General features: G+C 37.5%; 1 protein-coding gene across 1 annotated transcript; it reads left to right on the top strand.

The window, feature by feature from the left end:
• The first annotated feature begins 36,356 nt into the window (after positions 1-36,356).
• Positions 36,357-131,700, top strand: BMP7 (bone morphogenetic protein 7). Its single transcript, XM_051976639.1, has 7 exons — positions 36,357-37,274; positions 83,749-83,941; positions 110,137-110,285; positions 119,399-119,596; positions 125,945-126,021; positions 127,238-127,348; positions 131,391-131,700. The coding sequence occupies exons 1-7, from the start codon at positions 36,854-36,856 to the stop codon at positions 131,538-131,540; spliced, it is 1,299 nt and encodes a 432-aa protein (XP_051832599.1). The 5' UTR covers positions 36,357-36,853; the 3' UTR covers positions 131,541-131,700.
• Positions 131,701-144,179: the final 12,479 nt, after the last annotated feature.

The raw sequence follows: 144,179 nt of genomic DNA, 5'->3' as shown, positions 1-144,179 counted from the left end.
ATGCAGTCAAAATTGTCTATTTAATCTTTCCTAATTTACTTTACGCCTTGATAGCTAATAATTCTCTGCTTAGCTATAGTTGTAAAAGATATCTAATCTAATCCTCTTCTAATTTTTAAAGAAATGGTATGAGTTTTTATATTCAGGTTGCATATTTTGGATTTTTTATAGCATATGGTATCCTTGTCTCAGTCTCCTTGTCTTCTTACCTTGATTATTTATTTAGCAAATGTTTTGCTACACATAATACAGATGAAGCAATTCATTACCTGGATAAATGTTAAAAATTCTAAACCAGTGGAGCTAGAAGGTGTGTGGGAGAAATTAGGGTTTAAGTCCTTGGACCATATTTCCAGAAGTTGTCTGTGCTTTTACTTTCTGAAGTGGCCACATTCCAATGGTAAAGTATTCTTTTGTCATATAGATCATCAAACACCTCTCTAGTTTAGGTGAGTGGAGGATTTTCTTTAAGTAACCAGTATAGGCTTAAGTAGGACCCTACACGTCAAATTCCTCTACCACCCAAGTCTCTCTATGATAAAAAAGATTCCTAAACTCTGGCCAAAAACTCAGAAGTAATATTGTATACAAGGAGATTTCATTTCAAAAGGAGACTTGTGAAAGAAAGCCTCTAACAGTTAATTGTCCTGGAATTTGACCTGCAGAGCAGTGACTGCCAACCTTCTTGGAGCTGTTATACACTACTGTTTGTTTAATTTTAGAACCGTCCTCTTTCTTCTCTCTATCCCCTCCTAAAAGTGTTGTATAGCATCTATTTAATTTTTAGTGAAAGTGAATCAAATAGTATTTCAGGAATTTTTTGAGAACTTCATAACAAACTTTGGGAGAACTAGAGATACCCTGGATATTGTAAAATTTGGATGTTGCAATGGCAACATATAATTTAAAAATGCTTTACAGTTTTCAAAATACTTTTGTTTATATTCTATAATCTTGAAAAAGCATTGTAAGAAATAAATTCCCTTATTTTTACAGGTGAGTAAACTGAGGCCAAGAGAGGTCAAATCACTTTATCTAAGATCACACAGATAATAAGTAGCAAAACCAGAGTTCACATTCAGGTACTCTGTTTCATAATCCAGAACTCTTCCCTTGACATAATTCTTTCCTTATTGCTATAATTAAATAAAAACTAACTCTGCACCACTGGGATATGGAGAGAGTACTGAACTGAGAGTCAGTAGACCTAGATTCCAGTTACAATTCTGCCAATAAATTGCCATAACCTTAGGCATATCAATTTTTTCAGAATCTCAGTTTCTTTAGCTGGAAAATGAGCGTGAACTTGCCTGGATGATCTCACAAAGTTTCTTCTGTGATTCTCAGTTTTTGTTTCTCCACCTAACTAAAGTTCTGTCTGCCTCCATAGGAGCTATGAAAGAATCTTTTTTTTTTTTTTCTTCTTCAATTTAGACTGTGAGTTTAGTAACTCTTGCTTTGATTTCTTTGGCTCATAATTGCTTCAAATTAAAACCCACAACATTGGCCTTTACAAAAGTGAGTAGATTTCAATGAAAAAGAAAAGTTTCTAGAATTTTTTTTTAAAATATGACTTAGCACTAAAATTTATTTACCAGCCTTGGGACATGCTGGAGCCATCTTTGAGTTGACTCAAGAGAGACGACTGTTAGATTTTTAGTGTGAGCATTTATACCTCTGCTACAAACAAGGGCATGAATAGTTTGTTGATTGTCAAGATTTAAGAAAGATGAGAGAATATGTTAATAATGCAGATTTTAATTTAAAAGTGTGTTGTTGTTGTTGTTGTTGTTTGGAGAGCCAGCTGTTAGTCATGCTTCACCACATCCCTCTACCAGCCCATTAAGAAGTGGTGACTTGGAATAGGAAAGGGGGAATAGAACTAGTGACCAAATTAGCCCCCATTCAACTCTGTGTCTCTCATTTGATGAGAATTTTCCTCTGGTCTTTGTTTCTGTCCTCTTAACTTTCTCACTTCTTTCCAAACCTTTTCCATGAGGTTTTCTTAGATTCCCCAGCTTCAATTCATAGTGGACATTTGTGTCCCTGCCCTAGTTCTCCTACTAGATTGTAAACTCTGTGGAGACAGGTATGTATATTATTAAATTTTGTCTCTAGAGCATCCACTTTTTAAATATTTAATGAATGCTGAATGTTATCTTCTGCAAATCCTATTACTATACCATATTGTGACATGGAGATGATCCTGGGTTCTTGAGGGCTTTGCCACTAGTATATAATCTCCAACAGACTCCACCATGTTGAAAAGTAAATATGGAGAGATCAAACATTGGGAGGTTGACCACTTGCTTATGAACTGTTTGGCTTTAGTAATCTAGGAAAGAAAGGAAAATGCAAAATAATCCTTAATTCTATGTTGCTCCCTTCTGCTTCTGTCCAATCAAATCAATGATTTTTTAGGGTGAAAATAAAAATTCATTCAAAGCAAGAAGAAAGCATAAAAATGGAAAATACCCATACAAACTTGACATTAAAAAAAAAAAACCTTCCTTTGTGGCCAATTTTTCAATTTATTGATGGAAAATGGGATATTGATTGAAGAAAAATCTGTATGTCCAGAACTAGTCTTTCTCCCGAGTTTCGGTCCTATGTTGGCAGTTGTTTATTATATGTTTCAAACTGGATGTTTAGAATCCATTAGTCAATCAAGTAGTCAATGAGTAGAGCTGAGAAGGAAGAGCATTCTAGAGCAAATGGTGGTAGCTGAGATATAGAGTAACCTGTTGGTGAAGACCAGTGTCACTAAATTGAAGAGTTCACGAAAGGGGAGAAAGTTGGAAGAAGATTGGATAAGTAGGTGACTGGGGGATAGATTATAAAGGATTTTAAATGTCAAGCAGTGCATGCAATATTTGATCCTGGACCTTATAGGGAGCTCCTGAAGTTTATTGAGTAGAGAAGTAACATGGTTAGACATGTGCTTTAGAAAAGTCACTTTGGTGGCTTCAAAGGGGATATATTGGAGTGGGAAGGCTTCTCAAATGGACCTCATCATCTTTTCTCCAAAACCTTTAGCTTTATCAAACTTCTCTTTTTCTGTCAAAGACAAAATCAATCTTCTAGACTCCCTGATACCAAGTTAATTTCAATGTTGTCCTTAATTATTTATTCTCCCCCTTTCCACATATCCAGTCAGTTGCCAAATCTTGCCATTTTAACCTCAGTTATATTTTATATCCAACTCTTTCTTTGCAGACACACAACCACCAATTTAATTCAAGCTTCTTATTTTTTTCCACCTCTCTCATCTACTGTGATAGTTTCCTGATCGGTATCCTTGACCCAAGTCTGAGAATGTAAACTCTTTGAGAACAAGGAATATTTCTCTTTTTGTTTTTTACTTCCCATGACATAGGACAATACATGGCACATAATAAAAACTTGACTGAAGAAGACACAGACACAGAGTAAAATAATTTTATATAAAAATTTAGCTAATATAAATGAGGAAGACCAAAAGAATCTAAAAAGCGTAAATTCAAGCAAATATTTGACTAACTTATCAAGTGAAAAGAGATGATAACCAAAAGCAACATTGTTTCAAAATATAAATTCATTTTCAAAACCTTATTATGTTTACATGATAAAAGAAACAGGAAATATAAACACAAATAATTTTTAAAAATTATGACAGATTATTAGTAGTGTTTCATAAATAAAGAAGTAGTGGAGAGTAAAACCATTTTCAAGGCATCATTAGGGCAATTAAGGATAGAAATGGAAGATGATAACAAATAATAGAAAAATGGAACAGATCTACAAAGATTTTTAAAAGCAAACTGCTTTTATCATCAAGGATATTTGAATCAAGATATTTGGACTCTAACATCATAGTTCCAAATGTGCTTATAGAAGAGGAAATAGGCAACAAAAAGAACAAAGTCAGAAAAAGTAGTTCGATTAAACCAATTTTATTTAAAGGAGATGGGTGGAGCTAATTGGGAGGATGATGAAGATTTGAGTTCTAAAATTTCTGAAGGAGGGGAAGACACTAAAGACATGAAAAAATCTGCAGACTTTATTAATCCTAAAAAAGAAACAAAAAGTGATAGAGGGGATAACAACTACTGACCTATATGCAAACTTTCCCATCTGTACAAAATCTTAAACAGAATAATACATTTATTCATGAAGAATTTGCTTAGCAATGGTGTTAATAAAAAACAGGAAGCTTTCAAAAGCAATATTTCATATTTCAATCAGATTGACTCAGATATAAGGAGGATTATGAAAGAACATCTATATTTGGTAAAAGACAATGCCATCTTTTAGACTTTCTTCTAACAGGGTACCTCTTTCCATCCACAAATCAAAATTATTCAATATTTCACAAGAGCACAGAATTTGAGAATTAGAAGAAATCTCAGCAGTCATATAATCTAATGCTTACACAAAAGAATTCTAAATATAGTATATCTGAAAGTTGTTATCCAGCCTTTTCTTAAAGCCTTCTAGGGAAGGGATCCACCACCTTTCCAGGCAAAGTCATCTTACTTTTGGATGCCTCTAATCGTTTGGAAGTTTTTCTTTGGTTTCTTTATGATTTCTATCTAACCTATTGCTCTCAGTTCTGTTCTCTGAGGCCAAACATCCACATCTAATCGTTGCTCCCTATGACAAGCCTTCCATTAACTGAAGACAATTATCATGTCCCCCAGACTTCTTTCCTCTAGGATAAACATGCCTACTTGACTGATTGTAATATATCATAAACTCCCATGACTCTTTCTTCATTCTGGTTCCTTCCTCTGGACACTCTCTAGCTTATCAAAGATATTCTGTCTTTCTTGAAAGATAAAACAATGGTAATGGCCTTGTTCTATGACTTTCTTATAAACATTAAGAAAGATATAAACAAGGAAGATGGCCAAAGTGTTTGTCACTGTCTTGGAGTAGATTGAGCAGAGTTCAATTTGAAAAAGTATTTGCAATGTATGATTAGGATAAGGTCTTCTAATTGCCTCTGTTTTCAGATAATAGCTGTCAGCAAGCTCCAGAACATTTTAGAATCCCCTGGAAATTTTGCATGATTAGTTACAGATGAGATAACAAGTAAATAAAAAATATTTGTCTAATTAAGATTGGCAATATATTGACTCCATCTCTCTCCCTCCCTCTTTTTATTTCCCTTTCTCTCTCTCTATATATATATGGTATATGGTTCTAACTATAACATATATAGATAATTATATCTAATATATATAGCTATACTTTGTTCTCTCTAGATTGATAAAGATAATATCATAGGTCAAAGAAACAACATAGATATAGCAGTTAGATGCTATAGTGGAAAGAGTGCTGGATTTGAAGTCAGGAAGACCCAAGTTCAAATCTAATCTTAGATGCATACTAGCTATGTGACCCAGTGGTGTCCTTAGGATTTGTGGAGAAAGCAAGGAAGGGCTCTGCCATATTGAGTGGGTTCTGCCACATTGACCGGACCCTCTGTAGGCAATTTGTGGAAGGACAAGAGTAAGTCCCAGATGATGGAAGAACATGAATGGCTTGATTACATACTGTATATTTGGAAGGAATATTCAGTCAATTAGTGCATATAACCACTTGCATATTTGTTGAATTGAATTACATTAATCTAAATTATTAGAATGGTAGAAAATTTTGCAAATGAATGATTAGTTTCTCCCAAGCAATGAATAAGAGTTAAAACCGAAAGAAACTTTAGAGATTTTCTTTCTAATACAATTTCCTAGTTGTAGCAATTAATAAGTAAAATTGGGATTTGAACTTATAACCTTTGGTTTTTCTGAGTCAGCTGGAGCACAGGGTCCATTGAAAATTGTGAGCAAGTATAGGTGAGTTGTAGGCAACTCTAAAGGACTAAACAGTATGGGCTTTCCATATTTTGTTTCCTAGAAGACAAAATGGGGATAAGGTGAATTGGAACAGGGAATAGGACCAGAAAAACCTCAATTCAGAAATCCTTCCCTTACACTATTTAGGGAGTGCTATATCTCCTTTGGTGGGCTGCAATCATTAATAATAATAATAATTAATAATAATAATAATAATAATAGTCTTATCCTGCACTCTAGAGGCTATAACAAGCTGAAACTCAACCTGAACCTTACTGAACCTTATCCTCAAGAGGTTTTTAGTCCCTTGGGAAATGGGTAGCTGTATATAAAAACATAAAAAAACTAGATGATATTTGCTTAGTAGTAGACAGAGTAAATACTAAATAACTTTAGAGGAGAAAGTTATGATCAATGGATTTTGACAGAAGTCTACGATTTAAATGAGTGTTAGGATGGGACAGAGAAAGATTTGAGTCAATGTTGCAGGATAGGGGCTTTGTAGGGGCAACTAGGTGGTAAAGTGGATATAGTACTGATCCTAGAATCAGAAAGACCCCTCTGGGCAAGTCACTTAACCTCATTTGCTTCAGTTTCCACATCTGTAAAATAAGCTGAAGATAAAATGGCAAATCATTCCAATCTCTTCTAAGAAAACCCCCAATAAGGGTCTAGAAGAGTCATATACAATGAAAACAATTGAACAACAAAGGGGATTTTCACGAAAAGTTTGGGGAGCTGGTTTATTGGATTAATCCTATAAGTATTTAGTAGAAAACAAAAGTTGTATGGGAAGTGACTTCTGAAAAGGTTTATTTCAACTGATTTCAACTCCATAGTAACAGCATGGAGAAATGGATGCAGTGCTATACTTGGAGTTGTGAAGAACTGGATTCAAATCATCCCTCTGATGCTATGTAATCATGAGCAGATATCTTACTTTCTCATAGCCTGCCTCCCCATCTGCAAAATGGAGATAATGGCATTTCTCTCACAGAACTGTTATAAGGAAAATACTATATAAATTTTAACTATTATCACATCTCCATTCTCTTTTCTCAAGTTTTCTCTTCTTAGTCTGTCAACAAGCATTTAGTAAGCACTTAACTGTGTGCCAGGCACTGTGCTAAATGCTTGGGATAAAAGCATGAAAAAAAAGTCCCTTCCCTCAAAGGAGTTTACAATTTAATGGAGGAAGGTAACATACAAAAAGGAAGCTAAGTCTGGGCTCCTCTTGAATTTGAAGCTAAGGAGCTTATGGCTCCACTCTCCAATCAGAGAGGCCCAGATTGGGGATAAAATGTGAGTTCCAAGGCTAATTGGATTTTATAGGATGTTATCTCCCAATGAGTAGTTTCCTGGGAACAATTCTTCTCCTTCCAGTTCCATGTATGGTTTGGTCTGATCTGCTGTGATCTCACCATCATGATGGTCCTAGTCCTTGAGCTCCAATTTGTTGGTGTCTCTACTTTCATGGTTTTCCACAAAAATATTCTCTATTTGTAGTGTGATTAGGTTAGAGTAGAGGGGCACTGTCATCTTGTATGGTCTGTGCTAACCTAGGTTGTCAGTGCATGAATTGGGATGGCAGGATTATTTTATGAGGCTATTCTTTTCATTATGCTACGGTGTAGACCATTCTTCACAATCCAGTCTAGCACCATATCTTCCAGTCCAAACACATCTAGACCAATCTTCTTTTTCCATCACTGTATCATAAGAACAAAGGGAGGAGGGAAAAAAATTAGAAAGAAAAATAACAATAACTCTCATTTAGTTGTACAATTTATATAAGATGAGATTTACTTCAAGATTCTCAAAGTGCTTTCCTTTCTGTGAGGCAGGAAGTATTATCTCTATTTTACAGACAAGGAATTGAAGTATGGAAGGAAATAAGCATTTATATAGTATCAACTATGTGCCAGGCATTCTGTTAAGTACTTTACAAATATTATCCCATTTAATTCTCACAACAATCCTGGGAGGTAAGTGCTATTATTATCCCTATTTTATAATTAAGGAAATTGAGGCAAGCGGAGGATAAATGACTTGTTCATGGTTACATAGCTAGTAAATTTGAGGGTGAATTTGAACTTAGGTCTTCTTGACTTCAGATTCTGTCTCTGAAGGTACTGAACTGAACTAAACTAAACTGAATTGAAGCTCAGAGAAATTGACACATGGAGTCACACAATCAATTAGTGGAATCTGAATCCATGTCTCTTGACTCCAAATCCAATTCATTTTCTTCTATATTACATTTTATCCAATCAGAAAGAATACAGGAAGGAGATATAACTATTTGCTTTTAGGTGATAGATGAAAAAGAGGACAGATCCTTATTCTCCTATAGCCTTCCTCCTGTTCTCCCACTTTTTCTTTTTCATTTTAATTATTGAATAATTCTAATTTAATTAGTGAACAATTATCCTACTCACTGGGGACTTCTAGAATCCATCCTGGTGAATAATCAGGATCTTTCACTTAAGAAATACCACTGATATAAAAGAGATGAAAAGACAAAATTTGTACAAATGAAAAAAATTAGAGAACAAGAAGAGATAGATAGATATACATATATAGATATAGATAGATAGATATTGGTATCTAAAACAAAGTTCTAATTCATGTACTAGTCAAGCAGTATAAATACATTGAATACTGGGCTTGAGAGTTAGGAAGATTTGAGTGTAAATCTCACTGGATACTTATTAGTCATGTGACTCTGAGATAAGTCTTAACTTGCCTTAGCCTCAGTTTCTTTATCTGTAAAACGAGAATAATAACAACACATAACATGTAAATTATCTCACAAACTTAAAAATGTTAAATACTTGTTAGTTATTATATTATAAATAGATCCTCAGAGAAAGAACAGCATGCTGTAGAATAGAGAATCAAGGACTTGTAGAGTTGGGAGGGCTCTTAAGATACATTGCATTCAATGCTTTCATTTGACACTTAAGGTAGGTGGAGCTGAAAGATTCTTATAGGGGGTCCCGAGTTGTGAGACTCTGGTGCAAACCCAAACCTATTGAACCATATTGTAGGTTTCTTTATTTCCTTCACAACAGTCTACATCCCAAGTAAAAAGGTCAAAGGATTTAATAATTGAAAAGGATTTAAAAAATCACTTAATATAAAATCTCACATTCACCAAATAAAGAAACTGAGGCCCACAGAAATTAGTTGACATATATCTAAGGTCATGTCATAAGTGGCAGAGTCTGGATTTGAGTCCAGATCTTTTGACTAGAATTCTAGGAGTCTTCACGGATGTGTAGGCAGAGAGGAAGGGTCCCTGCCAGTGTGTCCTGGAAATATAAAGGGTACAGAGAGAGCTGAAAAAGTAAAAAAACTTAACCTGCTCTAATGGAGAAGTAACTGTGTGATGAATAGGTCAAATGACTCCCACACCAGCCAGGACCAGCCCCCGGGTCAGCAGATGAACACTTTTAAAAGTAAACACATATTTTCTTCTTTGCTACATTCAGACCTCCTTAGCAGAAGGTTAAACTCGACCTAATGACAGATTCCTAGAAGTGTTAATTTATTGAGACAGTAATAATCCACTCATGATTTATGGTTTGGAGGGATTACTAGACTATTGTGGTGGGTCTGATAGGCATTTATTACCTACTTAACCATTTAAGTATAACAAAAAAAATCCTAGTGGCACAAAAGGTGATGAATGTTTCTGTTAAAACACTCCATTAAGATGATTCATTAACATGACAAAAAAAGTGCATGGCCTTTGTCCCACTTAAGGCCTGGAACAGTCTAAGAGACTGAGAGATATTACCTTAGGAAATGCTGTTTTGTGCTACATGGAATTGGCATGGATGCTTCAAATCGTTTTTTCTGACTCTCCACAGGCTGCTTTCTCTTATCTTTTCCTTCCCCTATGTAACTAGATCTTTGCTCACTTGAGACATAAACTCTTTATCAAGTTCAAATTACTTTGATAATATGAGAAAACATATTAATTGCTGTTTTTAAAAGAACTCACAATTTAACATATACTTTAACATATTAACATGTATGGGACTACCTGCCATCTAGGAGAGGAAGGGAGGGGAAGGAGGGGAAAAGTTGGAACAGAAGTTTTTGCAAGGGTCAATGTTGAAAAATTACCCATGCATATGTTTTGTAAATAAAAAGCTATAATAATAAAATAAATAAATAAAGTAAATAAAAGAATCCATAGACTTTGAAATATTCTACTTCTTAGGATCAAGTTATTTTGTTTTTTCCCCTTGCCGTTCCTCAGAAAGAGACATACCATCTACCGACTCCAGGCATTTTCATTTGCTTTTCCTCATTTCTGGCACAGTCAGCTTCCTTATTTTCACCTTCTCCCCTCCTTGGCTTCCTTCAAGTTTCAGCTACAATGCCACCTTCTACGAGAAACTTTTCTGGATCTTTCTTAATTCTGGAGCCTTTCTTCTGTTGATTCTTTCCAATTTATCCTGTATGTAGTTTGGACATAATTGCTTGCATGTTGTCTTTCTCATTAGGAGAGCTTCTTTAGAGCAGGTACTGTCTTTTACCTTTTTGTATCTCCAAAGCTTAGCACAATAGGTGCTTAATAAATATTTATTGACTGACATTTACTCTTTTCAAATAGTGTTTCTATAGTCACACTATAATAATTTTATCATAGCATACAAGACATGGCAACTGGCTCATAGAAGATGCTCAGTAAATATTAATTTGTTGTTTGATGTACACAAGAAGTAGCTGGCTCAATGGAAAGAGAGCCCTGGGTTTTCAGTTTTGGTCCACCACTGTCTAGTTGGATCACTGGAACAAGTCATTTCATTTATTCAATTCCTCTATAAAACAAGTATTTTAGACTAGATATTTTAGGGCTCACTTAACTCCAGAATGCTATCATGTTTGTTGATATAACCGTGAAGACTTCTTTTTTTTTTTTTTTTTCTGCAGAATGCATAGATTTTTCATTGAGGGCTATCTCTAGTCATCCTGATCTATATCTAGCCACTGGATCCAGAGGGCTCTGGAGGAGAAAGTAAGGCAGGTGACCTTGCACAGTCTTCCTTCACTTCAGTCCAATTCACTTGCATGTCACCTTTCTAATGTCATGGTCCTCTTCGAGAACAAAGGACAAACAGGTTTTCTCATCTGTCAAATGGACTGGATTACATGAATTCTAATCACTTCCCACTCTAATTACTACAGTCCTTTCCTGTTCATCCTTAATTTCTGTATACTTTGCCTCTGGCTGGGGTACAATGAATACAAAATTGGAATGAGTCAGGAAGATCTGAGTTTAAATCTTGCTTCAGATACTTACTAGTATATGTATGTGATAAGTCATTTAAACTCTCTATGCTTTGCTTCTTCATCTATAAAGTGGGAAAATAATAGGACCAACTTCCTAAGTTTTTTGCGGGAATTGAGTGAATTTGAGTTTGCAAACCCTAGAGTGCTATATAAAAGCTAGTTTTTAATGATAATTTACAGTTGAAAAAATGGAGAGAATTGAGAGGCAGTGTAACATAGTAGAAGAAATACACAGCGTAGGAGGGAGAGGGTCTGAATTCAAATCTCTGTTCTATTTTGAAGAACTTGTGGATTTGGGGCACATCATTTTATTCCTCATGGGAAAAATGAAGGGATTAGATTAGATTTCCTTTAAGGACTGTTCTAGCTCTAAATCTTATGATTTAACAATGTATTTATTGCCCTTTGCTTAGGTGACCCAGTAGCTAGTTATTCTTTCTTCTAAATATGCAAACACAATCATGGCCAACTCAAGAGTCCTGTGGGGAAAAGAAGAGTTTCTGTTTAATTAGAAAAGCCCATATACATTCTCAAGAGCTTCACAATGTAATGGGAGAGATAATGTGCAAATAAATATGTTTATTATATATGTAAATGTATATATGTTTAGTCATTTTTTCAGTCTTGTCTGATTCATCAGCCCCAAATGACTGATCCCATTTGGGGATTTGACAAAGGTACTGGAATGGTTTGCTTCTCCAGCTCATTTTACAGATAAGGAAACTGAGGCAAACAGGATTAAGAAACTGAATCCAGTTGGGAGATTAGAGTGTCATTGGATTATAGAGTTCAAGGTGGAGAGTCAAATGGAAAAGATAGATAGGGAGTAGGTTATAAAGATTATAAAGGGACTGGTTATAAAAGCCAAACAAATAATTTTTTGTTTGACCCTGGAAATGATAGGAAGTTTATTGAATGGGAAGAGAGGATGATATGATCAGACCCATGCTTTAGGAAGATTATTTTGATAGCTGAATAAAGAGGGGCAGAGACATGAGACAGGGAGGTTTCACATGTACACTTTCCGAGCAACCATTAACAATTAGTAACTTAATCTCTCTCATTTTCCTCTGTCCTAGGAAGATAATTAACATCTTACCCCTCTTTACTACCTCCTGGAAGAGTGGCTAGGAATCATATACTGTATCTAATTCAAAGTGGTTTCTGCTTCTTGGGAAAAGGAGCTATTTGTTCATAATAAATAGAGTGTCTGGCTTGGAGTTGGGAAGAGTCATCTTCCTGAGTTCAAATACAGCCTCAGAGATTGACTAGCTGTGAGATCCTGTGCAAATCACTTAACTGTGTTTGCCTCAGTTTCCTCATATATAAAATAACCTGGGTAGGGAAATGGCAAACTATCCCAGGATCTTTGCCAAGAAAAACCCAAATAGGGTTGCGAAGAATTGCACATAATTGAAAAATGATCCAACAACAATTCTAGTTAAATTCAATAAGCATTAAGTGGCCGGGTGGTTCAGAGCTTTTTATATATGTTGTTTCTCTCATTAGAATGTAATTTCCTCCAAAGCAGGAACTGCTTTTTCTTTTTCTTTGTATTCCCAGAATTTATCACAGTGAAATGATTATATTAAGCTTGGAGAATAAGATGATTAAAATTGGATGCTGTTCCTTGTGTAAATTACAGTGTAATTCAGAAGATATGCTAAAGAATAATAGCTTATTTCATGGATTCTTTGCCACAACAAAGTTGAGTAAGCTGTGCAAGATGTATTAATCCCCATTTGACAGATGAGAAAACTGAGACTGAGAACCATGTTATCCATTATTGCATAGCTAACAAACGGAAGAGTTAGGATTGAAGTCCAGACCTTTTGCACTAATAAAAAATGCAACCTAATTACAAAGGAAGAAAGTTCAGGGAGGGAAAGATGCTCTGGGGTCCCATAGCTGGCTAAGTTAGCCTTCCCATTGGCTCCATTCGCTGAGCTGCTCTGCACTTTCTGCATGTGCTAACTGTAATCTGTGGATCACTACCAATAAAAACTGTTCACACCCTTGTGACCCTGATGACAGACTCTTCAATTTACCTTAAACACCCTGACAACCCAGCTTTCTATTTTCATTTTACTTAAAGGTTAAATTCATATTTCTACTTTCTATCTATAGGTGTGTCCAGGAGCAACTAGGTGATTTAACTGTCTGGAATTCAAAACCAAGGAACCTTTGAACTTTGAAGCCGTAGTCATCCAGGGAATTGCGGTCAACTGTAGTCACTCATGTTATCAGAAGAGCCTCACTACAAAAACGCCTTTAGTGGGCAGATGGAAAATATGAGAGGTATTTGCCCAGACACTACATTTGTTATTGAACCTGATTCTGGAGATCTTAACCTCCTAGCCACCTTACTTAATGGGGGCTGGTTCCTCCTAGAGGCCATGGAAATGATTAAGTTTAAAATAATTAAGGTTGCTAAGTGATTTCTCTCCTTGTGAAAATGATAGAAAGGAATGTTGTCATTATTAAAAAGAGAACCAGAATGCTTAGAAGTTTGGGAATCTCATTCCCAATGAATATTCATTCTCATTAAGTTAATTTATTAATTTCATGCTTGGCTGGAAACGCCTTGTCATCACATTCCCCCTGTTGCTACAACACTTGGGGCTGGCACAACATCTGGCTCTGCCACATCTGTTTTGGCAGAAAACTCAATATAACTTCTTATGCTGGGGGAGAATGTAGTAGGCTTAGATTTTTCTTGTGGTCAGATGCCAGCTCTTTCACAAAATCCTAAGGTCTTAAAATATCACAGAAACTTAGAATACCCATGAGCAGAAAAAGAGAGAGAGAATAATAAACCTGCTGACCTCACAGAGCTTTTGTATGGATCAGATGAAATGAATGGGAAAAAGCACTATGCAAACATGAAGTACAATATAAATGTCAGCTGCGTTTGATTATTCATCATCTCCCATAAATGATTCATTTCAATTTGAGAAAAATATATTAAATACTTATTAGGTGCAGTGATCTGTACTAAACAAGTAAGGGTACAGAGACAAAAATCCTCATAACAGCCATCTGAGAGGGGAGGCAAGGCAGGATCAGTATTGTTCTCAATGGAGAAAACTGAGGCTCGAGGCAGAGAAGTCAGAATGCCAGACTGATTATGATAAATATATCATCCCACTCTTGTATTCTTTCTGTTGTCCCATGTTGCTTCATACCCTCAGCAGCCTCGAGTGAGAAAACAATTATGAGCGGGAATATAAAAAAGTGAGTTGGGGGCTAAGTGTATATTTGTGTGTATACCCCCCCCGACTCCATATGTATATAGACATGGATACACACACACACACACATATATACATATATACACACATACATATGTGTGTATGTGTGTATATAAATGTACATATATATCCTTTAGGACTTGTTGAAAAGATTGCAATCCTTCCCTACCACCTTCTACCTTTTAAGGATGTTGGGAAATGAAGAAGAATAAAGCTGATGGATTAGCACATCTTTGATACATAAAAGACTATTATGTTATTGCCATTTTAGCATACAAAGTTACTCATATATAACAAGCTGTTTCCTACTACTATCTAGTGAGAGGCAAGAAAATCAACTAACACATTTAATCATAACCTTGTTCAAAGACCATTCTTCTGTGATGAAAGCAGTTGAAAGGAAATTTAATTCAATGAAGAATTATCCAGATGATGGTTTGTATAATCTTTCCTTATGAATTGTTTCAAAACTTATATCCAAAGATCCATGATTTCATTCTTGTGGGTACTCCCCCACTGATATATACTGTACCTCCTCTGCTCCTTAGTGAATTGGTTTATCAGTTGCTGTGGCCAAAAACATTTTTGTGATCTAATAGTTGACTTGAAAGTGAGCCATTCTGAATTTTGAGTCGTCTTCAAATTACAACCACACAGTCAATCATGGGGCTTGTCCTTGAAGTTGTGTAGGAACCTGGAAGAATCTTGAAGGAAAAAAATCAGCATTACAAATAATAGCATCTTTACAAAATTGTAATTAAATATTTTAGAAATTGTGATTGAGCTGAATAATAGAGGTTTTGACACTTTGAGAAAAGGGAAGGAAGATTGGTATAGATCGGACATCATATTCACTAATTCAGGGCTTCTTAAACTTTTTCCCATACTACCCTTTTTCTCTCGAGAAATCTTTGTAAGACCCCAGATATAAGGGTATATAAATAATTATGCAAATAAGACATTTATTGACAACAAATCATAATTTCATGACCCCCACATTCACTTACAAGACCCCATGTGAGGTCACAAAGCACAATTTAAGAAGCTAGGCTCTAGACAAAATATAGGGTAAATTTTAAGAAAATAATCTTTTGTTAAAAACAAAATAAAATAAAACAACAACAACAACATACACACACAACCATATTCTCATACTTAATTAGTAATTCTACCCTTAAAGTCTTTTTCTAGGGCCTCATAGCGGAGCTGCCTGATTTAGGCTATATCATTGTGCCTACAGCCTTTTCATTAAGTCTACTCCGATTAAATCTGCCACGGTTCTCATGGGCAATGTGGGGGATTACATCTTTTTTCATTTTGTACACTTGCTTCCCCTGAATCTCATTTCCCCCCAGATTTAGGGAAACCCTTGTCACTTTGGTATGAAGTTTGATGTTATACAGATTTCCCATTATTATTAAATTCATAACACTTAGCAGATACTAATTATGGAAATTTTAATGACATTTTCCTATTTTCCTCTCCTTCCCTCCCCCTTTTCTTTTTTAAACAAGAAACAAAATACAACTAATTCTCTATTGTAGTCGGACCACCAAAGCAGAGGAAAGTGTAGTCAGTCCCTTACTTCTGAGAGTTTTTACCCTGTGTGTTCTGCTCTGTTTGTCCTTTTCAAAGGCATCTCAATGAGAAGCCTTGATGAGACCTCCACTTGTGGCACTGTTTAGAGAGGGACTCATTAGGAACAGTTTGGTCTGAACAAAAGGAATTCTGTTCCTATTGTCCCAGTCACAGTTTAGACTTAGTAGCTGGAAAAACTCTCTTAAACTTAACTAACAAACCAATACTTGCCTAACTTGTATAGTCAGTCATAAAAGAGATTCTGAATGAAGATTCAGAATAGATAATTTACAGCTCAAAAGGGGCCTCAGTGAGGTCGTTTCACATGTCACAAATGTTTCCTATTAAAGACCATAGGATGCTTCACAGTAAATGGAATTCTAGCCCTCCTCCTGCCCACAATCTAAAGGTGATTATTTTTATTCATCTATGTCCTTGAAAAACATTTTTTCCAGAAAGTAATATAGAGATCAGGAGGAAGACATATAGAAATACAATAATAGTAATGATGATGATAGTTATCATTAATGTAGCACTTAAGATTTCCAACATGCTTCATAGTTATTTCACCAGGTCACAGGAGGCCATAATAATCTCAGAAGGTAGTAGTATTATTATTCCCATTTTACAGATGAGGAAACTGAGACAGAGATGTTAAATCACTTGCCCAATGTCACATAGCTAGAAAGTGTCTGAGGCAAGATTCAAATTCAGGTTTTCCTAACTCCAGATCCAGTGCTCTATCCACTGAGCCACCTGGCTACTCTTTAGAAGTGATTAGAAATGCCTTCCATGTTAACACTTGTGGTTAGTGATTTTCTGCTGCTGAGATACAGGAATATTGCTTCCTGCAAGCAGTGGCATTGTGGTGAACCTCTGGAACCTTTTTTAAACCATGCAGAATCGGGCCAGAATCTAGTTGTTTATATATCATTGTGGAAGGGGACCTTTTGTGGCCAACTCTTTGGAATCTTAAATGAGTTTGGCTTCTCTGTTCTCTGGGATTGGGCCATTGACATCTGTATAAAACTCTGATATTTAGCAAAGATGATATTTTTAGAAATGCTAACACTAAAAAAAAATGCCTATCACTTTTCCCTTTGCTTTTCATAAAGATTTCTACAGAGTGAGTAGCTAACATTTTCTCTGGTTGTACAGAATACATTATTACCTCTGAATCATTTCATCTAAAGCTTAACTTTTCTCTGAAACTGAACTAAGGGTACAATTCTCATTGACATTGATGATCCCCGTGTTTGGGAAAATGTATTCTTCTGGGCACTTAGTAAGAACTGGCACTAATGCAAACAACTGAAAAATTAAACAAGAAATTCAATTTACTAAGAGAAGTTGGCTTCAAAGTATGTAGAATTTAAGTGCAAAGGAATTAGAATAATAGAATCTTAGAAATGGAAGGGAGATCAGTGAATCCGCCCCCCCTCCATCCACATACCTGACAAATGGATATCCAATTCTGCTTAAAGACCTCCAGTGAAAGAAGGTTGATTACCCCCCTCCCAGTGAGCCAAATTTACTCTTGGATAACTTTGATTATTAGGAAGTTTTTCCCTGAAAACAAGCCAAAATTTCAATCTTTGCAAATTCCACCTTTTGCTTCTTTTTCTATCCTGTTGAGCCAAATAGAATAAATCTATTCTCTCTTTCATATGACAGCTCTTCATTACTTGAACACAGCTATCATATTCCCTTTGAACTTTCTCTTTTCAGGCTAAATATTCTCTATTCCTCCAACCAATTCTTCTATGCCATAAACTAAAAGCCCTTTACCATCCTGATTGTCCTTCATCATTACTTTCTAGTTTATGAATATATTTCCTAAATTGTGGTGCTAAGAACAGAACACAGTATTCCAAATGTGCCCTGACCAGAGTATCATTTTCTTATTTCTGGAATAAGTTAAATCTCTGAATTAAATTCAAATCACAGTTGTTTTTTTATTTTTACATTACACTGCTAACATATAGATATTGTAATCCATTTAAAATGTCCACATCTTTTTCAGACAATCTTCTGTCTAACCATACCTCTTTTTTTCTTGTACTTGTGACAAGAATTTTTTGAACCCAAGTGTAAAATACTAATCATAATTTGATTTTTGTCCAGTCCCCTAGCCAGTCAAGGTCTTTTTCAAATAATAACTCTGTTAGAAAGTATTAGCTATTCTTCTGGACTTTTGTGGCATCTGCAAATATGATGAATATGTTTTCTATATCATTATGTAAGTCTTGACTAAAATATTTTGATACAAGGATTAGCACATATTCCTGGGATAGACCATTAGAGCCCTCCTTCCAAGTTGATATTGAACAATTAATAACTAACCTTTGAGTCCAGTCACTCATCAAGTTCTGAATCTATTTAATTGAATTACTGTATATTTTAAAATCATTCCATATTTTGTATTAGAATATTGTGAAATACTTTAGCAAATGCTCTATTAAAATCCACATACATCATGTATTACATATAATCTTTTACACATGTAATTTAAATATTTTTCTAATCTAACTATCTAGTGATTCTATCAAAAAAGAAAATAAGATTTGTTAATTTGGCATGAACTGTTCTTGATAAATCTATTCTATCTTTTTGCAATCAATACTTCTGTGGGGAAGCACATTTCCTTGTCTATATGTTAATTAACAATTTCTTTAATGATCCATAGTCTAAAATTTCCCCAGAAACCAAAATTAAGCTATTATTTGTAAGGCTTATAGTTTATAGTATATGATATAGTATAAACATAGAGAAATAAAAGCCTAGGGTTTGCAAAATCTGTTCTCTTCCTCTTCCTCCACTTTCATTTTTTAAAAAGTGGAAAATTCACCTTTCTACAGTCCTGTAGTAACCTTTCTCATTTTTCTGAGGCCTTTCAGATATTGCTAAGTCACTCAAAAATCCCGTCTGTCTATTATTTCCATGCTTAGTCCATCTAGGCCAGGTGACTTCATTTATTCATGGCAAGTAGGTCGTCCTTCTTCTTCTTCTTCTTCTTCTTCTTCTTCTTCTTCTTCTTCTTCTTCTTCTTCTTCTTCTTCTTCTTCTTCTTCTTCTTCTTTTACTCCCCCTTCTCTTTCTTCTTCTCTTCCTTTTTTCTTCTCATTCCTCCTCCTTTTCCTCCTATTCTTTCTCCTTATTCTTCTTTTTCCTTACTAGCTCATCATGAGCTTTAGCACTCCTGATACTTTTATTAGATTATGCCATTTCTTATATTTATCATTTACTTGCTTTTGCTTCCATTTTTTTTTGCATTTTAAACAGAATTTAAATTGATTTGTGAGGTGCCTATATACCCACATTAGTCTCTTCAGAAGACTCTTTTTTTCTTCTTCATTGGAATTTTTTTCCTTTGATTTTAGAATTTCATTCTTGAAGATTTCCAATCCATCTGGCATAGACTTCCTCTATTGAATTTTCGTTCAAGAGATTTTACCTATCCATCCTCTGCACTCTTTGAAATCTAGTTTGCATGTCAGATAATCTTTAATCTCCATCACAAACTCTTGGAATGAGTGGTTAGGTTTTCATAATTTTTACTTCAGCAACAAATTCCTTCTTGTTAGTGAGAATCAAATGAAAATAGAGTTGTTCACTGTATCCTTCACTATATGGAAAGATGGAATTATCATCAAGTCAAGTCAGGGAACCATTAGTTACTCTGATTTTGGATGAGAGTGATCTTCAGCAAATGTTTGAAGAATTGAAGTCTCTCATCATTGCTAACAAACATTTATGGAGGGCCTAATCTATGACAGGAACTGTGCTAGATACTGGAGATCCAAAGATAAAAATGAAACAGTTTTAAGAGGTGAAAGTGAGGAGGCAGGGTATTCAAGGAATGCAAGACAGATGGTGCAAAGACATAGAGGGGGGAAATGGAGTGTTTTGTATAATTAATGATAAGATTGTCCATTTGGATTTTAGAGTACTTGAAGGAGATTAAGCTGTGAAGGACTTTGAAAGAATCATTTACATTAACATTTGTTTAGTATCATTATTTTGTTTTTGCTTTATTTATTCTGAACTTAAATACCCCCCAAAAGAACATTTCCATACTTATAGAAGAACACAAAAAGAGGATTCTTTATGAAATCTTTATTTTTTATAATCTTTATAATTTAAAAAATTATTTATGAAACTATGACTCTCCATTTTGTCCCACTTGCTAAAAACAAAACAAAAGTATATAATGAAGTCTACTCATCACTTTCAAAACTTTTCTGTTTATCTGTATTTCTTTCAGAACATTTTTTTTTAATGTTAAAGAAAGTTTCAATTTAAAAAAGGGCCCTTTTATTTTATCAGGAGAGATAGAATTACACAGACACAGACACACACATACACATGTATATGTAAAACAAAATCAGAGACAAATTTTGGAGAGGATGGAGGATAGTGACAGCTGGAGGGAATCAAGAATGGTTACATTTACAAAGTGGTGACTAAGCTGAGTTTTGGAGGAAATAAGAAATTCTGAGAAACAGGGAAAGGCATTTCAAATAGGAGGAATGGCTTGTTCCAAAGTATATAAATGGGAGATAGTGTCCTGTGTGAGAAAGAGAAAAGAAAGCCAGCATGGCTTAACCACAGAATGTGAGAAAGGGAACAATGTATAATAAGGTTATAAGTGCAGGATAAAGCAAGGTATGAAAGTCTTAAGAAACCAAACAGAAAAGTTTGTATTTGATCCTAAAGGAGCTCTTGGAGATTTCTGAGTTGAAGAGTGACATGATTAGGAAAATCCCTATGATAATTATTTGGAGACTGGTTTAGAGAAAAGAAACAATTAAGGCAGGGAAACCAATTAAAAGTTATTGCAATAGTCTTGATGAGAGGTGATGATAAATTGAACTAAGGTGATGCCTTAGATGTGAGTAGAGAAAAGAAGCTGATGAGAAAAATTTTGTGGAGGCAAAAATGACAAGATTTGGCAACTACGATAAGGCAGAGTAAAGGGTCAAGGATAATACTAAGGTTATGAATTTGGGTGATTGGGAAGATAACATTTGAGATGAGCTTTGGGAAGCCAGGAATACCAAAAGGCAATTTTGAGGGGAGAGATTATTTTAAGTATGAAGGACAGTTAGTGCAAAAGAGAGATGGAATGTCCTGTGTGATGTTTAGTCATTTAGACTCTTCGTGACCCAATTTAGAATTTTTTTTTTTTGGCAAAGAAAATGGAATGGTTTGTCATTGTTTTCTCCAGCTCATTTTACAAATGAGGGAACTGAGGCAAATAGGGTTAAGTGACTTGTTTAGGATCACTAGTAAGTGTCTGAACTCAGGAAGATGAATCTTTCTGACTATTGGTCTGGTGCTGTATCTACTGAGCCACACAGCCATCCTGTGTGAGGAATAGCAAATAGGTCAGCATTGTTGAATCTTAAGAGTTAATGGACATGAGCAAAATATATGAAGACTAGGAAGGAGGAAAGAGGCCATATTGTGAAGAACTTTTAAATGCCAAGCAAAAGATGTAATATTGGATCCTAGATGCAATAGGAAGACTACTGGAGTATATACATGAGTGGGGGGGGGGGAGGCTGGGGGGGGCATTTTAGAAAAATCATTTAGGTATCTATATGGAAGGTAGATTGGAGATGGAAGAGATTTGAAATACAGAAACTGATTAAAAGTTTATTGTAATATTCCAAACAAGAGGTAATAGGACTTTAATTTAGAGTGGGGAGAAGGGCTTGTATGAGTAGAAAGTTGGGACATATACCTATAGTTGTGAAGGTAGAAATGATGAGCTTTGATAATTGATTGTATATGTGCAGTGAATGAGAAAGACTAGTCAAGGAATACCAAGTAACCTGAATCTTAGTTATGTGTACTTTTTTTCTCAGACTTAAAGTTCTTAAAAATAGGTTTCAGTGACACTCTAGAAAATATACAACATTTAAAGTACATTTCAGTAACCATTTCTTGTGAATTAAAGTAAATGTGAGTTAAAGACTATATCTTCATTTAATTTTTCCATGATTGGATTTTCCTGATTGCCCCAGGTACTTGCCTATGGAAAAACCTCCAGAACCAGTAAAACTTCTTCAAATTCTTTCATCCTACCTCACAGAAATGATTTCACTCTGGATCAGATCATTATCCACAAATGTTCTACTTCTTTCATCATAATCTCTGACATTCCTCTATTTGACAATAATCTCAATTATTACATTTCTTTTTATGTCTCATCTTTCCTAAATCTATTCTTCAGATTCTTTATATTTCCTATTCTTTTACCCCTTAGAACTCAAGTTATTACCTTTACCTTTACTTTATTTTCTTCCCTTCCACATAATTAACCAATCCAACTCTACATAATTATTCATTCTTGGATCCCTGGACCACTTGTTTTATTGTTGCACATACCTTGCCAAACTCCAGCCTTCTTTACTCCCACCATCTACTTTTTTCACTCTTACACACATAATACAGAATGAAGCCAGAGGAAATCACACAACTTGTAATGACTAAATACACTATAAATTCACATCATCCAACTATAACTGGACTCTCATTGTAGCAAAGCAGTGCTTTTATTCTTCCTTGATTGATCCCCTATTTAACTTCTCACAAAAATGATTCCAAAACTCTTCTTCTCCCTTCCAATCTTTCATGTCTACTCCTCTCTCCACTTTCTCAGCAGAGGATCCCATTTTTGCTGGAGAAATTGAGGTCATTTCCTCTGAGCTCCTTCTCTCCTCAAAATTGCTTGACATCATTCCCCTCTTCCTCCTACTTGATAATGAAGTAGCTTTCTCCTTGCCAAGGTGAAACCTTTTATGTGTGCTCTTAATCATTCCATCTTCTCTGATAGATTTTCCAACATCATCCTCCTTGACTCTAATCTTCAACCTTTTTCTTTCTACTGATTCCTTCCTTGTTACCTTCAAACTTGTCATGCTCTTACATATTTAAAAAAAATCTTCACCAGACCCTTGAATTATCTCTATATCTTGCCTCTTTTTATCATCTATCGTTGGTAAATCATTTTTCAGTCATGTCCAACTCCCTATGAACCTGTTGGAGTTTTCTTGGCAAAAAACTATTGGTGATTTCCTTCTCCAGTTCATTTTACAAACAAGTAATGGAGACAAACAGGATTATTATGTGACTTGCCCATGATAAACACAGCTTGTAGGTACCTGAGTCTGGATTTGAACTCATGAAGATGATGGTTCCTGATTCCAGACCCAGTGCTCCATCTACTGGGCCACCTAACTGACCCTTTTCATCCAGAATTTTTGAAAACGTTTTCTTCACTAAACTGACTGCACTTCTTTTTCCCTCACTCACACTTCAATCCTTTGAAATCTGGTTTCTGACTTTATCACTCAATAGAAACCAGTCTCTCCAAAGTTATCAGTGATTTCTTAATCATCAGATCTGATGTTTTTTTTTTTTCCTCAGTCCTCATCTTTCTTATCTCACTGCTTCATTTGACACTGTTGGTCATATTTGCCCCAGTACTCAGACCACTATGCCCTCTCCTGACTCCCACCTGTTACTAAGCTTGGAGTCATGAAAACCCAAAATCATATCCTTATATAAGTTGTATAACTGGCATTCAACCTCAGGCTTAGTGAAATCTTTTTCTAGCTCTGAATTTACAATCTTTGTAAGTCTTTTTTTTTTTTTTTTGCTCTATATCATGCCATAACTATGGATGGCTCTGTCCTGGGTCATTTTCTCTTGGCGACCTTCTATGTTTCCTTAGATTTAACGATCTTCTCCATGGAAATACTTACAGATATGTTGATCCAACAAGAGTCTCTGTTCTGAGCTCCCATTCTAAATCAACAACTGCCTTTTAGAGATTTTTGATTTGGATGTTGCAAAACAAATTAATTTTAAAATTTAAGCCTTTTTCCAACTATAAACATTTATTTTTCTCTCTTACTTCTCTCTTAATAAAAAAATAGATGGAAATTTTACAACATATATGTACAGTCATACAAAACAAATTCCTTCACTGGCATTGATCCAAAAACATATGCCCCATTCTGAGGTAAATAGCATAGTTCATCACTGGTCCTCTGGGGGACTTTTTATTGACCCCCTACCCCAAACAGGCTTCTCTTCCAAACTTCCAAATTTATGTTAAAGACACCACAATTATTCAAATTAGATGAATAGATTAATAAATAAATAGGCAAACAAGCAAGTGAGCAAATTATGTATTAACCACTAGTATGCACATACAAGTAAGCCAAACAGTCTGTGCTCTCAAGGGAGTTTACATTTTAGTAGGGGAAGACAATATATCAAAGGGTATTGGGGGGGAAAAGCCATATAGGAAAGCATGGACTCTGGCAAGATAATCAGTTCATAATAAAGACCAGATTTATGACTTTGATTATTATTATCTCCTTGATTCCTCAATCTCATCCCACATAACCAATCCATTGTGAAATCTTGTTTCTACCTTAACAACTTTTTTCAATCCAACTCTTTCTCTCTACCCACCTTATTTCACATCTTCGTCATCTCTCACTTAAATTATTGCAGTGACTTCCTATTTGATTTCATTGTTTCAAGTGTCTCTCCATTCCTATCCTTCATTCATCTGCCATAGTGATTTTCCTTAGGGGCACAGATTTGATCATGTCATTCCCTACTCAATAAATCTTAGTGGTTTCATGCTTCATTAAGTAGGTGGTTTCAGGAATTGCTGTCACCCTAAATTTGGTTCATCATCTGATTGCCAACCTTCTAGCCCTGGCTAGCTAACCTGGCCCTCTAGTAATAGGTTGTTTTCAACTTTGTAGAAATTTTTAGAGTTTATAGAGCCTCAGTGTCATCTCTAAGAAGTAGGATCATGATAGAGCAACAGAGAAAGTTTTTAAATTTTTAAATTTCATTTCATTTACTAAGAAGAAAAGCCATTAATTTACATACAGAGTACTCAAGTAGCTTTCCATGTTTTGATTTTGTGAACAATTTCTATTATATAGAATTTTCAGATTGTTATAGAAATATTTTTTAAAAATTTATGTGGCAAATATATAGTGATAATTTTGAATTTGAGGTGATATATATGTATATATATATACACACATACATACATATGTGCATATATACATATAATTATCAAGGAAAGTAAATTCCTATTGGATATATAGCATTACATTTATTTTTATATTCTGAACAGTCAAGAGCAGATAAATAATTTACACTGGATTGAGGGATTTTTAAATTTTATTTTAATTACACAAAAATCTACAAAAAAAGTCTATTGAATTTCTGAACTTGCTATTCATTTCAAAATATAGGATTTAAATATGAAAGCTGGAAGAAAGACAGAAAACCTAAGTATTATTCAGAGTGGAATTTTTCCTGGTTATTATTAACTGGTTACTGGGAAAATGTGTCCAATTGGCAAGAATGACTTTCTAGAGAAAAGCCCTCAAAGTAGGACTTTGGTGGAAGTTTAGAAGAAATAAAACAATAAAAATCAATGCAAAGATGCATGGTGGGCATTACCCACAAATAGCATATGGTGTTATTAAGGATAAAATGTGTGTAAGAAATGCTATGTAAGACATTATTGATAATATTTATGACTGGAAAATGGGTCTGGTTTATCTTGGAGAAAGAATGAAAGATAACAGATAGTCTGAGAAGTACATTCTTATCCCCCAAACACTAAAGAAATTCCTTTTCTTCAGAGAGTTGGATAGATGTGTAGTGGAGGACATATGGGAAAATATAAAACGAGTTACCCAAAATAGGGCATAGAGGGATTATATACTGAGCTGTTGTTCATTTGAAAAAAAAAAAAAACTAGAGGTTCTGGTGTCCTGTCCTGTAAATTCAGTATGAGCCAGGAGTTGGCTCAAGCCATCAAGAAAGCTAATGAAATCTTAGGCTACATTAAGAAAAATATAAGAACATGGAGGGGATTCTAATGTATTGTATCCTGATCAGATTATACCTATAGCACCATGTGGTATTCTGGGTATTGCATTTTAGGAAAGGTATTGTTAAGCAGGAGAGCATCCAGAAGACAAACAGGAAGTAATATCTATGATGTCTAGTACAGAGAAGAAAAGACTAGAGAGGATATAATAACTGTATTCAAATATTTGAAGAGCTGTTAACAGAGGGATGAGTAGCATGCTTCTGCTTGGACTCACCATACAGAAGCAAACATATCCGATAATAAGAAAGAACATGGATAGAACACTTCATTCCTTTTCTGCTGCTTCCACTAAATCATTGATCTCTGGCTGTAGTAATCTAAGTAGAGCATCCAATACCCAGTGAAGTGATAATCCTATTGTCCTCTGCCCTGGTTGGAGCCCATTCTTAGCACTGTTTTCATTGCTAGCCACCTCATTTTAGAAGGACACTGACATATCCTTCATGTCACATGGTAGCTGAATGCAACCAGGATTGAGAGGGGACTGTGCCATGTAAAGACTGGTTAAAGAAACTAGACAAGACTTGGGGAGTAGGTGATTAAAAAGATGGGGAGAAAGACCCAATAGCTATATTCAGATATCTGAAGGATTGTCATATGAACAAGAGATGATCCTTGCTCTATTTGTCCCAGGAAGGAATGATTAGGACAAACAACTAATGCAGAAGAGGAGGCATTTACAGAAAAGTCAGATGTTGGCTAAATATAACAAAAACAAAATAAATTCTTAATAATTCTTTCTGTCCAATGGTGTCATGGGATGCCACTTGTAATGCTATAGAGTTTCCCATCCCTGGAGATTTTCAGGCAGACTGGGAGTGAGGATGCCTTATTTCCCCGACTTTGCCACTTATTGGGTCATCTTGGGAGTTTGGTGAGTTACAAGCTCAAAGGAGCCAGCAGCCAAAAAACCCAATATAATGTTTGACTGAATTAAGAAAGGAAAAGGAATGCTGAGGTGTGTTGGGTTAGACCGTTTCTGTGGTACTGTATTGAATGTGCCCACTAAATGACACATTTTAAGAAAGGCAGTGATAAGCTAGAGAACATTTTGGAAAGTTGCAAAAGGGACTCCTGCTTCAGGCATGGGTTAGACGAGATGACCTTTGAGGTCTCTGACAGTTTTGTGATTCCCAGCAAGCTATAAGATCACCAAATTCCCAAAGCCCAAAGATGTGTATTAATAGGCTTCTGGATAAAAAGGATTGAATCTGTACTGGGTCAACAGCATGACTTCCATGAGTAATGTTCTGTTGTTCTATAAAAATGCTGTCTCAGAGATAGTAATGCTTTTTAAAACCAGTGTGGGATTTGTTCTGTTTACTGTTTAATGCCAAAAAAAGAGTTTCTGAAGTGAGAGATGACTGGGAACTGGGAAGCCAAGGGGAACTGAATATGGCTAAACTCGTTGCTTTTTTTTTTCTTCATGAATATCAAAGAACCAAATGTCCGTAAATTACATTTTCTGGTTGTAAATGAGTCTTTTGAACCTACCATAAATCATCCTTTCAGTTCTCAAGACCCACCCTTTTCCCAAAACACCCACAAATCATTCAAATGAGCATTTCCTTATTAGAACTATCACTGACCATGTCCATGTAGGAGAAATGGTCAATGAAATCCTTATTTTGGACCTATTTTACATTTTGCTGTCAGAGAAAAAGCACCACAGTACATATGATCTATGAAACAATTAAGAAGAATCCTCAGGTTGACTATATCTCTATAATGACATTTTGCAAAGTTGCAAAGAGCAAAGATGCTCTTAGTGGCCATTTCAATTTTTTCTTAGTGTTGCAACCCTTTACATCTTGCTGGTGTACCTTAGTTTGAAAATATGCTAGAAAAAATTTCAGGCTGATCAAAAATATTTAATTATAATCAGGCAAGTATTATTTTTTTTAAAAATCAATATTTTTAATTGTATATAGCCCTTTATAGCTAAGCATCTTTGTATGCATTTTCTAGTTTGGTATTCATAGCCCACTAAAATTCTTTTCCAATGCCTTATCATTATATGCTGGCTATCCTAGCTTTTCCAAGGATGTGCCAATCTCTGACAAGAACTACAAAAATTTGAAATGCTTTGAGGATGACTAGCAATGGCCTGTATTCCTGACATCTGAAGATCACTCTAGCTCAGTTTGGAGAAACTCATCTCTCCAAGTTGGCAGGCTGCTTACAGGTTGGTCAATACTTTGGTCACAATCACTCTTCTAAGTTATTGAGAGGTTACTGTTTGTGTTGATGGAAGGAGAGCTTGCACAAATGAAATCATAGGTTCTTTAAGAAGAGGTCAGGTATAATAATCCTCATTTTTAGATAAGGAAATTGAGGTATTAGAGAGATTGAGTAGCCTGGCTGTGGCTGGGAAGCAAGTTAAAACTCCAGGAAGTCAAATGATGGTCATCAACCCAGGTGTCCAAATTACCGGTCCAGTGCCCTTTCCATGATACAGCATGTTGCCCGAATCCTTTGTGTTAAATGTTTGGGCCCCTCTACATTGCTACTTGACTTCCTCATTTCCTGTTTTAAAGATCAGAACATTCGGGTCACAAACACTTGGAATGAGCAAAATGTTTCTAGAAGCTATTATGTAAAATGAGAACCTATTATGTAAAATGTGAATGAATGTAACAACAAAGGGAAGTTTTCATTTTTCACATATGTGGGTTACCTATAGTGTGCACAAATTCACATTTGTTCAGTAGACATGTTTGTGGGCCTTAGGGTAATACTATCCTGTGTGAGGTGCTGGTTGAGGGATAGGAGAAAGGACACAAAGCTTTGTAAAATTATGAGGTTGTTCTAAATGTCCAGGGTCCTTTCTAGCTCTCAATTTGGTGAATAGCCAGGTGAATCCCTGCCTTCAAGGATCAGGAAGTATAGAAAGGAAGATTAATAATAATAATAGCTAGCATTTTATAATGCCTTAAGGTTTGCATAACTCCCAACTAAAGTCACTTAATCTCTCTGCTTTTGGCTTGTCTCTGTCTCTCTCTTTCTCTCTATCTCTGTCTGTCTCTTTTTCTTTCCCTTCCCTATCTCTACCCCTCTCCCTCTCATTTTACTGGAAGCTTTCCCTCTGTTAGTTAATTCCTCTTTATTTACATATAGTTTGCTTTCTATAGATTTGTTTGCATGTTTTCTCTGCTATTAGATTGTAAACTCCTTGAGGACAGATCTTAGGTTTTTTTGTTTTGTTTTGTTTTGGCCTCTTTTTGAATCTCCAGTGCTTAGTATAATGACTAACACATAGTAATTGTTGTTGTTCAGTCATTTCAGTTCCGTCCAACTCTTTGTGACCCCATTTGGGATTTTTTGGGCAAAGATACTAGAATAGTTGCCATTTTCTTCTCCAGCTCCATTTTACAGAAGAGGAAGTGAGGCAAATGGGGTTAAATGACTTATCCAACGCACAGCTAGTAAGTGTCTGAGGCCAGATTGGAATTCAGGAAGAGGAGTTTTTCTGACTCCAGGCCTGACACCACCTAGCTGCCTATTTCACACACAGTAAAAACTTCAATATTTATTGATTTAAATATGTTGTCATTTTATCTTCATAATAACTGTGGGAGGCAAGTGCTATTATTATTCCCTTTTTACATATAAGGAAATTAAGGTAAACAGAGATTCATGCAATTAGGAAGTGTCTGAGGCTGAATTTGAACTCTGGTGAGGCTGAATTTGAACTCTGGTCTTCCTGAATACAAGTACAACACTATCTATTGCACTATTTAGCCAGCTGTCTCTGGCCAAGACAAAGAATACACATAATTATCACACAAGGCAGAGGACTGATGAGTGCCTCATCAGCATGCTTTACTTTTACCTGGTCCATACATGAAGCTAATGATGAGAAATGCCCAAAACATTAATCAAAATTTAATGTAAATAACCAACAATGATGATAGTGATAGAGATAACAAACAACACTGGGCCCTGGGCACCCATTTGTGAGTCCAGGACTTGGAATCATGGCTCCATCCCCAAATTTCTTTGGAGAAATGTGTGTGTGTTTTATTTCCATTTGGAATTGTGGTCTGTGCCACATGTACATTAACCTGACAAAAGACATTTATACTCTTAACCCCTCCACCTCCACCACTGGTATTTGAAAAAAAAACAAAAAAATTGGTTTTGGTAGAAGAAAACACCAGAAAGTAGTTTATATAGGTTGTTACTTCAATGAAAGGAAAGATTTCCATGGAAAATAATATTGAATTTCATATATGCTAAAATAATTTGACTTTCCAGAGTAGATCTCCTTTCATCCACAGGTTTTCAGATTCTACACAAATACAGAGCCTTATTCCCCATTTTACATGTGGGGGATACTAAAGTACACACAGACTAAGTGATTCAAAGAAAGCACCTCCCACTTTGGAGACAACCGTTCCTGTGCCAGGGATGCACACTTCATTTTTGCTTCTATATGATTTTCTATCATTACAGATGTAAATGAACCTAGCTGGAGTAATGCACACATCAGCAGCATTCTTTTCTTCTTTTTATTGCCTTTGAGACATATGCTGACTTAGTCAAGATCCCTCTAGTAAGCTCTGACGGATGATGTATGAAATGAAAAATCCTTGTCCAGCACTTGGAGAATAGTGAGAAAGCTGTAAAGGCTCTCTGCTTTGTGGGACACTGAGGAGACACAACCTAACAGTACCTTACATTACAATCTGTCTTTCATCCAGGAGAACCTAACCCCCAGGTGCAGAGTAGACTAATATGCATATCAGATTGCACTCCTCTGGGATGAAGCACAGGGTGCTTTCACCATCCCAGCTCTATAAGTAGCCACCAAGAGAGAAAGCTTGAGGGGAAACTGGATAGGCCCCAGGAAAGTGCCTGAGGTTGCTGCCTGGAATGGGGGTTGGAGGAAGTGTGGAACACAGAGGAAAGACTGAAATGGACTCTAAGAAAATATTCCCCAGCCTTACACCCTCAAGGTTTTTTTTTTTTTTCCTTTTCATGAGAAAGGCAGTAAGTTTTGTGTAGTGAAAAAAAGTCCTGGTTTCAGAGTCAGAAGAACTGTCTAGCTTTAATATTTAAGAGCTCAGTGATCTTGAGCCAGTCAATTAATCTTTATGTGCCTCAAATTTTCTCCTTTTGGAAACCTTGCATCCCAATATTTTGTTTTTTAATTTTTTTGAGAGAAGTGTTTTTTTCCAAAATATATGCAAAAATAGTTTTCAACATTCACTCTTGCAAATTTTTCTCCCTCCTTTCCCCCACTCCCTTCCCTAGACAGCAAGTAATCCAATGTATGTTAAATATGTACAATTCTTTTATATATATTTCCATAATTATCATGCGGTATAAGAAAAATCAGATCAAAAAGAGAAGAACATGAGAAAGAAAACAAAATGCAAGCAAACAAAAAAGGTGAAAAAACTATGTTGTGATCCACATTCAGTCCCTACAGTCCTCTCCTTGGGTGCAGATGGCTCTCTCCATCACAAGTCTATTGCAATTGGCCTGAATCACCTTATTGTTGAAAAGAACCAAGTCCATTAGAACTGAACATCACGTAATCTTGTTTTTGCTGTGTACAATGTTCTCTTGATTCTAACTCACTTCACTTAGCATCAGTTCATGTAAGTTTCTCCAGAACTTTCTGAAATCGTCCTTCTGATAATTTCTTATAGAACAATAATATACCATAACATTCATATACCATAACTTATTCAGCCATTCTCCAACTGATGAGCATCCACTCAGTTTCCAGCGTCTAGCCACTACAAAAAGGGCTGCCACAAACATTTTTGCACATGTGAGTCTTTTTCCCTTTTTAAAAATCTCTTTGGGATACAGACCCAGTAGAAATACTGCTGAATCAAGGGGTATGCATAGTTTGATAGCTCTTTGGGCATAATTCCAAATTGCTCTCCAGAATGGTGGAATCAGTTCACAACTCCACCAACAATATTAGTGTCCCAGTTTTCCCACGTTCCTTCCAACATTATCATTATCTTTTCCTGTCATCTTAGCCAATCTGAGAAATGTGTAGCAATATCTCAGAGTTGTCTTAATTTGTATTTCTCTAATCAATAGTGATTTAGAGCATTTTTTCATATGACTAGAAATGGTTTTAATTTCTTCAGAAGATGGCATTTTCCATCCCAAATCTATTGGTATTATCTTGGATCACTGTATTATTGAGGATCATTTTGTCTCTCCTGTTTTCCTTATTTGTATATTTGGTCTTCCTCCCCTTCCCTACCCAATTAGATTGGAAGCTCCTTGAGAACAGGTTCTGTGGCAATATATTTTTTTTCCAGTAGCTATAACATTGTATACATTTAAGTAGATAATCAACTCATATTTGTTGAGTTGAAACTCAGTTCACTTCTTTTTTAATATAATATTTTATTTTTCCAAATACATGCAAAGATAGTTTTCAACACTTATCTTTGTAAAACCTTGTGTTTCAAATTTTTCTCTTTGTCCCCTTTTTCCCCAAGATAGCAAATATTTCGATGTAGGTTAAACGTGTACAATTCTTCTATTCATATTTCCAGATTTAACATGCCATACAAAAAAAAATCAAATCAAAATGGAAAACAACATGAGAAAGAAAAAAAATAATTACAATTTGATCCACATTTAGTCTCCATAGTCTTCTCTTTCTCTGGATGCAGATGGCACTCTTCATCCCAAGTCTATTAGAATTGTTTTGGATTACCTCATTGTTGAAAAGAGCCAACTCCATTACAATGGATCACCACATAATCTTGCTGTTACTATGTTACTGTGTACTATGTTCTTTTAGTTCTGTTCACTTCACTTAACATCAGTAAAATCAGATGTTTTTTTCTGAAATCAGCCTGCTTATCATTTCTTATAAAACAATAATATTCCATTACATTCATCTATCATAACTTATTCAGCCATTTCCTGACTGATGAGCATCTTTAGTTCACTTTTTAGGACCTCAGTTTCTGTAAAGTAAGGAAGCTGAATTGTATGAAGGCTCCTTCCAGTTCTATTTTCTAAAATTCTGTGATCTAGTAACTGACCATGTTTGAAGGATCTAAGTGCAGAGAAACTCATTACTAGAAATTTGGTCAGTAGGTAATGATTTTCCCTCTCCCCACCCTCATGACAATTAAATTTACAAGGAAGTCTCTATTAGCACAAATAATGGTCTAGATAAGTGGTCTCATTATTTGAATTACACTGCATGTTTCTATTAGGTTGGGATCCATGATCATACTTTGTTTAATTGTAACTCTGAATTGTGTAAATTCAAATACATAGGACCATTTATTTCACAGGATTCATTGTTTTTTACACAGACACACACACACACACACACACACACACACACACACACACACATCTATCTGCATTTTAAATATGGGGAGTTGATGTTCTGTATCTGAGGAAGGATTACCCACACAGATGAAATCACAGATCTTTTGAAGTACATTTTAACACATGTTTATTTTCTTTTTACCCAGATGCTCCACACTTGTGGGAGCTCCTGGTACTCTTTCAAGGTCTCCTTAAACTCTGAGATCCTACAATTCACCGCACTCAGCTCAATCCTGCCAGTCTGTTTCTTTCTATTGAATTGGGAGTCAAGAGATCTGAATTCCAATTCATCTCTAACACCCGCTAATTGTGTGACCTTGAGCAAGTTATTTAACTCAGCCTCAGTTTCCTCATTTGTAAACTGAGGATAATTATACCTATATTATAATCTTACTTAGAGAGTTATTGTGAGGAAATCTCTAGTGTGCTATAAATGTGAGCTATTATTAGATTTGCCATCTTAAGCAATACAACCATAGTCATTCATCCAAAAGGCATTTATTGAGGGCCTACTGTGATTGCTAGGAAATGTTTGGGGAATGAGGCATAGAAGACAACTACCACCTCAGTCCCGATGGACCTGAGAGATAACTCAAATTGAGGGTTGTGGTGTTTAGAAGGGGATCTTATCTATACAAAAGTCTTAGATAATAACCCCTGAGTTCATTAACTCTGAAGCTTGCATTAGAAAGGATGGCATGCCTAAGAAAATAGCTAGTTGACCAGCTGCTTTCCTAGGAAGCAGAGGTAGGAGAGACAGTGTGTTTGTCACAAATAGAGTAAAACAAGTTTGCTTATAGTGGAAAGTACATTGGAAGTTGGGGTTTTATTCCTTCTTCTGCCACTCTGAGCAAGCTACTTAACCTCTCAGTTTCCCTTCTATTGATGAGACTAAGAATACCTGTCCTCCCTAACTGGATTGGTGTGAGAGTTGTGCTTCACAATTAAAGCATGTGAAGTACTTTGAGAAGCACAGGTATAGAGTCCTATTACTTCAAAGAGATAATATTTTCCTCTATATTTAGTATTTGGCCACTTAGAACAAGTGGTATGTGAATACATAAAAGGGAGTAAAGTTTAAAAGTATGCCCCAGGTGCCTACCTACTTCACCTTTAAATTAAATACCAATTAATTGTCCCTGGTTGGTAATGACCTTCCTTCCCTTAGACTTTACATAGCTTTTCATTCTGAATCTCTCTAATACACTTAAGTAATATTGTATATTTAGCCATCTCCACAAAGGTTTTATCCTCCCCAGCTTGACTCCTTTTGCAGGGAACTTATATTCTCTCAAGTTCCTTATAGCTACCAGTGGCCAGTGCACAGTGAAAATACTGTAGGCATTCAGTAAATCTTGTCTTGTATTGTTCCTATTGTCCAGACCCCTGCTTCAGCTAGAGATCAGTAATCACCTTTGGCCTTTTCAAAGAGAAGCCTACTGGATGGAACCACCTTATCCCGAAAGGAAAGACCACAGAAATGTCAGTTTCAACCTGCTTTTACTGCTTTTCTGCTACCCATGTGTGCATCTACCCATTTGGGATAACAACCCATGGCTAGAGTACTAACTAGAAAGAAAGGTCTCACATCAAGGGGTTTGCCTGTTGATGAAGTGGGGGGCAGAGACCACAAAGAACCACAAAGGGAAATCACTTCGATTCCCCGACCACCTGTTGGACCTTTGAAGCTCCATCTCCTAACAGGAAGGAGAAGTGGTAATTAATTTGCTTTGTTAGGTCCTTTATCCTCTACCTCTCCTGACCTTGGGCTAAATATCTATGTAGGTCAGGGAATATTAAGTAAAAACAAACAAACAAACAAACAAACAACCCCCCCACCAAAAACCCCTCAAAAAACAAACCAAACAACAACAGCAACAAAAACACAAAAGGCAACTACCCTTCTTGAAATGCTTCTCTGGGATCCTCCCCTGGCACTAATGGCAGCAGCTGGTGGGTGGGTGGGGCAGAAGGGTGTCGTTGCTGGCAGCTTTCCGGCCCAGAATGTTTCTTCCCTTGGGCGGGAGTGGAAAGTGTGTGTGGTGGTGGTGCTGGTGGTGGTGCTGGTAGTGGTGCTAGTGGTGGTGGGAGGCCAAAGGGATCCCCTTCTATGAAAAGCAGTTTGAGAGGGGAGGGTGGTCAAATGCAGATAGTAGGCTCAGGTTGGGGCACAGTTATATTCCTGCCCCTTTTCCTTTCTTTACAACTATTGTTAGTAAGTTCTGAAAAGCTCCAGGCACAGTTTGAAAGCAGCTTCTAAACCACTTAGGTTAATTTAACAGCTTGTGAAGAGCCCACCCTGCTTTGAGCCCGAAGCGTCCCAAACATCTTGAAAAGAAACCCGGTGAGCCCTGGGTCATAACATGATTTTGTTCATTAAGCAGTTTAGAGTCTGTCTCTCTGTGTGAGTGAGTGTGTGTGCGTGTGTGTGTATGTGTGTGTGTGTGTGTGTGTGTGTGTGTGAGAGAGAGAGAGAGAGAGAGAGAGAGAGAGAGAGAGAGAGAGAGAGAGAGAAGAGAGAGAGAGAGAGACAGAGAGAGAGAGAGAGGGGGGGGTGAGAGAGTCAGAAACGGAGAGAGAGAAGGAGAAAGACGGAAAGGAGAGAGAGAGAGAGATAGAGAGAAAGAGAGAAAAAGAGGGAGAGAAGGAAGGAGGGAGAGAGAGAGAAGAAAAAAGAGAAGAAAAAGGAGAGAGAAAAAGAGGGAGAGAAGGAAGGAGGGAGAGAGAGAGAGAGAGAGAGAGAGAGAGAGAGGAGAGAGACAGAGACACACATACACACAGAGAGAGAGATAGAGAGAAAGAGAGAGAGAGAGAGAGAGATCGAGTGGGTGAGAGAGACAGAAACGGAGAGAGAGAGAAGGAGAAAGACAGAAAGGAGAGAGAGAGAAGGAGAGAGAAAGAAAAAGGAGAGAGAAAAGGAGGGAGGGAGAGAGAGAGAGAAGAAAAGAGAGAAAGAAAAAGGAGAGAGAAAAAGAGGGAGAGAAGGAAGGAGGGAGAGAGGAGAGAAGGAAGGAGGGAGAGAGGAAGAGAGAGAGAGAGAGAGAGAGAGAGAGAGAGAGAGAGAGAGAGAGAGAGAAAGAGAGAGAGAGAGAGAGAGAGAGAGAGAGAGGAAGGAGAGAGAGAGAGGAGAGAGAGCGAGCTCTGAGTTTTACTGGCTGCTCCTCCCACTAGATACAACCTCCCGCTGCCTCTGTCTGCAAAGCAACATTCAAACACCACTTTGAGACTTGGTGTGTGTGAGAAGTGAAGAGAGAGCGCAGAGCTGAGCTGAGGGCCTCCCCCCCCCCCAAAAAAAAAAAAAAAAAAAAAGGGTTTTGAGCAAAAAACAGTCCGCTGGGGAGATTCATTTCTGTCGTCTGCCTTCTTTATGTGGATCTTACAATCTGAGGAAGAACAAAAGCAATATTGAAAAAGTTAGCCATGAGAAATGCCTTGCAGTGGCTATCTGGGGAAATTGTGTAGCAAGTGACCAGGGCTCTGAGGCAGCCTCTTTTCCCCTCTTGCCTCCAAACTTTAACTGTATTTAATGGTCAAGTATTTATTTGGATCCCCAGGCTAGTCCAGTTGCTTTTTTTTCTCCCCTGCCTGGGGAGCTCTGTGAAGCAGGAGAGATGCATGTGGTGTGGCTCAAGCCGGGACCCCCCAGCTTCCTGGTCCTGTGGACTCCCCTCTTCCTTCTGCTGCGCTTCATCCTGGCCGACTTCACCCTGGATAATGAGGTGCACTCCAGCTTCATCCACAGGAGGCTCCGCAGCCAAGAGCGCCGGGAGATGCAACGAGAAATCCTCTCCATCCTGGGTTTGCCCCACCGGCCCAGGCCCCACCTCCATGGCAAACAGAACTCAGCCCCCATGTTCATGCTGGATCTCTACAATGCCATGTCAGTGGAAGAGGAGGTCGGCGGAGAGGAAGGCCAGGGCTTCTCTTACCCTTACAAACCCATCTTCAGCACCCAGGGTCCTCCGCTAGCCAGTTTGCAGGACAGTAACTTTTTAACTGATGCGGATATGGTCATGAGCTTCGTCAATCTGGGTGAGTGGGATCAATGGAATTTGCTTTCCCCCTACAAGGTGGGACAGAGGGTATGGTGCTCCAAGGTGTCCCTATGGGAAAATGATGGGGAGGAGGCTGTTAAATGGGCAAAGGAGATCCCCAATCTCCTTTGTGGAGTTAAGAAGGCGAATTGAAAAGGGGATTTGGGTTTTTGGTGGAAATGGCAAGGATTGGCGATAGAAAGGGCTCATAACTTTATTCTATCAGATCGGAGGAAAGTAGACTTTCTTCCTGAGATCACTTTGAAGTGGTTCAATTTCTCTTTGCTATAATGAAGTCATACGCCTTTAACTGTCTCGAATTCCCCCTCTTCCCCACACCCTCTCACCAGACACCTTTCTTCCCACCTGAATTCCTCCTCCTTCCCAAAACAGAAAGCGGATGTTTTTCTTTGCCGGGTCTAAGGCGAACGTGGACTGGGAACGTTCCCAGGTAGGGAAACCCAGCGTGCGTGCGTGTGTGTGTGTGTGTGTGTGTGTGTGTGTACATACAGGGAAGGTCTTCTGAAGTCTTTCTGTCTTTGCTGGCTGCTGCACCTCTTGGGAAGATGTAAAACCGGGAGAGGCAAAGAGCAAGTGAGATTCGGCACAGTTCAAAGCATCAGGCTTTGAGTCATGTGAATGCTCCCAGCTAAGGCAACTGCAAATGGACAGATCCCAGTGGATTGGGGGAAGCTGCCTTAGCCAGATTTAAAGGGCCAAGCTTCTGTTAACCTGTTTTCCTTCTCTCTCTCTCTCTCTCTCTCTCTCTCTCTCTCTCTCTCTCTCTCTCTCTCTCTCTCTCTCTCTCTCTCTCTCTCTCTCTTCCCCTTCCTCCCTCCCACCTTTCTCTTATCTCTGCCCTTCCCCCCCATCCCCTCCGTGATTAAATTCTGACTATTTAATATAATAACGTACTCTCCTGGCCAGACTTCTGTGAAGGAAGTTCTTTCTACTACCTTGTAAAGTTGTACCTGACCTTTCGTTTGGCTTTCTTGCACCCCTTTAACTGAGCTCCCTCTAGCAGATGGATTTTGTTTGCTTTCTGACAGCAATGCCCCTTCTTGAGTCAGCCAAGTTTGAGTGAAAACATTGCCATTGCAAGCATTCTATTTAAAATATATAATGATAGGTCCCTGGCTTACTGAATCCATTTTAAGCATTTATCACGTGTGGCTCACAAACCACCAAACATAGAGATTGGGTGTCTCCAAATCTCGGAACTGAATCTGAAGGGTAGTTTAGGGAATGGGCCCCACATTCAGACTCCACCAGGCATCCACAATGGCAGGAAAGTTTGGGGGCTTGGAAAGATGCCATAGCATGTGTGTATGTGTATGTGTGTGTGTGTGTGTGTGTGTGTATGTGAGAGAGAGAGACAGACAGACAGACAGACACAGAGAGACAGACAGACATAAAGACAGAGACAGAGAAAGCAAGTTCAGATAGACAGCTGTCCATTCTTTTTCTTGGCCTTGGGGGGGGAGGGGGAGAGGGGAGCCATCTATTGGGAGGACCTTGGAAAGGTGGGATCTGTAATCTTCCTAGAACCTTTATCTCTCAAAACTCACATCTCTGAGCTTCTCATCTTTGGCAAAAATAATAATATAATTCAACTTGAAATATTGACATTTATCAAATAATAAGGTTTTAAAAAAAATGTTTCGCTTTCTCACCCAAACAATTCATAAAATCCTATGAAGTAGGAAATAAAAAGTTACTTGTCCAGGATCACATATGAATCAGATCCTGTATATGAATCCAGAGTCTCCTGATGCCCAAGTTCAGGGCTCTTGCCTCTATACTTTCCTATTGGGTTCTTTTTTTTTCCTTATTCTTTTTCTTCTTCTTCCTCCTCTTTTTTTCCTTCTCTTCTCTTCCTCCTCTTCTTCCACCTGTAGATCTTTCTCTCTCCTCTCCCCCTCCCATTTCATCATATTCAACTAGACTGTTCTCTCAAACCAGACATTTTAGATGCAAAGTGTAGAGCTGGTATTCAAATATTTAGTTTCTGAGATAACATTATTATCAGAGTTTCTGTTTTCTGTGACTTTCATTTTACATGTGTAAGCTACTACCATAGCACAGAGAAAACTGGAACAAATGGCTTGTGTGTATATTTAAAATAATAATACTAAATCCATACAAACCCAACTAACGCAAAAGAGGAGGAAGGGTAAATGTTAACTTCTTAGGTTTTAGGGAGGCAGCTAGATTTAATAGAAAGACTGTGTGATTTGTAGTCAAGACACTTGGGTTCATATCCCCAGTTCTGATACTTACTATGTCTTCCTGGGTATGGCCATTTAACCTCTCTCCTCCTCGGTTTACTCATCTGTAAAATGGGAAAGTAATATTTAACTTACTGGGTTGTGAGAAAACATTTTGTATGGACCTTCTGTGTGAGCTTTTATTAAAAACTTAGTTTCCAGGGAACTTTGAAAAATGTATTCTCATTCCCTCTCCACTTCCTCCCCACCCCCAAATCAATTGAGCTTCTTAAATTAGACTATATTTTTTCTCCTTTAAACTTGCCCTGGGAATAAGAATACCTGCCTATTCCCCTTCATCTCGTTGTATAATGCACTGTATTAATTATTGCCCTTGGTAGGGTGGGAAGGGGGAGTAAAGAAAGGGAGAAAAGAGTACAGTGTGGAAGTCTTCAAAGAGTGCGCCAAGTAAAGCAGAGAAGTCGAAGCTCTATATTAAAATCCTGACTTAGTCCATTAAGGAGACATTTGTTCAACCCTGACTGGCTTTTGTAGTCAACTCTGAAAGCATGAAAGTGTCCTCCATGGAGAAGGCTCCATTATATTGAATTACTGTCAGCGTGGTCAGTCATTAGTTACTGGGCAGGCCAGCTCCAATCGTCTCTTATAGACAGGTGGAATGATTGCTAACAAGGCACTTTTGAGAGGTTTATCTGTGCTGTTTTGTTCCCTTGTCATGGGTGCATGCCGGGACAAGCTTAAAAAGGACACAGATCCCAGTGGCTTTCCTCCTCACTGTGTGCACACCTTTCAACCCGTTATACTCATGCTGCTTTCATCTTTAAAGGACAAAGACTGACTTGTTTGTGGACGTCCTAATGAATTAGACCAGCTACCAGCTAGAATACACATTCAAACGCTCCTGGCTCCAATGTGTGTAGTTTTCTGGTACTTCAAGGGCAAATTAGAAGAGTTATTGTGGGGGTGGAGTTTTTTTTTTTTTTAAGATGAATGAATGGTTAGATGTAGTTTGTATTAAACCTTATCCCAGTTTACTAAAAGGGACAATTCCCACAGATTACTGTCTTTCAAAGCTAAGATTTTGTTTCTGCTCAGAACCAGAAAATAATACAAATATTGTACGCCTAAGGAAAATACTCATCTCTCTGTAGTGGGGATACAATTATTGTATCCCTGTCCTGTCTTTGTGCTGATGGCATTCGAAACTTTCCTATAAGTTGCTACTCTTTGGAATAAGAAGGTGGTGTACATGAGAGGGATGAAATATGGTATATAATAGAAGGGGCAAATTTTCCAGAAAGCCAGAAGTAATGGAAATGAAAGTTTCAGAAGTAGCCTTCCAACAAAGAGCAGCCTCTACAATAAAGCAGAATGTAATGTTAGACAGTTAATTCACGTTCAGATTTTAATGGGCCTGGATATTTGAGTTCAATAGCAAGATTTGTAAACTGGTTTGGATTAACAAGCCTCTGACTTCTCTGTGTAGATTAATTTTGGAATTCAAAACAGGCTACTCACTAGAAAACAGTCCCAGGGCAATGCATGGTTTCTTAACTGAATCCAATTGGAAATCCATTCCACTTCTCATATGGAAAGTCAGGCCACTTCATAATTCTTCTGAAGAACCCCAGGCGTCAGGGATGTGCGATTAGTGTTTATTCCCGGGTGCAGGTTATAAAGGAAGTAAATAGTTTCATCTTTGAAGTGAAAAGAGAAAGTTGAAAATTAGTCCTCCTTGGAGTCTACACATAAGAGTAGCTTTTGTTAATATAAATCAAGAAACCTGAAGAGCCTCTAAGTTTTTTTTATTATTATTATTTTATTTTATACCATCTGGCTATCCTTTTTGTTGACAAGTGTTTGGCATAAGGAACTATCCTTTTGCCCTTTAATAACAGGCCCTACCACTGTAGGGTATTAGAAAAAGATTCTGTAACAGTTTAAAAATTTCCTTCAGGGAATACTTTATAAAGTGAGCATGGGCTACAGGCATCTGCAGCTGTAACCTGGCTTGTGTTAAAATTTGGAAGGGGCTGCTCTACATTCCAGCACACTACAGGCCTTCATTGGTGTGTAGCCAAAGGTTAATATAGATGTCACACAGTTTTTCTGTGGAGAGCCTTAGATATAAGAGTGCACATACAGCTGTGTTTTTAGTAACCCTTTCATAATCACTTCTTTTAAACCTCATTTTCCTCTTCTATAAATCAAAGATTTTTTTTTTTTTTGGAGAATATTTGACCTGGATTTGAACTTATTTGATCTTCCCTGTACTTCCCACTTGAAACAAAGCAGATTAAATCTTGGCCCTCAGTGCCAGTGTAGAATCCCATGATTCAGTCCATACTTTAGACCTAGTGGTCAGATTTTTTTTTTCAGTAAAAAAGGTGAGACAGGAACAACAACAAATGCAAACAAGGACAGAATCAAGAAGATGTAAAAAAAGATAGAATTTTAAAAGATAAATTATTCTTTTGTAGACACTCAAATTCATCTTGATACATAGTTCATATAATATTTACATAGTTCACAGCCCTATCAGAATTCCTCTTGTCTGAAAAGAAATGATCACATAGCCAAGAAACTTAAATTGCTAGAGAGACAACTGAGGATTGAATTCTGGGGAAAGCACTGTCTCAGTTGATTACCATTTAGTGTGAATATCATTCTCTAAGGCTATGCTTGGTCCACTGCATGATGTGAATGTCTTGAACCTTTCTCATCTCAGCCGGGCTGGACAGTCAGTCAGGGTTATTTACCACAAGAAGCTGGACTCATTAATTTCTTAAAGATAAACTAGTAAGGCCTCTTACTGTTGACAGACTCCTTTTTGGCAGGATACTGCTGTGTTTTACCTTAATACATTTTGGCAGTGTCACTGGGGTTAAGGCTGACACAAGGATGCGTGCATCCTGTCATGTTATCGTCAGAAGGAATGCAGGGATTAGGCTTAAAAGTGGTGGTGGGTGAGTGGTGCAGCTGTGTACACTTATTATAAAAGATTTAAGTCCCACTGGTAAAATCAATATATTAAATTGCAAGACCCTCTGTTTTTAATTAGTTTAAATCAAATATGTTGTTAGTACCATTATGCCTTCCTCTTCTCCCAGTGAGTGAGGAAATGCCAATATTTACATAGAAACTGTTAATTTGCGGTGAAAATGATAACACATTTAGCTTTACACATCCAAATTGCTCTAACTTGATAAATACCAGAGCAATGCCGAGTTGACACATGAAGTCATTTGAGCAAAGGCACACAGTGAAAGGACATATATTAAAAATGGCAATCTAGAAAGGATATTAGAAGATGCCCAGCACCCAGAGAAAGAAAGTAGGTTTGATTCTTGAGGCTGTGCTACCTTCATAGGTCAAATCACCTATTTTAGAAATAGTGGAGTGACCATTAGTCTCTATGCACTGAGCCAGTATCAAAATTTTAATTGAGGTTCACCATTCATCCTTCTACCTTTCATTAAGAAATAATTTCTTTTAAAAATCACTAAAAAATTAGTGTGCAGATGTTTTGAGTTGGATATGGGTTTCAGCTCCTACAGTAGACTGTATCCTTGCACTGAGTAAATCAAGGGCACAGTATTTTATTACTAGGCTTCAAATAGTTTTCTTTCCTAATCTTGAGACTGTTTATAGAGGAAGAGGTTTTCTTTTGCTGCAAATGATCCCCCAATGCAAAAACCATTGCCATCACCATACTGGCTGCTGATTATTAGCAGTTCAATCGATGGTGTTCAGCTGCAGTTGAATTCTGGTTCTTGGAGCAAATAGTATTTGACAAATAATATTTGACAAAAATGTGACTTGATATTTCTTAATACAAAACAGATATTTGGTATCGTTAACCTTCACTGATGAAAAATTGCCAGCATCAAAAGTGGACTAGCAATGGAAATAAACATTGGGTTCCCTTTCTCCCAATAGAAAAAAAAAAAACCCAGGAGTGTTTATGATTTTGAGGAATATTCCAAGTACATGAAGTTTGACACATACTTATGTAAAATTCAGACTAGCATGGTAGATTCTGTTCTTTCAGCATTTGTGTCAAACTACATGTTGAATGCAGTGGAAAGCCTTCGCTGATCCAGATTGAGTGGATTGAATTAATGGCAACTCAGAGAGTACAAGTTTTAGTGTAATTGCTTTATTGTTTTGGAACCAAGATGCTTATAATCTGGTTCCTGTGCAAACATGTTTAACGTGTGTTAATGTGTTTCCAAACCAGACCCTCTCAGCAAAATTCTGCTTTTCATTAATTGACATCGGTAGCATGGTACAGTATTTCAAAGAGCTGGCCAAATATAAACTGTGTTTCCAATTTCCTTACTTTCCTGTGTTTGGAATGCCAATGTTAATTTGTTCCCGTGGAAGAGTGAGGGCTGCCAACCACAGTTTTATATAAATGGCTTTACAGTGCACAGCTCCCAGTGTTCAATGATGCTTAGGAATGTCCTAGACTTCTCGTGACACTTTTGTACCTAATGCTCTGTATAGATGAGGGATGCTGCTGGTGCTGGTATGCCAGAGAAAAATATTCATCATTATCAGAGTAGGAGAGAGAAAAGAACACTGGGGTTCTCTCCCATATAGCTGATATGACCATGAACTGGTCATTTTACTTCCCAGGGCTTCAATTTTTAAATTTGTAACATAAGGATCATCATATTTGCAATGCCTATTTCCTGGGATGCAAAGAGAGTGCTTTGTAAACCTGGAAGAAACATTATATAAATGTAGATTTCTTGTTATTTTATTTAGTTTTTCCACTGTTAAACTATGAATTTTTATCACTGAATTTCCTTGACCACCTTAGATGTGCTGTATAGCCTCTATATTCTCTTTCTTTTTACACACGATGTGTACCGTAGGCTCTAATTGTTATTTGGTAGCTGTAGTTAGTTCTAATTTTCTGTTTTTTTTGGTAATTCAAAAGTTAGTTTTTAAAAATTACTTATTGGAATAATACTGTTATAAAGTCAGGTTAGGCTTTTTGTTTTGGAGAGCTAAACTCATCCCTAAAGAGTATCTGATGAGGAATGAATGAAGTGCCCTGTCCAGGACATATTGTCATCCTGACCTTTTAAAATCAGTCAGTCTTATTATATTTTAATTTGACCTTAGTGGGGGGCAGGGAGGGAGAGAAGTTTTCCTTTCTGGAAGACAATCAAAGTACAAATTGTCCTACCTTCGACTGAAGTTCTGTTAATGAATGCTTCTAGTTTGCCTATCACAACTTTCCCACTTTATTACAACAGGTGTGGGATCTACCCTCTGTACCAGTGTGATGCTATAACAACAAACAAAGTGTTGTTTTGGTTCACTGAATTTAGAAGTCTTCTGAGAGTAGAGAGAGAAGGTAAAAAGCGCCTAGCTAAGGAAAGGCACTTCAAATCATGTGCTTTGTCACTCAAGTCTTCCCATAAATTACCTTCAGCTATTTCTAAACTGTTTGAAAAATTTAACCCAGTGAGTATTAAGTTTCCATCCATTTCTGGGCTCACGTGGTAGTCTTTAACATCTTTATCTTCCTGGAGTGGCTTTCAAGTTAGAACCTTTTGTTGTCTGGTTTAATTAAATTTGGCTGGGAATGAGAACTTTCACTGTTTCCAGAACCTAGGGCCTGCATATTCTTATTTTCACAATTTGATTTACATTTGGAGGGCAATTTAAATTCAATTTTGCCTTGATAAAAAGATTTCAGAATTTTGTAAGGTGGGACTTGGTATGGTGAGCCTCAGATTTAGAGAACCAAAGGCCTTTCATCATTATACTCCTTAAACTTAGTAGAGAAAGATCTTTTAATATAATTAAGTCATTTTGTACTTGACTCATGGGTACTTGACTTATGCCTGGGGGGTGTAAAATAAAGCCTCTGTTGGTCCATTTGTCTGAATTACAATTATAGACATTAGGGAACAGACATACAGCATTATAGGGTCCTCTTGCTTCAGGGAAAATATTGGTCACTTAATAAGGGAAATGCTACAGCAAAAGGTTTCACAAGCAAAATGTATTCACTTCCATTCTGTTTTGTATAACTGGTATATATTTAGGATTTTTTCCCCCCTGTGGATAAGTAAAATCCTATTTTCATCAATTAAAGTACTTATCTCACCCATGATATTTAAAATGTAACAGTGATTCTCTTCAGTTTTCTTCCTTCCTTCCTTTTTTTTTTTTTTTTTTTTTTTTTTTTTGGTATCCAGTGAAAGAAACAGATTTGTTAGCATTGATCTTGATTTTGAAGATATTAGTAAACAATAAATGAGAGTTCCATACTTTTCTAATAGAACCTTAGGTGGCCCTTTTCAGTTTTGTGCTGTTTGAACTGACTGAAATTTTTGAATTTCAGTTGTTTTTCATGCCAGATACATGCTATCTAGCACACTTCATCCCTCTCAAGCATTTTTGGCACCAAAATTTTAGACTATGTTAACTGTTTCCTGATTTTTTTTTTTCTTTTTAGTTCATGATATACACTTGGGCATTTGCCAGTACACACTCGGGAAAGTTGTCTTTTCTTCCTTTCTGGATATTGACATTCCCCCATCACATATGCCCTTCACGTGGGACATGGAGATATTATTAACTTAGCAACAATTGAACATGAGTTTTGGGTTTTCCTGGTGGTAAGCATGGATTTGTATCAATCCATCTGCATTTTCTCATTTGGCGCCTTTTATGACAGAGGGCACATATTTGGAAGAAGGTTGCCTGGTATTAGAGGATGTCTGGCTGTGAAGAGATCAAGGCTTACTTTCTAATTTGCTGCTTTGTTGATAATTTTAAAATTACAGCGTTTTATTATTTGATCTGATAATATTGTGTTCAATTCCTGTAGCGACTGAACCATGACCTTGGTCTTCATGTGCTAATAAGCTGAGCTAATTCATAGTTGTACAATAGTCCCTTATTTCTATGCAATTTTTCCACAATCCTCCCATTTTGTTCTCTTATTTAATATTGATTTTCCACCTTAATTTGTGTCCAGTGCATCAAACTTAAAGTAAATTAAAAAGATACTAAGAGACTAGGCGAGCAGATCTCTTCTGAGAGTGATAAATACTCATTAAAAAAAACAAAACAAACAAACAAAAAAAACTTGAAATAAATGCTCTAACAAAACAACCTGTGAAAACGATTTTTAAAAATAGTTATTAACTTTCAAATTGTGCTTTATGTTTAATAACTATACCATGAGTTAGTTGTTATTGGTATAATATTCCTACTCTACAGATCAGGAAACTGAAGCCAAAAGAGAACATCAAACATGCTCATGATCACATGGTTAGAAAGGTTAGAAGATGGGAATCTCCATTTGGAAGAAGGGAGAGAAATAATGAGTTTACACAATTCTAGAACTTTCAAAATCACTAGAATTGAGATTTAAAGAGTTAAACATGCTAATTGTTCTTTCTGACCTTTAAAGATTATAGATTAGTTTAAGTAAACACTGGAATGATTTGGAAACTATCCCACTCTTCCACACTCCTTACTCCAGACTTTATCTTGGGAGTTAAGATGATCACTGGGTCCAAGAGATCAATGTGACAAGAGTGAAAGACGCTCCTTTTCTGGTAAATTATAGGTAGCCTTTGTGTTTCCACTAAACAGAAATCTTGGTAAAGCAACAATTTGGAGATTTTTGAATTACAGCAGCTATAGTTTGAAGGGAGACAAAATATGTTTAGGACAAGTATTGTTTCGTATAAAGTACTATATTTGATATCAAGAAACTAGGATAGAATTCTGGATTGTGACACTTACTAGCTAAGTGTCTATGAGAATGCCCTCTCAAATGGAAGTTTATCTCTCTGAACTTCATCTTCGTAGGGGCTGGGTAAGGATTTTTTAATCTTTTTTTTTTTTTTTTTTGCATTAACCTTATGAGGTCACTCTGTTCCCCACTCCTTCCTACAAAAATTCCTTTTTTCTCCCCCTAACTTGAAATTGAACATTCATTGAGAAAAAGACTTTTAAATGGCTGTGGGTCTCATAATCTACATTGAGTAATAAATGTTTATATGATATAGGTTGCTGGTTGACTGTTTCCTTTTGGAGGAAACAATAAAGGCACCTACTTGCATTTTAACTACTTTACCACTGGGCTCTTAATTGCCTTATATCCACTTAATAAATCGAAGGGGAGAAGAACCAAAAATCATCTCTGTTTTCTTACTGTGACTCTGGCTGTTTTGTGTCTTAGAAATTCCTCCGAATTGGGTGCTGGGTTATTTCTCAAATGGGACACTGGGAAATTGAGGTAAAGGCTTTAATATGAACCACACACTCCCTCCTCTTTCTCTCCTTCCCCCACCCCCCTTTCACATGGAAGTCAGTGGAAAAAATGGCATTTCAAGGCTGATGGTCTCTGCTTTATTTTCCGGTTGAAGAGAACACAGATTGTAATCAAAATGTGAGCCCTCTCTTGGGGACTAGTACTGCTTGGGACTGAGACATTTTGATGACTTAGAAATGGAGACAGGAATAAATATGAGCCTGCCTTGATGGCAAACCTATTAGCACATCAGAATCTCTGTGTACTTAGCCAAATTGTTTTTTTACACTCTCTAAAGATATAGTTATCATTGAACAGTGTTAGTACCTATTTTTGTCTTCTCTCTCTGCTATTATAACCTCTATGCAGGATGCCTTATCCAAACTTGTAATTTCTCTGAGACTGAATTCAATGCTTTGCACATAGTAATTTCTTAATAAACATACTTTCCCTTTTCTTCCATTGATAAAAGTAGCATTGTAAGGTTTATAAAGCACCAGCTCCATATAACATTACCTGTTTCATGTGGATAATTCCCATTTTAAACATAAAGAAGATAAGGTTCAGAAAGATAAAACTACCACTTGAGAGGGAATCCTCATGGATACTAGGCTAGTAAATGTCACATGCCAAAATTCATTTGTAATTCTGTTGAAGATGAAGTAACACTGGACCCAGAAGTTTAGTTGACATTTGCTATCTGTGTGAGGCAATTCACACACCTTCATACTTTCTGAAACTCATTTTCTTTATTAGTCAAATCAAAGTATTAGGTTAGAGAACCTCCAAGATACTTTTCATCTGTAAATATATGTTGTTGCTCAATCATTTCAGTCATTCCCCATTCTTTGGGATCTCCTTTAGGGTTTTCTTGGCAAGATCCTGGAATGCTTCGCCATTTCCTTCTCCAGCTCATTTTACAGATGAGGAAACTGAGGCAAATAGGATGACTTGCCCAGAGTTACACAGCTAATAAACATATGAGGCCAGATTTGGATTCAGAAAGATATTTTTCTTATTTTATCACCAGATGCTCTTATTTCAAGTATATCTTCTTCTCTGGGTGATCATACAGCCTTTGTTTCTCCTAACTCACCTTTGCAAATGTCTTGATATGGAAGGGTGCCAGGGGATCACTGGAATAGCAGATTTCCTATGTTAGCGAGAGAGAGACAGAGAGAGAAAGAGAGAGGAAGAGAAGCAGAGAGAAGCTCCGAGTTTCTTTTGGTGCAGAAGTGGCAATTGAATTCTAAGATAAGTCAGGACCAGACTGAGCCACCGGTTTTTCCCTTGGCAAGCAAAATAGAGCAGAAATACACATATCTTAAAAAATCAAAACAAAATAGGAAGCCCCAGTACCTCTGCCCCACTCCCAATCATTTAAATGGTGTAATAGGCAATGCTTGTAAGTTTTTGCCAAGCAAACATTTTTGTCAACTCTAAGACCAGCCTATCTGCACGACTGGTTTTGTTAACATTTTCACCAGGAAACCTCTGAAGTGCCTCCAGACTTCCTGGCCCAATAAGAAAGTTTGTAGGGGGTAACAACAAGCCCATTTGTGCCAAATTTCATTGGGTTGACCTAACTGCACCAGAACAAATGTTTTGTTTCATGAAAAGGATGGCGATTTTTCAGTCTTTGAAACATTTGTAGGCAAAAACAGCGTTCCTGACTGGAGTATTTGCATAGTTAACATTGAAGTAAAGTTTCAGTATTTTGGGCTGAGACAATGGAACAAGTAGTAATGGCATCATCTGAAGTATAACATGACAAAGAGATTCTGGATTTGGAGTGAGGGGATTTCTGACTTTCTCATTTGCTGTGTGATTTTGAACAAACCACTTATTTTTTGGGGGGCCTCAGATTTCCTGTAAAATGAGTGTTGACCTAGAGAAAACTCTGGGGTCTCTTCCATACTAAAGTCACTGTAGGATGTAGACATGGAGTCAGGAAGACCCGAGTTCAAATCCAGCCTCAAATTTAGTAATGTGTGACCCTGGGCAAGTCACTTAACTCTGCCTCAGTTTCCTCCTCTGTAAAATGAGCTGAAGAGGAAATGACAAACCACTCTAGTATCTTTGCTAAGAAAATCTCAAATGAGGTCATGGACATTGCTGAATTGATTGAATAGCAACAATGATCTAAATGGGTGATACAGTGGATAGTAATGTTATAGTTGGAAGTCAGGAAGATCTGACTTCAAATCTGGCCTCAGATACTTCCCATGTGACTTGGGACAAGTCATCGAATCTCTTAGTCTTAGTTTCTTCACCTGTAAAATGGATTTAATAATAATACTTTCTTCACAGAGTTTTTAAATTTTTAATACTATTTTATTTTTCCAAATACAAGCAAAGATAATTTTCATCATTCATCTTTGCAAACCTTTGTATTCCAAATTTTTCTCCCTCTCTCTCTCCCTCCTGCATCCCCAAAAGAGCAAAAATAACCTGATATAGATTAAACACATGTAGTTCTACTAAACATATTTCCATATTCATCATACTATACCAAAAAAAATCAGGGGAGAAAACATGAGAGAAAAAAAGTCTATTGGAATTGGCTTGAATTATCTCATTGTTGAAAAAAACTAAGTCCATCCCAGTTGAATATCACATAATTTTGTTGCTGCCTCACAGGGTTGTTTTAAAGAACAAATATATAAAATATTTCACAAGCATTAAAGTACTACATAAGTATCAGTTTGTATTATTATTTTAATCATCCTTGTAGGGCTCACTGAAAGACTCCCAAATCCAATCTCTTATTATAGCCAGTAGAGTTTCCACCCTCAGTTGCCTAATTTTTAAGCCGTTATCAGGAAACCCAAATGGGTTATATTCTCTAACCTCCAAGCCATAGGTCATAAGTATATTTATTGAATTATGACACCTAATAACATCTCATATGCAAGTACTTTATTCACAAATACTTTGAAAGGTAATGTGGCATAGATATTATCCCCATTTTACAGACAAAGAAAGTTACTTAAAGAAATAAGGCTGCATATGTCAGAGCTAGTGTGTCTAAATTCCATTGTATCTGAGGTGGGAATTGAAGTTAGATTTTCTGAATCTAAGATGACAGCTCTTTGCATTCCACTGTGCTGCCTCTCAATGTATTTGTATTGTGAGGAAAGTTCTTCAATCTGATTGTCCTAGATAAAAGTGAAAGGTTACTTGTGCTGGAAGTTAGATACAAGGCAAACTAGAGTCATTCTCCTAGATCTTGTTCTACTAGAAAGTTCGCTCTTGTGATTCAAAACTGTTTTTATTCTGTATTAGCCTAAAGAATGTAAGGCAGCTTAAATGAGGTTATGTCTACACTTGCAAGCTGTTTAAAAAAATTTTTTTTTTGGGGGGGAGGGCATAAACATATTGATGGATTAGCCGGATAGTAAACAGCCTTTTGGCTGAATTTTGTGTCACTTTCCTAAAATATTTTACATATAGATTATGTGTAAAACTATCTTAAGATTTATGTAAGAGGGCAGCTAGATAGTGCAGTGGATAAAGCGCCAGATCTGAAGTCAAGAGGATCTGAGTTCAAATGTGAGTTCAGACACTTAACACTTGCTAGCTGTGTGATCCTGGGCAAATCACTTAACCCCAAATGCCTCAGAAAAAAGCCTGATTTATGTAAGAGTAACTTGATTCCAGTGTTCATTTTTAAGGATTTACCAAAGATAAATTCCTCTGTTGGCCATAGGTGTAATCCCTGACTAAAGCAGTGTGATTGAACAAAAACATTTACTAATCAGTAAAGAAAGGTAAAATAACAAATGTTGGAGGGGCTGTAGAAAAACCAGGTGCATTAATTAGATTAGGCATTCTGGAAAATATTTTTTCAGTTGGGAACAATGCTCCAGAAGATAGTAACCTATACGTAACTTTTGACTCAGTGAATCTATTATGTCAGACATACCTGAAAGAAATTAAAGAAAGAAAAAAAGGAATGCTTGTGTATAAAAAATATAGTGGCTGTAGTGTCAAACAATGGGAAGTTAAAGAGATATTTATTAACCAGTTGATCAACTGGCCTGTTAGAATAGCCAAATGACCAATAGAATGAATTGTGGAGATAATAGAATGCTAGTGTGCTATTAGAAATGATGAAATGTATGGTTTCAGAGAAATTTGGGGACACTTGTATGAACTGATACAATATGAAGTGAACAAAACCAGGAAAATGACTGAAGCAATAGCAGTATAATGATGACAAATGATGCTTGAATATTTAAAAACTCTGATCAATGATTGTGAACCAGTATTGATGATGAAGCTTGCTACCAATTCCTGAAAAATGAGTGATAGACTTGAAATGCAGAATGAGAGTTGTGGACACAGTCAGTGTGAGAATTTATTTTGCTTAAATATGAATATTTATGATGTTTTGTTTTTATTTTTCCAATGGAGAGGGAGAATGTGGGAAGGAAAGAAAATAAATACTTGTTAATAAAAAAAATTTAAAAGTTCTAAAAAGAGAGCATTCAATTAATTCAGTATGTCAACAAACATTTGTTAAGGAACTACTGTTTGCATATTTCATTATAATGCACAATATTATGTGATAGTTGAAGCAGCATTATAGTGTGGGTAGAGGTGGCAGGAAGACCTAGTTCTTTGTCCCTGACACATATTAGTTCTGTGACCATGAACAAATCACTTAACCTCTCAGTTTCTTAGATAACTCTTCCCCAGTAGAATAAACATTCCTTGAGGTTAGGCTAATTCATTTTTGTCTTTATATTCCCAGGCCCTAGCACAGTGTGTGACACATAGTAGTTTAATCAATTTTGTTGCTTGATAAATTACAGAAAAGTTCCCGGCCCTCAGTACCCCACAAAAAAGATATAAAACAAAGTGTTAGTAAAACTTCAAAAAAGAGAAAATTATTGCCAAATAGAGAATTGAGGAAGATTTCATCAAAGGAGAATTTGATGAAATATTTAAAATATTTGAAAAATAGAGAAAAGTCCTGCAAGAGGGAGGGGATGTAACTTAAATAAAGGCACAAAAAAGGCTGCAAGATCCAAGTTCAAATCCTTCCTCAAACATTTACTAGCTGTGTGACTCTGGGCAAGTTACTTTACCCTGTTTGCCTCAGTTTTCTCATCTGTAGAATGAGCATAATAATAGCACCTAACTCCCAGGACTGTTATAAGAATCAAATGAGATAATATTTGTAAAGTATTTTACAAACTTTAAAGTCTTATGTAAATCCAAGTTATTATTATTATTATTACGCAAGGCAGTTTGCTTAAGTTTGAAAGATATACAACCTTAAGATCAGCTTCAGCTTAAAATCTTAAATTCTTTATTGCTGTTGTTGAGAGAATGTTTCACTTGTGTCTGATTCATTGTGACCCTATTTGGGGTTTTCTTTCTTGATTGCCATTTCCTTTTTCAGCTCATTTTACAGATGAGAGAACTGAGGCAAACAGGGTTAAATGACTTGCCCCGGGTTACACAGCTAGTAAATGTTTGAGGAAGAATTTGAACTCACTAAGATGAGTGTAACTCCAGGCCCTGGCACTCCATTTATCTAGCAGCCCAAGACACATCGATAAATACTAAAATGAAGAAAACTCACACATTTATCTTTAAGGGAGACAAACCACATATGCTGATGAAATGAGGTGACAAAGATGAGTCCCCTGTTCCCAATGAACTGCTCCCTTGAATACTGAAAGAACTAGTGGATTTTATTGTTGCATTATTCTAGATGATATTTAAACATTCAGTCAAATAATAGAGGTACCATAATGACTGGAGAAGGGCAAAGATCTTAATTTTTAATTAAAGGGGAGAGGAATAGTCTACAGCCTTCAATAATTTTGATAGAATCTAGGATGGATTATTAAAAAGATAATAAACATCTAGATAGATAAGTAAGCAATGATGGGAAATTAAGGAGGACTGGAACCTCTGGTGAGGGGACTTACTAAATCTTTTCAAGGCTGCTTTATCCACTTTTGGTATCCACCTATCCTCCAATTGACACTTTTGGCTCCAAAAAGCTGAAGCATATGCACATGTAACAGCCATACTCCAGTAAAACCATTTTGGCATATGGATTAAACCAGATCGAGGGTAATGAATGACCTCAAACCTGCTGGAAATGTAAGAGAATGTCTACTCCAAGCATGTCAAGATTTACCCTGGTGGAAAAGATGTTTAAGAGCAATTTGTTCCAATAACCATGAAGACTGCTGAAGTAGGTGCTGTGAAGAAACCAAGATCATCCAGTGCATTTCATCCACTGGACTTGGATGACTCTGGAAGGATGAGAGAGGCTGATGACTTTGTGCAACTCTGCCTTATTTAAATATATGATATTACCCCATGATAGCACTGATCCTGGATAAACAACAAATGATGATCAAAAGAACTACCATGACTTTATAATAATAATAGCCAGCATTTCTACAGTTTTTTAAAACTTAGAAAACTCTTTATGTATGTTATGTCATCTAGCTTTTACAGCCATCTTGTGAGGTAGGTGCTATTATTATCCCCATTTTATAGATGAGGAAACTGAGGCTGAGAGAGGTTAAGGCATTTACAAGGGGTCAAACAGTTAAAAAAAAAAAGGCAGCAATTGAATTCAGGACTTCCTGATTCTAAGTTCTGTAGTATAGTCATATCTAGCTGCTTTTCTTGGTTTCCTGTCAACTTTGAAGTAGGGTTCTAGAGTCTATAACTGAGAACTTGAGAGCAAAGTGTCTTTTGCTTCTTTCTATATCCCCTCTTTTGCCTCTTTTGTATCTCTAGTGCTTAGCACATAATAGACACATATTCATTGAATGACTAGATGTATTATTTAATATTTAATTATTACCAGTGCTTGGATAAATACATACAAATTATTAAATTTGTAGATGATATAAAACTTGGATTAGATGGTTAAATAACAGATAAGAATGAAGCTTCAAAAAGAATATCATTAGTTTTAACCAGAAACAAAAGGTAGAATTGCTGAAGGACCAAAAAGTAAAAGAAAAATTAGGTTTGCTATCAGCGAAAACTCCTAATAAATTAGTTATAACAAAATTTAATTAATTGCCACTGGATGTAGTAGGGACATTATCACAGTCTTCAATAGAATCTGGAGGACCAATTATTGGCTAGTTTCTGAAAAGTAAATAGATAAATATCTTGTTTTAGGAATTATTTTTTCATGCATGGGTTGGATAGATTACTGTGATTCTGTAAATAGTTGTATATTCACTATGATATAGATTATGTGAGGGATACTATACAGAGAAGTTAAAGATATAATATCTACTTTCATGATCTCCCAATATTGTGGAGAAAGAACACAATAGAAAAATAGAGAGATCCATAAAAGCATGTCTTTAATTTTTCACATATTTGTATGTTTTTGTTGTTACTGCTCATTTTCAACTCTTTGTGACCCTACTGAGGATTTTCTTGGCAAAGATGCTGAATTGATTTGCTGCTTCCTTTTCTAGTTCATTTTACAGATGAGGAAACTGAGGCAAACAAGTTTAAATGACTTTCCTATGGTCACATAGCTAGTAAGTCACTGAGACTGGATTTGAACTCATGAAGAAGAGTCTTTCTTGACTCCAGGCCTGGCCACTTAGCTACTTCTGTCTGTGTGTATGTGTGTGCATAGATCTATTCTTTCTATTATGTTCTCTCTAACAATAATGGGAAATCTATGTAAGCATGGATCATGTCTTCAACTTAAATATGGAGTATCACTATCGTATTTTCAACTTTTCTGTGTATATATATATTTCTTCTTTTCTAATGTTCTTCCAAAAAAAACAGAATAGTGCAAAGAGAAGAATTTGCAAAATGTTAAGTAAGAAGACTTGGGATCAAATATCACCTCTAATTATTACTCTCAGTTTGACTTTCAGTAAGAAATTTTTTAATTTCCTTGGACCTCAATTTCTTTATCCGTAAAATGTGTAGTTTGTGGACTAGCTGGTCTCTGAAGTCCTTTCAAGGTCGAAATCAATGATTCTTTCACTTTTCACATTTTAGGCAAAAGCATATTGAAAATTTGAAGATCTGGATGAAAGAAAATTGTTAGACTTTCAGCCCTAGGCACTCATGGGGGCTTACACCACTGAGTACAAAGATGAGCCAGCCGTGGGTTCCCTTTTCCAGGCCACCAAAGTTACTCTTTGGGGCTTAATCAGCTCTAGATGAAACATCTGGTTTCCAGTCACTGTGTTCAGGACTATCCCTAGGAAGTGCAGGACCCAGGGCAAATCACACTGGGTGGCCCCTCTTTTCTAACACTCATCTCCTCATGAAATTAGGTTAAGAGGACCATCAAGGGTAACCTTAAGGGGGGGGGGATAATCACAAAACATGTAAGCTGAGGGTAGTTTCTAGGAAGATCAGTGCCTATCTGCTTTACTGTCATGTTCATGGGCAAAAATAAGGTTATGGGACTGTTCTTTCACAGAAACAGAGTCCAATCTCCTTGTTTTATAGATGGGGAATCTGAAGCATTGATTAGGAGAGTAACTTTCCCATAGTCAAACAGCTGGCAGTTAGAAGAATTGGGACTCCACACAAATTATCTGATTGCAAATGCATCACTTTTCACTCATTCATACAAATTTTCCCTCTCTCCCTCCCTCCCTTCTCCTTCTCTCCCTCTCTCCCTTCCCTCAACCCAGTGGGAGCCCCCCTCATTTTTATTTCTCATCAAATGCTTCCTTCAGTCATTACTCATCAGCTTGGTTGAGACATATCAGGACTCCCCAAAATAACTATTATTTGAATTCCTATGTTGAGAGGTTGATCATCAGGTCCAGCTGGAGGTTATTGGATATTTTATTGGATTTATCCTGATAGCTCAGCTATCAGGATGCTAACAGGTAGAATGGGGAAGGATAACCTATAGATTGGGGGTTGCTATAGATCGGTGAGAATGATCCTTGATTCTTGACCTTTTCCTTATGGAATTTTTGAAACTGAAGATATTATGAAGCAACATGGGGAAAATCAAATAAGACAGAATTCATCTCACCTATGACATCAGTTCGTTTTTGGAGGCTTTACTTCAACTTTGGAGTTTTCTTGTGACTCCTTGACTAATTAGGGTCTTCTACTATATCTCCTCAGCTTTCTGGTTCAGACATCTGTTATCTTCCCTGATTAATATTCATACCATTATTCTCATTCCCCCCCAAAAAAAACCAAATCTCCATCAATCCCCAACCCATCATCTCACTTTTGCCTAATCAAATTCTGATTTTGGATAATATAATAATGGTTTATTATAATGAATTGACATTTACAACATTCCTCCCAATACATTTTAATATGTTCTCTGGTAATATTATTCCAAGATTGCTATGAATTTGAGCTTCACAACAAGCCTGTTAAGTAGGAGCTAGTATTGTCCCCATTTTACAGATGAGGAAATTGAGAGAAATTGGGTCACAAACCTAGTCCATTTGTCAGGCAAGATTCAAACTATAAGTCCATCACTCTAACCATTACACTACCTAGAATGTCAGTTCCTTGAGAGCTGCTGTAATTTCATCTATTTATCTGTGTATTCCCAACACCAAGTATAGTATCTAGCACATGTTAGGTGTCTGATAAATGTTTGTTGATTAGTAAATCCGTTTATGAAAAATTGGGAGGGAGCGTGGTTGTGAAAGTTTCAAAATAACATTAATTTTAACTCACCTTAACTTAAACTTATGGTATATAAATTCAAAGACTGCATGGCTACTTTCTGAAAAGCAAATAGATGAAGAATTATCAATCAGAAAAAAGTTGAGTGCCACTGTTTGTGACATAGAATCATAGATTTTTTTGGTTTTGCTTTTCAAGTATTTTATTTTTTTCCAATTACATGTAACAAAAGTTTTCAGCATTTATTTTTATAAGATTTTGAATTCCAAATTTTGTCTCCCTTTCTTTTTTACTTCCTTCCTCCCCAAGATAGTAAGCAATCTGATATAGGTTATACAGGTATAATCATTTTGTTCAATCATTTTAAACATGCCTTCATATTGGGATCATAGATTTCTCATTTTCATAGAATGAAAAGGGACCTTACAATTTATTTAGTCAACCCTCTCATTTTACAGATGAAGAAACTAAGGTCACAACTTAGGTTAAGTATCAGGTTTGGAATTTAAATTAAGTCCTTGGCTATGGATTCAATGTTGCTTCATTTGCAAGAAGCAGAAACCCTAGTCTCCCTTTCCAGTTTCATTGTATCCTCACAAACAAGACAGTGAGTATTCCCTTATTTGTTCTATCAATTCTGAGTATAATACAGAGATATTAAAAAAAGTCATTATATTAATAAGAATATTTGAGTTTCTCTCCCTCCCTCTCTCCCTCCTTTTCTCTCCCCCTCCCTCCCTCCTTCCCTCCCTTCCTCCTTTTCTCTCCCCCTTCCTTTCTCCCTCCCTTCTTCTCTTTCTCCCTCCCCCCTTCTTTCTCTCCCTTCCCTTGCTCCCTTCTCTCTCCCTTCCCTTGCTCCCTTCTCTCTCCCTTCCCTTGCTCCCTTCTCTCTCCCTTCCCTCCCTCCCATCTCTCCCTCCCTCTTTCTTTCCCTTTCTCTCTCTCCCGCTTCTCCTCTCTCCCTCTCCTTCTGTCCCTCTCCTTCTCCCCCTTTGTCCCTCTCCCTCTCCCCCTCTGTTCCTCGCCCTCTCTCACTCTCTTCTTTACTCTTTCCCCCTCTCTCCCCTTCCCTCTCTCCTCTTTCCCATTCCCTCTCCCTCTCTCCCTTTCCTTCTTCCCTTTCTCCCTTTTCCTCTCCCCCTCTCTCCCTCTGCCTCCCTCTCTCTACCATTCTTCCTTCCTCCCTCCCTCTCTCCCTCTCCCCTCTCTCTCTCCTCCTCTCCCCCTCTTTCTCCCTCTCCCTCTCTCCCCCCTCCTCTTTTTTTTCTTTTTTTTTGAGAAAAGAGGCATTGTAAATTCAAAGTATCTTGACTGAGGGAAGAATTGTTTCATTTCCTGCTTTTCCTGTCTGTATCTTGTTGGTACAAAGTTATTTTCATGTTGTGTCCATCGTTAGATCGTGAGCCCCTTGAAAGCAAATAGCTTTAGACTTTGTGTGTGTGTGTGTGTGTGTGTCACAAGTGCTAAGCACAATATCTGGCATATGGTAGATACTTAATGAATGCTTCTAGATTTGACACAGTATTAAATACTTTAAGCCAGAGGTGGCAAACTCTTAGCAAAAGTCATTGTATGGCCCAGAAGATTGGAATGTAATTGTGTAATGTTTAACAAAAGAAATCAAAATACGATAAAACACAAATAATGTTCATTTGTGGTATTCTAAGTTAATATATGGCCTACATGTATTCATTTCAATTTGAGTTTGACACTACTGTCTTAAGCAATTAAATTCCCAGAAGTGGGAAGGTTCCAAAGGTCATTTAGCCCAGTTTAGAACTGAACAGAAAATATAATCTTTTCTCAACTACTCTTATCATTTCCAATAAGTGGTAATCCAGTTCTGCCTTGGAGTTTGGAGGGTAAAAATTTGAATGGGTCTTTTAATATGCTAAAATGAGAGTTTGTGAATTATAAACCAGCAATAGGTGGCATTATTAAGCCCAGTTTTATAATTTATGAATTGGAGATTCTATTAGCCTACTTCTTCCCCTACAAACAGAAGTGCCTGGCATAATATTGTATTAAGTAGATATTCAGTAAATATTTGTTAGATTAATTACTGGTGAACTTTCCCTCCTGTGTAATTTGAAAAAGTTAATTATTATAAAAATGTGACAAGGGGTTATTTTGTATTAGTTAAGTAACTTGCCCAATTAAAATTAATTTACTATTATATTCAATTCAACAGGGGCCCTTCTTGCCTATAGCATTTTTCTTTAAGGAAGTGCCCATGTTCAGTGCACCCATGATAGAAATGTACAGAGGATCACAAAGATGTGATTTTGTTCTAATAACCTCATCTTATAGATGGAGATTTAAAATAAGTAGCTCAATAGGATGAATGTCAAATTGCCCTATTTTTTTTTTTTAACAAAATTGAGAAGCCTTTAGAAATTCAGTTTGTATCTCAGAACTGCAGCTTGTGATAAAATGCTCCTATTTTTAAAAAATATACTTTATAGCTTATAAATTTAGGATAACTTTTTTGTTTGTTTTTCTTAACTGAGATTTCCTCAACAACAACAACAACAACAACAACAACAACAACAACAACAACAAAAATGCAAAAGAAGAAATCCAAGTTAGGGTAGTTAGATATGTCATAGTTTGGAAAAATTTGAAAACAGAATGAATTCAAGACTTCACAACAAAGATACTGTTTCAGACTAACCTACCCCTGAAGTGTCTATTCCACATTAGTGCAAATGTGTGCACATTCCATTTACAGAAACAAAGCATTTAGAGATTCTATCAAGTGATCTCTCCCGTTTTAAGTGCTGCCAATAGATGAACAATGTCCGCATATGCTTTTAAAAGACTTTTATTTTGAATGAGAGATGCAAATCTGTGGCATTAAGGAAAAGCAGAACAATCCTTTATTTAACTGCACCTGTACCCTCCTGCCTAATGAGTTTAGGCTGATGGAATCCAGACCTCAGGAAGGATTATAAATTCTCATTTACTTCTAAAATGCCTTAAACCAGCTGTGCCACTCTAGAATCCAGTTCTCCCTGGCCGATTTGGTAAATGATTTTAAATCTCCTCTTGCGGTGACCCAACTCCTTGGGCCTTTTTTTTTTTTTTTTTTTTTTTTAAGAGAGGCCAGAACCGAACCTCAATTCATGCCATTCCATGGAACACTGTTCCCTTACTACTATACAGCAAAATGACTTTTACCAGAGCATTAGGATAAGAAGTCAGAAGGAGCTTCTGTGATAATGAGTCAAGTTTTCCAAGATCTCTCAAAATATTAGGGGTTTACAAAGCTTTGGATGGTGTGCCCCTCTCTGCTGTGATCTAAAATCTATGAGATGTTTAATAAATATATATATATATATATATATATATATATAGGATTATTTGCCATCTAGGGAAGGGGGGGAAAGGGGGAGAAAATTTGGAACACAAAGTTTTAAAAGGGCAAATATTAAAAAATTATCCAAGTATATGTTTTGAAAATAAAAACCTTTAATAATAAAAAAAATTCTATGAGAAAGAGAAGCAGATAAGTGGCTAATGGATAGAGTCCTGGAACTGGAGTCAAGAAGAGCTGAATTCAAATCCTCAGATATTAACTAGCTGTCATTTAGCCTCTGTCTGTTTCAGTTTCCTCATTTGTAAAAAGGAAGTTAACAATGACATTGATCTCCCAAAGTTGTTGTGAAGATTGAATGAGATAATATTTGTAAAGCACCTCACAAACCTTAAAGAGCTATATAAATGCTACTTCTGATGATGATGAATGTGAGAGAATGAAAGGAACTTGTTCATCCTCCAAAACTCCCCACCTGAGAATGGAACAGTAAAAGGACAGTCTTTATAGCATCAACATGGGTTCTCCAGGGAACTCAAGTAAGATTGCTTAGCTGAAATAAGGCTAAACTCCTCACCACAGATAGTGCCTGGTAGCCTCACTGGTTTATAATAATAACAGTAGCTTGTGTTTTGCATAGTGGCAATTTATAAAGAACTTTACATATATCATCTCATGTGAAGGCTCCCCATAACTTTGTGAAGTAGGTAAGGTCAGTGGTGGGAGGTGTTCCCAAAGAACCTAAGCTTCTTGACTGTCAGGCCTGGAGTCGGAAAGATTTCTCTTCCAGAGTTCAAACCCAGCCTCAGATACTATTAGCTGGGTGATCCTGGGCAAGTCACTTAAATTCAGTGTGCTTCAGTTTCCTCATCTGTAAGATGAGTTGGAGAAGAGAGTTAGTATCTCTTTCTCTGCCAAGGAAACTCCAAATGAGGTCACGAAGAGTCAGCACAATCACAAATCCTTCATACTTCACAGGGATAAGCACATAGCATGTGCTTAATAAATGCATATTCTAATTTTATAGAGGATGAAAGAAATCATAAAAAGGGAAGGGGATCCATAATAAGTTATGGTATATGGATGTTAGGGAATATTATTGTTCTGTAAGAAATAATAAGCAGGATGATTTCAGAAAGGCCTGGAGAAACTTATATGAACTGATGCTGAGTGAAGTGAGTAGAACCAAAAAAACATTGTACACAGCAACAAGGTTATATGATAATCAACTCTGAGGAAGAGGCTCTTTTCAACAATGAGGTGATTCAGGCCAGTTCCAATAGACTTGTGATGAAGAGAGCCTCTGCATCCAGAGAGGACTATAGAGACTGAACATGGATTACAACATAGTATTTTCACCTTTTTTGTTGTTGTTTGCTTGCTTTTTTTTTCTCATTTTTTCCCTTTTTGATCTGATTTTTCTTGTGCACGTGAGAAATGTGGAAATATATATAGAAGAACTGCACGTTTAGCTATATTGATATTAAACTTGATGTTTAGAGGAGGACATGGGGGAAAGGAGGGAGAAAAATTTGGAACACAAGGTTTTGCAAGGATGAATGTTCTGCTAAGAACTAGAGTTGATATTATTGCCCACAGCTCCTAACTCTAGGACCTGAGCACTTTCCCACCAAAATATTTAAATTGCCTTCTTCTTCCCCACCACAATTCCCTTTCTATGTCCTACACCCACTATTTCTTCTAGCGTTCTACCTGATATTTCAAAACTTTGAAGGAATAGATCTGTGTAATACTATTAGAAAAAACTAGCAGCTTAGACTGTGAGGTATTATAGAACAAGTCTTTGTTGCTATTTTTATTTATTCTCTGAGTGAAGGTGGTGTGTTTCAGCCTTTCAACACATGCCAAAACTTGGTCTTCTCCCTTGAGGGCCTACAACCTGAGAGAGATAGACAGCACAATTCAGACAGGAAGAACCGGATGAGAAGGTAGTTAATTCTAGGCAACTTTCCATTGCCCTACCCCTGTTCTTAAATATTTTCTCCTTTTCCCCCCCAGAGCTAATTGAAGCAACTTGAAGAAGCAACTTTTAAGAAAGTTATTGAAGTTTTGCTAATATAAAGAACACTGGAATAAGAATACCAGAATTTTGGAACTAGCTTTGCTACTAACTCTCTGTAGGACTCTAGAAAATTCATGTAATCTCTATCCTAAGTTTCATCATCTGTGAAATAGAAATAATATATATTCTATAGGGATGTTGAAGATATATAAGAATAGATCTATGAGTGCTTTCAGAAAAATTGTTTTTATATTTATGCAAGAGTTGTACTTTCAACATGTCCACAGTTTGAGACTTATTTGTAGACATTCAAATATTCGTTGTTCTTGGATCCTCTCTTAAAAAGTACCACCAATGAAATGCCAAAAGTTCTTTATTATGTTATAGGAGGCTGTTTCTTCTATGAGGAAGCCTCAAATACTGACCACAAGGATAATGCTACAATGTCACATAGGCACATGTATTTCTTGCTTTCTCAATGGGTGAGGGAGGAGTTAAAGGGATGGAGAGAATCTGGAGCTGAAAATTTTTTAAAAAGTAAAAGAAAAAGATAATGCTATAGCAAAATTTCTTCCTGAGTGTCTCCTCTACTCCAAAAAAAAAAAAAAAAACAAAAACAAAAACAAAAACAAAAAACAAACAAACAAAAAAACAACCAAAAAAACTCTCCCCCAAATCCCAGGAAATAGAAAGTGCTGGAATGACAGATTGAGAAAAAGTGAGAAAAAGTTTTTTTTGGAAATTTTTTAAAAGACTTCAATAATGTTTTATTTTTTCCAATTAAATGTAAAAATAATATTCAGCAAGCATTTTTGTAACTTTAAGTTCCAAATTTTTTCTTCCTTCCTTATCTTTCCCCTCCCCAAGACACCAAGCAATCTGATACAGTTTATTCATGCACAATCATTATTTAACATGTTTCTATATTTGTCATGTTGTGCAAGAAAAATCAGAACAAAAGGGAAAAATCTATGAGAAAGAAAAAACAAAGAAATAAAAAAAGGTAAAAATAGTATGTTTCAATCTGTTTTTACTCTCCATAGTTCTTCCTCTGGATAATTCATATGTAAAGTTAAAGCAAAAAAGTAACTATTGTGGGGATAGGTGGTTGGGAAGATGGTATTTTAGTCTATATTTATCATGTGGGAAGAAAAGCTTAATATTTGATTATATAAACTTCAATTTGTGTAAACAATGCTGGATTAGGTAGGCATTGGCATCTGGGTTTAAGTTCTGATTGGTGCTTGCTATCTGGATGGTGTGGAGCAAATTGCTTAACATTTCTGAGACTCAGTTTCCTTCTCCATATAATCAAGAAGATAATATTCACATGGCCTGTCTAAATGAGTTGTTTGTTAATTGCTATAGAACTGTGAGCTATGGTCTTCTGGCATTCTTAGTGAATTAAAAAGATATACAGCATAAGAGAGGGAGGAAGATTTTCAAAAGAAGGCTTGGGCAGAAAAAAGGTATATTGTAGTGGGATGATGCCAAAGTGAAAGTCTGTGGGTACAGGAGAAGAGTTTTTGAACATGGATGATGGGGCATTTCCCTAAAAGTTGGTAAGTGTGGTTTCTTGTCATTAGAGAATTCTTAGTGATTATACCTGGCTTGTCCCAAACTTTTCAAAAAATGAAATCTCTTTTGCTTGTTTTACGATGGCCAAGTGTAAAAAGGTTCTATTGCCATTGTAAAGGGTGTAGATGAATTTAAATATTGCATATTTAAAAGGAATAACAAATTGTAAATAGTAGATGTGCAGTTTCATGTACAATCATCTTTTAAATTTTACTTTAATATGAAAATACTCATTTTATTGCTAATTATTATTTATATAATGAAACAATTATTTTATATAACAATAAATTATTTTATAATTATTTATTAGTATTTTGTTATTTAATAAAATAAAATGCATAAAACAAAAAAACAAAATAATAGGGAAGTTCCATTTATTTGCTAAAAAAGACTCAATTCTTAAATTAAACAAAATAGGAACAAGAGTTGTAATTTCACTGAAGATTAGGAACTCCCTAAGGAGGAAACTCCCTTCATCAATTCAGATTGCCACCTTTTCTGTAATTTATACTCTTAGCCAGTTACCTGGAACATTGAGAGATTAAATGACTTGTCCATGCTCACACAGTCTTTCAGGATCAGAACTTGAACACAATAATTCTTGGCTATGAGCCTTGCTCTCTATCCACTATATCCCCCATTCCATGATGTCACCATAAGCATGTTATTTTTTTTAAGTTATGCCAATAATAGAAATATCTAGGTTGAATAATCTAAAACCATAGAAAACTCAAAAAGTCATTTCTGTTTTTGAAATATCAGGTTAGATTTGCATTTCTAATGATCATAAATTGTTGGCTTTGAAGGAGACCTCTATATTATATGATGCATTCTTTCTATTTTATAGGTAAGGACATTAAGGATGAAAAAATAAATGAAATGATTTCATTAAAGCAACACAGAGCTAGGATTAAGACTGAGTTTCTTGGCTCCTATACTAGTGTTCTTCCCACTAAATCACAGCTGAGCTCTGTGACAGTAGTCAGTTTTTACTATTTAAATTCACCTGGAATTGGGTCAGGATGTCTCCTAGAAGTGTACAAGGTGACAAAAGAATCTGGTTTGAGATGAAAATTCTACAGGAGATGGCAAGGTTGGGCTAAATTATATCTCATTTCTCTTATAGCTCTGACGTTCTGTGGCCCAATGAGTCTATTATCACAAGAGCTCACTATACACTCCCTCAATTGCCATGTCTTGCAATATATATTTCAACATCTTTTTGAGACTAGAATCCCTCATTTGCCAGCATTTGAATTGCTCTTATAAACAATTTGCCTGAGCCCAAGAGATAATTAAACCCATCTTTCCCACCACTCCCCCCTCCAACCCCTACACACACATTTTCCCCATCCCTTTGGTTCATCCAGTTTACAATGATAACATTGTTCAGAACAGGGCAGCACGCGTGTTGATGCTGCAGTGTTTAATCTTGTGGTACAGTATTCCATTCTTTCTTCTTCCCCTCCTTCCCCTTTCCATCTGTGAAGGATAGAGACTAGGGGTGACAAAGGAACTGCTAACTCTGATGTCTGACTAGCTGAACCAAGTTCTCCAGGCTCCGTTGAGGCAGCCTTTCCCATTCCTAGAGCCTGGTACAGATGTGCTATGCATCATTGCTATTAGCACAGTGGAACGCCTAACAAGGAATCAGTGTTTCATAAGACTCCCCAGAGAGCCTCAGTTTGGTGGTACTCCAGGTGGTCCTGTTGGCAGCTGAGACATTTGGTAGAAAGATGAAAAGCTGAAGCAATAATTAAGGAGGAAATATTATCAGTGGAAGGGCTTGTCTTATTCCCTTCCCTTTCCCTCCCCAAATTGCCAAAGTTCTCTGCCTAATTTTCCATTAGGAGATAGGCATGGATAGGGATGGAAGTAGAGTTAGAATAAAGTAAACTGAAATTATTGGTCTTTTTTAAAGAGGATGTTTCTGATGCTTCTAGAGACCAGACAGCAATGATGGTATCTTCATGGCCATTTGGAGAATTTGCCATTTCTACATGGTAGTTGGGGAGTATTTCTGTTGAGAGTTCCTGCACCCCCCAAAGTCTTTTAGGCAGTTTAGACTTTCTCTTAGCTTTGGTTTGGGATGGGGCAAAGGGTCAAGGGTTCCTCTAAAAAAACTTGAACAGTCATTTTTCAGAATAACTGGATAATACAAAAAAATCAGATACTGTAGTTTCGTCCAAGTTCTGTATTAATGGTGTTATTAAAAGACCATTTTCATGTCTGTTAGTCTCCTAAAGTAGTACATTTGCTGTGTTTCCAGAACTCCCAATTTATTACGTGCCTTCGGCTGCTTTTTCTGAGCTCCCTAATCTCACCATGTAAATCTTTTGGTCAAGGGGGTTGAATGAATGAAAACCAATCATTGAATTTCACATTCCCTAAGTCCTACAGCAATAAATTCACCCCAACAGCAGTCCCAGTAACTCTTTCTGTCAAATCCAACAAGAAAGTCTATGCCTGAGAACACCCTATTCCCAGTTGAGTGCATCCATGTGGAATGGGAACCCTGGGGGAGAGAGAACTAGGGAAGGCAGGGTGAGCCAAGGGAATAGGGTATCTGTATCCTAAGAATTTTCACAGTTAAACAGTCAAAGTTTTGAAAAGATGCTATGTGCAGTCTTCCGAGTAGATGGTCTAAGGAGCTTTAGGGCTCATTGGCCTGAATTTCCAGTTTTCACAACCTCATCAATACCAAAGGAAAATGGAAATGTTTGTTCAGTTTCTACAACTAGTAAGAAGCTGCTTCTGATGTATCTAAGATAAAGGGAGATGTCAGGGATATAGCTGGGTGAGAGCAAAATGACATGACTTTTTAATGCTGGCATTCCTAATTTGTGGTTATTATGTTAGGGAAAATCACTTTCTTTTCTATAGTAGTTTCTTAAATCTACAGACTTAAAACATTTGCCCCAGCACAACGAAATGCTATTGCAAAAAAGTGAGCTGTCTGTATTTTAAGTGCCTTATAGTGTTGGAAGAAAGAAGTTTAAAAGCCCACATGTCTGAAAGGAGCACATTTAGGGAAATAAAACTGTTTATTTTTTCATCTCTTAGCTCTTCAGAATTGTAGCCAGCAGGGCAGTTTCAAATAGCAAATGAAGACCATGGACACAAAATTTGTCTTCTTGACAATAAATCCATCCCTTAAGGCATATTCACTTGCCTTTTTTTTTTTTTTTTGGTAGAAGTTGTGGACCAATGGAATTTGTTCCATTACAGCCTTTACATATGTTTATGATGGTGAGGCAGGAATAAATGCAAGCTCCTTTTAGATGAGAACCCTACTCATTCACCAAAAGTAAGATAAGTACTCAATATTCATTTTCTGGTAGTAGAGACAGGTCTGAAGTGAATTATTGATACTCTCTCATTTTGCCCCTTCTTGTGGCAAATAGCAACAATTGGCAATTGAATGAATGAATAAGAAAAACATTAATTAAGCACTGCTATGTGCAAAGCACCATCCTTTCCAAGCCACCAGAGCTTCCAACCCAATCCCCACCACTATCATTAAAGGGAGAAACCATTGTGGAGAGAGTGCTCTTTCTTCATCACTATCAGTAATAATGGATAACCTGTTATCCCTAACAGGCAGATAGGAAGAAGCTGCCTAGAAATAGTAGAAAAGAAATAGAGGGGGTCAGACCTGGGAACTAGTCTCTGCTTCTGTCACTAACTTGCATGTTGACTTTGAACTAATCACTTAAATTTCCTAAGTTATAAGCTGATATATTTGTCCTAATTACCCAACATGGATATCATAAGGATTGGAGAAGTTTTGCGTCACCATGTCATTTAAAGTGAAATGTCACCAAATATGTGGTTTAGTTTCTTAAAAGAGAGCACACACAGAGACACACACATCTAGGCTATCAGCATTTAACTCAGTGTTTGAAATTGGTGTTAAAGCTGAGTAATTCTTGATATCCTATGGCCCCTTTTTTGGACCCTGCAACTATTGCTATAGAAAAAGCGAAGGGGTGCAGGGTCTTCATGAGCCTGAGGACCATTTTGTATTTTTATCTGTTTTGTGAGTGGCAAGATATTTGTGGCAAGATATTATAAACACCTATCAAGCAGTCTTCCCTTGTGAACCTCTCTGTCCTCGGATAGGCTAGTCTTCAATCTCTGGGAGTATTGCAAGCCTTTTCAGTTTGATGAATCCTTGGAAGGGTCTGTGTTATACTATTTTGACAACTGGAGGACTGTACATGGCTCATCCTCTGAAAGAATATGTGGAAATTTTGCAAAAAGTGCTATTATGCTAATGAAAAGCATAGGTAATGTTTGAAGTTATTCAATATAATTATTCTAATTAATAATGATTTTTTTAAAAAAGATAAATAGTTTCTAGAACAGAGATTCTTAACCTGGCATCTAGATTTCAGGACTTTAAAAACTTAGGTGGGAAAAAATTTCATCTTTATTGTAACTAGTCTCTAAATGAAATTAAGCATTTCATTCAAATATTAAACAACAACAACCTTCTCTTCTGAGAAGGAGTCCATAGTTTCCACCAGATCACCGAAGGAGTCCATAGCAGTGTATGTACACACACACACACACACACACACACACACACACGCACATACACACAGAGTTAAGAATCTCTGCTAGAAGCCAAGCATCCCATTTGAAGACTGATTAGTAATGACCTCTATCCATTAGCTCTTCTGCCCCAAGCCCACTGGTGGTCATAATAATGGAACAAGTATGATTTGGGCTCTGTTCCTGATGGAGACTACAGCCCGTTCCTAACAATGATTAATGTAGGCTTAGGTACCATGGTAACTCATCTACCATAGGTATATAATGACAGTAACAATGAGGTAGAAAGACTTTGATGTGTAATTATTGTAATCCACTTTATACTCACTACAGAGAAATCCAAGTTGATGGGTTATATTTCTAGATGTTTAAAATTCCTATAGAAAAATGTCTATAATGAAAATAAAAAATATTAAAGGAAGGATCCCCTTCATTGGTTTTCCTAGAAAAGTTTTGCTTAAAAAAATTACCAGTGGCTTACATCAATTTTTAAAACCCAGTTGTGTTCATGGAGGGAAAAACTTAAAACTATTTTTCTCCTATTCCAGTCTCAGTGTTCTCTTTATGAGATAATATGAAATGAAGACTAATCAGAGACAGTGGTGTAGTAGTTAGATTCATTAAGATCTAGATTCATATCCCAGTTATATGTTCTGTGCCTCAGTTTCCTTATTTATAAAATGATAGGTGTTGGCTTCTTAATTTCAAAATCTACAGTCTCCACATCTATCATAGAACATAGAATCTACCTTTCTGTTTTCACTTGACCAATATCAGGATTGTTGAGTTTGATACAGCTTTGTGTGCCTAGAATTGACCTCAGTGACAGTCAGTCACACAGCCATAGACTCTGTCAGAACAAGGTTGACTTATGGAATGCATTATCCTTTGACTTATCTTTTGGTCTCAGGAATCTGGGTCCTTAAAAAGATTAAAGATTAAAGTCCTTTGCAAATCCCTGCCAGCCCTTCTGGGGGGCTGGGACTGGAATGTTGAGAGGAAAACAAAGCTTATAGAATTCTGACTTTGCGTCCTTCATCAGGGAACTTTCATTTCTTTATGTGTTTCTTTATCGGGTAGGGTGGAATACAAAAATGTTTCATTAGCTTGTGCATACAAACCCATTATTGGGAAGAAGAACATTTTTGCACCCAAGAAGCAAAAATTAAGGAAAATAAGTTTTGTCCTAAAAATTTATAAATAGACATGCATTTGGTTTAGGCAGTAATTATAAAATTATCTTCTTGATATGGAAATTTAAAAAAAACCTTAGCATGGAATTTATGCATATTCTGTATAATATTTAAACAATTTTTAAATAAACAAAATGATCTTTAGTAAGGAATATATGCATATTCAAGGGGAACATCAAGATAGATATCTTTTTCAAGATAAATTTTGGTCTTAAGTCATGTATTTGAAATGTGTTTCAAACACATCACCATTTTGTTAAAAATCAGCAGTTGGCTCCACCCCACCCATCCTTTTATTTCCTAAAAACACTTTCTGCAATTCTCAGTTCCTCTGCTCTAGAGTTCTTGAAATGACAGAATGCTGGTGACTGCTTTGGATTAAACGATGAAAAGTTGACTTTTATGTTAAAGACCTAAGAAATTTTGTTGTTGGCAGTGGTTTTTAAGAGTATAAGGATGAAGTAGGATGTACTTGGTACAGGGGATAGAGAACTAGAATTGGAATCAGGAAGACCTGAATTCATTATTCCCTTGGATACTTACTAGCTATGTGTAATCCAAGGCAAGTGATTTCATCCCTCTTAGCCTCAGTTTCTGTATTGGTAAAGTGGGAATGATAATAGAATCTGTCTCACAGATTTTATGAAGATCAAATGAACTAAAGTATGTTAAGCACGTTCGTTGCATGCCTTTTTAAAATCACAGAATGAGAGTAAGTTATGAATTAAAATAAAAATCTGGTGTTGTAAATGTATATAGCTCTTGGGATTGAAACATCTTACATAATATAGATGAAAGGGATCTATAGGTCATCTACTCCTATACTCTAATTTTATAGTGGAAGACAAAGAAATAAATCACTCCAGATCACACAGGAAATAAATGGCAGAGCTAAGATTTGAATTCAGATCTTCTAACTGAAATGTCCTTCCTAACCTTTCTTTACTTGGGTAAATTGATCCTTTAAAAAATGAGGAATCAATTAGGGGAAATTCTGTTCTGATCATGATTCTTTCTAATGCATAGAAACTTGTTACTGGGATGAAAATAATGTGCTTGTGGGCAAGTGACCCCTCCTTGTTAGAGATAGAAAAAAAAAGTATTGGGCATATATAATCTGGCATGTAGCTTAAATATGGAAAGAACAGTTTTCAGAGAGTTCAGAAGAGAAATAAGAATGCTCCCATGGACTAAAATTCTACTGAGGAATTCAGTCAAGGAGACAAGGGAAGTCCTCAAGATTGGAATTCCAAAGACAAAATAATTACAAGGAGGAGGAAAAATAAGAATTTGCTTAAAGAGACCCTCAGATGATGGAAGAAGGGGCAGATCCCCACAGATGAAATAAGACTATGGGATGGCCCTAGAAAAGTCATAATAAAGTTAAGAAGGAGATGAATCTGGAGAGAGACCCTCAAGATAATAAGGCGTCTTTTTAAAATCTACATTGAGAGAGGGAAAATGAAAGAAGGGATGGGATATTTACTTAATGGACAGTGATAACTGATGACCAAAAAACAAATAGTGCTATTTTCTTCTCATTTTGTTTGTATTATCTTTACCAAGAACAGTAAGTGCCAGACATTGCACTTAAATTCAGTTAGGAAGACAATATATACAAATATGTAGTCAATATCTAAAGTCAATAGGTATTTATTAAACACCTACTATTTGCCAGGTACTGTGCTAAATGTGAGTTATACAAAGAAAGGCAAAAGCAGCTCCTATTCTCAAGGAGCTCATAATCAAATGATTATGATAATATAACAACCAAATAAATAAATAAATACATATACATATACATACATGTGATAACAGACAATCCTGTATACAGGCTATACACACACACACACACACACACACACACACACACACACACACACGGGAATGGGAATCTGGAAGGAAAGAAAGCTTTCCAGATATGAGAGAGCAAGTCAAGATACAACAAAGTGGGAGCTAGAGCATCTTGTTTGATGACTAAGCAAGAGGCCAGTATCACTGAAGTACAGAGTATGTAAAAAGGAATGAGGGGTGCTAGGAAAGGGACAGATTATGAGGGGTTTTAGAAAAAGCAACAGAGGATTTTATATTTAATCCTGGAGGTATAGTTTTTTGAATGAGTAGCAGGAGCGAGTTGTGACATTATCAGATCCACACTTTAGGAAGACCCACTTTGATGGCTAGATGGAGGAGAGACTTGAGGCTGGCAGACCAAGGAGAACACTATCACAATAATCTGGATGAGAGTTGCACCAGGATGTTGGCAACATCAGAGAAGAGAAGGAAATGTATAGGAAAGATGTTGCAAAGTTAGAATAGACAAGATGACAACAAATTGGATATGGGTATGTGCAGATTAAATACAAAATAAGTATAAGGTAGCTTTGGAAAGGAAGTATAAGCGGCACACACACACACACACACACACACACACACACACACACACACGAAACAAAAAACCCATAAAATGCCAAATCAGAACCAAAGCTAAGTTTGGACACAAGAAGAGAAAACCAAGTTGCATTTGATAAATTTGAATTATCAAATTCATCTGAAGGTCTTCAGTTATTGAAAAAGATCCTCCAATATGATTGATCAATGTGATCATTATTGGTAATGTTTGAAGGACAATGGAAAATGGGAGAAATGCAAACTGGATAAGTCAACTGTCTTAATTTTCACAAAAGAGAGGAGAATATGGTATGTGAACTATAGACTACTGAACTTGACTTCAATACCTGGGAAGATTTGGAAAGGAATCATTAAAGTGATTTCCTTTCTAGAAAGAAAAGTAGGGAATTTATAAGAAGCCAGCATAGTTTATGCCAGACTATTTTTTTTTTCTTCTGGCATGGTTGCTCAGCTCACAGTAGGTCATTAGCATATTATAGCTATTGATTATTTAGATTCTAGGAAAACATTTGACAAAGTATATCATCTATTGTTGTGGAAAAGCTGGAGGTTAAAACAGCTAGAGAATAAAAACATTATCAATAATAAAAGCATTATCAATGGATTCAGACCTGGTTGAATGACTAGATGGTTATGATTCATTGATGACTTGGCAGGAGGGCTCCAGTGTAGTGCCCCACTAGACTCTGTGCTGTTAAATAATTTTACTGATGACTTGAATAAAGACATAGAGGACATATTAGTTGAAGTTTAAAATGATTCAAAACTGGAAGGGGTAACTAATACATTAGATAACAGAGTTAGAATCTAAAAGGACCTTGATGAGTTAGAATATCAGGCTGATTGATGTAATAAGATGAAATTCAATAAGCATAAATAGGTCTTACAAAGGTTCCAGAAATCAGCTTCCTAAGTATAGGATAGTTAAATAGTACTGAAGTTTGCCTGAAAAAAATCTGAAAGGTTTAATGAACTATATGCTTAATATGAGTAAGGAGTGGGATAGGGTAGCCAGAGAAGCTATATGGTCTGGGGTTGCATTGATTAATTGTTGTTTGTCCTTTTTTCTCAAAGAGGACTGATGATATCACAGGGTGATGTCTTGACTTGCACATGAATTGGATTTAAGTGAGACAGAACCTTATTCTCTCCTCCAGTCAATGAAGTCCAGTGGCAAGACAGATGTCAAGATGACTGAGATGACCTGGGATGGTAATGGGTATATCTTCCACTATAAGGAGGTGATAATCTCTCTATAATAATCCTTGGCCAAAACATATCTGTGGTGGTGTGTTCAGTTGAATAAGGCCATTATTAATCTGTAGAGCATCTGGAAGAGAGCAATCAGGATGGTGAAGGTCACTGAGATTATATCTCACAAGGATAAGTTGGAAGAACCGGGAAGTGTCAATCTGGTAAAGAGTAGACTTGGCAGGGGGATGGAAGGAACATAATAGCTATAATCAAATGTAGTTGGAGTTGATTGGACACCAATAATCACTAATTCTCTTCACCCCACCTTCAGTTGATGAAATCACAAAAGGACAGACAAGCAGACATTAAGGTATTGCTTTCTCAAAAGTACAAAGAAATGTTTTAAATTTGTCGTCCTTTTATGAAAAGTGGCGAAATCCTTCTTGATGGATTAAATGACAGAGGGACATTAGTTCTGAAAGATGTTCAGGCCCAAGCCCAAGCCCCTTTTGATGACATGTTCTCTAAGTCGCCGATAGAGGCAGCAAGTAGTGCTAAGGAAGTAGTAAAGAAGAGAGCCACCTGCAATGAAAAACCCTGCTCTTTTGAGGGAATTGCTCTTTAACCCTGGGATGAGAAGGAAGAGATTTCCTTTTTCCTCCCTACTTTAGTCATGGCTACTTTCCTGGCAGGACACACGAAGTCCCGTAGGGAAAAGAAACAAATAAGAATAGAGGCAAGAGTCAGCTTTGAAGGACGTGGCCAGCAATGAATTTGAGAGAGAATAATTGTCAGGCAGCAGTCCCTCTGCTAAGAGGAGCAGACCCAGGGAGCCTCACCACTATGTCTAGAGAAGGCTATGTTAAGGGGTGTGAGGGGTAGCAGTATGCAGATGTTATGAGAAGGACCTCAGGGTCCCACAGTTTGGGAGGCATGAGATGTCTTGAACATTTATCCCTGCATGTATGCTTCTCCTCCAGTATACTCTCAATATGTGCCCACTCCTTTTGATTGTGTATTTATGGGGTAGTATGCCCCGGGCTTATGGGGATAACATTTTGTAGCTTGTTCTTACTATTGAAATTTCAGGAAATACTTTTGCTTTGAGCTGATTGTATCTACTTACTGACCATTGAAAGCTAAGTGGACCAGTGAGGCTCAGGAGCTACAGATTTGGAAGTATGGGCCCACAATGTATTTTGAACTCCAAATGAGAAGTCACCCCCAAGGGATCCAACCTGTAATTTCTGCCAAATTGAGGAGTAACTCCAGAGATACACATGCATTTGAAGGTCTGTCAAGAAGAAGAGTGATTTTTGTTCAGTCATTTCTCAGTTGTGTCCAACTCTTTGTGATTAGAAGAGAGGGAAGAACCAGGAAGAATGGTAGAAGGTGCTTAGGTTGAACATGAGGAAAAACTTCCCAACAATTAGAATTATCTGTAAATGGAATGGGATCCCTTGAGATTGAGTTTCCCCCCCATTAGAAGTCTTTATTCATAGGCTAGATGACCACTTGTGAAAGAGGTTGGAGAGGAGATTTCTTTTGAATATTAGTTGGATTATAAGTTTGCTGAGATCCCTTTCAACTATAAATCCTATAATTCTGTTAATTCTCATTGATCCTAAGCATAATTCAGATGGCGTCTTATGGAGGATGATGGGTTTGGAATATTACATATACAGCCAGACAAAATCAAAATGTTATTTGATATTCTCTCTCTCTCACTTTTGTTCTATGATTTGCTGCTGAGGGGTATGTTTAGAAATAAAATAAAACAGGTATTACTTTATCCTTTGTATTTACATCCCCATAGTATAGCATAGTGCTTGGCATATTGTTAGCATATGATAATTATTTGTTTTCTGTTTAATTTGAAAGCAAATTCTATCAGTTAGTGAATATTTAAAAAAATTAAATGATACCATCTCCAAATACTATTTTCTGATATCTCCTCCAGTCTTGGACTTTACGTGGTACTTTGCTTTGTAATTGTCTAATGCATTTATTTAGGGTATTAATTGTCTGAATCTTTTTGTGAAATGCTTTTATGAGAATGTAAGCTCCATAAGGGCAGAGGCCATGTCTTTATATATTCTTTGTGTGTAACTTAGTGCTCTGTACACAACATGTACTTAATATTGTGGAGGCATTTGTATAGCTCAGTGTTGGAGCACTGGGATTGATATCAGGAAGACTCATCTTCCTGAGTTCAGATTTGACTTACTGACTAGGTGACCCTGGGAAAATCACTTAACCCCATTTGCCTCAGTTTCCCCAGCCATAAAATGAACTGGAGAAGGAAATAGAAGACCACTGAAGTATCTTTGCCAAGAAAATCCCATGGACAATATTGGCATACTATGATCCACAGGATCATGAAGAGTCACAACTGAGAACAATAACTTAATATTTGACATTGAATGTTGTTAAATATATAATTGTTAATTGTTTCCCCAGAAGACAAATCCTGAAAAATTTAATCAGAATGGCTTTTCTAGTCATGTGTTGATATTTATTAGGATCCTGACTTTTTTCTTTCTTCAAAAGGAAGAGATTGTTTAGTTTCATTTTATTTGAAAGCTTTATGGATGTTTTTGGTTTTTACCTAGTCATCATTTGAACCTGCTGTGTAATAAAGAAAACTGTGAATATTATATTCTGAATCCATACCTCCCCTTCCCATAACTTCCTTATGGAGAAGAGTAAAATCTATTTTTTCATCTGTTCTCTGGTGACAAGAGGGATTATTCCCTTCACAAGAGTTCTGTTGCTTTTTAATCTTGTTCTCATTCATATTATTATAGCCATTGGGTGTAATATTCACCAGGTTTTTCTTCTCAGTTGTATGATAGGGATAGGAATTGTAGCTATGATTTCATTAAAGAGGGAATTTCCAGGTGGGGAAATTCTTCTTAGGAAAGCAAGTTGTCACCTTCTCTGCCTCCAAGGTCTCCCATTGCCTCCTGGATCATCTCCAGTCATCCCGATCTATATCTTGCCACTGGATCCAGGTGGTTCTGGTGGAAAAAGTGAAGCTGGTGACTTTGAACAGCCCAACCCTCTTAAATCCAACTCGTTTGCATGTCATGGCATCATGTGCCTGATATCATGGTCCTCTTCAAGAATGTAGGACAAACAATGATAAATCTAAGAGTATATTATCTAGTACATTAATACATTAAATGACTTGCCCCCGATCACATAGCCAGTATGTATCTGAATGGGACTTGAATCTATGTCTTCCTGGTTTAAAAGCCAGTTCTCAATGCACTGAGCCATGTTGCTTCTCATTTTAAAATCAGCGATGAGCTTCCTTATCTGTAAAAATGGAATTATTGGAGGAGTAATTCATAATTGTAAAGTGTACAAATGTGAACTGCTATTTATTTTATATGGAATACAGATAGATCCACAGGATTTGAACTGAAAGGGACTTCAGAAATCATCTATTTCAGTCTTTGTCTGAAAAGATATTCTTTTTATATGATCCCTACAAAGTTAAGACCCTAAATAAAGGGAATTCTCCTCTTGGAGGCAACTCATTCTTCTCTTTGACATTTTTAGGAAGGTTTTCTTTGCATCGAGCCAAAATCAGCACCTCTGCTACTTAAACTCATTAGTTCTATTTTCCCTGCTGAGGCCAAAAAGAACAAGAGTAGTCTCTTTTGCCTGAGAAGCAGTATGTTATGGTAGAAAGAGTACTCATCTTTTCAAATCAGAAAACTGACTCAAAAATCTTGACTTTAAATCTTGGTCCTGTTATTCATTTCCTACATGATCTCAAGTGGGTCACAAAGTCTCAGAGCATGTCACTTTACTTGACTATGAGAAGGTTGAATAAGGTCTTCTTGAACTCTCAATTTTTCACCTAATGATTCCATATGATATTGCTTCAAATATGTGAAGCTGTGTGTATTCCTCCACTCTAAGTCTTTTCTTTTTCTTCTTCAATACTCAGGGTACTTTCAACTAATCTCCAATTGGAAGAATTGTCTTCCTCTGAATATTTTCCCAATCAGCAACTAGAACTTAGCACATTTCTCCAGAAGTGGAGTACAGAAGAAAGTATGATAAATCTGGTGGCAGAAGATTTAGATTGAATCCCAATGATTCCTCTTACTATTTTAGTGATTTGGGGCAAGTCAGGGTCTTTCATCTTCTCTTTTGTAAAATTAGGGATTTGGACCAGATGATTTCTAAGGTTCCTTCCTATTATTTAGCTGATCCTTGACTATATTCAGTCTGTTCTGCAACATCTTTCAAATATGCCCCTTCTCTCCTTTCACACTGCTACAACCCTAGTGCAGACCTTCATAACCTCACACCTAGGCAACTGCAATAGCCTGCTAATGAGTCAATCTGCCTGTCTTAGTTCTTCCACCTCTTTTCAGCTATTAAAGTGATTCTTTTAAAGGAGGGCTTCTTAAACTTTTTCCACTCATAATCCCTTTTTACCCAAGAAATTTTTCCCCAACCCAGGGTATATAGGTGTATAAAATAGGTGTATACCTCAAAAATTTACTTATAATATATCATAAATTATTTTGAAATAATTCTTTGCCATACATATAATTTTACTATTTATTAAAGATGAAAGCAAATTTGCATATTAATGAGATGGATATGCTTGTTTATTTTTACATAAATAATTAAATCTTGGCAGAATATTTGATATCTTTTACTGTTGCCAAATTTTTCGTGACTCCCACATTCAGTTACATGACCCCATATGGGGTTTCAATCCACAGTTTAAGAAGCTTTGTCATAAAATAAGCCTGATCATGTAAGTCCCATCCCTACTTAAAAATTCCAGTGGCTCCCTAATTGCCACCAGGTTCAAATTCAATTTGGCATTTAAAGCCCTTCAAAACCTAGTCCCTTTCTACCTTTCCAATCTTTTTACACTTACTCTCCATAACATACTCTTCAATCCAAAGACACTGGCATCTCCTGGCTATTCCATAAGCAAGACATTCCATCTGTTAGTGCCATGTATTTTCTCTGACTGTCTTCAACTCTCTCTACTAACCTCCCTGGCTTCCTTTGGGTCCCAACTAAAACCTCACATTCTACAGGAAGAAGAGACAAATTCCCAGCCCTTTTTAATCCTAGTGCCTTCCCTCTGTTAATTATTTCTTATTTTTCCTAGACGGAGCTAGTTTTGTATGTGTTCACTCCGTGTTGTCTTCCCCAATAAACTGTAAACTCTCTGAGGGCAGGAACTGTGTTTTGCCTCTTTTTATATCCCCTAGCACTTAGCACCCCAGCGCTTGTCTGGAACTAATAGGTGCTTAATAAATATTGATTGATTGACACAAGGAAACCACAATGGAAATATTCTCTCTCTTAATGTAGCCTAAGATTGCATTGGGTTGGTTTTGGCTTCCATATTACATAATTGGCTTGCAGTGCACTAGTACCCCAAGATCTTTTTCACAGGCATTATTGAATGGGTGGCTTCTCCTGCCCTGTACATGTGCAGTGATTTAAAACATATACACACAGAGACACTCAGATGAGTTTACATTCCACTATTTAATATCATCTTATTAGAGCATCACTCTAGTCTACTGGATTGAGCCTAACTTTTAATATGCTTGTTGTTTCTCCCAGCTTCATATCAGATGTAAATCTTACAAAATTGTCCTCTATGCCTTCATCCAAGCTATTGTTTAAAATGCTGATTGTGATGACTGCGCTAACACCCAGATCACCCCAGAATCAGCCAGAGTCGGGATAAGCAAAAGTCCTTAATCTTTATTCTCGGTCTTAGATGCAGGATTGAACAGGATGGGAGCAGAATCTCCACAACCACCTTCTCCCTGGTTTATTGCCAAGAGTGTGACCCTCCCTTGTCTTACTCCACCCCCTAGTCCCTCCTACAATCCTCTATACACCAATCATCGAGCCAGTACGGATAGTGGAAAGGACCATTTTCCAAGCGTATGCCCATAGAATATTATCCAGTCAGTAGTTAGCCTGAAGCGCTCTGCAGTCCCGACTTCAGTGCATCGACTCAATAGTTTCAGTCCTCTACAGTTGATTAGCCCAGGACCAAGGACAGATTCCTGGTGCACATGATTGGCTATGTTCATCTAGCTTGATGTCAAACCATTAATGATTCAGCTATCTTGGGGGTCTCTTCATTCAACCAGTTTAGAAACTACCTAATTATGCCCTCATCTAGTGTCGAATTTCCAATGTGTATGCTATGGACCTTGCTGGGGATGTGGGGCATAGAGTTACTAAAAGGAGTTTTTGAATCCATATTCATGTCTAGCATTGTCACTTTGATGCCTGCTCCAACAAAATAGGCAGCTTATGATTTTGCACAGAATGTATATGTATAACTGTTCTTAATAGCTATCTCTATATATCTATCGCTATAGATATTATTAGGATTAATAAGACACAAATGCACTTGAAAGTAGAGCTGAATTCACAGTACTTTTTAGTTATTATGCATTTTCTCCCTCTGAGGATAGTAATAGTCCCATCCCATTATTTGGGGCGATATCTGTGAAATATTTTTACATTAAAAAAAAATAACAGCCAACACTGATTTAGTCTGCCTCTTTATCTGATTGCCAAGAATGGCAAAATATTTTATCAAATGTTATTGCTCAAATCCAAGTATACTTACTATATGGCATTCCTCTGAAATTCTAGTAACTATCAGTAACTCTGTCAATTCAATCAACAACTCTACCATCATTTCTTCAGTGCTAACTATTTGCAAGCTACTGTGCACAGAAAGGAAAATAGAGTTAGTTTGCTGTGACCTGGTCTCAGATAGTGTATAGAAGGCTAGACTCAGAATCAGGAAGACCTGAGTTGAAATTGTGCCTTAGACACTTACAACCTATATAATCTTAGGCCATTACTTGTTTGTTTGTTTTTTTCCTCATCTGAAAATGAGGGGAATAATAGCACCTATTTCCCAGGACCAAACCTAAAGTACTTTGTAAACATTGAAGTACTGTATAAATGCCATTGGTCATGCTGTCTCTGATTAACCTTTCACACATACCCCATTCCCCCCACCAAACAAAACAAAGAATCATCTCTTTTAATGACATAAGAATATGTATAGTGTGTCAGGACCCATACTGTTTGGATATATTTGTGAAACCTAATTAAAAGAGTAGCAAAGAGTTAAATACAGATTAATTAGGAGACTTTCTAGGAAAACATGTTGTACCATTAAAACGTTAGTGATTTGGCAAATGCGTTAGACTCTAGCATATGCTTCAATTTGAAGAATCCATGGAAATGTTTGTAAAAACATTAAAAAAAATCAATCTTATCATGCTGAGTTTGTATTTTTAAAAACACTTAACACAGTGCCTGGTACATAATAGGGATGCTATAAATGCTTATTCCCTTACTCTCCCTTTATATGCTATTTTCTCATGGACATCTTTGTTTTTTTAATCTCTTATTTTACCTTTTGGGCAATAAAAATATTATTACAGAACAATTCTTATATTACTTTTTCTCTGCACTTTGTAGATATCTTGTTAACTAATAAAGTCAACAAGGGAACGTTGGAGACTGGGTTCAAATACTCCGGTGCCAGTTGCTAAGCTACCCTAGAGTCCTGAGGAGCGCAGCTGATGTATAGGAAGTTTGCGGGTCATCTCCCTAGAACACTGAGCGAGGGATGGTTACGGACAGGTCCTGAGCATCTCTGTAGCTGGAGCCTGTTCAGGAGAGACCGGAGGGATGGGGAAACCCTCAAAGCCCCATCCTTCCTCTTCCCCCAGGTATAGGGGAATAGCAACAGATGTTGACCTGACCGGCTAGAATGGGTCCAAAATTGTCATCCTAGCTTGTTGTATCAACAGCCACCCCACCCATGTTAGGTCATTGAGGCCCAGAAAGAACCAACGCAGGCTGGGTCTGTTTGATTCCTGAAACCTGATCCGGTTTCAAGTGTCTATCCCCCACATGGAACAGATTTCCCCCTCCCCCTTCTTTCCTTCTTAAAAAAACCAGCTCTCCCCCCAACCCCAGGCAGTTAATCAGACTCCGTGGCACATTGTCAAAAGGCTAGCTTACACCCACAGAAGCTGGGGAAATTCAGACCTAAGGGCTCAAGCTCCATGGTGTGCTTACCTCATGCTGTTGTGTTTAAGGTATTGCTAGGGTCACCAAACAGTGCATGATCTTAACTCACCACATGTGCTACAGTTTTGCTTTGAAACTTTTTGCTGCCCTTTCCTAGGGCCTCGCCTCCGTGCCCCCTCCCCATTTCTCTTTGTCTCTAATTATAAATGATACATTTTACTATCTTGATCTAATATGTGGATTCTGGGTCAGTATTTCTCATAAATTAGGTCTGAAAAGATTTGTTACTTCTGGGTCAGGAGATACAGCCAGAGTGTAAAGGGAAAGGGGAGGAACTGTAAACAGGGAGAAGAATGGTTCCTTGAGATTCCTTTGAGTTCCGTTCTCCCACATGTTACCAGGATTTCAACAGCTGCAGTACATTCAGAGAAGCATGTGTGTTAATATCAAAGATCACATTTCCAAAGGGCCTCTCAGAATTCATGGGTATATCCACTTACATAGACTCAGAGTAATTAAATGAGCAATTACTTTATCTGTGTTGCATGCACAAATGAGTGGCCAGGTTTGGGTGGATTTTTTTTTTAAAGAAATCTTTTCAAACTATAGTTGTAAATGTTTTCAGAAACCTAAGAAATTATTATTTTTCTTGAGTACCAGCCTATCTCTTACACAACTTAATGATTCTGGTTCTAGAGCAAAATTTAACCTAATCTTAGAGTTTTCAAAATTCATTGGGCTGAAAAATGTCTACTTCCCTCTCATCCCATTTTTATTTTCCTTCACCTCTATACTGTATATTAACTGGTCTCTTTAGGCCTCAGTTTCCTTAGCTGTAAAATGAAAGAACTGAACTAGATGGTATAAAGTTCCTGCCAACTCTAATGTCTTCTATTCCCCTGCATAAAACTCTGGCTAGTCCCAAATGAATACTACTATTCCCTCTTTCCCTCTTTTCCTCTTTCAAAGTGAACATGTTCACTCTTGCTGAACACACCTCCCCTTTCTGTGAAGTTCATCAGCTCTGACAAATTTTTCAATTCAGTTATCCAGAATGAACTTGAACACCTGAACATTCTGCTTCCTATAGAAAGGATTCTCTCTCTCTCTCTCTCTCTCTCTCTCTCTCTCTCTCTCTCTCTCTCTCTCTCTCTCTCTCTCTCTCTCTGTGTGTGTGTGTGTTTGTGTGTCTGTCTCTGTCTCTGTCTCTGTCTGTCTCTGTCTCTGTCTCTCTCTGTTTCTGTTTCTATATCTCTCTCTGTTTCTCTGTCTCTTTCTCTCTTTGTGTCTCTCTGTCTCTGTCTGTCTGTCTCTCTCTCAGCATTTGGGACAGGATGATTTTAAACAGTAATGCTTGTCTTAAGAATAAGTTAAATTTTCAGCCTCCCCAGCAAAATTTTGCGATGGGGTCTTCTTCAGCGAGCCCCTTTCCCCTCTCCATAGAAGCACATTTACTATTTATCTGTCCTTTCTTTCTGGTCAGTTCAATTGTTTGCAAAATGCTGAATAGTTAGGAATGTGGCCCATTAGCATTCATAGGATCCTAGAGTTCAAAGCTAGAGACCTAATAGTCATTAAATCTAGATCTCATTTTAAAGATGAAAAAAAAGTGTTAGGAAAATAATTTGTCCAACATTACACAACTAAAATGTCAAAGAGATGGAATTTAAGGCTAGAACCTTTGACCCCAAATCTAGGGTTCTTTCCTAACTAGATTATACCATAGAGTCCAAAGTAAAACTGTCACTTGTAGAGACAGAAGGAGAAACAGGAGTTAAGTCTAGCTATCCAATTCAGAAAGTAGTAAAGAAGTGTGAAAAGTGCAACACTTTGCCTCTTGCCCTCATTTTACTTTCTTTTTATCTAAAGTGAAATGATAGAGACAATATATTAAGTACCTGCTAGAAGAGTTACAAATGGAAAGTCAGTTACCCTTTCTCTCCCCCCCCCCTCTTTTTTTTTCCCCCAGTGGAGCATGACAAAGAGTTTTTCCACCAGCGCTATCATCATCGGGAATTCAGGTTTGATCTCTCCAGGATCCCAGAGGGAGAAGCTGTGACTGCTGCTGAATTTAGGATATACAAGGATTACATCCGAGAGCGCTTTGATAATGAAACTTTCCGAATCAGTGTCTACCAGGTGCTTCAGGAGCATACAGGGAGGTGAGGTTCTGAATGGGAGGTTTGCCCTTTCACAGACATTATGGGGGCCAGGTGAAGAGGGTGGCGACAGGTGGAGTATTGTATGTGGTTATGGAGTTTTCACCATAAATGCCAAAGCTAATGGACAAAATTTTCAGCAGAAATTTGTCTATTTAGATTTATTGGGACATTCATTAAATTCTTAAATTGTATTCAGAGAGTTGATCTTTCTACTCTGTAGCCACTATTATTGTGAGTGTTACTGGGGATGTTCTGTGGAGGACGTAAAGAACTGAATTAAATAATAGAACAAAGTTAGGTGAATTAACAAAAAACATTTGCCATTCATCATAAAATACAAAAATTATTTTGCATTTCAAGATTTGAAATTGCCAGCAATTAAAGTCATAATCACAGGTCTTAAAGTCTGAAGTAGCCTCTATGATCATTTGATCCAATATGTGTCTTTCAAAAACTTAATTTCTTACAAATATACCTCGAATGATATTAATTTTGAGACCAAATTCTCTTAAAATTGTGGGTAGGATCTTAAAAAGTCATAAGAATTTCTAACTTTTTATAGATAAAGTTACAGAAATATACTGGTACTATTTGTAAATCTCAAATTAATAGTTTGAATTAATAATGTCTTATAATATAACAACTAGCAATTGACTTTAGAAACTTGGGGGATATGTTAAAAATGAACCATTCCTCCCATCAGCATCCCTATAGGAGGACTGAGTGTGGCTGATCCTAAAAATCCTCCTGAGTTAGAAAGGGAAAGTTACCTTCCCTGTGGCCAAACTTTTTTTTTTATCCTTTTGGGAAAATTAATTCAGAGCTAGAGTGGAAAGTACCATTGAATTGACCAGTTTGACATCATCAGAAAGAGACCTCTGACATTTTATCGGAAATATGATTTCTAGAATTATGGTACTCTCTGATGCAGGCTGAAATCCTTGTTCTTTCTTGAGCTTGCAGAGTATCTTAATTGTTTTTAGGATTTGTTTATTAGCAAAGATATTTAGATCCCCTAATTAACCCATACAAACTTCATATCAGTCCTTCCACTGATTTATTATTTTGTGTGTTCAAAATTACAAGATGAACCATTAAACCCATTCCAAATAATTATTAATGTATTCTCTACTCTCTGACAAATCCCTCAGGGTCCTTGAACAAGACCATATGTTAGATTTTTCTCATCTAGGCTGATTAATTGAAACTACAAGAATCTCAAAGACCATTTATCAATAACACTCAATCAGTTCTGTTGCATGATGCTTTGCTTACACCATTAGCCCACTGGCAGTCATAAAAACTTGTTGTCGTTTTGTTCACAAAATCTACTTCAAAAATATTGGTCAAGAAGTTAATCTCAGGAATTTGACTGGCCTGTGTGAATGCTGGGCCAGACTCAACTCAGCTGTTCTGCATATCTAGTCACTATGGGATAGACAGCATTCAGTCTTTTCTCTGTATTCTCAGGGTACAGACCCAAGTCATGAGAGCTTTTGGTAAAATTTGTTTTTAATTCCTCCCTCCCTTCCTCCTTCCTTTCCTTTCTCCCTTCCTTACTTCCCTCCCTCCCTCCCTCTCTCCTTCCCTTCCTTCTTTCCTTCCCTCCCTCCCTCCCTTTCTTCCTCCCTTCTTTCCTTCCCTCCCTCCTTCCTTCCTTGTTCCTTCCTTCCCTCCCTCCCTCCCTCCCTCTCTCCTTCTTTCCTTCCTTCCTTCCTTCCCTCCCTCCCTCCCTCCCTCCCTCTCTCCTTTTTTCCTTCCTTCCTTCCTTCCTTCCTTCCTTCCTTCCTTCCTTCCTTCCTTCCTTCCTTCCTTCCTTCCTTCCTTCCTTTCCTCCCTCCTTCCCTCCTTCCTTCCTTCCTCACCCTTGCTCTGTGCTTTCTTTTAACATGTGATTTCTTTTATTGTCTGTGCTAATTATCAAAGCTCTGTGGATTTTAGTTCCATTCTGGATCACTTTGTCTACCTATTTGATCCTGCTTAGGAGTCAATCAGCAGACTGAATTTATAGCCTGGTACACGGAGGCCTGAATCACTATTGTTTAAAGATGAATTGGTTGATCGTGGCATTTCCTTGGCAAGAGGAGGCAGGAGGCAGGAGGCAGGCATAACATGCCGCACATTGATGTGCAGTTCTGTTCCAAGATTACTTGGGTATGAGAAGTGCTCCTTTGGGACCCATTCCTTTGCCTGGGATTCCTGCCTCTGAACTTTACAAGCTGAAGGCCTTGAAAGGTAAATCTGCTTGGATCTCAGAGAAAGGAATAGCTCACAAGTAATTTTCCAGGAGTGATCTTTTTCTGAAGTCAAATAAACTCTCTGATACCTCGTTAGATGCTGCATTTCTGATTGAAGATAATGAGGGAATGCAGGCCAGTCTCCCTACTTGCCTAACTCTTCCCTCTGCTCTTGGCCCATTGAGCTATACCCCTAAACTTTTCAGTTGATAACTGAGTCTCAATTAGTGTGTATAATGAATCTTGTGACGAGATCATATTATTTATTCACCTTCTTACCATGTATTTCTTTTGGACTGGAATCATTCACCAACTATACATATTCACAACTTTCAATAGTATTGAATTCAAACACATGTAATCACTTCAAGGGGAATTGATTGTTTGCATTAATCAGGACCTAATTGAATAGCTAACAAAGAGAGCTTTAAACCACTTCAGTTTCCCAAACTCCTAACCTTTCTATAAATGGATTTTATATTTTCCCACCCCCAAACATTCTAGGAACCCAAGCATTTTTTTCATCTGTGAATCTCAGGTTCTGTGACTGTGACTGTTGACTGTGAAGGTGGCTGCTAACAGTACAATCCATTGCCATGAAAAAATAGCCCTCCTAGCATTGCTCTCCTTGTCTGCTTGTTCTTGCTCTCTTGTGCTTTTCTGCCTCAGCCCGGGGAGCAGCCTTGCTCATTAGCTGCAGAAGGCACGCAGTGTGCTGACTGAGGTTTCATGACTGGGTTGCACAGCTGTAGAAGAGCTGGAGCATCTGGCTCTCTGGCTAACCTTTGTGTATGCTCCACGAAAGCCTTGGGGATGCTTTGGGATTAACCAGCTTTGGATCTGGCTGCATTGTCTCTTCTCTCATGGGGGTCACTTTCTTTTGACTCCTCTTGATCTTCTATCCAGATAAAATTCCGATAATAAGTCCTTGTGGATGCGTTCCAGGCCTAGTGCTTTTGTGCTGCTCATTAAGGTGAGGACACAGACTCAGACAGGCTGGACCAGACAAGACCAGGCTGGAGTGGGGAGGGAGGAGGGTCTTGGTGAAACTATAGTGTAAATTAAGAATGAGAATTCCGGGCCATTGGCAGCAGTCCTGGCCCTATGAGAAGGTGAGGGGGGGGTGGAGGGGAGAGGGAGGCAGAAGTTCAACCAGGGAAGCAAACTAGCTGCAGAATGGGTAAGAAATGGAAAGTAGGGGGGGAAACTGGACCATAGCTGAACAATGTTGTTTTAAATCCAGAAACTACAGATTGAGAAAAAGTTCAAGTGTAATCATAGACTTAAAGTTGGTGGCAACCTTAGAGATCATAGACTCCATCCCTGTCATAGAATCATAGAATTCAAGTCAGAAGAAATTTTAAAGGTCATTGGGTCCACCCTCTTATTTTAAAGATGAGAAAACTGAGGATTAAAAAGGTTTGATACAGTTTGTGTCTGAGGTCCAAGCCGGTGTTGTACCTGCTCTACTGCCTGTCTCCCTCTACCTTTTTTTTTTTTTTTTAATGGATGTGGAAACTGAGATCTAGAGATGTCAAAGATCACATAGGTTGTAGGAAAGTGTTTGGACTCTGGGCTCTCAGGAACCTAGAGCTTTATTCCTCTGCTGAGTCTTGATTTTTCTAGATCAAGGCGATTAATTCAAAGTCTGAATTGGGGTGGGGAGACAGTGTAGGTGTTAGTAGAAACGAGGAGAAACACAAAACCCAGTAAGATGCTATTAACCCTTTAATTCCCTGCAGTGGAAACTACCCACCCTTTCATCCCTGAAGCTTCTTAAGCATTTTACAGTTCTCCCTCACTTGTCCGTAGCCCCATCTGGGTAGAACGTGGCATTTCCTTCATAGCTGTGCTCCAAAAGCCTCATAGGGGCAGGATATTTGATCCAGCTGAAAGGGCAGGAGGACATCTGGGCAGCAGATACGACCCTAGTGACACTGCAGAAAGCACCAGGAAGGGTTTCCCTTGGTCCAAGGATGAAGTTGTGCAATGACTGGGCCTGCTGAAGGCCAAATGATCCTTGGCAGATGGATGAAAAAGTTGCCATGTTTATTCCAAAGAACCAGGTCCTTTCCCTTAAACTCCCATCAAAGTCAGGGTAAGCTCAGAGTAAAGTCATGAGGGGCCTGGTCTCAGCATTCAGAACACAAGTCAAATCTAGAAAAGAATTTTTTTTCCCCTAACGCTCTAACAAACCAGCTTGTTTCCAATATACACGAAGAATAGGGGAGGGAAAGAATAGAAACTAAAATTGGCTGACCTCTCCCCTCAGCCTAACAGTAAGTAATAGGAACGCAGGATTAGAGATGAAACAAAAGTCCTCTGTCTCAGGAGATAATGACATAGAAGCTTACACCACCCAGGGCGTAGCTAACAATACAGACAGCTGCCTTCCCCAAAGGCACTGAGCTACTGGCCCGGGAAGGAGAAGGGTTGGGCCACATTGATTTGTTTTATTCCTTGAACTGATCTACCCAAGGTGCCAGCATTCTACCTCTCCCACCCCTACCTGCAGGTAAATGACATGGGCAAAGTAAGGGACTCTTCCGCTGAGGCAGGAAATAGCTGCCAGCCTTCTCTGATTTGCTGTAGATGAATACAGGATTTCTCTTTTAGTCTGAAAAATGTATTTATGCAAGTAAACAGATATAATTATTAAAGCAGTAGGATATATATTTGTATAGGCCTGTAGACACCAGGTTAGAGAACTCAGCCGAACTAGTCTCTCATTCACACTTCTAAACAGAATAGGGTAAGGGAGAAGACAATATAATATTCATCGTTAAGCATTAAATTTGAATGGATATGAATCTCCCCTGTGACAACATTCTAGGCTGAAATATCTTCTATAACAGAGGTTTTTAACCTGCAGTTCATGAACTTGTTTTGAAAAATATATGTATTTGATAAGTGTATTTCAATATAATTGGTTTGCTTTGTAATTGTAGGTATTTGATTTTATTATGCATTTAAAAATATTCTTCTGAGAAGTCCATGTAGTTCATCAGATTGCTATGACACAAAAGAGTTAAAAACCCTAGTCCATAGCATAAAAAATTAATTGCTAAATCTAATGGCCTTTTCTCAGGTCTCGTCCTACTTGACCTTAGCAGCTTTCCACATGGTTGACTACCTCCTCCTGTATACTTTCTCCTCTGGATTTTTGTAACATTGTATTCTTGGTTCTCTTCCTACCTGTCTGACAGCTCCTTCTCAGGTTTCCTTGTTGGATCTTTCCCTGTCATGTTCATTAACAGTGGGTGTACCCACCAAAGGCTTTTTTCCCTGGGTTCTCTTTTCTTTTTATTTTCCTATTCTATCTCACATAGGGATGTCATCCCATTGTTTGACTCAATGAACTCTCTATAGATGACTTCCAGTTCTATATATCTAGCTCTAATCTTTCTTCTGAACTACAGTACTTTACCAACTACTGGAAATTTTCAAACAAATGCCTTCAAGGCCTTTCAGACTTACCATGTCCAAAACAGAATTCATTTTCCTTTCCCAACAAACCTACTCCTCTTCTGAACTTCCATATATTTCTTTAGGGCACTCCCATCATCCTCTTGGTTCAGGTTTGAATCCCCAGCTTTTCATTTTCATTAATGCTACATAGCTGATTAGTTGGTAAATCTTAGTGATTTCAATTCCAAATGTCTCTTGTTTATATTCTCTTCTTTTTACTCACAGGTTCCCCACCCTAATTCAAAACCTCATCATCACCTTTCTTTTAGACTTTTGAAATAGTTTTCTTATTAGTCTGATCCCTTCTCCACAAAATTGTCAGAATGATTTTCCTAAATTCCTAGTATGACCATCTCATCTACCTACTAAATAAATTCTCTTGGTTTTTTTTTATAGTCCACAGGCTCAAATATAAGCTACTCTGGCATTTAAAATTCTTCACAAACTGGCCTCCTTTTCTGTCTTTTTTGTATTCTAATACATTATTTCCCTTTATATACTATTTTGGTTCAGCCATGCTGGTTTCCTTACCTTTCCACACACAGGGTGCTTTATCATCTTTCAAAAATATTCTTTTTGTACATCCTATCCCCTGTGGCTGAAATGCTTTCCTTCTTCACCTTTTCCTTTCAGAATTCTTTCAAGCCACAGGTTACAAACTACCTTTTGCAGGTGACCTTTCCCATCCTCCCTACTGCTGGGACCTTCCCTTCTAATATTACCATGTATCTATTTTGTTTTTACTTATTTCTACCTATATGTGTACTTCTTTTCTCCTTATTAGAACATAAGTCTCTTGGGGACAAGTGAGAGGAATGTTATTGCTTTTTTCTTTGTATCACTAAAATCTAGCAGAATGTCTGGCCCATAGGAAACTCTTAATAAATGAATGCTTGTTGATCAATAGACCAGGAATTCTCCAGGAAGCCCGGCCAACCCGTTCCTCCCTCCCCAGCTGGAAAAGTACAACCGTAGAACTGTAGGACTTTAGAGTTGGAAAGGACTTTAGAAATTATCTCAGCCAACCACCTCATTCTACAGAAGAGGAAACAATGCTGATCCTCCCAACCCGGGCTTTCTAGTACATGTTCCATTCCCCTTTTGGGGGGAGAAAGGGGCAATTTTCAAACTTTTCAATAATCATCTGGTGCATACTTGCTGAAGGTGAAGCAATCAGACCAGTGGAGGCAGGTGATATCAATGAAGTAAAATGCAACCTGGCCTTTAGTTTAGTGGGAGAACTGAAACTTACAGGACCACTCATGTTTCTATAGAATTTAAAGTTTACAAAGTGATTTTCTCATACTTTGCTCTAAAAGGCAGGTGATATGAGTATTATTCTCAAATTCTATAGGATGAAGAAAGTAAAACACAGGAGGAGGCACGTGCCCCCCAACAATACTCAGCTAGAAAATATGAGAGCTAGAATTTGAACCTGTGTGTCCTGACCTCTGAATCCAGCACTCTTTCACCGCTCCCATTTTGCCTCTATGAAAAGAACTTGCATCATGAGGCCGTCTCTCACAGGTGCTTAGGATAAGGGTGTGAGTTCAGTGGAAGAGTAGGCAATTTTTAGTAAAGGGTCAAGGAAGACCTCATTGGGAAGGGAGGAACTGAGCTGAGCCTTGACAAAGGAGTGACCAAAGCTTTGGACAGGTGGGAGGAGGGTTCTAGGTGGATGGTGTGTGGGTGAGGGAGAGCAGGCCCACGCCCCAGGGATTTATTTTGAGGTTTTGAGGTTTTGTTCCCCCATCAGTAGCCACCTCCTGACCCCATTTTGGGGTAAGTGTAGTGGGGGAGAAAAGCTGAGCTGTCTGGTGAGATCACTCTGTATGTTTGTATGGCGCTGTCTCTTCCCTTAGTACAATGGCACCCAGGGGACTGGGAGGAGGCGAGAGGAAGGTGGGGAGAATGAGTACAGAACACACATGTGGTGGCAAATGTGGAAAAGAACCCTTTGAGGACTTTTTATCCTTCCATGTAGAATGGCTGAGGCCAAGAAATAATATGGATCCAAATGAATTGAGACATTTCCTGTGGATTCAAATTGGCTTAGTCCACCTGGAGGTGGTATTTTAGGCATTTTTCATATCTACTACTGGAAAAAAATTCATTTTAACTCACTTTACGTGCCGACTATGAACAGGGAACTGCTGTGTTGGGGATACAAAGATTTTTTTTTTTAATGAAATTGTAAAGGGGAGAAAAATCTCTTCTTTCTTGAAGGGTACTTGGACTTCAGAGGGCATCTGTAAGAATGAGGGTTCAGAGCTACTGTCAAACTCTAATAAAAGTCCTGAGCTAGTCTGCAACTCCACACACCTTGGATCTAGCTTTGACTCCACTACTCACTTGCTTTATGAAAGCAACTTTCCATTCCTGGGCCTTGATGTCCTGTTCTGTAAAATGGAGGTAGTGGTTCAGTTAGATGAATTCTCCTAACATCCTTTCCAGCTCTTGCATTCTATTTTCCTAGTACCTCAGCTTTCCTGGTAGGTGTGTGGGAATCAATTTACCAACCTTTGACCCCCATCCTATTTGCCTTCTCCCCTGGGGCCTCTAGTTTTCAGTTTTAGCATTAGAACCTTTTAAAAGACCAAGAAGAGAACAACACATTTCAAAGTAACCAGCCAGCTTTCACAGAGGAGCTAATGTGACATTTGGAGGGCTCAAAAGGACCCCATCAAAAGGGCAGGCTTACTTACTTTCCCTGAAGTCTCCAAGCTTCAGTAACTCCTCGTCTTGGGGGGTGGGGAAGGGCGATTCTTCTCCCCAATCAATCGCTGAGGAGTGCCTCATTAGAAGTCAAGCTTAACTGAAAGCATCTTTGTGTCACTTGAGAAACTTTGCTCATCACTGGCACTGGGAAGTGGGTGGGGTGCACTTGTTCTGTAATTCGGGGGACTCATATTCTGCTCCATCTGGCTGGGCCCTGATGGATAGGTGTGCTAAAGAGTATACATGTCCAGTCAGGCGTGTAGAGGAGATTGGAAAACTTCTCCCCTCCCCAGCCCTGGGCCTCAGCTTCCTCATCAATAATGATTACTAAGCTCCCTCCCCCTTCTAATATTCTTTGAAACTTGGTCTTGATGGTGTCATGTAGTTAGAGGCTTTGTGTCCTGGAGCAAGGCAGCTAAACTCCCTGGACCTCAGTTACTCATCTGTAAAATGAGGGGTTTAGATTAGATTAGAAGGAATTCTCAATCTATGCTCTCATGATACGTCAGCTGTGAATTCTGATAATAGTGCTGTCCTTTGGTTTCTCATTCAGGATTCATTTTCGAAATGGTTTTATAAAGATATATATGTCTCAATGTGCCCTTCTTCACAGGAATTTATTTTTTATCTGTGCAAAGTAGCTGATTTAAAGAGTTTTTCCAAAAAAAGAAAGAAGAAAATGGAAACCTTAAAGTAAGAACTCAAGCTTCAGAAAGTTCCTTTATTTAGCACCAAAACACCTGTAATGTGAGAAAACAGAGATGTTGGTCTCTGGAAATATTAGCCAGAAACATGGCACTTGGGTCTGGGGAAATCTTTGCAAATATGTACCACAATTTAACATTTCCTTACCTAAGTTTATTCACCTCAGATTCTCTTATTTGATCACAGAATTTTAAAATATCCAAGGTGGAAGACTGAAAGATTCTATTTCAACTTACTCATTTTAAGTAGGAGGAAACTGAAGTGAGGAAGTGATTTGTTCAAAGTTACCCAGAGCAGAGTGTCAGAACTGCCGACTTATGAGGAGGGTGAGATGAGTAAGGGAGGGCAGCTCAGGTGCTGTTTTTTCACATGAGGAAACTGAGGTGTTCTTATCCCGGGTCACACAACTGTAAATTAGGACCAGAGGCAGGGGTGGATCCATGAATTCAGTCTCCTGACTCTTGCCTGGTATTTTATTTTCCAGTGTCTCATTCAGGAAGAAAAATTATTCAAGTCTAAGGGCCTCATTCTATCTTCTGTATCATTCATTGATGGTGCAAAGCCCTCAGGGCTTTCAGCCCTGTCTGATATAGCAAGTCTTCTAATATGTAGCTAGCTCTTTCAGAATTGAAACTGGAGACTAGTTTTTAAAAAACTTTATTCAATGTCTAACTGAGCCCAATTTCCAAAAAGTGAAAATTACCCATAATTATAATACTTTTCAATTCCATGGAGGTTTTCCTCTGATTGTTATAATTATATTTGCTGTTTGAGTGCCAACAGGACACACAATAGCGGACTGGGCTCTCATGCACTCTGGGGGATTATCCTGTACTTATTTGTTTGATATGTGCAATCAGAATGTCCCCTTTATTTATTTTATAACAAATGTTGGTAGAATTTACTTTTATGTTAAAGGCTTGTGGTCTGTACATCTTGATCCAGAACTTAATTCCGAAAGCATTTCGAACTTACAATTTAACTTGTCTATAGAAGGCTATTTTTCCAAATGCATTAACATCTGCATTTCATATCAGAGCCCTGTAATTGGTTCAACTTTTTGGCAGGAGGCAAAGAGAATTAATATTTTTCAGTTCCCTCGTAAGTAGTCATCTGTAGCAGAGTACTGTGCAAATCTTACATACCAATATGTGAAGGGCTATCAATAAAGATTATCACTAAATCTATACTTATTAAAAGTGTTTAAGTGTTTGCCTCACTTAGTAAAGTTATGCTGATATTTCAAATTAAGGTCAGAATAGGGTTCTTGAGGCTTGATGAGGGGCAAAGGACCTTAAAAAAAAAAGTCCCTTTCCATTCCCTCAGTCAACACCCTAGCGCAGGCCCTTATTACCTCATGCCTGGACTATTACAATAGTCTCCTCATGGTTTTCCCCACCTCCAGTCACTCCCTTCTCCATACTGCCAGATTAATTGCTTTAAAACATTGCTTTGATCATGTCTCTCCTTTGCTCAAAAGCCTTCAATGGTTCCCCATTGCCCTTAGGATAGAGTTTAGATTTAGTGAAAGCTGTTGTGGCCTGATTCCAACCTTTCTGATCATCCTTCCTTAGAGGAATTCTTTGAATTTCTGTTGCACTGGTTGTGAATTGGATGTTGTATAAGGGTGGAGAAAGAAATGGGGAGCTCTCAAATTATAAAGAAGTGTCCTGGTATAATGGGAAAAGAAATAAAGGAGGAAACAGAAGACCTAGGTTCTAGTCATGACTTTCCTACTAATTAGCTGTTTGACCTTGGACAGAATATTTAATTTCTCTGGGATTCAGGTTGAAATGAGGAGGTGGAAAAATAGTTCCAACTACAAAATTCTCAGTTTATTAAATCACATTTTTTTAAAAGAAAGAACAGGTGGTAAAAAAATGTTTTTTTTCTTTAGAACATTTAATGTGGTTGGAATCTTGTAGCACAGCGTGGTACATAGTTTCAGAAATACTATGGGCTAGGTTATGTCCCTGTGGATATAACTTCATCTAGTTGAGGGGAGTCTTAATTTTTGTTTGTGTCATGGACCCTTTTGGCAGTCTGGTGAGGCTGACAGACTCCCTTTTTAGAGCAAAGTTTTAAAATACATAAAATACATAGAATTATAAGGGAAACCAAAGGTTGGTGAAAATAAAGATGTAATTTTTTTTCCTCATTTAAGATCATAGGATCTTAAATCTAGTCATGAACTAATTTAAGGGTCTGTGGACTCCAATCTGAGAACCCTTCATTTATTAACAGATTGAGACAACTAGGTGGTATAGAGTGCTAGGTCTGAAGTTAGGAAATCTTGAGTTCAAATTCAGACTTAGACACTAGCTATTACTCTGTGTAAGTCCCTTAATCATTTTTGCCTCAGGTTCCTCATCTGTAAAATGGGTCTAATAATAACATCTATCTCTCAGGGTTGTTATGAGGATTAAATGAGGCAATATTTGTAAAGTTCTTAACACATAGTAGATATTTAAATGATTATTTCTTCTCCCTTTGTACCCCTAACAGTCTGTAGAACAGGTGTTAATAATGGCCAGCCACAATTCCAGAAGACTTAAGATAACCATTCGTGTCTATAACAGAGTTTTCTTGCTTTCTTAATGCTTGGGGGAAAGGGAGGTGAGAGAAAGAAAATTTAGAGCTGATTATAAAACTGAATTTTAAAAATTAATAAAAAGAAACATGTTAATCTTTTGAGTGACACTACTGTTCTAAAAGATTTTGTGGTGTTTTTCACTGACTGTATCCTGACTTTGTTTTCCTTATCTTCCCAAATCTTAGGAATAACCTAGCTCCTATTCTTAGCTACCAACTCTTTTCAGTACTAGTCTCCCTAGAATGGAAGCTCCTTGAGATCTATACCATTATCTTTGAATTCTTAGCACTTCACCTGGTGCCTGCCAAGTTACAGGTACTGAATTAATGAATGATGTATGAATGAATAATCCTCATTGAGAAGGAAAATCTTTAATTTCTTCCTCATTGTTTTATCTTCGGCTCTTCTGCCAGACCCCATCGTGCTTTCTATTCCACAAATAAAAGGTGAAAATCCAATCTCTGCTCTTCCTATTTCTATATCAGAATTTATCACTTAGGATTAGTTTTTGTGAAGAGCAAATGAAATATTTGTTAAGTGCTTAGAACAGTGATTGGCACATAGTAGGCACTATATAAATACTTATTCCTTTCCTCCCCCCTGCCTTTCTTCAGCTAATTTCAGACATTGTTGGCCTTTTCCATTCTCAGTTCAAATATTTATTAGAATCAGTTTATGTTTAACATTATGTTGTATTTAATTCCTTTTTTTTTCCTTTTCTCTAAGTCCCATTCTCTAACTTCTGTGATTATTGTAGCTATTTGGAATTAAACCTCCCTTCCCTTTCTTTTCCTTCTCTTTCCCTTTCCCGTGGTCCTCTCTTCTTTTTTCCCTCTTCTCACTCATGTCTCTCCCCTCCCCAATCTTTGTTCTTTCCTGTGTTTGTATCTGAGGATCTCACTTGTACTTATTTTCTTCAAGTAATATAATTCTTAAATTTGGTGTGGCATAAAAAAAAGGCAGAAAATGATGCTTGAAATTGTCTGTGCATCTATCTCCGTTATTTATTCCCTTGGAGTAGTATATTTGAAAGATCCTAAACTTACTTCACTTCTATTTTGATCAAGAACTGGAGTCACTAGAGGAAAGGGGGCGATGAGGAAAAAAATGTGAGGAGGGACTGTCTCGAAGTCCGAGTTTCCCTATCCACCCACCTCTGCAAATGCCCAAAGTGGACAGCTGATCAGCTAGTAATTTTCTTCTGTGGCATTTCAGAGGCTGGTTCTACCCTCAGGGCCAAATGGTTTTTTTTTGGGGGAAATCCCACAGATCTTTAAATTGCACCACAAATATGTCCCATAGTGCAGAAATCAGCAGCTTGGCTCACCTCTTGTTATCAGATTTCTTGTATGGATTGAGGCTTAGGTTGAGGGAAGTAAAACAGGGCCTCTGGTTTTACAGAAATTCTATGGCCTGAACTCTGGAATCTTAAATCAAGCAAAGAGGTCAGATTTGAAAACCATATTTAAGTCTTCTATCTTTTCTCCAGCTGCCTGTTCCTGTTGCCTGCTCAGCTCCCTCTCCTCCTTTTTTTCCCCTGGTTTCTCCAACCTTTCTCTTATTAGCATTTGTGGCCACATGTGTTGGCCAGCATCTTGGCTCTATAGAAAGGAAGGGAAAAGAAAAGAGGGAAAATAGACAGCTAAAAAACTGGGAAATTCTTGGACACTTCAGGACCAGCTCCAACTTATTTGGCTGTTACCAAGTCCCACGGCAGTCTGCTGCATGATTGTAGGATGGGACTGCATGACACATTCTGCGGAGGAGCTGCCAAGGATTCCAGGAGATGTTTTCTGTGTGTGGTTTAGGGCAGAGTTTACCAGCTTAGCATGTTAGTACACATGAGTGCCTTTTGAAGGCCCCAATGGAATGGGCAGCAAATGGGGTTTTCCCCATGACTCTGGCTCCTGCTCCTCCACCTCTGCACCCCACATAGGCTAGAGCCAGGACTACTCCTGTCAATCAGTCTCCCTCCACTCTCCCAAAGTAGAAGCCAACTGAAGGTCACTTCTGGTTGCCAGTGTGGATTGCTTTCAGGTCTTTATTAGGTACACTTTGGTTTCCTTTCACTTTATCTACCCTTTATAACAACCAAGTCATGAATATTGTTGAATTCCATCCCTTTCCCCCCTTTTTATTTGGTTTTACTTGTTACAGTCAAATGTAAATCCTTTTAAAAAGGCCTATTTCTGTGCTTTTCCCTCTGTCCTTTTTTCTTAACTCTTTTGTTTTTGTCAGCTCAGGCTATAAGTTACTATATACGACTTTAGGAAGGATGAGCACATGTTTCCTTGCAAAAATGTCTTGATACACTCCTAATTCACTGATGAAAAGGACACTAAGATTTTATTCTACCTGCTCCTGAATTCCTCCTTTAGGTAGATGGGCCATTTTGTTTGTTGCTCCCCTTCCCTTGCCTGCCATATGGTGTTTTTCCTGTTTTTCTGTATGGTAATACTGGTATGCTGGGTCATAATTTTAGCTGTTAAATGTATTACTTGCCTGAGTAGGAGCAAAGGAATCAGGGCAAGTTCATATGGCTAAGTGTGTTTATGCCTGTTAATAGGGACCTAGAAATCTATTTCTTTGGGAGATATCTTGCTACTTAAATTGGTTATTTTCTAATTGGAAATCTTTTAAGGTAAGTAACTTGGGCTAAACCAAAATTCAATTGAGGATCAGATTTATGGGTTTGTTTAAGTTACTTCAGTGCCTAAATGCAGGTTTAAAGAAGGCTCCTGAGAATGTAATGAAGTAATACATCCTGAACAGAATAAAATCAACTCAAATCTACAAAGGGTTCTTTTTAACCTGTTGGAGTCAGAGGACATGGAGGTAAATCCCACATCCTCTTTATGCGATTCTGGGCAAGTCCATTAATTTCTCCCAGTTTCGATTTTCTCATTTGTGGAATGTCTCTTCTAGCTTTGTAACTGCTGTCCTAAGGAAGGCCCTCCTGCAGCTAATTTGTCTGTTAGCTTTATGGAGGAGATCTTGTAGGAAAACACCTGAAGAGCATCTGGAATGGGGGAGGGAGTAGAAAGAGGAGGAGGAAGGAACCCTGGCTATTTTGTGGATGGAACATTGCTGTTCATGCTGGCTTTTCCACCTTCCTCTAAATGACTTAATTTTAGTTTTCCTGGCTTTTTGCTGCTTTAAAGGGGATATGCTTTAAAAACCTCAGACCTGCATGACTCTGTTTTTCCTTATGTCTCCAGGAAGGTGGGCACTATTTTGATATCCTGGGGAGTGTGAGGGGGTGGGGAAGAAAAAGGGAGGACAGAAAAGGGCATTCCCTGAAATCTCTGGGGAAACCTAGATCCAGCAAAACCACTCATTTAGCTTGTCCTGTGGTGTTGTGGAGGAGGCATGGAAAAAGCAATGAGTTAGGACTCAGGAAGCCTGAGTTCTAGCCCAGGCTCATGCTACTAAGTCAGCCAGCAGGACATCAAATCACAACCCCTTCTTTTTCTGGGCTTTGGATTTCCCACTTGTCCAATAAGGAGGCTAAATTCAGTTCTTGTAAAAGGATCACAGATTTTAGCTTTAGAAAGAGCCTTAGAGACCATGTAGTCTCTTATTTTGCAGATGAGATAATGAGGCCCAAAGAAATTGTCCAAGGCCTTGCAATGCAAGTGATAGTATTAGCAGAGCCTTGGATTTGAAATTCAAGGCCCTGCCCAGACACGACAGTCTCAGATTCTGAGCTGGACTAAGGGGGAGGTGGAGAGGTGGAGTGGGGAGAGGTTGTCTTGGCTTTCCGGGGGCATAGATCTAAGAAATTGAAAAGCTGGCTGGAATTTGACAGTGGATCTGAATATGTATCTTGTCTGTGTGAGTGGGACAATGAACACCTTTGGTACTTGTCTTTGATCTTTCACCAAGGGTTTCCCCTCCAGGACTATTGTTTGAAAAGTTTGCTATAAATACAGGCTCTTCAATGGATTCCACAGTTTCCCAGACTGACTCAGCCCCAGCACTTAAGTGTCCTGTTGTCTGGTTGGGTTGCCCAGATTGCATCATATTAGTTTAGGGAATTGAAAGCGATGTTACTGCAGCAGCATGTAGAGCTTTAAAAATGTTTATTTTCCATCTGCAGTCAGCCCATCAAGAAACAAAATGGCAGAGAAGAAAGTGGTTCTAGAGTGGGGACACCGTGATTAAGGTGAAAGAGTTTAATGATTAGAACCTGGAGATTTTGCCTTAGTTCAGAATGGAGAAAACCAGAAGTCCCAGGCTTTTTGAATTGAATTACTATGAATTGAATATTATCATTGAATACTATGCTATCGAGCCTCTTAAAATCCCAGAGGTTCTGGGAAACTTAGATTGCAAGCCATTTGCTTGTTGACCTGGTCTTAGGGACACCAGCTCTGCCTCATACTAGATCAAAGGTGTCATCAGCAGAACTATATTGCCCTGGTCTGGTGACATTGCCTTGCCATTGTTCCCTCATCACTTACATACATACAAACAATACGCTGCAATGGCATTCTGTAATTGGAGATGATGGATGGATTTCTGCGCTTCGGATTATGTGAACAACCAACAGTAGCTACATAGATAAGGGAACTGAGCTTCTTAGATGTGTAAGTAGATGAATCCAAGACTCCCCTAATAGCACTGCCAGTGGAAACCTTGGATTTGCCACCAGAGGTACTACTTGTAATTCCAATTCTATCACTTGCTGTGGGAATTTGAGCAACTAACTAAATCACTCTGGTCTCATTCCTTATTGATGGTGTCAAAAGGATTGACTGGCTGTCCCCTGCAGTCTCTTCCATCTGTAAATCTGTGATCCTGTGTAGCTTTTCTTGCATATTGTATATGAGAAGCATTTTAGAACTCTGGTACAGGAGAGCTAAGTTCTAATTTCCACTGTGCTACTTTCTAGTTGTATAACTACAAGCAAGTCCCTTTCCCCTCTAAAACTCAGTTTCCTCAGCTATACAATGAGGGAGTTGGGTTAGATAACCTCTCTGGTCCATTTCATTTTTAAATTTGTGTAAACCCTTTATACATTTTACATCCAGACAAAATATCTCCCCCACACTCTCCCATCTCTGCCATCTCACTTCATTCTCTTCTATATGAATTGTATTCCTTTCTTTCCTCTTTCTTTTATATTCTCTAGCTTCCTTCAAGGCTCAGTCTCTGTCCTGCATTCTACAGGAGGTCCTTTTTGATTCCATTCTTTGCCTTTATCAATTGCTCATGCTTTTCCCTCAAAATTTTGAATATACCTATGTATATGTTGTCTCAGTTCTGGAGGCTAGCGACTGCTTTATTTTTGTTCTTGGATCCTTGGTGTGGCTATCATAGTTCCTGTAACTTAGTATATTTTTAAAATAAATGCTTGTTCATTGGTTGTCATAGCCTTGAGTACTTTAGGACCTTATAAAGTGGAGTTTGATGTTAAATATGATAGTGTTTGGATGTCTCCCAGTGAAGGACAGTTAGAGGTCACTTCAGATTCATTAGAGTCAGTCTCTTGGAAAGTGACTTTTGGAAAACAGCAGTCCTAGCAGTAGAATGTTTTGTAATTTGGGCTGGGAACTCCTTGCCTCTTTAATTGCAGATATCAGAGAGGAATCTCTTCAGTCCTCAGATCTCAGCAAAAATAGTGGCGATTTTTTCCAGGTAATCACAGGAAAATTTAACAGCTATAAACAACTAAACCACCAAACAAAAACCATTCACTTGACCCCATCATCTCTTCAAATTATTCTATCTTTCTTTTCTTTTTTCTTTCTTTTTTTTGTGGTCAAACTTAGAAGAAAAAAAAGCTGTTTAAGCTCTTTGATTCCATTTTCTTTCTTCTCATTTCTCAGCCCTTTACAGTCTGGCTTTCAATCACATTACTCAGCTAAAAGTACTTTCTCTTCAAAGTTACCAGTGGTCTTACCTGCCATATTTAATGGTCTTTTTTCAATCCTCATACTCTTGACTCCTGGATGTCCAGCCTTTCCTGTATACTATCTCCTATCTGGGTTTTTCTAACACTGTGTTTTTCTGCTTCCATAATCTGATCGTTCTTTCAAAGAGTCATTTTTGGTTCATCATCCATGTCTTGCTCTTTGACTGTAGGCAGCCCAAGGCTCTGTTCTGGGTCTTCTTTTCTTTCTCTTCACTCCTTCTTGATGATCTCTTCAGCTCCTATACATTCATTTACCTTTTCTATTATTCTGACTCTCAGACCCATGAATCTACTTTCCCTTCCAAACTCCATAGCTATATCACCAACTACCCATTGAATATTTTCATCTGGATGTCTCATAAGCATTTCAAACTCAGGATGTCCCAAAATAGAACTAATTATTTTTACCCTTAAATCCATCTCTTTTTCTAATTTTCTTATTTCTGTTGAGGATACCACCCTCTTCCATCCCCAACATCTCTCATATCTCTTTTTAACTCACATAGCTACCATCCTATGTTGAGAACCTCACCACTTCTTGACTGAACAATTACAACAACTTATAGAAAGAACTTAATAATGCTAATTGATCATTATATTTAATTAAGTGTTGTCCATGGATTTCTGTCTGTTTCTCCCTGGCCTCCCCAACAAGATAAATGGAGAATAATTTTGTGACCATTGAAACTATAAACAATTTCCATTGTGACATTTTCTTTTTTTTATTTTAGCTTTTTATTGACAAAACATATGCATGGGTAATTTTTCAATATTGACCCTTGCAAAAACTTCTGTTCCAACTTTTTCCCTCCTTCCCTCCACCCCCTCCCCTAGATGGCAGGTAGTCCCATACGTGTTAAATATGTTAAAGTATATGTTAAATGCAATATATGTATACATATTTATACAGTTATCTTGTTGCACAAGAAAAATCAGATTTAGAATCATTGTGCCATTTTCTTGTTCAAAAGCCCTTACAGGTTTTAAGACTAAAATCACAGGTATAGCCTTCAAGACCCTACAGAATATGCTTCTACCAACATTGTTTCCTACTCTTTTGTAATTCATACTTTCTAATTATAAAATCATAGATTTAGAACTAAAATATTCACAGATATGCACAAAATGCACACATATATACATATATATTTTATTTGTTGATACTTTTTGTTTTTACAAATAATTTCCAATTATACACACACAAATACATCTTCCTAATGTTTCATTGTTAGAAACATTGTTAAAGAAGATAAGGAAAAAAAATTAAGCAACTACTGTGACAATGTGTGTGACACTCTGTACCCAGCTTTCCATTTCTTCAGTGAATGGGAGAAGTATATATATATTTCTTCATCTATTCACCAGAGCCAAGATTGAACATTTAGTTATAGTGGGTCAGCTTAAATTTATTTTTACCCACACCTTCATTTTCCTGATTCAGAAACCAAGGCCCAAAATATCACTGATAGTTCATAGTCCATTTGGGAATTTAAACCCAGGCCATCAGATTTCAATCTAACCCTCTTTCTATTGTACTGCACTGCTATTGCATTATTTCAGCCTGACTAGTGTTCTCTCAGTCCCTGGATGCTGTCTTGATCTGCCTCTTTCTCTTTTGCTCCTGCTCTCCCAAGAGTGAAAGAGAAGATACCAAAAGAGGACACTCCCCTAAACCAAAGCTTTCACAGCCTTCTCTGGGGCTGTGCTTATCTCTATTTTTGTACCTTGTCTCTTGCTGATCTTCTTGCCAGGAAACCTACCCAACCCCCATCTGCCCCTTCCCCACCCTTTTCTCTCTATCTAAACCCAGTTCATCCTTGAAAGCCCAGCTCCACCTCAGCTCTGTCACACCTCCAGAGATTCCTGCTCCCTCAAACTCTCCCATCCCCTAAGCGATTAGTGTACCTAAAGCCCTCACTTCTCCTTTTGGCACTTAGTTCCAGCCTGGCTCATTCAACTGTCTGGTTTCCTCAAATAGATTTTATACTCAGGAGACAATTTTCTACTCCTTCAAAACTTTTCCATTTACCTAGCACAGAATCTTCCATAGAGTGAGGGATTCACTACCTGTGCAAGCAGAGGTATGCTGGAGCCAGATAAAACATATTGTTAAATTCTCACTTTGGCAATTTGGAACACATGCTACAGATCAGGACTTAGTTTATTGTTTTGTTGACTGTGACAGAGAAAATTTTAATAATGCAAATTAAACTTGTAAGTGTGTTGTGGGCACATTTTGTTTTGTTTTGTTGTTGCTGTTTTCCAGAGAACTTTGTACAATATTTATCAGCCCACTCCTGAATGCAGGAATAAAACACAAGCTATCAAACTCCATTCCACCCCTTTCACACACCCATACTTGGGCTATAGTTTATAGTTAGTCAGCACTTGATGAAAGTTCATTGTATATTTATTTAGGAAGATCATATATTTAGAACTGGAAGAGACATGTCAGGAAGGCAAGGTTAAATGATTTTTCATGGGCACACAAATAGTAAGGGGCAGAGTCAGGATTGGAAGCCAGGTCTTCTAACTCAATCTAGTTATCTTTCAGTACTTCATCAGCATCAGACAGAAGACAGTTGAGAGACTTGGATTTATTCCTTTAATAAAAACATTTTAATCATATCTATGGTGTATAGAGAACTGATTCTAGGTATGTTGGAGAAATAAAGTCTAGATAAGTCCCTGTCCTCACAATGCTTCAAGTCTAATTAGGGATTAAGGCATCATCCCTGTTAACTTGTTAATAATACCGATGATGATAGGGAACATTTGCATATCAATGTGTTAAATGTTTTATAATTATTATCTCATTTGATCGTCACAACAATCCTAGGAGGTAGGTGCTATCATTATCCCTTTTATAGATGAGGGAACTAAGACAAACAGAAATAGAAGGACTAGCCCAGAGTTACACAGTTATTAAGTATACAAGGCTTGAATTGTACTCAGGCTTTCCTGACACTTGCTTGGATGCTATTAGACATAGGCAGAACTAGGAATTCTTGTATTAGGAGCACATTTGGTTAGGCGTAGGGGTGATTTACAATGGGGAGTGTGGTACAAAGGCTTGTCCTCCCTAGGTTCAGCAGGGTGCTAAGAAAAGACAATTTATTCCCCCAATAAGCTTGATCTATTTTGCCATGGCAGAGCCAATAATCCCTTACTCTTTTCTGTCCAGGTCAGGTCTAATTGGGTCAGATGTTGGGGTAGCTTGCTTCCTTGTAGAACAGAGTGGGAACAAAAAAAAGGGGTAAAATTGGATAAAGTGGCTGGATGGTGGCCCAGGATCAAATGAAGGAAGTGTGATCATTAATAAATTGCTTCAGAAAGGGTCTCCTTTATGATAGTGTCCTAGGACAAAGTCTAGGTTAACTTCCTCCAGTTAGTTTCTGATGTAGCATTAGAGATGTTCTATGTACATATAAATTCTAACGAAAACAGTCATGAGGATGGGCATGGTGGAGAAAGTGAAGGAGATCAAAGGTTATGTTGACAGTATTTAGCATGGTAATCTTTGAAAAATGTGTTTTGTGGTACACAATATGAAGTAGACTGCTAACATTGCTTTAAACAGCTCTGATGCTTTCTGTTTAGTTGATAGTGCTAAAGGTTCGAGACTTGCTATTGTTTATCTTTCATTTTTGAAAAAGACCAATGGAGTGATATCTTGACTTGTGCATGAATTGGCTTTAAGTAAGACAGAATGGCACAAAGTTGTCAGCTTCACTCTCTCTTTCAGAGTTCTTAAAGTCCAGTGGCAAGATATAAGTCAGGACCACTGGCAGTGGTCCACAATGCAGCAGATGACCTTAGCATCTTTGATGTTAGAGCAAGCTCTAAGAATTTCAAAGCCTCTGCTTCAGTCGCCTTCATGGCCTTTGGAACAAACTGTTCTCATCCACCCATTCTGCTGAGTGAGAGGAGCATGTGATGTGTTTATAAAGGACCAGCTCTGGTATAAGGTCTTTCTGAGCCCTCTTCAGGGTTGTTCATCTACCTGCCACTCAACTTTCTTGTGACTCCAAGAAGTTGTAGCATGTACAGTGGCCATATTAAAACAAACCATCTCTACAGATGGGCTATACCAGGTTGAGGGTAACCAGCAGACCTCAAACCTGTCAGTGTGTTAGTGGGATGTGAGGACTTCCATCTCTTTGGGGACTTAATCTTGGCATAAAAGATTTTGCCTCTTTCTCCTAAACTCTCTGCTCAGTGCCAATCTTTTAACTGCCCTGGCCCTCTCAAACACATTAAAAAAAAACTGCATACACTTCCCTTCATTTGATGGCCAGAGAAAATTGAAAGAAGGAAAAAAAAGCTTAAAAACTCCTAGTCCCCAAACTCTCATTGATTCACAGATGAGTCAACAAATTTGGCCCTCACTTTCACGGTTTGTAATAAAAGAATGTTTAACACCATTTTGGCAAGGCATGCATTGTTTAAAAGGCATAGCTCTGCTCCCCAAGTTGTCATTGTTCTATGGTCCAAAAGGGCTTGTCCAGGGATCTCACATTTTCCCATTTTCCTGTAAAAGTTTCCAGCAAAGTCATCACCCAAGTGTAACTCCTGTGTTCTGGCAAGAAAATACTGTCCCCATAGAACATCATAGTGTGTCCATTGATATTTTTTCAGAATTTTATTCAATTACCACTTTAGTATGACAAGTACTTATTACATATCTACTTGTACAGAATGTTGTGTAAGGTACTAGGGGCTAGGGTGGGGGGAAATGGGGAATGATGCAGAGTTTCAGAACATGTGGTCCTTTATTTCACAATGCTTTTAGTCTAGTGGAAAATATCTCACACACACACACACACACACACACACACACACACACACACACTCTACTATCTGACACCCCACAGGAGAGAGAAGTAATCACATTAGACTATACAGCACTGGTGGGGGAGTCAAGAAGCCTTAAGTTCAAATCTCATCACAAGATATTTACTGTGTGATAATTAACAAGTCTCTCAACTTTTCTGGGGCTCAGTTTTTTCATCTGTAAAATAAGGAGGGTGGATTTGATGGTCTAAGAACCTTTTTCCCTTAAATCTATGCTCTATCTTCTCCAATAGATTGCCCTATTATCCCTACTCATTTCTTTTCAGTCTCTCCCAATCTACTGGCTCTTCCCTACTTACTGCTCATAGACTGCTTATGTCTCACCCATCTTCAAAAACTTTCACTTGATCAATTTCTCCCCATTAGCTATCATCCCATATCTCTCTTTACTTTTGTAGCTAAATTCCCGAGAAGGCTGCCTACAATGGGTCCCTCTATGTTGTATTCCCTTACTTTCTTTTCACCTCTGCATTCTGGCTTGTAACCTTATTTTTCAACAAAACAGTTTTTCTCCAAAGTTACCAATGGTCTAACCTTTTCTTAGTCCTCATCCTTCTTGATCTCTCCATCACCCTTTTCTCTCTGATACTCTCTTCTCCAGGCTGTCCTAGTTCTTCCCTACCCTATCTGATTTCTTCTTCTCAGTCTCCTTTTGCTAGATGTTCATTCATTCTTCAGATCATTCATTCTGATTAACCACTCACTATGGGTATTTTCCAGGGTTCTATCCTGGACCCTTTTTTTCTTTCTTCATCATTACTATTTCACTTGATGAGATAACCTCATCAGCTTCTATCAGTTTAATCCCTATCTCTAAACTGGTGATTCTCTTATTTACTTATCTAACAGTAACTTCTTTCCTAGGCTCTAGATTAGAAATCTTATCTCTAAATGCCTTGAACAGCATGTCCCAAAACTAAACTCATTATTCACCTTTTCCCCAGACTCTCCCTATGACTTCCCTATTGATGTTGAGGGTACCAGCATCCTTCCACTCAGGCTTGCAATGTAGGTATAATCTTAACTCCTCACTGTCTCTGTCCTCTCTCCTCCCCATGTCCAATCTGTTGCCACAGCCTTTTGAATTTACCTTTATAACCTCTTTTGCATATGTCTCCTTCTGCCTTCTGACACTGTTACCATCCTGTTATAATTCCTCATTACCTCACTCCTGTACTATTTCAATGGTCTGCTGGTTGCTTACCTTGCCAGTCTCTCCTCACTCCAATTCATCCTTTGTTTAACTATTGGAATGATCTTCCTGAAGTGAAGATCTATGTTGCCCTTCCCCTCCAATAAACTCCAGTGGTTCCCTCCAGGGGATTCTACAGGATCAAATATAAAATCCTCTGATTGACATTCAGATCCCTTCATAACCTACCCTCACACTCATCTTTCTAGTCTTTTTACACTAAACTCCTACCCCCACTCCCAACTTTCCCCTTCTCTCCTTCCCTGACCTCTTTGTTGTTCTTCAACGAGAAATTCCATATCCCAACTCCAGGCATTTTCACAGGCTGTCCCACGTGTCTGGGATGCTCTTCCTCTTTATTTCTTTATTTTAATTTCCTGGTTTCCTTCAAGTCTTAGCTAAAATCTCATCTACAAGAAAGCTTTCCTGGTCCTTAATTCTAGTCTTTTCCCTCTATTGGTCATTTCCATTTTATCTGGAATTTAGCATGTTTGTAAGTAGTTATCTGGATGTTGTCTTCCTATTAGATTGTGAGTTCCTTGAGACCAGGGGCTTTTTTTCTATATTCCTAGAACTTACCATAGTATCTGGCATATAGTAAGTGCTTTATAAATGTTTACTGATTGACTGATCCTGGGAATTATGGAGGATATGAAAGGAGAGAGACCAGAGAAGGTTTCATGGAAGAGATTTTATCTGAGTTGGACCTTAAAGGAGAGATAGGAATTCAACACATGGAAAGCATTTGAAATGTTAGAGAAAATATGAATATAGGTACAGAGGAGGAAACTATAGAGTGTGTACAATAGACAAGGAGAATTCTAGTTTTTGTAGAACATATAGAATTGGGGGAAAATAGCATGAAATAAGATTTAAAAAATGAGGACAGCACCAGAGCACAGGTGGCCTTGAATAGCAGGATGAAAACCTTAGCATTTAGATAATAGGGAGCCATTATAAGACCTTGAGCACTGAAGTGATATAATCAGATTTATGCCCAAGATAAGCTAATTTGGTCAAAAAGAGAGAGCAAAAATTGCCCTTACAACAGTTAAGTATTTGAACTGATAGATGGTCATTCACTTTCAGGACTTCCTGTATTCCACCCCTTCCTTTTCCCAAAATATCATTTAAGTAAAATCAGAAATAGAAAGTTATGGTCATAGAAATTTAAATTGATTCAAACACATGAGAAAAATAGTTATTATATTTAATTGCCCTGTACATACCTGTACCTGCTGGAGGCTTCAGCAAAAGGTAGGAAAGAAAGATAAGGATTAAATATAAAGTCATCATTTAAGTGTCCAAGGCAAATCCTAGAGAGAGGGCTTATTAAAGGTTTTTAGGTCTTTGTTTCCTTGTGGTTCTGGATATCATTTAGTTTTATTTTAACTTTCCCCTTGCTTCCAGAATAAAGCTTTTTCATCCTGAAAGACTGTTTGAATTAAAAGGAATTTTTTCCTGAGAGAATAAGAGGGAGAAATTCAAAATATCTTGAGCGTCTGCTGAAAACTGACATCAGCTAGAAACATAAGGAAGAGGCCCTGATGGGAACCAGCTTTGGTCATGTAACTGGTAGAAATTTCACTCAGACATTCATCCTGTATATTAATATCAATTGTGTGTGGATCTCAAAGCACTTGAAAAGCTTTTTATACAGTGCATTTGGTTATGCCTATTTTTACTATAGATTGAGACTAGAAAGGATGAAAAGACATTGGTAGAACAGTAATGAGATGAGAGCTTGGTAACCTGGACTCTCAACTCTTATTAATTTTTTTTAGAAGAGGCTATCCTATTTCATTTTTGTATCAGCAACATCTATCAAAATTTCTTCAGGGATAGCCTGGCATGGTGAAGGAATCAATGGCTTTGAAGTCACAAAACAGGCCTCAAACCCCAGCTCTGATACTTCCTAGACTGTGTGACTGTGAACAGGAATCCTTTTCTGCTGATTTCTACTTTCTTTCTGTGTAATGGAAATGGCAATGTTCAATAGTTCCTCAATGAGAAAGGAGCTTCAGAAAGGCCTGTGTGAATGCAAGCTGTTATTTTTATTATTGTACAGAGTAAGCAGTAAATTGTTGAATGACCTTTCTTCAGTGAACATAATAATACTAAGATTTTTTTTCTTTTTTTAATACAGTATTTTCTTAAGTACCTATTTCTTTATTTCCCTTCTCTTTCATTATCAAATGAGGTAAAATTTGTAAAGCTAAATTTATCACAATGCCTGACATTGAGTAGGTACTTAATAAATGCATTTTCTATTCCTTTCAAATACCTCCTTTCATTATGATGAAGAAAAAAAAGGCCCCTGAAACTTTCATTGAGATGCCAATTACTATCTTATTTGTCCCTTTTGGGAAAATTTTCTTTCCCTATTTTCTTCTATTCTCCCTTAAAGACCCTTTTTATGGCATGATTATAAATTTCTTGCTCAGTGATCAAACCATTCCTGAATAACCACTCCCCCAGGTGATTCATATTCCTGTCTTCTTTTTCTTTTAGGGATTCAGATTTGTTTCTGCTTGACAGTCGAACTATTTGGGCTACGGAAGAGGGTTGGCTGGTATTTGACATTACAGCCACGAGTAATCACTGGGTGGTGAACCCACAGCACAACCTCGGCCTGCAGCTGTCAGTGGAGAGTCTAGATGGTGAGTTCCAAGACCGTATTGTCAGCAGTGAGAGCTCGAGTGTGTCGAAGAGCTCGAGCCCAGACTAGTTTTAGCACAGTCAATAATCATGTACTTAAGTGGGATCTTTTGAATGCTTTATGCTTGAGTTTCATTAAGGGGCAAGATTTTTTCCCCCAAACAGCTTCAGCATTTTGAGTAGGAATAAAAATCAATCTCCACCCCCCCTTTTTTTCCTAGACTAAGTAAAAGAGTACAAATTTAAATGATCACTTGTGTATGCAAGAGCCATGCCTTTTTTGACCCTCAATTTTTTAACTTGGGCAGAGAGTCATTTGAGGAAAATGTAGAGGGATGAGAAAGGGAGACAGGGAAGAAGAATCAGAGGATGGAGAAAAGAAGAATAGGGGAAGGCTGAGGGAAAAACATGTAGAAGGCACATGCCATTCCACTCACCTCTTCTCATTATGTGACAGTTCTAGCTAATGGCATTCCATTTGTAGAGGAGTTCTTAACCTGGGGTCTATAAACTTTTAAAAAAAATTTTATAACTGTATTTCAACATAATTGTTTCCTTTGTAATACCACAGATTTTACTTCATGCATTTAAAAATATTATTCTGAGAAAGGGTGCATGGACTTTATTAGAAGGCCAAAGGGAACTATGACACAAAATAGGTTTAAAAATCCATGATATTTATTTATTTATTGAAAAACCCCTGATTTTTAAGTGGACAAAAAAGGTCAAGTACTTGCTAAAATACAAATGTCCAAAGCAACCTAAGATCTCATTCACAAGGATTGTTTGCCCTCAACCCCACCATAAATCTAACAATGAACAGCTTTCTATAACATTCATTACCCCCTCCCCCCAAAGTACTAGCACTTAGTCTTAAGGAATCAATGTTCTGTCCACCTCCTTTGGAAAAAGTAGGGAGAGAAGGCCATCTAGTAGAATCCCTGTAAACACTTTGCCATGAGCTGATGAGGCAAGCCAGTTGTGAGTAGGATGTAGGTGGGGTTGGTTGCATCAGTCACTCCTCCCAAGAAAATGTATTTCTAATTAAGCTGGGATGATTCCCAGGCTTGCTTGTATTTGGGTATGTTTCTCCTTTTCTGTTCTGAGATGCTACAGGGCTTGATACTGTGGTGCTGCTTAGCAGTGGTTACCCAGAATGGGGTTTCCAGAATGATGGTGGCCAGGGTAATAGGGGAGACTGAGGTCTTGGGAAGGATTAAGAAGCAGTCCCAGTTTGCTGCCAGTACTACTTCTGAGTAGCTCACTTCTACTCAGTTCACTGCTCCCTACCTACAGCCCTATCATTTGGGAGCCCAAGGATGCAAGGATAACAAAGCCTTTTGGATCTACCTACAAGAAGAAACTGAGGGGAATTTACCTGAGGGGGGGATAGGAATGTTGAGTTTAATTCTTGGAACCGTAGCTGCTTATTCTTGCTAATGTTTAATTAGGTCAATAGCATTTTGGATATTCCACTTTTTTCCTCCATCAAGTCTTGGCTCTGAAGGAGGGATGCATGTGTGTGGTTTGGAAAGTACCTAGTTCTCCACAAATGTGAAGCTATCCAACTCAGTCATATATTGGGCAGAAAACAACCCCTGTAAAATTCTGGGATTATTCTCCAACATAGCTTTTTGACTAAATTTTCCTAGCTGAAGAGGATCAAGAAAAATCCTTGGGTGGGAGAAATAGTAGTATCTCAAATATATGGGATTAAAATAACAACAGCTACAACAAAAATAAAAAACAGCGTTTGTTCTCCTGAGAATAAACTATAGGTGGTTTTCTTTGACTCTTGGGAGATGAATCTGAAGCACAAACAGGTTATATCATTCATATCATATATCAAACAATTCAACTGGGAAGAAAACCACCCACCTTGTCATCCAAGATATATTCTACTGAATTGTGTCTCCACTCCTGCTACATTTCTGGAAGAGAGCATACCACAGGGGCTTACTCATCAGAAGCTTCCTGGATGCCCTGCTGAGATCTCTTCACTGTAGTCATGTATAATCCCCTTTTAGGCTGGGAGTTGGACTCATAGGAAGAAATAAGTTCCTTTCCTAGCCCAGATTAGCTCTTAGGTTTCATCAGTTCAAGTGATTTGTGAGAGATAAGCCTACATACTTTCCTTATCAGAGGACTCACTCCTTTGATGCCCTAAGAAATCAGCAATAGACCCTTTGAATGCTTGTACACAGAGACTTGGCTCAATCCAGCTCCCACTTGGGCTGCTTAGTTCTCAAACCCAAGAGATAGACAATCTAATCAGGTCCTAGAAGTGTTATTCTCTGCCAAGCCACCAAGGGTGGGGGTGAGGATGAAGAAAGAAATGGCTCATCATCCTTGTATTTGCTCTAAATTCTGATTAGGTTTTTTTTTTAATTAAAAAGAAAAGGATTTGATAAGGATTTGGTGGGCCCAGTGCCTGCTTGTATTAGGCCACTTGGAGCTTCTCAAATTGACAGGCACTAGGGTTTTTCTGCCTTCTCCTGTGGGCTGGGCAGAGAGCTTGAATGAGATGCCACCTAAATGGACTTGATCCAAATGGCTGTTGCTCTTTCCTGGGCTTCTGCCATTCTGGGTAGCTCCTTGCCCTACTCTCTGGCTAAAGACACATGCTACCAGCTGTGTGATGTTGCTGGTTTGGTTGGCCAGGAGGAAACCCTGATCCCAAAGCTTGCATTGGAAATCAGAAAGGGTTAAGAGAATGAGAGGATATATCTTATGGTCACTTTCTAGATTCTTTTTCTAGGAAGCCTTGGTATACCTAAAAGCACAAAATGAGAGTGCCAGAACAAATGTGATTTATCTATCTATCTATTTATTTTTTATTATAGCTTTTTATTTACAAGATATATGCATGAAAATAACTATGTGGACATGTATACATATATTGTATTTAATATATACTTTAACATATTTAACATGTATTGGTCTACCTGCCATCTGGGGAGGGGGTGGGGAGAAGGAGGGGAAAAATTGGAACAAAAGGTTCTTGTATCTTATATATTTTGTAAATAAAAAGCTATAATAATAATTTTAAAAAGACATATGCATGGGTAATTTTTCAGCATTGACAATTGCAAAACCTTTTGTTTATTGTTTTTGTTTATTGTTAACATCAATACATGTTAAATATGTTAAAATATATGTTAAGTACAAGATGTATACATATTTATACAGTTATCTTGCTGTACAAGAAACATTGGATTTAGAAATAAGGTAAAAATAACCTGAGAAGGAAAGCAAAAATGCAAGCGGACAAAAACAGGAGTGGAAATGCTATGTTGTGATCCACACTCATTTTCCACAGTTCTTTCGATGGGTGTAGCTGGTTCTCTTCATTATTGAACAATTGGAACTGATTTGACAAAACAGATGTAATTTAAAGCATTTGGCTTAATTTTTTTTGAAAGGAGAAACTACTTTTTCCAATACTGATTCTGGTTAGAGAACCTGGGTCCAAATACCACTCTGATACATATTACCTGTAGGGTTCTGGGCAGATCATTTAATTTCTTCTTGCCTCTGTTTTATATTCTGTAAAATGGGAAGTTATATTAGATGCCTCTTGGAGGTCCCTTCAATGAACATGACACAGCAAGTCCACATACCTATCCATATGGGAAGGTAGGGATAAGACATGGGTTCCCTGATTGACACTCTACCTGGCCCAGCCTATCAGGCATAATGGCATCCATATCCATAATGTACAGAGTATATCTCTTCCATCATGAAATCTGAATGACAAACATATATTAGAATGGAAGCACAGTCCATGTGTTATATGTCCAGAGGAAAATGTATGGTTGTAATTATATAATATGTATTTATTAAGCAGTTATATATTGTATATTAATTAATGATTAATAAACATTCATGATTAAGTTTTTAATTAAAACTATATATTCTTGGGCTAGTGACATTTTTTCCTTATATAATAGGTTGCTTTGGTTAGCTACAGAGAGCACCCACATGGCAGCAGCCTTGTTTATAGCCATAAAATTAATTCAAATTACTGCTTCTTATGATCGAGAAAAGAGTCTCATAACTAGGTTGGTATGAAAATCTGGGAATCTTTTAGCAGAGATCTTAGAGAATAAGGCATTATTCCCTTCCCTGTTGTGCTGAAAATACTTATACCTGAAATTTCTCTGGAGATTTATAACCATTCAGTTCTTGAATTCAAATTACTAGCCACAACAATGTTGTAGGCAACCCTGCTTGACCAGAATAGTAAAAAAGGAGTACACAAATCTTTGTGACTAGCATGTGCTGATTGCCAAAGAAGGATGCAAGAGAAAAAGTGGGATTCAGGTCCTTGGATAATGTCTAACACGGATTAATCAAATATTGTGACTATAGACAAGCTATTTAACATCTAAGGGCCTCAGTTTCTCCATTTGTAAAATGTGAGGGTGGGTAGGACTGGTTGACATCTAAGATTTCTTTTGGTTCCAAATCTGTAGTCCTATGATCTAGGAGTTTATTAGATATAATAGGGGCATTTCATCTTTGCTGCCTTATGTTCTTATATGAAGAAAACTATTAAGAAGCTAAGTTCTACTTCATTAAAACAACAACAAACAAATGGAACAAACTATAATTCTAGGATATGTCTTTTCCATAATGATAACAGACAATAAGACTCCTAACTTTTTGAAATTAAGAACAATGACAGTGCTTGATTCATTTTCATCTGCGAAGAAACTGGATATTGATAAGTTAGTGATGCTATGTTCTGAGGCAATGAAGTCACTTTGATTTTTTTGAACCAAAGTTCTTGATTCAAATTAGAATTTTCTTAAATTTATTGAAAGCAATCTCCTGTATCCTAAAGACAGGTTAGTTATGTATATAAGTCTTGGAGAATGAGAGATCAATGAAAATGAATTTAGAGGTAAAAGACCAAGATTTGAATCCTACCCCTTGTAATTGTTACTTGTATGATTTTGGATGAGTCACTTCCTCTCTAAGATCCAAATAGTTTTCTCATATATAAAATGAGGTCATTAGATGAACTATATAACCTGTAAGATCCCTTTTAATTCTAAATCCTATGATCTGGTGTTATTGTTTTGATTTAGAGATGAAGAGAATTATATATATATATATATATATATATATATATATATATATATATATATATAGACTTTCATTTGCAAAACTTTTAAGCACTTGATAAGTAGCTCTTTTATTTATATAGTCAGAATTTCTCTTTGCATTCTTCTGGTTTTCATCCCATTATGATGATGATAACCTGGACCTGAACTCTGTGGAGAAGAATCAAAAGATTGAAAGAAGGCATCTGGCTCCAAAAATGATGAGAATGTTGTGAATAGTTGCCCTGAATGGACAAAAGATGGATTGGATTTAAGATCAGATCAGGACCACCATGACTAGACTACCTGACAACTCTGCCAGAGAGGCAGGAATTAGGTAGAAGAAAAAAAGGAGGAAGGGACAGAGAGATGGACAGGAGAGAGGTTGGCTAAATAGAGATTTTAGGTGGGGGTTGTTCTGCTTATGACACTGGAGTAGATGACCCTCTCTCTGTGTCTTGTAATTGGAATTCAAAACTAGCAATGTGGGAGCTCCTTGGGAGAGGAATGTATAGGAAATTTCTTCAGAAACACACATAATAAATGACCTTTCTAGACTCTGGGTCTTGGGACAGTCCTTCATGATGTCAGTGATCTCTAAGGGAATTCTGGGGACATTTGGCCTCCAGATTTCATCTTTTCTCCCACATAGAACATATTGGTATGGAAGAATGAATATTAGATTTCCTTTGTTTTTATTTCTTTCAGGAGAGTAAAGTGATAAACTGAGGTGGGAATAGTAAACACAGCAGGCAATCAGCTGTTTGAGTCTAGGTACTATGTTTTATTAACTTTCTATTTCATGTAATAAATGCATTTGAAACTCTAATATGAATGCATTTTCTTATTTGAAGTTATGTGCAATGAGGAAGGTGATGAGAGTTTTAGTAGGAAATTAGGAATAGGTATGAACACCAAATCATTTTCCTCCAGCAAATTCTAGGTAGGAGTTTATTAGACCAAAATATTAACATGGTTCTGAATTAATATATGTATTGCATATTTCATATTTTAAAATCCTAGACTTCAATTGGAATCTTTACCTTTTTATGTTGCCATGTACTCCTCTGCCATTTTGGGTGAACCCTAAGGCCCCTACTTAGAATATTGTTTTAAATGCATAAAATAACATAAAATAACAATAGCTTTAAAATCCAGTTTTCAAAATTAAAAACAACAACAATAAATTCATGAACCCCAAATCTAGAAGAACCTGGGTCAAGCTAAGGATGCCTATCTGAAGCCACAGCATCTCCCTAGCTGGGAGACAAGGGACTTTTTGGACAACTGCCTATCTAACAGGTGGGGTATGGTCTATATCCTGACTGTTTTTTGCATGGGTGACTCAAACCCTCATTCCGTGTCATTGCTTGGGACTGTTTTGTTGTTGTTGTAAAACAAAAAAAAAAAAAAGAATGGAGGAACAACTTAAAGTCAGATAACCTATCTGGGAGAACTGTTCTTTTCAATCCTCAGTTCCTTTTATCTTCTGAACTGGCCTCCTCCTTAGTTACCAACAATAGTGTTGATTCCTGTCAAAAATCACACTGGCATCTAGCTATAGCTTTGCCCTCCACACCCCTGTCTGCCACATTCACTATGCAAAATCCTCTGCAGACCAAACATTTGTTCTGCTTCCGGAAGGTTATTTCCAGTAAAGAGTCTTGTACATATCTTCATTGCTGTGAGATAGCATTAACTCTGCTCCCTCATAATCACCCCAGCTTGGAATTCAAAAATAGGAATTAAGGCACTTAAAGAAGAATTTGTTATTCTTAAGTTTGGTTAAGCTGAAGCAACTGAGTAGAGAAACAGTGGAGTGATTCATTAGCTGGAGGCATTCTCCCAAACTAAGCCGAGAAATATGCTCTACTGACAGTACCTATGAGCAGCAGCTGACTACTTGAGTCTCTTTAGTCCATTACTTATTGCTTCATATCCTGTTTGTCTCCCTTGTTAAGACACGGCAGAAAATGAAATGGGTCTTAAAAGATAGAGACAGTACCTGGTGATCCAAGAACTCAGTAGGTGACAAAAAATTCTCTTGGTGGTGGGGAGAATGCTTTTAAAATGGAACTACTTTCTGGTTTGACATTTAATCCATGACTGAGTGAAGAATTTGAGATAAGATGTTCATGAGGAATATCCTCATGGGTACGGGGGTTGTTTGAGGTACTGCCCATATGGAACAAGAAAGTGTGTTCCTGAGAAATACCATCCTCCTGTAGTTAAACCCATCATCCTCTTTTCTAAGAAACTTTATATTCCCTCAGTACTTATTAATGAGGACCTTCTCCTTAGGATCTCTCTTTTGCCTTCTTATAAACTATATACCCTGTTTTCATAAATGTCATTCATGTTCTATGAGACAGATAATCACTGTCTCCCTACATGCATACTACCATATGTACATTATACTCTGGGCACTCAGGAATTATTAATTAGTGTTAATTAATATTAATAAACATTAATTACAATAGCTAATTGCTGGCATTTAGTGCTTTCAGATTTGGAAAGTTTATATATTGCGATTAATTTAATACTCACAAAAATCCTGTGAATTTGGTGCTATTATCCTATTTTACAGTTAAGAAAACTGAGCCTCAAAGAAGTTGAGTAAATTGCCATGGATCACACCACTAGTTAAGTATCTGAGACAGGATTTCAATTTAAGTCTTCTTGACCTTGTTGTATCTGAATAAATCCATTCTGTTCACCTAAAGATAATTAATAACATGGAGTTTTCTTAGGTGTTCCATTAGACTGAAGATGGTTTTGAATACCACCATATTGGTCATATGTAAACTTGTAGGGCACCCCTCCCCTGCAATGCTTCTCACAGTCTCCTTTAATGCAGTAGGCATTTGAGAAAGTGGATCTCTGGAGCCCTTGCCAACCTGCCCTGTGTCAGTTTGTTCAATAGAAGAAAAAAGGGTAAGAGCATTGGCTTTGTTGAGTAACTCACATTGTGTAGGCGACAATAGAGGCAGTAATGTGCATGACACTTCTATCTTGCCGTGTTGAATGTGGCTCTGCACTGACTTATTCTCCAACTGGTTTTTTAGCCCTCTGATGATTTTTCCCCCCTCTAATAACTGATTGAAAACATGTCCATTCTCCCTAGATGTTCATGGCTAACAATGATTCTTATTTTGGTTTGACCCAAGTAGAAAGACCTATTGGACAAAGGCATGGTTAATTTTTTCAGAACTCAGGAATACTCCTCCCAGGATTAGAGGAAGATTTTGTCCTCCACATATTAGGTGCAAAGCAAGTGCTTTCTCCACTTTGCCTCAGAAGTCTTGAGATCTCCATCATCTTCCAGTATGATAGTAGGAAAGAATTGAGCCCTGATGGACACCTCCATTACCCTAGAAACATGTTTTTTTTTTTGTTTTTGTTTTTGTTTTTGTTTTTTGTTCCAGACTTATGGATTATTCTTGACAGCTACACAATAACCAAATTACCTCCAGATCAGATCTGTAGATGGAAACTGTTTGCAAATTTCAAATTTAATATATCTGGAACAATGTCAAGGTTTCATGCAAGGCATTTTTATTTTGACTTAATAACCTTCCAGGGGGAATTTACAGTTCCTAGGGGCTACATTTTATAGTTTCTTTTATAGAATCACTTTAAATTATAGGTTGGTGAACTTAAAGAAACCTCTCTAAAGAATGCAGAAAAATCTAATGTTGAGTGGATTTAAGGTAAAATAATTATGGATGGGGGAGTTTTATTTTAAACACAGGTTTTAAAGAACTTTCTTGTGCTGATCTATTATTTTAGGGGATAGGATTTGTCCAGTTTCTAAGTCTGATGTATTATGTTCCAAGCAAAGATAAGTACATATATACAATGATCACTGCATTTTCTTTATAAAGTCGTTTTATTCTTGTAACCAGGCCTGATTATTTGGCAGCTTCTTATTGTGCTGCCATGACTGTGGATCTTGACCCTGTCTGCCCCTGGTGATCCTTCTCTGTGTATGTCTGATATCTCTTCAGGACAAAGCATCAATCCCAAGCTGGCGGGTCTGGTTGGAAGACATGGTCCTCAGAACAAGCAGCCATTCATGGTAGCATTCTTTAAGGCTACAGAGGTACATCTTCGTAGTATCCGGTCTACAGGAAGCAAACAACGCAGCCAAAACAGATCAAAGACACCTAAGAACCAGGAAGCTTTGAGGATGTCCAATATTGCAGGTATATAGATGGGGAGAGGGGTCTAGTAATAGTCCTTTAAATTCTCTAAGGTATTTTAGGGGAAGTTAAGGAAGGCTATTGTAGACAGAGGAAGAAAGCAGCTTTAACTACTCTGTGTTGTGAGAGATTCTGTTTAGGCATAGGGTTAAAATTTTTTCTGAGGATAAGTTGATATATACTATATGTGTTGACAAGCAAGACTTTAGACTATTAGGATATAAGGCTATACTTTTATAAAATAAGATGAAGTCTCTATTTTTGGATGGTGGCTTAGATATATGTCATTGTAAAGTCAGGATACCATGCATTTAGGCTAAATGATCTCTCATGGTTCCTTTTATTTAATAGGATGCTATAAATGTGATGTCCTGCCCTTTTCTTTCAATGGTATTTGGGTTATCCCTCTATTAAATTGCTTTGAAAAACATTCCCAGGTCTTTAGGAAGAATTTTAAAAAATTCTTCATCTTTGTTAATAATGGGCTGATACATCTTATTAGTTAAAAATAGTATAAGTTTAAAGAATATAAAAATAGAATAATAAAAGAGTTGAAATTGTTCTTCCAAAGGGACCTCATAGGTCAGTTAGTCCAATTGCTTTCATAATATGATCATAATAGGATTCAGAATTGTAAATGACCATGAAAATTATCTAAATATTCATGTAGTCACCACTCTTATATAGGATCTTGACAACTCACAATAGTTTTCTAATTAGTCTCTTTGCCTTAAATTATTCCATGATCTAGTCTGTCCTCTACTTACCTGCCGAAGTGGTTTTCCTGAAGCACAATTCTGATTATGTCTTTAAAAGACTCTCCTTTCCCCAACTCAATAAACTCTATTGGCCCCCTTCAGGATCAAAATAAAATCCTCTAGTGTATTTAAAGTTATTCACTTTTCTCCTCTATACATATTCTACAATTATGACATCTTATCCCACTTGCTATTCCTTATACATAATACTCCATGTCCTGGCTCCATGCTTTTATACTGTCTGCCCTTATGGCTGGGATGTACTTTCTCCTCATCTCTGCTTATTAGCTTCTTGAAAGATTTAGTTCAAGTACAATTTTCTTCAGGAGTCTTCTCTAATCTCTTCCTCCCCACAATGGCTGCTAGTCCCTGCCCTGTGAGATTACTTTCCATTTATATCATGTTTATACAGTGTTGTTTTAATTTTCTTTTCTTCATTAGAATGTGAGTTCATTAAGAACAAGGGACCTTGTTTTAGTCTTTCTTTTTACTTCTACCCTAGCCCAGTGCCTGGCATAAAATAAGCATTTAAATTTACATCGATTGCTCAATCTTGTCCAATCCCCTCATTTTATAGATGAAAAAATTGAAATGTAGAAATGGGAAATAACTTGCCCAGGATCACACAGGTGATGGCAGGGCTGGTACTAGAACTCAGATCTTCAGATCTTATCCTAAGGATCTTTCCATTGTATTTTCTCTCAGAATTCAATTCTATTTAACTTGATTTAAATGTTTATCTGGTGATAAGGTAGAGAAGCAACTGAGGCTGTAATTAACATCTGCTTGTGCTGGAGTGAGTTGAACCGACCAAAAACATTCCCCAAGAGCCCTCTCTGGCCGAGTATCAGGCCTTGTGGAAAATATAAGGCAAGACTTGAGAAGGAAGAGGACACATGTGCTTCTTATAAACCCATGGTCTAGGAGACTATGAGACTATGGAAAGGAAGTAACAACTGGATTTGAGCTGGAATTAACCAAATCCTGTTAGTGACATCCCTTGTTCAATTATTTAATTCTGTGATTTTTAAAGTCATGGCATTTATTTTTAAAAATATTGTCTTTTGTTTTTATGTCCCATTTCTTTTTCGGTGTTCCTCCCTTCCTTCCCTGCCCCTTATGTTCAGTCATTGAATCCTCCCTTTTAATATAGAAAAAAGAATGGTTAACCAAAAATAACCAACAAACACAGTGGTGACTAAGATATCTGACAGGAAGTGCAACATCGTACATCTTCAGCAGGGGAGAAGTGTTTTCCTGGGACCTTACTGGTCATTGGAATTAATCAGTTAAAGTACATTTCAGTGTTATTTTCATTTATATTATAGTCATCATTGTATATATTGTTCTACTAGTTCAGTTTACTTCCTTTTATATCAGGTCAAACAAATCTTTTCTTGCTTCTCTGAATTTCTCATATTCAGCATTTCTTAGGGTGAGTGACATTCAGATGTGACAATCATTCAGCCACTTCTGAGTTGATGGGTACCTACTTTGTTTCTAGGTTTGCTACCACAAAAAGTGCTGCTATCAATATCTTAATATACATATAGGGTATTTCTTTTTTTCTCATTGCCTTAATCTATATGCATAGTAATGCCATCTTTTAGCCAATTGGTTTTCAGAATGGTTGGGTCAAGTAACTTGAGTTTATCAGTGACATCTGGGTTCTCTCTTACTCTCTCATTTGTCTTAAGCATCTGTTAGCCTTTTTTGGTGTCATTTCCAGAACAAAAATCATTCCCCTTGACAAAGAACATAAGCATTAAGCAGCTTTTCTTTCCCTCTGTTGTCATCTATGCTTGTTCTGTCCAACTCGGACAGCTTACAAGTCCACCCTTGGATACTCTTTTTTCTCCCAATACAACTTTAAAAATATCCTTCCTCTTTTTCTTGTCTTTACCTAGCTTAACTTATTCTGAGCTTTAGTTTTTCTGATATCAGCTTTATAATATTTTTTCTCACAGACTTATTCTTTGTTATCTGTTTTTGCTTGTTCATTAAGTGACTACAGTACCTAGCATATGTTGGGAATTTCTAGACGTTTGTTTGAGTGACTGATAGTTTTACCCTCTGTACAAATCTTTTTCATAATCATAATAAGTTGGTTGCTAAATTCTCTGTGTATTCATAGTATTCCCTTTTCCCCTCTTCCTCATGGGAATTGTTTCCTTTTATGTCTTCAGCATTTCTTTAGACCTGAGCTGACTTCCTCCTATTGAATGTTAGTCCAGGGGTTTTTACCTATTCTTCCCCAAAACCCCTCAAAGTTTTCAATCAATTATAACATTGTTATATGTTCCTCCCTGCTAGTGAGAATCAGGTCCAAAATAGAATTTCCTCTTGTTGGGTCCTCCATTAAAAAAAAAAGTGATTCCTTCCTTCCTTCTTCCTTCCTTCCTTCCTTCCTTCCTTCCTTCCTTCCTTCCTTCCTTCCTTCCTTCCTTCCTTCCTTCCTTGCCCTTCTCCCTCCCTCCCTTCCTCTGTTCTACCCTTCCTTCCTTCCTTTTTCTTTCATTCTTTTTTAAAAGGCAAATCATGATGTTATTGGCTGATCTGTTTTTAGCAGAGAATTTCAGGAAATGTCTAGATAATTGAAGTCTTTCCCTCTCTTACTACAATATATATGTGTATGTGTAGATGTATTTATGGTAGGGGTCTTATGATCACTTTCCTAAGTGTATCTGTTTCTCTTTTTGTCTAGGTGGATTGTAGTACACTCTAATAGAAAACTCAATTCTACTTCTCTATTAGTTTTTACCTAAATTCTCTCCAAAATGCTCCTTCCCTGTAGTTCCTGGATTTCCTAACTTAAGTATGGTTTTTTAATATACAATGGCATTCTACTCCACTTTTATCTCTCCTTCACTCTGACATTCTTGTCCCCTGACATTTGCATCTCCTGCTTGCTAAACATTTGAGCATTTGTGTATAGATCTTAAAGACCATGGATTTTGCTTTTGGTTTCGTGGATTTTGTCTCGATTGCTATTTCTCTTCATTTCAGTTGAATTTAATTATAAACAACCCAATCATCTTTTAGCACTGGGAAACCAAACCTTTTTCATGCAACCTTCCTCAAGGATAATGATTTACAATTAGTCATTGTAAACTTAACCAGGGGCTGATTACACAGGTTTCAGATTAGCTAGGCTTCTTGCATCCTTTTTCATCCTTCCTCCTTCATCCTCTGGGCTTTCAATTAGGTATTTCTATTACCTTTTTATCTTTTTATCTGCTTGGACCAGTAGTTTAAGGGAAAAGATAAAGTAAACAAATCTAATGTTCTTTGGATTTTCATTGTCTAAGCTATCCTCATTACTGGGAAAGAATTTGGAATTTTCATTTTCCTAGACTATCCAAGTCCCACCTATGCCCCATCACCCAGACTTACACAATACCCAGCTAATTGGATGTCCTGGTAACTTATGGCCCGTGTCTTCAGTTGACCCAAACCAATGAACAACTTCTTTCCCTTCCTCAGGTAATGCTCTGTGAGGCCATAGGGGATAAATTTTATTTGGAAAGTCCTTGGCGCGTGCCTGTTGCTTTTCATTGGGTAAGGTTCTTGATAAGTCCTTCCCATATGTCTTACCTTAAATAATGTTGCAGCACATAGCCAGCCATTATCCTAAGTGGCTCTAAGCCCAACGAGGATGTGTCACGGGGCTCTACCCTAAGCTGAAATAATCAGTTTGGTTTAAACTAAAGCTACCACCACCAACTTGCCTACAAGCAACACTTTTTTTTTGCCGTGAATGTGATTCTTAGAACTTTGCCGAGTTTGTGACTGATTGATTAAGAACTAGTAGTTGTGGGATGAGAGAAGGAAGGATTCCTTTATTTCTTTGTCCAAGATCAGGTTATTCCATGGGAGCAGTGGAGTCTATATTGGGGAAGAAGATATGGTACTTTTGATTCCCAGTGGTTTAGCCAGGTGAGAAACAGATTCAGTTCAATCATGAAGCATTTGCTGTGTGAGAGGCAGTGTTGTGAGTGTTTGCCCCTCTTGGAGTCAAGAAGGCTAGCATTCAAGTTGTGCCTCTGGTACAAACTGGTCATAAATAAGTCATTTAAATGTGCTAAAACTGTTAAATTATTATAATTTGCTCATTTGCCTTGGTGGTTGGAGTTTCTCTAGCTAGAAATTCCTGAAATTGATCCCTTTATCAATGAAGTTACACATCTGGACAAAGAAGGAGAAAGGGGGAAGAGGAGGAGGAACACAAGGCATTGTGTATTGAAGATACAAAGATAAGATGTTATTTAGTATGTGTCCTCAATGAGCTCACATCCTACCCTTGCCCAATGTCTAAGTTTTCCAGACAGAGCTTAAGTAGGTCTAGGATTCTGGGGTTACCTAGAAACACTTAGGTATAGTAGAAAGAATCCTGAATTTTGATTCAGGGGGCTTGGCATCAAAACCTTATGAAGCTTCTTACTACATGTGTAAGTCACTTATTCTCCAACTTTTAGTTACTTCATCTATAAAATGAGAGGTTTAGAATAAACAAACTCTATGATCCCAACTCTAAAGCCTATGATCCTGAGGATATAGGAGCACCTATATCAATTAAAATCTCATTTATAGAATCAGATTTCTGATTATTATTGTGCTTTTATCATTAAATTCCTTTCTTCTTTCCTTCCTACATTCTCTTCCTTTCCCTTGAATATTCAAAAGCACCACGAATCTATTCTCCACCAGAAGTGTATATGTCTCTTTCCTTCCTTAAATCACCCCCTAGATGGAATATCAGTTATCAGTATTGGCTTAAATGTCCTATTTGAGTAATTTGGGGAGAATCATTATTCTGAGTTTTAGCAGTGTTTGTCTCAATGAGTCCTTCTAACCTATCAGCCAAATTCCTGGCAACCCAAGGGAAGCCTCAAGGCCTTTCACCCAACCTCCCATATCAAGTTAGCTCTCTGTCCTCCTTGATTTTTCTTTCTTTGGAATGCTGGAGTAATTGACTCCATAGCCCCTTCAGAATTCTTCCAGCACATTATGAAGGGAATTCATTCTGGGGGAAACAAGAACATCAATTCCATTCCCCCTCACTCCCTCCATGGGATGGAACTAGTTTCTCTGCAAGTTGGCTGGCCACACAAAACAACATCCTTCTGAAAGAGATTACACTGAGAGAGGCTTCTGCGGCCTGCTGCTGGAAGCCAGATGGGGTTTTGATTATTTTTATTGAATTCATTCCTGATTTCACCACATACATATACATAGACATACATACATATATACATACATAAATACATACATACATATATAATGTGTATATGGTAAAGTGAAGTGAATGAATGAATGGAAATTCACATGAAGCTTTGACAGGTCTTTTGAAGAATGTATGTGGAGGGGATGGTAATGGTATCTAAGTGCCTCTTTTACTTCCTGCCAAACTGTGTCATCAGAGGGAGTTGGAGACTTTTAGTTAATGGATCCCTGAAGACTGAACTTTCATTTGGGGAAATGTGCATTTCACCATTCTGTTATTAAAGATGTTCATGTGACTCTGTGTCATGGTTATGGCAATATTGTTAATATTGGACTGTGTATTTTATTTTTGTCCCCTTTCCTGATTCAGAAAACAGTAGCAGTGACCAGAGGCAAGCCTGCAAGAAGCATGAACTCTATGTCAGCTTCCGAGATCTGGGCTGGCAGGTAAGTCCATCAGCCCCAGTGCTGAGTGATCATGGGGGCCACAGATAGCTGTAGAAGGGACAGCACTTAGGTTTCCCAAAGCTGTCCTATTCTCTGCCTGGTCATGTTACCTTATGTAATAAGACGTATAAAAAGATAGTCATGAGAAGTGTTTGGAAATTTGTTCTCTTGAGAAAGGACCAAAATTTTACTGAATTCCATGTGGGTGAAATACCAGTGGATTTGCAATTTGGTAGAACCTTATAGTAATAACAATAATGAGGATGAATTAAGAATAATAGTTAACATTTGTTAATTGTGCTTTAAGTTTGTTAAGTGATTTACAAGATATTTCATTTATATAGAATTATGTAATGCTAGCTGATGCAGTGGATAGAGAGTTCTAGGACTGAAGTCAGGAAGATCCATCTTCCTAAGTCCAAATCTGGTCTCAGACACTTACTTGCTGTAGGACCCTGGGCAAGCCACTTACCCCCTGTTTACCTCAGTTTTCCCATCTGTAAAATGAACTGAAGAAGGAAATTGCAAACCACTCCAGTGCCTTTGCTTAGAAAAATCCAACTGGAGTCATAAATAACTGGACATGACTGAAATGACTTTGTTGAACAAAAATTTAATTGATCTGAATACATGCTCTGAAAGGCATGTGCTAGAGGTATTATGCAGCAATGTATACAGAAGTGCTTTGTAAATCCTGCTGCTCTATAAGAATATTAGCTACTGTTATTAAGCTCATCTTACATGTAAGGAAACAAACTATCCACAGTTGTGACCTGCTCAACACAAGAAGCCATGAAATAAAGTAGCATTTGAACACAAGTTCTTCTGACTCCGAGACCAGCACTTTATTGTACTTCTTAGAAGTTTCACTTGTAGATTAGTGCTGAGGAAAGGTTCCTAGGATGGTAAAAACCATGCAAGGATAAACATACTGTTTTGAAGAATGAAACAACTTGAATCTCTTTCTGTGTCCAGTCTTACCCTCCTGTGATTTCCCTCACACTCACTGATACAGAATGCCTTATTGTGATGTCCTTGGAATTTATTTTCCCAATGAGATCACAAGAAAGGCAGGGGACAGTTTCTCTTGCTTCCTACATATCCTCCGGTATGACTAGTAAATGTAAGGTACATATTATTGCAATGTTTCCCTGTTTTCATCTTCCTTGTGAGTTATTTAACAAATAACTCATGACCTGTCTCTATTTTTTTCCAGGACTGGATAATTGCTCCTGAAGGTTATGCAGCCTATTATTGTGAAGGAGAGTGTGCTTTTCCCTTGAATTCTTACATGAATGCTACAAACCATGCTATTGTTCAGACACTGGTAGGTTCTTTCTGTCTTGATCACCATAAGCTTGCTTGCTTTTGGAGCTTTACAATTGGGTAAGCCCAACTGGCTGAAAATCAGCCTTCAATTTTGTATTAAGAAGATGAATTGTCTTCTCTGTTATTTTGAAGTGTTGGAAATAATGACTTGTTCTCATTTGAATTAATGCAAGGTTAAAGTTGGAGCAAAAATCTGCATGGGGCTAATTGTTTCTTTGTTGTAAGATATTAAGAAGAATATACATTTAGGTAGACTCTCAGAAGGTGAGCCTCTGCTAGTCTAAATTTTCAGGAAAGGATTGAATTGATGGCCATGTCCTTGTCAAAGTACTACAGGGACTCTACTCCCAGTGCTGTGCTCCTGTGGTTGATGTCTTATGCCTGCTGCCCTAGCCTTGGAACTCTTGTCCTTGAAGGTTCAAAGGGAAGTGATAAATGGCCACACTCTATCTCTGTCTCTAGAGACTGGGGTCTTTGTTTTGACTAAGGCAGTGGAGAGATGTCTGAACAGTATTCATTCATTCAAAAGACATTCATTAAGTATCTACTGCATTCAGATCATTGCCTGAACCACTGCAAAAGAGGCAGAATTTTGGTAATACTGTGAATTCTTAGACAATTAGAATTACAGTTTAGGAAAGAGATAAGACATACATATGAACAAATAGTAAAACACCAATGAGAAATTTTATAGTACATAATATTACACGTGACAGACAACATAGTATGATAGGAAAGGTCTTGCATTTCAAGTCAGGTGACCTGAATTTGTATTCTGGCTTTGCAATTTGCTACCTATTTTTGAATTAGTCATTTAAGCCTCTGTCACTTTCATTTCCTCATCTGTAAATTCAAACATTTGGGTATTTTGGTTGGGGTATATCTAAGGTTTATTGTAACTCTAGATTTATTTTTATTATACCTTATGTCATAAATGATAAACATTAATTCTATAATAAACATATTAGAGAGAAACAAAAGAAAGTGCTTTATATGTAACTGAGGTAGAGTTAAAATGTTAGAGAGAATTGTAGCTATCTAGAATGAAGACAATAGTTGGGATCTAGAAGTGAATTAGTCTATGAACTCACTGAGAAAGGGAGGAAAATATTTTAGGGATTAGTGGATTATGGTCATCAGGACCTGAATTAGGTGATAAATTTGAATCTCATAAGCTTCAAGAGAAGAGAGAAAGAAAAACAGAAAGGGACAAAAACACAAAAGTTCTAAGGGAGGTAGGGTGGATAGTAGATCAACTTTGAACAAAATTCACAGAGGGGACCAATTTGAGATAAAGTCAGAAAGGTATAATGGTACTGGATTTTGGAAAGTCTTGAATCATAGCAAAGGAATTTTAATCTTACTCAACAAGCAGTAAGGAGCCATAGAAAAGATACAGGATTCTATGTGAGAAATATTATTCTGGCTGTATTTGAGGAATATATTGGAAGGATAGAGAGTGAATATGGGAAGACTCTTTAGCAAACTAATGCAATACTTCTGGAGGGCAACCTTCAAGTTAGGGGAAGAGAGAGAACCCATTGTTCCAAGTGAGTGGGTGGGTTAGAGCTGGGGGTGAGGGGGCAAAGGCTTCAAGTTCAACTATAGAGCCTGTGCCAGTGGACAACATCTGCTGGGAAACGAGTTCTGAGGGCCATTGCCAGTCCTCACCAGGAGATAGTTACAGAGAGTGTACCCAGGCTTGTGTCTAGCCCAAGCTGATTTGCTCAGTAGTAGTTGCCAAGCTAAGATTTACTGATAGTTCAGAAACAAAAGTGATACAGATGTTGGTTGTTTATTGCATACTTAACCTCATACTAGGAGCATGGGAAGCCAAAGAACCTCCAAGAACCTCCAGGAGCTGTCTAACTAGAGAGATATTACAGACACATGAAACAAATAGCAAGGGAAAAAAAGATGTTAAAGGCAGGAAAGCTTAGGGATAGTGAGTGAGTCTAATGTGGCTAGGACCCAGAGTATATGGAAAGGAATAATTTGAACTAAGGTTGGAAACGTTTGTGTATGTCCAAATGCCAAACTAAGGAACTTGAATTCTCTCTTGCATAAAAACCTTCATTGAGTCTATTACTTACAAAGTAAAGCCTTGGCCAGATCTGTATATTATTAGTAAGATGATCCTGACAGTGATGCAGAGGAAAAATTCAGAAAGGGAGAGAGTAGATGAAGGAAGACCTGTTAGGAAGTTGATGAAACAGTTCAAACTTGTTGAATGAGGGCCTCTAAAAGAGTTTTGGCAATAGAAATTGAGAGGATGGGGGAAACATATGAAAAAGATTTCTGAGGTGGGAGATATATAATTTAGTTACTGGCTGAATGAAAAGTAAGGGAGAAGGATGAGTCAAAAACAACATGAAAGTTTCAGCATGAAGGACTATGGTAGTGAAGAGTGGCTTCATGGAGAAGATGGAACTTGGCTTGAATAATAAATGCTAAGTTTTATGTAGTGCTTTAAGGTTTGCAAAATGCTTTATGTATATTATCTCATTTGATACTCACAACCCTGTTTTCCTCATTTCAGATGAGGATACTGAGGCAAATAGTGAAGTGATTTGCTCAGGGTCACAGAGCGAGGCAGGAGATAAACTTGGGCCCTTTTAATTCTAGGATTCAATTTGCTGTGAAGGAGTATGTTCCATAATGAAAGCATGGAAGCAGGAGAAAGTATCTTATAATCTTGGAAGATCAGTTTGTGGTCTTTATTTGATAGCAGTGAGAGTTTTGGGGATAATGAGGATGAGATGAGATTAAAAAGGGTCTTCAAAGCCAGTCTAAGGAATTCAGTTATGATGGGGTAGGAAAATGAGAGCCATTACATGTTTTTGAATAAGAGAGAGATATAATAAAAGTTCAGTTTAGATAAAATCTGTCTGGTACTGATATATATTCAACATTTGAGACCTCCTAATGTCTATATAGTCCCTTATACATAATAAAATTTTTAGTAAAAGTTTGTTAGACTGAAATGACATCTCTGAATGACCATTTGTTACTAACATTGCAATGTGGATTAAGTTTTTCTTTTAATACCTTACTAATACACTTCCTGCATTACCATCTTTCCTACTTTTTTCCCCTTCTAATTTTGACTTTGTCATTGTCATAAAGGGGACCCAAATCAGGGAGAATAGATAAATTAGTATGGGTCTACCTTCCCTGCTAAAAAAAAAAAATCTGTCTATATGCTATGAAAAATGGAGGAGTAGAATCTCATCAGGTAAGAAAAAAAAAACCCTGGTGTTAGTGGTCCAAAGTTTATGGGTAAGACTTTGGCAGTAATTTAACAAGTAGAACTATTTATGGCTTATGCTATACTTCTTTAGAACATCATTCTCAAAGATCATAGTTGAAAGGGATCTGGAAGGTTATCGAATATAAACCCTCATCCAAGTGTAGTCCTCCATTACAACAATCTTGACAGTCAACCAGTCCAGACTTGAACATTTTCAGTGACTAGGAGGTTACTATCTTACAAGTCAGCCTATTCCTTTGTTCTACACCTTGAAAAGGATGTTTCTCTCCTAATGAACTGAAATCTGCCTCTTTGCAAAGAGTCTGCCTCCTGCTTCTAGTTTTGATTTCTAGAGCCATATTGAAGAGTTTTGGCATTGTCAACCTTTCATATATACTAAGCTGTTCTTATCTTTTTTCTCCTGCCCCTTAGTCTTCTCTTAAAGGAGCCCTGTATAGTTTTGGTTTCTTCAATTTTTCTTATATGATATGACTTCTAAACCTTTAGTTGTCCCATTTGCTTTTATAAATTTGCATTATTTGTAAATTTCCCTCTTTAAGTTTGGGACTCAGAATTCTAATTTTAGTATTTTAAATGTGATTAGACCAGAAAGTAATAAAGTCTTTCATGTTCTGGATGTTCTCCAAATATGGGCACTCCATATTTTTCAGTGCAGAGATCTAGGATAGAAATGCTCTTCCCTGTAAATGATACCTGTAGGAGTGAGGAATCCAGAACACATCCAAGAGGAGACTTCTTTACCCTTCTTTTTCTTTCTCTTTCTTTCTAGGTACATTTTATAAACCCAGAGACCGTGCCGAAGCCTTGCTGTGCTCCAACCCAACTCAATGCCATCTCTGTTCTCTACTTTGACGATAGCTCCAATGTCATTCTCAAAAAATACAGGAACATGGTCGTCCGAGCCTGTGGCTGTCATTAGGCTGCCATCAGTTTAGCCTCAGGTTTCAGATCTTCTTGTGCTGCAGAAGGAACTCCGTTCTGGATCATTTGGCAAAGAGCTGGGGCCTTCCACAACACATCTTTTTGAAAGAAGCCACAATGCTGCCATTTTCAAGGGTGTGTGTGTGTGTGTGTGTGTGTGTGTGTGTGTGTGTGTGTGTGCATGTGTGTAAAAGGTGCAGGGATGATTGAGCAAAATCTCAAGAGCAAGATGCTACAAGCTGGCACAAGAAAAACAAAGCAGAAACAGCCTTACTGAAAACCTGGCCACAGCGATTGGCTTCTAAGTCTCAACCCAAAGATTACTCACTCTCTGGGGGTAATTATGAACATCAAGGCCACCCAGCAGGGTAGGGGTGTGTATGTCTGTGTGTGTGCACGTGTGCACGTCTATATGTGCTTAGTAAGAATGACTTGGAAGTTCCTGTAATAAAAGTCACAATAAAACGAATAAATGAAAAATGGTTAGGATGTTAGATACATTTCCTAAACAATTTATCCCAATTCCTTTATTTACTCCAACTTCATAAACAGAAGCTGTGGCTGGGTATCAGGGGGCCCTGAAACCCCCGGAAGGTCTCGGCATTTGACTCACAGGAACAGAAAGCATGTATGGGTTTACTCAATCAAAACACAAGTAGGTAGAGGGGAAAATAAATTTCCACTCTGGGGGATATGTTGACGTTGATTGGAGAAGGAAAAATCCAAAGTAAATAAACTCCAAAGGACGTGTTCACTCTCTGTATTTGTGTTGTGTGTGCCAGAGATTAAATAGGCATGTTAAATACCAGCAGAAATCTGATTTGCTGTTATGGGGGGAAAATGTCTAAAGTCTGAAATTAAGGTGGGCCAGGGAAACAAGTGACAAATCACTTATGTTCTGAACTTTGTGTGATACACTGGCTACATAATGTTTGACCTAAAAAATCAGGCGCTCTGAGAAGCCACTATCAGGTCCCCATTTAAGTTATCAAGTTTTTGAGATTTAGAAGAGTCCTTCAGAATTGGGGGTCTTGTGAATATCTTGCATCTTCAGAGAGGCAACCTCCATTATGTGCTGTTTGTAAATTACTCAAGCATGAGATTCCAGTGACAGACATTAGGATTCCATCTCTATAAAGGACTTGATTTGAAAATGTCTCAGATGTTGAAATATAATTAGTTAGCTTAAAACAATCTTTAGCTTATAAACTAGATTCAAGGTTAACCTGCCAGATTCTCATTTGTATTTGAGGGTGAAGGGTGGAGACCCATCAAACATGGTTTAGTGAGTGTGGGATGCTATTCTGAAAAATCAAGGCTATGCTTTCATTGGTCAGTCTTTGCCTATTTATTCTGATTAGTTTCTTGATGCTAAGAGACTATGGGTGTGACTCGGTGCCTTTGGTTCAAACCTGTACCATGTGCCTTATTAAAACTGTTTTGAGCCAACTTGCAAAATATTGAGACTTTATCCAATGGTTCCTATATCCCAAGTAGTGAGAACAAAGGGCAAGTTGATCTCAGATCGAGTCATGTGGGGACATTGAAAAATAAATACTTATTTCAAGGGTGAAAAAACTTTTGTTCATCCTTCAGCTAAGTTGGCATCCAGGAATACTAGGCTTCTAGTCGCCTGCTGCTTCCCAGTTAGTCAGGCTGTGGATGCCTCATCAACCGTGGGCAGAATATTCTGTTTAGGCTGAGCTGAGGACTTTAAGGTCAGAGTGTGTTGGCTCTAGGCATAAAGCCGTCCCATAGTTAGTACTGTCTCAATCCTTTACCCAGCCTAGACTCCTGTGGTCGCTGGGTTAGCTTTCTTGTTTGTTTGTACATTTTAAGTGTAAATAGTTGTCACGACAGAAAAATTATTTATTTCCATCCCAGTTTCCTCTTTAATCACTTGTTCAGGAAAATGATTTTCATCTCTTTAAACACTTTTTGTTTCCTTATTTAAGAAAATATTTATTTTAACAGTTGGACAGATATGTACACTTCTGTTTTTTTTTTCTTCCAATAGAGCAGTCCTTAGAGAAATTTTGTACAAAAATAGAAAAATAAAGCATTTTGACTTTTTACTGCAAAGAAGCTTGGTTTGTGATCATTTTCCCCCTAAACCTGGCCTTTGGGCTTAGGAAGTAGGTGATGTGGAGGAGAGTGGTATGGTTCACCAAATAATATGGGGTCCTCAGCCTTTTTTAATGTGATGTACCCTTTTGGCAGTCTGGAAAAGCCTATAGATCCCCTTTCAGGATGGTTTGTAGATACATTTAATAAAATATGTAGGATTACAAAGAAAACAATATACTATATATTAAAATCTGAACTCAAAATTAAGGTGTGGTATTAGGAGATTGAGAAAGAAACCTCAAGTTATTTAACCTCAGTTTCTCATTTGTAAAATGGGAATGATGGTGTTTGCCAAACCTGTTTGATTAATTTTTGAGGCTCTAGTGTTTGAATTCATCTTATAAAATGCTATACCAATGCCCTGCTGATCCCTGCCCATGATTGCTTCTGCCAATGGACTTTTTTTTTTACTCTGCCTAAAAGTGAACAGACACTTGTCAGTCTCTGATGCAGCTGTTTTGGGACAGAAGAAATTGAACAAAACAAAATGAAGCAACAAAAAATGCTGAATGTTTGGTAGGTTCAACTACAAAGATCCTTGATTGAATTACAGTGCAGCTGTCAGCAGCTGTTTCAAAGAAGCAGGGGGTAAATTAGTTCTGTTTAGGGATAACATAGTCCAGAGATTTAGTCATCCCAATAAAATTATAGAGGCACAAAAAAGGAAAAAACAACAACAATAACAACAACAAACTCTGAAATAACCCTTGCCAGAGAGCTGACATTTTCTAACCTGCATCATTAGAACATATTTTAAAGATGCTGCTGGCAGAAACCTTTCCCTCTGTGTAGCTACAACAGGCATTTCCATGGAAGCAATTGAAAGATTCTTGTCTAACTACAAAATTAAGACAACACTATAACTCGAGGCATAGAATAATATTTGGGGTTTCCAGAGGCTTTGAAGAGTAAGTTGAAGTCCCCTGATTGATGTTAACGAAATCCCTGACCTGAAGAGATGGGTAATGGTTGTTGGGTTGAAGGACTTTCTGACAAAAATGAACCAGCAATCCTTCCCTAACAAGTTCAGCCATTTAGATTCAGGATTGATTTCCCCCATTTGTTTATCTGTAGAATCAATGAGGCCTTGTTTCTCGTTTTTCCTGAAGAACAGGCCTCTCTGGCCTGGCTTCCTCACATATACTCCTTTAACTACTTTGCCTTTTGTTCATATTCTATCCTCTCTCTCCTCCCTTCCTCCCCAATTTGGAGTGATCTCACATTTCCTCTATTTAACTTTTTCCACAACTCTTCCAATATATACTAATCTCTTCCTTTTGGGTATTGCTTAGTTTACATGTAATTATTCTATAATTATTTTTGCCTGTGAGTTTTGTTTCCTCTTAAGGTATCAACCGTGCAGAAGGGCCATTAAATTGTGCATAAGGATTCCTGCATTTTGCATATTGATTTGGTTTTAACACGTACAGATACCTCTGTTTTATTGTATTTTTATTTATTTTATTGAATATTTCTCAATTACATTTTAATCTGGTTCAGGTACTCCAGGGAATATTGCAGACCTGGTGTTTGACACCTCTGCTCTGGATTGTAAATTCCTTGGGGACAGAGTTCTGGGTTTGAAGTACTAAGCATCCAAAAACTTAAGTTTATAGATTGAGGTCTGAATTGAGGTTTATAGATTTAGGTCTGAAAGACATCTTAGAGACCATCCATTCCTATCATTCTACAGACTTGATAGTTTAATATATGTATCTGACTTCTCCATAGAATCATAAAATTGCAAAGGATCTCAAATCATTTGGTCTGGTTCCTCTTTTACAAATGAAGAAATAGGATCAAAGAGCCAATATCACTTGCCCAAGGTTACGTGGAAGGATTAAAGATCTCTTGACTCTTATCTAGTTAGTTAGGAAGAAGCATTTATTAAGCCTTTGCTAAGTGTCAGGCATTGTTACTGTGTGGAGATAGAAACAAAGAAAAGTACCAAATTCCACTCCTCAAAAAACAAACAACCAAACAAACAAAACCTAATCCCTATCAAAGATCTTATATTCCATGGGGACAAAACATGCAACAATATAGAGTAATATAGAGTGAATGGAATAACTTTACCCCTTTTCCAAATTACCTAATTTCTGTTGTAGAGTCTGTCATCCTTTCAGGTTCATAAATGGAGTCCTTTACTCTTGTATCTGATCAGTTGCCAAAATCTAGTTGGGTTGATCTTCATAAAAGCTTTCAGATCTGCCGCATTCTGACCATCAACATTTAGATTTGAGCCCAATGGCTTCCTGGATTATTGTAGCAGTCTCCCAGCTGGTATCTCTGTGTCCAAGTCTCATTTTCCAAAAGATTCTCAATGCTGCTGCCAAATAAGGTATGGGTAGGGTCTCTTTTTCTAAGGCAAGGTGTCAGCAAATACTCCCCTGCTCAGAACCTTCAATATTTCCCTGAGAGTTTAATCATAAAATACAAACTTCTCAGTTTGATATTGACTTCTCTCCATTCTTTAGCTTCCACCTCCTTTTATAGGCTCATTTCACATTATTTCACTTCATTTCTTATGTGTTCCAGTTCAAGTGGACTATTAGCTGGCCCCTGAACTCAATAGTATATCTCCCTATGTTCCTGCATTTGTACCAGCTGTTCTGCATGCTTAAAATGAACTCTTTCCTTCCCTCTTTTCCTCTGAATCCTTCAAGATTAAACTTAGTTGCTATCTTCTCTATGAAATCTTCCTTAAATCACCCTACATCACCCTGCCCCATCAGTGTTCTCTCTCTTCTTAAATTACTTTTTTAGTAGTTATATCTGAAAGAACCCCTCATCCCATCATGGCAGAATTACTCTTGAGGACATTTTATCTTCTTTATATCCATACCATCTAATGGAGTGATTTGCACAGGTTAGGTTCTTAATGCATTGATAAATTGAATTAATCTTTATGTAAATTAAATGATCATCCTGAAAATATAACAATAGGCTCTGGGATTTAAGTTTGAGGTTTTAATTGGCTTGTATGTGTTCCTTATTTAGAGTGAGCCTGTTTTATAAAATAAGATGTATCCCTGAAAATTGGATGTAAATTCAATAATAATTATAATAACATAGTACTTACTATGTGTCAAGCACTGGTCTAAGACTTTACAATCTTATCTCATTTGTGCTATTATTATCCCTATTTTACAGATGAAGAAACTAAGGCAAACAGAGGCGATGTGACTTGTCCAGATATTTTAAAGCCACTTAAGGAATTGATTCTTCAAAAGTTGCTTTGTAATAGGTCCTTTTATAATTGGAAAACTTGTTTCCTAACTTATTTTTTATGAACATCTGAATTTTCATTTATTGGGTTTGCTTTAATGTGAATTCCACCTGTACTCCACCAACTAAGGGCCTCTTGAGGGTGGAGGAAGGAGTTTAGATCACTATTGGATAATTGTAGATTCTCATTATAAACCCCAGTTCACTTTTCCTCCAGCTACTAAAGTGGACTAAGGTGCCCAACGTTCTGCATTCCATCTAGAACAAACAAAGCTTTTAAAAATCATTTCCTCTTCAGATCCTACAATCTCTCAACTCTTTTTTTCTTCCCTTCAGGTTGAGCTGGTATTTGAGGGCTAAGGATGAGGAAATTTAGAATTTCCTGGAACCTTACTAGATCCTTTTTGATACCAGCTCATTACTGGAGATTTTTTTTAATCCAGCAGACAATAATAATTGCAATCATGGGGGTAATTATGTAGTCCATTAACCTAGTAGTAATCTCCCAATCCAAGGAGGCAATGCTAACTTCTTAACAGCTTGAAATCCAGAATTTTCAAGGGAAGGAAAAGGAATTTTCATCTTCTTTTGGGATATTCTAGACCAGTCTGTGTTCTTCAGGAGTTTAAGACTGTTCCTTCATGTTCTGCCTTCCCTGGACATCCTCTATTATTCCTGGGAACATACCTCTGTATCTCCTGCATGATAGGACTCTGGGCCAGTCATTTAACACCAACTGCCTTGCAGAAAACAAACAAATAAAACAAAAGCAAAAGAGACAAATAGGAAAATTCTGTAAAGGTTTCTACTCTCAAGTAGACTTTTGTATCCTTTCTAGGTACTGATTTGTTAATCCTTCTTATCTATGTCTTCCTCCAGGACAATAGCAATGTTAAATATTAATAATAGTTAACATTTATATATCATCTCATTTAATCCTCACAACTACTCTGGAAGGTAAATGCTATTGGATGTTAGACATTGCAGAAGACTAACCAGAGACTATCATGATCTCTTCGTGAATATTCAATTCTTTTTTTTTTTTTTAAAGTGAGGCAGTTGTGGTTAAGTGGCTTGCTCAGCAATGACACAGCTAGTAACTGTTAAGTGAGGTTGATTTTGAACTCAGAGCCTCCTGACTCCAAGGCTAGTTCTCTATCTGCTGTACCATCTGGCTGCCCCTATACTTGTTTCTTTAGTCAGAATAAATATGTCCTTTCCAAAGCCCAAAATTTGGACTCTGCTTCCAGAGAAATCTTGTTTTTCAGTCCAAGCATACTCTCTTGATCTCTTGATGAATTCCTTGGCTTCCTTGGCAAATCAAGAGATCATAGAATTCTACATCTAGAGATATAAGGTACCTCTGAGGTCATCTGGCCCAACCTTGTCCATTTTACAAATGAGAAAATTGCAGCACAAGTATTAAGCACCAAAAGTGAGTTTTAAACCTGAATCATTTGTCTCCAGAGACAGTGCTCTTTGTGGTCTTGAGCTAATTATCTCTGTTGGCCTTAGTTTCACCATTCTTAAAATAAAGGAGAGTGAGGGGTTGAACTAATTAACCTCTAGGAACTCTTTAATCTCTAAATCCTCTTCAATAAAAATTCATCTCTTTTCTGACTCTTCTGGTTGTTTTCTCTGCCCCTTGGTGCTTGGCTCCTCTTAGGTTACTGGTTGACTTCAAAGGTTCCTTCCAATTACCCAGAATTTTGCTTTCATTTTTTGAGCAGTGTTTTGAGATCATGAGCTGAAAGCTTCTTCTGGTATAGTTATGTATATTCTACCTCACAAGGCTTACTTTGAAAATATTCCAAAAGTCTTTTTTCTAACCTTTTTCTGGTACATTGATAACCCTGAACTCTCAAGCATATCAGCATGTGTCAGCGGACTGCAAGCTATGGATTATTCTACACAAAGAAGATCTATTTTGTATATAAGCAGCATGCTCATTACTTACATGTTATCTCTCCGTGTGGAATGGCAGCTCCCTTAAGGCAGGGATTATGTAATTTTTGCTTTGTAGTCCTAGACCTGGTTTGGAACCAGGCTAAGAAATTTTTCAGCCACAGTGATTTCAAAGCCCACCCATGAAGGTGTTTTTCTTGGGGGAGTGGGGAGAGTATAGGAGAAGCTGCTCTCTTGGTTACTGGAAGGAGCACACACACTAACTGAAACATAGACCTTTTAAGCATTGAAGTAAATGATGACAGGTAGTGTCCTCCAGATAGTGTAATGGCTTCCTCCTATTCATTGCTCCAAGAAAACAAGTGGATTTGGGAAGTCAGGAAAGAAGAATTTGAGCTTAGAGCCTTGTTATACTAGAATACTCTGAATTTATAATGCCACAAGCAATTCACAAAGGAACAGACTAAATACTTCCAATGTTCAGGCAGGGGAAAATGGCTTTGACCATGATTTACAAAGCCCAGAGGTCACCATCTTTGTATTTTACCCATGCTTGTGCATATCATATTTAATTAAATTATATAAAGGCTGCATAAAATGGTTTCAATTGCTGAAGAGAACAGAGAAATTACATATTTGAGCTTTGACCCTCTCTAACCAAATCCAGATTCTGAGTCTTTCCATTTCAAGAAATTTTATTTGAAATCATCCTCCCATCCCCCTTCCGGTTTGACATATCTATGGCAAGTAAGGTGGTAACTTATCCGATTCTGAGCAATTAGCCTTCATTAGTCAGGCCAGAGGTCAGGTGGCTTTGTGGCTTGGCTCTAACACTCTTTCTAGAGACTGTTGTCTTTCTTTAAAGCCCAATAAATGTCCTTTTCCCATTGCCTGATCCTTCCCTTTGGATTCAGGGGACATTCAGGAGAACTAGTGCCTCTTGTGGGAATGTTTTTGAAGGCTGCTTATCCACCTTTGGGATCTACCTGATTCACCCAGCTCTCACCTGTGGCCCTAAGAAGCTGTGCATGTGTATAGCCATATTCTGGTAAAACCAGCTCCACACTGGGCTAACCTGGGCTGAAAGTAACCAATGGGTGAGTTAGGGGGTGTCTACCCCTTTCCCGATGGAAGGAATTTGTTCCACCAGCCACCAAGGGGGCTGGAGCAGGCATTGTGGAGTGCCTACAGCTCGCTCAGACACTGAAGACCCCAAGGCCTTCTCCTGCAGCCTAGGCCACTGCCAGCCACTTGACTTTTGTCCTGCCACTGAACTTCAATGACTCTGAGAGAGAGAATGGAGCTGATGTCTCTGCCTCAATTAAACTCAATTCATGAGCAAGTCAAGACATCACTCTGTGATGTTGGTCCTCTTCAAAAATGAAGGACAAACAACAGACTGAGTTTAACACAATTCATATGATTAACTCTCTGACTTCAGCTTCCTTGTGTGTAAAATGAGAAGACTTGGACTAGGTTCTTTCAAGGTCTAAATCCGATTCTCTAGTCCTGTGACAATGATCTCTCTATGACAGTGGTAGGATCTACTCTAACTTGCCCTCTGTTGATCTATGACTATACTTACTAAGGTCCCTTCCAGCTTTGGAAAGCACTTAGGTGCTTTCCAAAAGGGTGTATTTTCTGGCCTACTTGAATAACTTTAAATTGATGGGGAACTCAGCCCAGTTTAACTTATTTTGAGCATTGACAAAGGAACAGATGACAGATGAGTTAATGCCTCCATCACTCCTTAAGCTGTCCCTAAAATAATACCATTAGTCTAGCTTTGCAGGTCTTTTTTTTTTTTTTTAATCTAAGGAATGAGGCTTCTGTTAACACTGACCAGAAACACTTGACTGAGCCAGTAATCGGGGCAAACAGTTCCATTTCTGATTTAATTCTACCCCCATACACACTTGGCCTAAGCCCATCTCTAGTGGTTGCATTCCAGGGTATATAAATAGGTTAACTTTTTGTATATATAAATTGCTCAATACTGTACATGGTAGATAGAGCCCAGCCTGTTGGTTTTTTTGCAGACTGAACACCCACTTAAGTCAACAGAGTTCACAAAAGGGTGATAACCTCCAACCTCTCTTCCTTTCTAAACTAAAGAAAGTCTGAGACTTGTCTGTCTACAAAAAAGTTTCCTTTTTGGGCTAGGATGGATTGTCTCATCGGCTGCTTTTGATATTCTTTCTCCTCCTTCTTCCCATCTCATTGCCTCTTTTTCCTTCCTCCCTGTGGGATTTTGCTCAGGATAGTCTCCTCACAATAGGAGGAAGAATTTTGAGAAAATGTACTTTACAAAGTAAATATGTTTCTGAAAAGTCGTGTCTCTATTTTATTTTCTAAATTGAATCCTATTTAAAAGGCCCAAAGTAGGCACACTGTATAAAATAGAAGTAATCTTTTAAAAAGAGAAGAATACCTTAACAGAGTGAATAATTATATCCTTTGGTTTGTCTCTTTGATAACTCCATATTTCATGTATGTTTGTTTAAAGCAGAGTATGTATGACTTATTAAACACACACACACACACACACACACACACAAACACAATACACCTGGCTATAGCAGTAGGATCTTATTATCAATAGAAGCTTAAGTCTGTTTTCACAAAGGGAAGGGCTGAAAAAGATGGATACTCTTGACCAATTGTTGACTCAAGGAAGTGAGGTCCCCTTTTTAAATCCATAGTTTAACATTCCTTATTTTTTTCTTTTTATCTGTTTGATTAAGTGCTAGTTTTCAAAGGATTCAACTGATTTTCATATAATTTGGAACACCAGTTTTAAGAAACACTTTACTTTGATTTGTGGTAGAAAAAAACGGCAGTCAATAAAAAATTTTACAATGGGTTTATTATCAATCATTTAAAAAATTTGTTTCTAATTAACTTTGGTCCATGAATAGAAATTACAGAAAGATGTTATTGTTCTGAGTAAGAGCTATAATTCATAAAACTGATCTCTTAGTAACCAAAAATAGTGATCGTTCCTCAATCTTCATTCTCTTTGTCTTTTTTGCAGCCTTTAGCACTGTTGATCACTGTCTTCTCCTCGATATTCTCTTCTTTTTAGGCTTTTGGGAAACTACTTTCTCCTGGTTCTCCTCCTACCTCTCAGACCTCTCCTAGTCTCCTTTGCTAAATCCTCATATAAGTCCTTCATGCTCTCTAATTGTAGGTTAGCATTCTGTTCCTCTTCTCCGCCTTCTTGTTCCTCTTTTCTATTTCACCTGGTGATGTCATCAGATCCAATGGATTTAATTCTCAATTCAGTGCTGATGATTCTCAAATCTACCTATTCTGCCCTAATTTCTCTGCTCACTTCCAATCTTGTATCTCCTTTTGTTTTTGGCAAGATACCTTTTAGACATCTCAAACTGGATATCCAGTAGATATCTTAGATATACTATATTCAAAACTGAAATTATTGTCTTTCCTTCTGAATGCTCCCTCTTTCCAAATGTACCTATTAGTGATGAGTGCAACACTATCTTTCCTGTCTCTTAGATTTGTGATTTAGGTGTCATCCTTAGCTCTTCACTCTACCTCCTATATCCAGTTGGTTGCCAAGGTCTGTTGATTTCTCATTTGCAACATCTCTTGAAATAATCTTTTCTCTCCTCTGCCATCATCAGGCCCTCCATAACCTTATACTTGTACTACTGCAATAACTTGCTATGGGTCTGCCTGCCTCAATTCAATATATGTAAATTCATCCTCCATTCAGCTGTCAAAGTGATTTTTCCTAAAGCATAAAGTCCAATCATGTCACCTTCCAGTCTATAAATCCCAGTGACTTCTGATTGCTTCCAGGATCAAATTAAAAACCTTCTATTTGTCATTCAAAGCTTTTCATAAGCTATCCTCTCTCTTTCTTTCTAGTCATTTTATGTCTTTCACTTTTCCATCTACTCTATAATCTATTTACTGACTTCCTTACTGTTCCATGAACAAGACATTCAATCTCTTTGTTCTAAGCATCATGTCAGCTTGCCCCCTATTCCTGAAATGCTCCTTATTTCGTCCTATCTTCTTTCTTGGATTTTTTCCAAGTCCCAATTAAAATCCCATCCCCTACAAGAAGCTTTTCTTATCCCCTTCTTAATCTTAATGCCTTCCCTTCTTTTTAATTATTTCCTGTTTTTCCTGGATATAACTTATTTGTATATATTTATTTGCTAGTTGTCTCCTCCATTTTATTGAGAAGTCTTTAAGCGTAGGGATTGTCTTTTGTGTCTTTTTGTATCTTTAAGGTTTAGCACAATGCCTGGCACATATTATGTGTTGAATAAGTGTTTATTATCTGACTGGTAGAATTACTGGTAATTAAACCTTAGGACATGAATAAACATTCTATTTGGCATTTTTAATGACCCTTTCTACAGTTTTACATATATCTTTTTAAATGACATTGGCCTCTGGTTCTCAGAGGTTTATCCAGAGAAGTTCCTTCTTTAACAATTCCCAGATCCTAGATTTCCCCTCCTGGAGCAAGAAATTGGGGCCTTGAAGAACGAAATAGCTCTGCAAGGGAAGGAGAGGGGACTGAATTCAGGGAATGTAAGAGTCAGATTTTTTTAAGAGTTCAGAGGTGAGGGTGAGGGGGGAGCATACAAACAGTAAGTGAAAACCAGGCAGCACTAAAGAGTAAAGAGGATATCAAAGGATAGAGTGAGTAGGAGAACAGATGCAAGACCCCATGGTGGAAACACAACTTTGACTTGCTAGCTGGAAACTATTGTGATGGAGGCCAGTGCTAGACTTACCCAGCTAAGTGGTTGCACCCTTTGGGGAGCATGTGGGCACATCCTGACTATGGGCTTATCCTGAAGATAAGGAATCAAAACATCACAGAATCAGTCATTCCCATTCCCCAAAATAGAGAAAGCCTCTTCTTCCTCCAGCCCCATCATACTACAGATGTCTACTTTGAACAGAAAACTATTTAGTAAAGATAAAAACAATTAGATAAGTTGTAGTCCACACCCTCAAGTAGTCTGTACTACAGAGTGAGACAATAATTAACACAGATGGATTTTCTTTGATTAAAGATGCTCAAAAGTGCCTGACTAGTGCATCAGAAAGTAAAATACAGTAAAATGAAGTGTTTTGTGAAGTTTGGGAGAAGAACCTTATCAAAGGCTTCCTGGAAGAGAAAGCAGGTGGGCTCGTATAGTTAGGAAGTGAAAGGGTGGGCATGAATGCAGAGGAGAAGGTACTATAGAGCTAGGTAGAAAATAGCAGAATTAAAGGCAAGAAGACCAGAGAAGGCAGTGCATGTTTAGGGGCTACTTAGTCAAGTAACAAAAAGGCTATAGAGGAAAGTAACATGAGATAAGATTGGGTGGTACCTAGGTGTGGAAGA

Source organism: Antechinus flavipes, chromosome 2, assembly GCF_016432865.1.
Source record: "Antechinus flavipes isolate AdamAnt ecotype Samford, QLD, Australia chromosome 2, AdamAnt_v2, whole genome shotgun sequence".
In the NCBI taxonomy this organism is placed as follows: Eukaryota; Metazoa; Chordata; class Mammalia; order Dasyuromorphia; family Dasyuridae; genus Antechinus; species Antechinus flavipes.
This window is presented reverse-complemented; position numbering and strand designations above follow the sequence as displayed.

What these genes read in the sequence shown, in the direction of transcription:
- BMP7 (XM_051976639.1), top strand. Translation starts at nt 36,854, where the DNA reads ATGCATGTGGTGTGGCTCAAGCCGGGACCCCCCAGCTTCCTGGTCCTG. An exon ending in GAGGATGTCCAATATTGCAG is followed by an intron (nt 119,597 to 125,944) that starts GTATATAGATGG and finishes TTCCTGATTCAG; the next exon opens with AAAACAGTAGCAGTGACCAG. An exon ending in ATGCTATTGTTCAGACACTG is followed by an intron (nt 127,349 to 131,390) that starts GTAGGTTCTTTC and finishes CTTTCTTTCTAG; the next exon opens with GTACATTTTATAAACCCAGA.